The 102126-nt window shown below is 50.3% G+C and overlaps 2 protein-coding genes across 4 annotated transcripts; one reads left to right on the top strand and one right to left on the bottom strand.

Annotated features, from left to right (window-relative positions):
• Positions 1–25719: 25719 nt before the first annotated feature.
• Positions 25720–98785, bottom strand: LOC122363889 (rhotekin-like). 3 transcript variants are annotated; one of them, XM_043333714.1, is made up of 9 exons: positions 98633–98785; positions 79420–79632; positions 54299–54489; positions 48946–49152; positions 46399–46578; positions 43754–43952; positions 40015–40134; positions 27108–27262; positions 25720–26642 (listed from the first exon to the last, which is right to left on the bottom strand). In XM_043333714.1, exons 2-9 carry the CDS (start codon positions 79564–79566, stop codon positions 26405–26407), a joined length of 1437 nt encoding a protein of 478 aa, XP_043189649.1. In that variant the 5' UTR covers positions 79567–79632; positions 98633–98785; the 3' UTR covers positions 25720–26404. The 3 variants fall into 3 exon arrangements, with proteins under 3 accessions (XP_043189649.1, XP_043189640.1, XP_043189633.1); XM_043333705.1 differs by lacking the exon at positions 98633–98785 and adding an exon at positions 94495–94528; XM_043333698.1 differs by lacking the exon at positions 98633–98785 and adding an exon at positions 94457–94521.
• LOC122363883 (synaptotagmin-1-like) lies at positions 32066–40758 on the top strand. Its single transcript, XM_043333685.1, has 2 exons — positions 32066–33865; positions 37751–40758. The coding sequence occupies exons 1-2, from the start codon at positions 33759–33761 to the stop codon at positions 39096–39098; spliced, it is 1455 nt and encodes a 484-aa protein (XP_043189620.1). The 5' UTR covers positions 32066–33758; the 3' UTR covers positions 39099–40758.
• Positions 98786–102126: the final 3341 nt, after the last annotated feature.

Here is a 102126-nt window from a genome sequence, read left to right on the forward strand (position 1 = left end):
CTGGCCCATGTTAAACCCCATTTCCCACACTTTTTTGGAAAAAATGAACTACTGAATATATAAGTTTAACTTTTATTTTGACACTCCAAAATTATTCTCTGATCTCGAAACAATCAAAGTTTTGACATATATTTACCAAAAGATAAGAAAATTCATGTTTCAAAGTTATCGATAAACAGTAGAGATGTCGGTTTTCTTGGACTAAAAAATGGCATCAAACTGAACTTTGGTCTCCGATTTCTCGCAAACGGGTTCGAATTTCGGAAAACCGACTTCAGTCTGGGACATAGGTGGCTCAGCTCTAGTGAAAACCGTTTTGTGGAAAAAAGGTGGCAGTCTACCTTTAAATCGAAAAAGTGTCATAACTTTCAATAACCTCAAGCAAGGGAATTTAACTGACCAATAAAGATGCCAGGGCATTAATGTTGGCATGCATTCGGCACGGTAGAAAACATGCCTCAGCCTCAGAGACTTATATTTATCGAGGTAAACATAAATATTCTCACTGGCCCTGATACCAAGCGCAAGGGCATTGCCAAAATAATCTACCGTCACAAAAAGTAGGTACCCTCTGAATCAGAGCAAGTATGTGCTCCTATCGCAGTAATGACGTTCAGCTGGCCTTCGTGAGAGCAATTCGTTCTCATCAGAGTCCCACTGCCAGCAGCTGTGCAAAATGAACAGGCACTGGTGAGACAGAGCTACCCGGTGCAGGGAGGCCGGCCCAGAATCTCCGCAGCAAGCAACATGCTGATCTAGAAGGAAGACACTATCTCGGAGGTTAACGAGGGTGGAATAAACCATTGGGCCTATGATATCTTGGCAGCTTTGTCATTTAATCGAAAGAAATGGATGTGAGTGCTGACCTTTCTAAGCTAGCTATTTGGTAGCCGAAATAAATATAAAAGCTTGATATTACCCAATAGACAATAGAGCTGTAGTTACGAAGATAAGCAGAAACTATCTCAATGTTATTTTCCTCATATACCACCAACGCAAATGCTTGAAACCGAAGTTTTAAAAGCTGTTAACATAATTCAGTTCTTGATAGCGCATGGGAATGTGTGCTCATTACTTTAGTTTCAAACAAACTTTCGTAATTGCATGCAAGGGTCGAACGAGAAGCTTACTAACAGCACAAGAACCAAGGCTATATTTAGGTCTGCTATTGGAATGCCTATGACATTCTTTTGAGGTCCCCCACCATCTCAACCTAAATTTACACTTGGTTGGGGCAGTGCACGTGAGGGAACTTGACAGGATAGTTGAAGCATTCCATACCGACTGGCGGCTGCATACAGTGATCAGATGAATGCGGTAACTCATAAAAGGAAGACACGGCGAAGGCGGATGGATGCACCGTTCTCCCTCCTTCCCCCCCCCCCTCTCCTCTCTCTCTCTCCCTCTCTCCCGCTCTCCATCTCCTTCTCCATACCTTTCTCTCCTTACTTTCCTTTCCCCTCCCTCCCTCTGCCTCTCCTCTCCCTCTCCTCTCCCTCTCCCTCTCCCTCTCCTTTCCCTCTCCTCCCTCTTCCCCTCCTCTCGTATCTGTACTCACCAAGCACCAGAACGGCCAGGTCGGACACCGCCAGGCTGAACAGGTAGTAATTGGTAGCTGTCTGCAGGCCAGGGTTTCGGATGATGACCAGACACACGGCCACGTTCCCAACCACCCCGGTGACGAAGATGATGATGTAGACAATGGTGATGGGCAGCACCACCTGAAGAGGCAGGTACTTGGGGCCGACCGTGTTCTGCAGGAAGCTAGCAGCGTCCGAGTACTGGTAGAACGGGTCGGTGACGTTGGGGGTGCTGGTCATGTTGGTCGTCATGCCGGTGGCGTTGTCGAAGTCCATGATCCAGCTGTGGATTGTCCTTGGTTGGTGTACGAACTTGATTGGTGTATTGGCGTTCCCAGCAGACACTATACTCGTACGTCAGCGGAGGTTACGGGTCGTAAGAAGTCTTACAAAAGTTATTCCTGTTCATCAGCCACCACTGCCGCTGTCCAGCTCGATATATCTGACGGACACGGGACTTCCTTTCTCCGTCTCTGTCAACCCTTCGTCTCCTCGGCCCCAATATGTCTCCAGTCTACACAATCAGTTATTAGGTCTGACAGGAGCCAATTTCGGTCCCGATATGATCTCCGGTGACCGTCCACCGCTTTAGTTCACGGAGTCTCCCTCAGACTCAGCTCAACACAGACCCTCACCACAGTCAGTCACCTGTTGACCATTTACCATAGCACGTCCCTCCGAACCCCGCACGAGCACGCCCCGCACCGACCCCGACCGGCGACCGTCTGACCCGACCTGCGCCAGGAACGGGGCCACGACGACGGCGACGGTGGCTCGGCCGGCGGCGTCGGCGGCGCGGCGACGAATGCGACGTGCGGAGTGCGACGCGGCGGCGGGCGGCAGCGGCGCAGTGGGAGTGCTTAGCGGCGCGTTCCCAGCGGTGTTGGCGTGCCGCGTCGGACGATATGCGTGCCTCTGAGACCAGAGGAGACACGTCGCGCAGATCCCTGGCACAAGTCCTGACTCAGGACAGCTGAGCCTCAAAGCAGCTCGGTTCGATCATGTTCCCGCCTCCGCCCGCTTACGAACCATCATTCCCAGTCTCTCCTTGCTCATCTTTTGTTAAATCGTCTCCTATCATCGTTATTCAACATTTCCCATTTATACTCTCTTTTCTCGTCATTGATCACTTCCGATGCAGCCTTTCATGCCATCTCTCACCGACGGAATAGCCACCCACGCCTCTGATTGCCTTCAGAGCACCCTCTCCCGCCTCTAGCTATCCTTGACGCAGTTTTCCCGCCTCCGGCTGCCTTTAACACACCCTCTCCCGCCTCTGGCCACCCTCGGAGCTCCCTCTCCCGCCTCTGATCGTCTTCAGATCACCTGCAGACGTCTCCCCGTGTCCTCGGACGCGAGCCAAACGAGCTAACGAGCGACAGAGGAGCTGCTGATTGAAACTGTCGCGGCCACCGGTGGGCTCGGTGTACGACGAGCCCACGCAATCCGAGAACGTCGACGCCGACGGCAGCAGTGTCGACACCGACGGCTCTGGTCCGGGAAGATGAGATTCACGAGGGAAACCGAGCAGAGATGTGGCGGGGAGTGAGCGAGGTTTGAGATCTTGAGCAGCTGAATGTTGTTGTCCCTTTGGAATTGTTTAGCTTGCTACTTGACGCACTGAAACAAAAAAATGCACATTTCTTCAAATATGCCAAAAGTATACACTATGGCACAAGTCATCTGAAAACAGGATAATTAGTTAAAGCAATATAATTGAAACATGGGGACAAATAAAACATCCGACACTCATCTTCAGAGGTTGTTCTATTCTAAGCCAAAATTCCATGAACACACCCACTATTTTAGGATGAACAAGAATTATTTAAGTACTTTTTTAAAAGCAGATGTCTGTAACTGCGCTGCACAACTGCGCCTGAAGCAAATCCTCGTAGTAGTCATATTCTAGCTCTTTACTTGTAGACCCTAATCTAGGAACAAATTTGCTGAGTGTGCGGCATCATTAAGCGGTTGTGATATCAAATTAAAGGCAGCAAGTCGTTGCAGATCATCACTGCTGGCCAACGACAGAATTTCATTAAAAGCTGCCCTCTGCGATATTTGCTAATATCGTCATAATTCAGAATTTGAGATGATCCCCGGTCCCGATCTCAGTGAATGCGTTTTGGCATGGCCCTAGCAATGCCTTAAAACAATTTTACATATACATAGAGAGAGAGTTAGTTAGCCCTGTAGTTGATCATGCCTTATTTTCATCCTATCAAAAATGTCGCCTTGAAATGTCAGTAGGCTAATTGAAGATAAAGTAATACCTACTCCAGAAAAAAATACAGTCCAAAATTCACTTTAAGTTTTACTTGCCTATCCAAATCCCTTTTCGACCCTCCCATGTCTCTGAGTGCAAAACTGGGAGACGCGGCAATAACTCAATGCCGATCGGTGGTTTTTCTGCCTCCGCTGAGGCGCGAAATCTGAGATTTTTCAGCGATCGTTGGCGGCGCTGTCGAGATGGCGTCGGTGATAGATCATCGGCTCTCCGACGGGCAGCCGGCGAGGGCTCTCCGTGGGCGAGCAGGCGAGCCATGGGCGAGGCGGTCGGGCCGGGCCGAGTCAGGGTCGGCGGTCGGGCAGACAGGTCAGCCTAGGGTGTGTTCTAGGTCGGCGACCGGGACCGCCAGGTCAGAGGAGGGGTCAGAGGATTGTGGGTCATGGGTCGGCAGCCGGGCCAGGGCAGAGTGCAGTGGCTGCGGAGTCGGACAGCTGGGGACGGGGATGGACAGCTGGACAGCTGTTGATAGAGAGGCTGGTGACGGTCAGGTCAGCAGGGGTTGGGTGCGTGCGCCAGGAACAGGGCTCGGCCGGTGTGCACGTGACAGTCCTGCTTGACACGTGTCAGTCACGGCAGGCCAGCAGACTGGGTCAATGATTGGTGCCCTCACTGGTTACGCGATGACAAATCACAGTAACAATGACTCAATAGCCACTTGTTTGTTTTCGGTTGCGTGATGCCTGATGATGGTTCGTCACGAAACACAAAGATACACAGTCACAATCTATATGCGTGTTGTCACTCGAACATAACGCTACAGAAATGTAAGAGGTACGCTTAAGTCTCGCCTGATTTATTCGGTGAACATCCCTTGAGCGTGTTCTATTAGCTCAGTATTATGGAGCATATTTTTATGTTTGTATAAATGTCTAGTTTCCACTAGCTTGTATTGTGGTAGAGGTATAGCTAAGGCAAGTCCAGAAGCAAGCGAACTCGTCAGTACTCAATATAATTTTGGTGCGCAGGTGACGTCAACTCAATATAAAGCGCCCTTAGCTGCAAGCGCGTCTCTCAGACATTGTCGAAGTTTGTGCAGATCGCATTCAGTGGCTTGGTTACGTTTTACTGCGGCACCGTTTGGTTCAAATCAAGATCGGTAGCACTGATAAGTGATGAAAGGAGTTGAGTCAAGAGCCAACTTGCCATTCTGCGTTCAATAGTACACACCTCTGTAATTGATTACAAAATGCAGTCAGTAGCTAACCGGTTGTGGCTCGCCGCAAGGCAGATCTCAGTGCACTCTGCAAGGCACTTTGCATTGCAGTTCACGATACAATTTGCAACACAATTCACTCTGCATTGCCTGACTACATTAACTTGCTGTCTGACAGATTGTCAGGGGTTATTGACCAGAGCCCAGTCGAGAGGGCCCTGGATGCCAGTAATGAACATCCTGGACAGCCCAGTTCCCGGCCGTTTGCTGTTTGCCCCTGTCCATTTACCGGTGACCTGTCAACCGTGACGGGGTGCCACCTGAGAGAGGGAGCAGCGGGGCCAGCCCCGCCTGCAGGCAGCGGCCATATTAGTGGTGGAAGATTGTATGTACAATGTACATGCATACTTCGCAGTGCTTTAAGACCTTAGTCACTATTTTCCCGTAAATTATTTTTTTGCAAATTGAAAGCAGCTGGGGAACTGGACCAAGGTCCGGTCTTCACACTAGTCATTCGGCAAATGGCATCACTTAAAAATTCGTTTTACGAGTATGTTGTATGCAAGATTCCTTTACTACTCGTTTTATGAACGCCTTAAAAAAAAAACTTCAGCAGATGGTGAAGGAATGTGTCACTAGATAACAACGTAGCAATTGTTTCCTTAATCCAGAGTTTGCGAAATAACCGAAAATCAAATTCCAAAAGAGGAAACTATTGATTTATCTGGATTCTGGCGGTATGTCCGTTTGTTTTAGTCAAAGGCGTCAAAGCTATCGGTTATCAGGGCCAGGTCAATACCGGTTCCTTATCTTTGCGACTCTATTTCAAGACGTCTTGCACATTATTCATCCAGCCGACCGCACTCTTGCGCAACTGGTACAAAGTAATTCACAAGTCTTGCACATGACAATAGCACACAATGCTCACAATTCATAACTCATGAAACTTAAAGCGCGCTTCTGTAGAAACATCCTCGTCTCCTGCCATTGTCAATTTCCGCCGAAATGGCTGTGTGAACAATTTATGCGAAAACTCATTGTCAAATCGCCCACTGAAGGTTTGTTGGAAACGTGCGTCGGTGTTTAGTGCGAAATCATATCGAGGGTGTGAACACTGAATGGCAGCGCTCGAGCTGACAGCATTGCATCACTGACCTCAGGGATGTGGTCAAAGTCAAGACGCGGCTCCTTCCTTTCCTCGCAGACGATGAAAATACAAAAACAAATAAAAAATAAGCCACTCACAGTCTTAGATCCCAGACGTGTGATACAATGAGTAATACGATTATATGTAAATGTATAATGCATATCACATAAAGTCACGTCGTTTTACCGCACCACACTTGACCATCTTTGCTAAAGACCACAGTATCTTCAATCTCGAACACACGGTTATTCCTGATCACCACGAGTCACTGGCCGTCGCTTCGCATTCATCTCGCGTGCGCCACAAACTAAAAACACGCTGGCACCATGTCAGACGTCCCCTAAACCGGGTGACAGCTGGTCACCCATTCAGCCTGTCAAACTGTCAAACGGTAACCCGACGGCCGACAAGGTAGAGTGCTTTACCATCGCAGCGGCCGGCGGTGCCACAGAGAGAGACGTAGAGTAGATGAATCAGCACCTCAGAGAATCCGGTGCTCATTTTCGTGTTTAGATTTAGTCGGTGATGACTGGAGAAAAGAAAATTGTGGTCGAGATGAGATCTGAGCTTTGAGGAGATTCCAGGAGAACGACTTTGTCGTGCTTGCATCAGAAAAGTGGGTTGCATCATTTGAGAGTCGAGCTAAAGATGTTTGTGTGATTCATATAAACATATCCTAGTTTCGCCGTTTTGTCAACATGTATCTTCAACTAATGTAGACGTTGTCCAATGCGACCGATGAGCGATCTCCAGTTTCCTGCCGCAAAGTGTTGAACATTGAAGCCGATTGTCCGATTTCACAAAGCTGCATGTCACATTTCGGGACCAAGTTTTCAGCTTAACCGGCCAGATCGTCCGTATGGGGACCGACAACTTTAGACACAGTCGATTCATGGGTGCAGGGTATCTCGGCAACAAGATGGAATAGACCCACATGTTTTCCGCCAGTTTGAGGCTGCTGGTTGCCCAACTAGGTCGGGGCTAAAAAGTCGCCACTCAGTCTGGCCATACTGACAGATCGGGATATCCATAGTATCCCAAGCCAAAGTCGTTCGTCTTCGTCACCAGATAGGCTATCGACAGGCCGAAAATAGGATGTTGAGTGGTGATGCGACACATTCCATCGAAATGCGACAGGCAGCATGATGGATGGATCCAATTTACAGTATCTGTATCAATATAAATACCTCAGCAAAAACATTGGGTTTCCCCGGGGCCACATTGCCCCAACGACCGACGAAACCTCCAGTTTCTGAGGAGCAATAGTGTTGATACGTCTGCCTGAAATTAACTTGTCATAAACATCTGTAAAAGTATGTGTACTGACCTCTAGGTAACCATCTATTTCAAGTTCACAGACACATAACTAATCTGGGCATGAGATAGTTGAGTAGATATCTAGTATCATTCGCTTGACAGCGTCTGGCGGTGTGTATCTGTGTCACATCCTTAGCTCGATGGGCTTTACCAACTGGGTTGCTGCCAGGACCCATCGCTAAAGACGTCTACGTGGTCCGACAGGCATTGTCACAGCGCCGAAACTCATCACGCGTCGATTCCTGCCAGTGCACACCGCCGTTTGGACTGGTCTCTTTGATGTTGGAGCGCGACGAGACACTTTGGGAGTTTTTTTTGGGGGGAGGGCACTGGATAGAGCGGATGATTTGATATCAGAAGCCATAGATAATATGAATCATTTGCCGCTGTCGAGCGAACGACATCTGCCACTAGACCTTTGCCAACTTATGTTATCTATGCCGAAGCAACTAGATTGTAAAATTTAGGCTGACGTTTAAGTAGCTAACGATCTGATATGAGGCTATTTCAAATGCGACAAGTGGCGTACCTGTAAGTCCAGCAGAAAATCTTTTGTCTTTTTTTTTGACATTCTACTTTTTGTCTTTCCAAAAGTACAGTGATAAGATCTTGATTTTTTAAATTTCATCTTGCCCTTAAATTTGTTTTATTTCGTTTACTGTCACAAAAATTTGGGACTTGGTCCCGATTCAAACGCCTTGTCCTGTCTTCAGAGCACAACAAAGCGCGTCAGTTTGGGTATATCAATTGTGGCACCGTGGTGGCGCAATGGGCGGCACAATCGGTGGAACAATATGATTGCGGCATAAATATAAGCCACACGTTGGTATACCCTTATTGTAATTACTTGCATAAGCGATTTACGCTGACCGTTCAATTCCCGAATGCAATTGCGCGAAATGATAGGGGACTGAATATGAAGTTCTGTTCACACAACACACTTTAACGCACAGTCAACAGGCCAGCAGCATGCCCAGGTATACGGTAAACCGAGTTCCACTTAAGAAAATGCTCGAACGAAGTGATCCAATCAGTCTGAGCAAACAACAGTCGACTACCTCATATTATCGACATTGATTTATGCACCGCCTGCGTGCTACACTGCTCAAACAACGCCGGACTTAATTTGTTGCACAGACGGACATTATCGACATGTCATCGGCAAAATGTAAACGTCAACTCATGACTACTCTTGGTAAAGATATTTCTCCAAAACAAAAATCAAGGATATCGATCATCTCAACAGGTATTCTGAAAGAAAAACAAGGCCAAGCATGATATATCAAACAAATCCTACTCAGTAATACCTCATATGCGTCTTCCCTGGACAGACTTGTTTTGAAGGATTTGATAGCCTGTCGGCTGACCGACGCCAGCACTCATCAGGACCTCCCCAACCTCGTTTCTATTTCGAGCTGCAGGTAACAATATATAAGCACTTTTATCCGGGTACGGAATGCCCAACGCTCTTAGGCTACCGCCTACTAGCACGCACATCCCAGAACAGTAAACGACAAAGGCCTCCCACGCTTCATCAAAATTTGAAGAAAATACCTCCCACACTTCATCCAGAATGGAAGAAGACTCACGCCTCACTGGTTCCCACAGCATCCACAGCGCGTCCGGAGCTCGAGGAATCGATCATAGGCTTACAAAAACCGCGACCGGTCATCCACGAACTGCTCCCATCCGGTGGGCGCCAATCGAGCCAGGCCTTTTGTACCGCCGATTGGAGCTCGGCGTACCGTCAAAGCGCCGCTGGAAAATTGAAGCCCACGGGATCATTGCAAGCTGTGTAAATCGGTCAAGTCTCGTGGATTGACTGGCTCGCGGAATACTTTTCACCGGTCATATCATATCGTGGCGTGGGATCATTCATACGTCAATCAGAGACTTATTAGGCAGATGATAACATAAGACGTAGGGTAGACCGGGGCAAGTCGCCCCGCCGAGGTAAAACGCCTCACCGATGTTTCTCGGAACTGGCAAGGTTCTGGAGAAACATCATCTCTTCTATAAAACGTGCACTATATGATCATTATATGAGCAGACTGGAAAGAAGTTGTGATGACTCTTTAGGGAGATATAGCCAAAAATGCATTTTTGGAGTGATTTTTATGTTTTGTTGTCAGCTTATGCATCATGGCGTTCTTTTATTGTCCGCATCAGGTTAACGACTTTTATGTATTTTGAACAACGTTATCTAACGCTTATAATGCCGGGTTGGTTCGTGTTAAATTATGCCTTGCTGGAGTGCAAGGCGTTGTTCTCTGACCGAACTACGTGATGGGGTAAAACGCCCCAGTAGGTCGTGGGGCAAAACGCCCCATGGGGCGTTTTACCTCATGTGTTGTTCGGACTACCCACTTCCTAATGTTCGGTAGCTGGCTAACAGTAAGTTTCTATGCATTTATATGTACTTTTCTCAGCAACTGGATGGCAAAGGAAGTATTTTGTTAACATTTCCATTGCAATAATTTATTATTTAGCCTTATGAGGCAGGTGAAAAACCTGCTCATACAATAGTGTCATAGCTGAACACCAGATAGGATGGAAGGAGCTAACTTCAGTGCCGTGCTTCCCAAGGTCTAACAGGCCTCTCATATAAGATTTAAGTCGACTAGCACGTTTAATCTTTAATCTAGAGTATGGGGCTTCTTGCCCCAGGCCGTGGGGCGTTTTGCCCTGGGGTTGGGGCAAAATGCCCCATTTGCAGTTGCTTCACAAATCACTTCCTAGCTAGGAGTCCGATCATAAGTGAATGAATTTGAGGGGTGGAATTTAAAGTAAGATGTCCAAAGAACGCATTGAGCACAAATTTGGATTTCCAGGTGATGTGGGACAAAAGCTATTTGGCAAAATAAATTATCTGGGGCGTCTTGCCCCAGGCTACCCTACTATCCGTCCAAGCACCCATGAACCAGGCAACAACGCTCGGCATTTGTAGACCTCATGACGTGGAAAACATGCTACGCTGTAGACAGGCAGGAAAGGACGACCAAGGCCATGCTCGGTAAGTAAGTACCATCGACTTACGAGGGCTTACCGATGCTATGCGTGCGGTTGGTGACCCATTGGTGGTAATCTACAGCTGACAAGAGCAGCTTACATAAATCGTCCTTTCGGTCGGGAAAGAATAAAGTCGTGTGTGCCTACTTGGTAACAAGACTTTCATCGGACCACATGTTAATTTCATTCGAGTGAATGCTTATAATCACGACTAATGAATCGATGACAATTTGACCAAAAGATGGGAAGAGCTACATTTGCTACAATCGGTTACTGACACAGTGCATTTTCATACCTGTTAATGTGCCTGTGCACTTGAACTGAAGCCCCGGCCCGTCTCTCAAACGTTGCCTTTGCTGGTTCTCTGCTGGTTGCCGTCCGATACCCAGTGCCAACCGAATATCAAATACTGATCAGAACACTGCACGACAACAAACCGAACTACCATGCAGGTAACTTCACCGGCTCCGGCCCCACGTTCTGTTCCAGTCATGACCGCGGCCAGTCTCCCGCCCGGGTCACGGGGTCATGTCGGTGACGTCACTGACGCCCGAGGTCACGGTCGCCGAGTGCCGCGATGCTACCGCAGCCCGCATTGTAGCATTTCTACGCAGTACTGGAAACATAATTCGGAAAGAAAGAAATATTGTTACAAATGCTCGTTAACAAGGCTTTACATTGTTTATCTTTACGCTATGTCATTCGTTATTCAGTATGTCTGTTGCATGACCGAATGATGTTACATGGAATGATGGTCTGTGTAGCCCATAAAAATATGGCTATCTGAATTGTCGTCATTACATCTTGCTCATCTGGCTTCTACTTCCGGATGTTATTGAGAATATGATGCTTTCTGCACGACCAATGGCCCATCATTTTAAAATCAAACATTTTACAGCTCCTAACCACGCACATTGCAGGACCGAGCCAAGCGGTCACGCAGCTTCCCTGTGACCGATGCCCGCGTTTTACGCCGCTATAGACCATGATGCCGGCCGGCCAATGGTCATCCTCTAGGGGTACTCAGCCCGATCGACGTCCAGGCGGCATGGTCATCTCGAGTCATTGCACACGCAACACATCTCCGCCGGGGGCCGTCATGGCTTCATTCTTCATCTGAGACTGGGCCATGGGGTGAGGCTGTCTGGAGATGGGTAGCCTAAGAGGGTGGCGGGGTATATGAATGGAGTGATTGTCTATAGGGTGAGACAGCACTGTGCGTCCATTCTACGTGTTGAAGGGTGATGCTACGTAAAATGCCCCAATCATATGCGAGTAGTTATGCTGGATGCAGTGTAAGCACGCGCAATTAAGTAGTCACAAACGCGTATCTTATTTTGTAAAGAGAGTTTCACTTGTAATTTCCCATCATAAACAACACGCTGCTGTGCGCATTGATAGTGTGTTCGTTATTGCTACTCTTCAGTAAGTCCCAGGCCGTGCAGGTCCGATGGAGGCGACCGGCTGACTCGGTAGTCAATCTGGCGGGGTCCGTGATTGCGTGTCGGGAGAAAGGCGGCGATCCAGAACAGCGCCTCCACGGGCCAACGACAATCGATTGGCCAGTGACGTCACCGTATGACGTCACTGGTCGCATAGTGCCGCGGTACGGAGCAATGCATCATGGCGTCCTAAGTTGCCAATGGCCTCGTATAGTGACGCCTAGTTAGGTACTCTCTTGTCAATCCATTTTGATGTCGCGGGCTGCATGACTGTAGGGGTTCGGGGCTACTACGAACGTGTGAGGCGCTCGTAGATTTGTGCTTACAAGTTAGGCGCTCCTGATTTTAGCGTTGTCGGTCCGGCGACTCGACTCAGACGTGCTGTGAATCGAATCGCATCTTTGAGGACCGGTTGTAAATGACGCCGGCCGTTCGGATCGCCTCAGCGCGCGAGCTAAGACCGACTGGGGAGTGCTCCTGGTAACGAGGTGGTGTCAGCACCTTCGGCAGCTACCAGACGGCGATCGGGACAGGGTCACGATACCGGTCACAGAGGTCACGGTACCCGTCACTATAGCAGGCAGCCAATCGCCGTCGCTCGCCTGGGGTCGGATCGGTGGAAAGTGTGCACAGCACACTACAGCAAAGCAGTGCAAAAATTGTCTGCTGCACATAAGAAAGTAACAAATAATTCTATCAAAACACTGCAATTGTGCAATTAAACTCTTTGCGACAAGTCCAGTCAACGATGAGAAAGTTTGCAAGGGCTTGAAATGCGCTGAATGGTTGATAGATTTAACCCGCGCCCTGCTGGGGGGGGTGTTTGAACACCCCCCCCCCTTGTGGTTTTTCGCGAATATCTCAAAAACGGCGGCGCGGAGCGCCGCCGTTTTTGGTACACCTTATCATACATCAATTCTACACATGTTGTGAAAATTTCAGACCAAGGTCATTCAAGGTCAGGTCACCAGGTCACTTGAAGTGACCTCACCTCATAAAAACTTTCAATGTCTGTCATAGCTACACCGAGTGACCGATCGCTTTGAAACTTTCAGCGATTGCTAAGAGCAATAGCATGTACAAAATGTATATCTCAGAATTTTGATATCGATGACCTAAGGTCAGGTCAATTTTGCGACCTCCCCATTATAAGTCAATGGGAGAAAATTGAAATGCGCCTCTTTTGGATGAAAGACATTATAAACACTCCCAAACACCGAATTACAAGTGGTTTAGACACACTGAACTTGAAAATGGTGTCCGTGACCCTTGTTTATGCCCTGAGGTCATCTTAGGTCACGAATGGTATCTAACAGTTTTTCGCAAATAACTTTTGATAGAGGCATGCTAGAGCGATGAAAACGCCTTAGATGTGTTCAGCTCGACGATACGGATCGACTGATATGCAACATGACCCTTTCCGGTCAGGTCATGACCTTGACCTGAGGTCAAATTTTCAAGTTGACCTTTCAAGGTCAAGTTATAGTTCATTCGATGCGTCTTGACGAGAGGAACACGATGCCGGTAAAAGTAAGCTCGTACAAGGCTTGGGTCAAAAGTTATTGCAGAAAAACTGTTTTCGAAAAAAATCGGCTATTTTTGCAGTTTTTGCCCCCTGCAGGCAAAACCGTTGACGTTAGGTCAAATCTGAGAGAATTACTCAGAAAGGGCGTTAATAGGGCTATCGAATGCGCTTTTTCGCGGCGCTGTAGCTCTATTGGTTCCCAAGTTATGCGTTGGCTTCTTGGAAATTTTCGACATTCGACCTGGAAATCGGCGAAATTTTGCCTTCAATGACCTCTGGTGACCTGACCTTTGACCTGACCAAAAAATTGACCGAAGTGATTTCGTCATTATTTTTGACGCTCTTTCGAACGCCGCCTTCCGCGTATCGCTACGTGGCCCAGGAGCCGAGTTACAAGGGGGGGTGTTCAAACACCCCCCCCCCCAGCAGGGCGTGGAAATCCAGGACCCCCAGCAGGGCGCGGGTTAATACACGTCTCTGGTGTTATGTTTCGATTAAATGACAGCTCGTTTCAAGTGCATGATATCGACAAGATATGACTTATCGCCCGTTTCGATCGATGCGTGGCTTTTGCCGGATGTTGCCACTGCTTGCACTGACGCAGATTGCCTTAGCTAGCTTAAAACCCTAGTACATTAAGTTATGAACGATGTTTTTTGTGCATGTTAGCACCCAAAACGACTTCAGAAACTTTCAAACCAGCCTGGTAAGCGTATTTTCCTAAATTTTCCATATGAAGACTATCGTTTTGGTCTGATGAATGCCCCGGGTAATCACTCTGAGGCTGCCTTGGCCTGGATGCATGCAGTTCACTGTTTCCTTCATCACCTCGCTAACGCTGATGAACGCGCTGCCCTGCTTCATGATAATGTCGGGATATATTTACAAATTATGCTGATGACATTCCGGCCAACGCCCGGCCGCCATAAATGCTGAAAAAGCCGACGGAAACACGCCCCACCGCTGACGATGTGGCTCATCTGTTCTCACGTTGGGGGCACTGTCGATTTGTTGCAAAAGAAAGCGATCAATAATGCCATGCCATTCATGATTGAGAAGTTCGTTATCCACGAGCAAGTAATTATTTTTATTATTTCAATCAACAGAAAATCACAGGTCTCATTACGTTTCACTAAAAACATGAGTCTTCTAGCAAAAAAATAAAAATAGGAAAAAAAACTATCACATCCGCCACACATTCACTTTCCTGCATGCAGCACCGTCCGACGCCAACGAGCCCAGTAATGGCCCCGCCAGCCGACAACTGCCCTCACCACTACAGAGGCACGTCCACTGTCCAGCTGCTCAAATGGCGAAGCTATTCGGGCTGCAGTGGCGCCGGTCTAAATCCGGCAGCCAGTGTGACCTGTAGATGACCTCCCCCCCCCCCCCCCACCCATCCACCTCTGGGTACAGTAAAAACGCCAGCGGCTGTGGCGGTCGACAGCGACATTTGGGACCTGTTTCGTCGCAACAACGACACCTTGTCAGGGGCTCCGGTGTGTCGTGAAGTCTGCGGCACAGGTGTAGACTTAGGGGAGGGTAGGACGTCGGAAAGCGAGACATTTGGTGATGATCATATGTGATGACGACGGAAAACGGAAGGCGACAGCTGCGTGGGGCCTGACTCTGCGACAATGACACTCTGCGACATTGACATTGTGTTAGCTGTGGTACAGTGTGTCGCGTTTTAACTTGTAATGGCAACATATGTGGTAACGAGTAAAATGCCGAGCCTGTCGGGAACATGTAGCAATGTAGCATGTCAAATGCAGTGACTTCAAGAATCGCAAACAGACACAAGTGATGCATTTTATTAGCCAAAGAGTAAGTGGTATATTACGTGCGTGATGCCGTCAAATTGTCCCTGATTGAGGAAAATATAGTCAGTAGCCAAACGATTATATAACATGTCTTTGAATAGTTACTGGGTACTTAGGTCATGCAAGATATTCTTTGGTTTACTTCTTTTTAATCGTCAAACAACAAATGGTCAGTCGTGCCGAAAAACGTCCCTTGGGATTATCCGGCATGATCTCAACAATGGTATGGCCAAAGTCACGTTAGTAGCATGTTTTTTTTTTGTATTTCGACATCGTTAAGACCGGCAACTCCCTTTTTACGTAACTGTTCACAAGACGCAGCAACGAGCGTAATTGGCGCTCACGCTTCTCGATAATGCCTGGCTACCGCGGAGATCATGTTACGTCATTATTGTCGGAGACCCGGAGGTCATTTACTTAAAAAAAGAAATCCGGTGCCGAGATATTCAATACCCCTGATCGTCAGGTGCCGCCGCCGCCGCCGCCGTCACCTGAGGCGGCGGCACAGAAAAAGGACACGATTTGATCAAGGTATTCTATTCTATTCCGGGAGCATCGGCGGCTCCGTTCCTGAGAATGAATTAGGTAAGCCTGAACGGACCGAGCTGATGAGGTCAGGGACCGAAACGGTTCACCGGAGGAAAATAACAGACAATGATTGGTTTCGATAAAAAGTGTGATGTTTTACTGTTTCGGCAACGGCTACCTCCTTATCGCACAGTTCACAAATTCACAACAGTTTCAGTGAAAAACCTTTTTGAGTGGACCTTTTCCCTCGTGACAGTTAAAGCTGCCGGAGCCTTCTTTAAAAATTGTCCAGGTAAGGCGTGACCCCAATGGTCCCACAGAGCCCATTACAGTGCACTAATGCGCCACGGGATCGCGTGCAACAGCGCTAATTAAGTAACTAGCGCTAGTCATTTAACTAGCGCCAAGCAAATGGCTGCCTGGTATGTCGTGGAGGTAACAGCGGGTGTGAATGATGATGGGATGAGGACTTACATGTGAAGGCACAATGAAGACTGCTAAGGAGATAAGACGCACATTGCAGTGTTTAGTCGCTTTTATAATTAGGTGCTACATCGTAGTAATGAATAAGGTAGTCGGAGAACAGTGATGACCAAAGTACACGCATGCTTCTGGTGCAGATAGGTAATTTAGGCAATGCGACATTCCAGTCAGTGAATGAGATCCTCTCACTGACTCGGCTCAGCTGCGTTATCTCGGCATGACGTCGGCATGCTGACCGTATAGCCTCGGTAGTCTGACGCCCGACCAACGCTGACGTCTGGAGCGGCATATCCTCTTACCCGTAATCCGCGACCTCTCCATGGGTCATTACTTCAGCTCCCACCGCAGCGCTGCATAGCAAAGCTGGCCGGTGGCCGCGACTGTCCGTGTCGACTGGATAAGGGGCGTGGGTGGGCGGGTCGAGCCTCTGGCCACCTCAGAACAGTCGGATGGTGGTCAGCCATCTGCGGGTGACGGATGACCGCACCCCTCGCCCAATCTCCACCGAGGCGTGGGGTGTGGCTGTAGATAGATCTCCGCGCTCGGCGGGGCGCCGGTCAGCGGTCGAACCACAGCGCCGGTCAGAACACAACTATCGAGCGCCACCAGAGTGAAGACGCAGCCGTGGCTGTGGTTTTGAGTGATCTGTATTGCAATGTGGCTAACGGAAAATGACCTGAGTATAAATGCAAAATCCAACAGCCAACTGCAATCTGCATGGTTTCTGCGTGGGCGATTCAAAACTGTTTATTCTCAGAGCTAAGAGAAAACAAATTGATTCGGTATCAGCTGCACCTCGCCGTCAGTCGGCCAGCTCCGTTGAAATGCTGTGCTTCGTAAATTCACGCGTAGGTAGGCCACCCGCTATACAGGTGTGTAATGCGGCACAGCCTACCTCCCCCATTCTACGCCGTAAATCCAACACTCCGAGAATGCGCTTTGATGAACGGCTGGATGAAAACATCAGTGGCTCAGCAGAACACTCCGCTGCCTTATTGCGCGGTAGTTTTTTTTTTTCTTGCAATATATAGTTGTTTTAATCATCAAAGTGATTGAAGATTTTAAATGCCTGAAGTATTGTGCATATGAAAGACGTTACATTGCGAGTAAAACGATTTCATATTACGTAACGACAAAACCAAATCAACTTGATAATACTCGTTGGAACGCAGTCTTCTACATCCCCTAAGTTCGTGCTTCACATAAAATTTAAAAAATGAGTTAATAGTGGTTTAATTACTTAACTGCTGTCATTTTTAGGAAATGCAGAAGTTCATTATTTACTTCAAGACAAGCGAATAATAAACGCATACACTTCAGCAACACCATCTAAGCCTATTTGAAGTGCACTTGCTTCCGCCAGAAAATACTCGGACAGTCCTACGACTGTTTAAAACTTGACTATCCCTAAGACGACGCAAGTCCCTAAAAATATAATGAAGAACGCGGACATGGTCAGCATCATGATACAACCGCCCTTGCATTACCCATAAGCACCAGGTGCGAACGTTCGAGCGAGCCGCATGCCAAGTGGCCAAACTGTCATCTCATACAATATGTGACAGTTTCGCTTTCCAGGGTCATCCAGCAGAAAAAAAAACTGTCATGAGTAGTTCATCGCTCACACATCATAAAGATCCAGTTCATCAATTGTGCTGGCGCTACCATTAGACAAACAATAAACAGGCCGGTGGACAGCCGGACTATAGCTCGGCCCCACCAAAAACACACAACCGGCGGCGTCCCCGTTCGGTCAGATAAGGTCAGGAAGCCGGCTCGCGCCGCTCGCGCTCGGCGGACAGCGAGATCGTTACGTCTGGAGTCATGTGTCGGCGAAGGCGACCTCTCACGCTCCGAGACAGTGTAGTCTCGGGGGAGCGGCGCTAAATTGGAACTGGCCGACCACCCTGTGACGTGTCGGTGGCCAGCGGCCGCCCGCGGGGATCAGCGACACCGCCAAAGGCGCCATTGGAAGAGGTGTTCATAGTTGGACGTGACCCGAATTAAAGTTAAAGCGGTGTCATGAGGGTAGTGGGGAAACCTCGTTATGTTTTATGAGCTAGAGTTTTTCAACAAAGAAAGTGCACAAAAAAAAAAAACACAATGAAATGAAGAGAAAGAAATGATGAGTATTAGCATAAAATCGAAGTAGGTGCCTACATATTGCAAATCATGATGCAACTAAAAAATAACTACAATTTACCAAAGTTAATGTGATAAAAAACTATTTAGCACATTTCATACAGTTTTGATAACCACGGCGTCGCTACGCTTTTCATCAATAAATGTCACACAAGCTCGTGCACACATTGTGCTGAAGAATGCCTCTAAAATATTCGCGTTGCCAACTCCTACTAGGTCCCTACTGACGAGATTTTATCACTTTGTAATAATTCATGCCTACATCTCCAAACTTTACGACACAGGACACGCGACGTCCCGCCCCCGAGTGTAAGTTGTCCCGTATGCGTGTCACAGCAACACCGCGCCAAGGCGGCCATTCCTACCATTCCGGAGGTCGTCGAAGGTGTCAGCTCATCACTCGTTTCCAATAGCTGTCGCAGCCAAATCGGATCGGCACAGTTTATGTGGAAAGTTTCCACGCGGCACGCCGATGCCCTGCGCACGACTAATTGAGGTCATAAATAATTCCAATAATGGAAGCGAGGCGATATTTTACCGTCAGAAGAATAATCTTATCCTTTCGGCATTCCTCACCATTTGTAAAGCTGCAGGATATGGAAGAAACGCCTCTTCCTTCAGTGATTGTCAATGACAAGTTGTGTTGTGTCTTGTATCGCCCGTCTTGTGTCTCGTATTAGGTATTTAATTTACCTAGGTATTCCTTTTTTGTTCTTTCTGGCTTCTGTATTATAAAAAATGACCTCACATATGAAATACGACCAATGACCATTGAGTTCTACTTTCGCAATATTGATAGCAATTTGCTGAATTATACATACCTACAAAATATGAAATTGGGGTATGTATAATTCAGTATAATTGCCTTTTGCTCATCAGCATCGCCATCATCATCATTATCATGCATTTTACAACACTCCATGGGGTGGCTGTTCCGGTTACAGTTAAACCAAACACACACAAACACACACAGGCTATGGTAATGACCGCGAACCATATTTTGATGCACGTACTGACTGATCCGTTTCCATATATGTATCTATGATTACGAGCGAGCGAGCGCAGCGAGCGAAGCGAAGTCTTTTCAATATAACGGAAAAATCTCAGTATGAGCGGCCCGGCCCGGCCCGGCCCGGCCTGTAACGCTTTTGAGAGGCTTATATCTCAGCAACCGCTGGACCGAATGGCCTGCGGTCTTTTTTGCTGGGTAGCCCCATCCCTTCTACCCCGTAATTGACTACTTTTGATACATCTCAGTGACCGCCGTGGCACGTGCCACGTGAAAAGTCAAGGGTGTTCAAGCAGTTTTGCAAAAGTAATGATTTTGAGAGGCCCATATCTCAGCAGCGGCTTGAGAGATTGTCTTGCGGTCATTTTTATAGGGTAGCTGCATCCCTTCTACCAAAGGTCGGATACTCTTCATCTATGTGAGTGACCCCCACTGCACGTGCAAAATACAACAATAAGAGGTGCCAAATTTGTTCCCATTTCAGTAACTCGGTAATTACTCGGGCGATTTCGCTGAAACTTGGCATACAGGTAGGCACCCACCAGGCAATGCATTCCCATGTGTTGCGGTTAGGGTGCTACTGCACGTGCGCACGTGCAGGGGCGTTTCCAGATCTCGAGAACGGCTGGGCCGATTGCGCTCAAATTTGGTACACGGTTGGGGACCGGTTAGTAGGGTGCCGTGCAAAAGTCATTTTGGACCCCGTTTGCACGTGCGCACGTGCAGGATGCCGCTTCCAGATCTCAGGAACGGCTGGGCCGATTGCGTTCAAATTTGGTACACCGCTAGCGACCGGTTAGAAGGGTGCTTTGCACAAGCCCGTTGGAAGTACCCTCTCGCCCTTCTGCACGTGCAGGGCTCACTATCTCGCTCGCTCGTTCTTCGCCCAAAAGGCGTTTTACTGGTTAATACTCCGGGGTGACAGGAAAGCACCCGTGGTACCCCCAGTAGTACTGGGGACGTTGATGCCAAATGGATATTGACTTTTCTAGCCATGACATTGACCTACTAACCAATCAACATTCTAGAAAAAATGTCGTAATGTAGAAAATGCCGTTTAACCCAAAGTTGGGCTAATGGCGGACCCTACCACCCGTTGGGGGGGGGACGTTTCCCCCCCCCCCCCATGATCTCGGAAAGCATCGACCGATTTTGAAAATTCAAACGGCGTTCGATAGCACCACCAGGGTATTATCTTGTGACCAAGATTCGTTGACCTAGCTGCAATCGATGACGTCACAGGTCAGGTCAAAGGTCGCATTTTTCACCGATTACGGGCCTTCTAAGGAATGCGTTATAACATCAAATAAAAGGCATGTTATCGAAAATCATCGATGCAGCATTGTTCGCCTAATGCATATGCTGCTTAGTAGAGCACTTCACGGATAGGCTTTTTAGGATCCGGCCCGGCCCATATCCGGCAAGTCATATCCAGATCCGCCCATTATCCGCCTTTCTTTGAATATCAGAATCCGGCCCACCCATGGCCCGTATTGCAGCCAAACTTCCAAAAAATATCCGTAATAATCCGTTTCACCAATAACTGGTTTCACCCAAAACTGGACTAACAAATTCAATATAAGGGACCAGACAGCCATACATCTCACAGACCATCATGGTTCCAAAAACCATGCTTATAAACCTAAAACCACATGAAAATCACCACATTGGTAAACTAGGTATCATCCTGCCGCTTAACACATTAGGTTAATTTTTAACTTCAATGTTGAATGTTAAAATTTTGATCCGTTTTGATCCGGGTTCAACCTTCAATTCCCAAATCCGGCCCGCCCATATCCGTTCTTTTTTAACAAATTTAGAATCCAATCCTATCCGGTCCGCGGATTTATCCGTGGATAACGGATTTATCCGGCCCATGAAGTGCTCTACTGCTTAGGAGGTCACTGATGCAAGGTCAGGTCACAGAGGTCAGGTGACAAAGGGTCACAATATGGACCCAACTTTACTAGGGTCGTGTGATGCATGTTTTATCAGGCCAATTTTACATTTCAAATTCAATGGTTGGGTTAGACGACCATTAGAGCCAGTTTGGGTTCCGTTCTGGTGGAGGTCAGGTCGAGGTCAGGTCAAAAAAGGGCATATTTCAAAGTTGATATGCTTGCATAAAAAGGGTGTCTACTGTCTATTCGATGCAGCTCATCACGGAAATCCTATGGTGGTCTTCGTTTTACTCTGCGGGGTCTATAACGGCTAAAAATTGAGTTTGTAAATTTTGCATCGCAAATTTTGGGTAGTTTTTTTCGCCATAGCCTTGACAAAAAAAAATGGAGCTATTGAGCTCAAAATTGGCAAGCTAATACCACACCAATAGTTCTATAACATATAGGTGTTCCAGTGTTTCGAAGTTTTGAAAATTGTTGGTATTTTGGGGTATTATATACAAAGTTTTTTTTAGTTTTTGGGGTTTAAATCCCAAATTTTTAAAAATCCGAGACAGCAATTTTGTAGCCCTGTCAATTCTACACCTTTTCGTTTTCAAATTTTCTTTCTCCAAAACTGTAGGCGTGATAGCTCTTCTCGCAAGACCTTTTTTGGATAAAAAAATGGCAGAATATGACGTCACTCTGACGTCATTTACGGCCAGCCTATTATGGCCTCTGGGTAAAAGTTTGGTCACAAGGTGCAAAATTGATACATGGAAACGTCCTGAAAGCTTTGTGGTGATATCTGCTGTACTTAGGGAGATATCGACTGAAAAGGAGAGGGGGGGTGTTTCTCCCCCCCCCCCCCCCACGCAACACGGGGCGCGGGTTAATTCGCTCGTTACCGTTTAAGGCTTTTTTCTGTTTTAACGAAACGTCTGTTGGGTCTCAGAAAGCGGCGAGAAGCATATGAAATGCAGACAGTAATGTCATGAAAATTTGAGCTGAGCAAATGAGAGTTCAAGGCTTGTAGCACTTGACATTTCCTACTTTGCGTCAGACTGTCACCATCAAAAAGAGTAAGCTGTCATGATTTTAATTACTGACGCCTGCTGGTGCCGCCTTTAATACCATAAATGGCCCCCTGAGCCATTGATATTCAGCGAAGGGCCACACCGTGTCGAGTAATGTGTCTGGCCTGTCAAACGCCATCAAACACCAGACAAGTCGCCTCTTAAGCAATTGAAACTGTCCCAGTACAGCCGTGGACTCCTGACCCTATCGGCGCGGGCAGACTCGGGCGGGCCACACCCATGGGTTTCTACATAGCGCAATCAGGCTGAACTCCTACCACTCTGTGCCACTAGAGGCCCAACAAAAAAGCCGGCAACAGCGTCTAGTGGCAGGCATGCCTGAATGGCAATAAGATGCGTCAGCCTGCCCGTTATGGGTCACTATAACCAAGTCGAACCGTTCCTCGCATTTTTCTGAAACTGGGAAGAGCATGTTTGGGACTAACCCCGCGTTCGATGTCTCTCGGACGACGAAGATTCTACGTCGTTCGGCCAATCACGTTCAAGGTCAGCGGGGGCTCGGCTGTGGTTATGGAACGTGATTGGCCGGACGGCGTAGCCAATCTTCGTCGTCCGAGAGATATCTAACGAGGGGGTAGGTCGATCAGCTTTCCTTACGCCCTCCCTTAGTGCCTAAACACCTTTACGTCCATGGCCATAACTCTACCATTCACCCGAAATTTTTTGCTCCTTTGTCCTTTTTCCTCACCATTAACATTTTTTTGGTCACACTGCCACTTGCTTTCCCCTTGCTACGACGAATCACCGTCGCGCAATATTTACTCAGGCTTCTTACCACTCTGAAAACACCAGCTTTTTATGCGCCAATACAACTGCGAGCTGGAGATATTGACAATCGCCCCACATAATCACTTTTTTACCCATAGACTCTGAAAAACGGCTCTCTGTGACAGACGTTCTCTGTTATGAGACGAGGTTTCCTGCTCTCTAAGGCGTGGCTATTCTTCTCGCCTGCCGGAATTCCTTCATGAGGACGGGCGTTCTGTACCGACCGAAAGGCCTTCCTGCCATCTCGGCCCAGCGGGTCGTGAGGGGGAGAGGGGACCTACAGACCTCACTGCCATCTCGGCCCAGCGGGTCTTGGGAGGGGAAGGGGGCGCCGACAGGCCTTCCTGCCATCCCGGCCCATGGATCATGTCATGACAGGGCGAGGAGTAGCAAAGGGAGGAGCGCCCGCCCGACAGGCTTTCCTGCCACCCCGTTCCGTCGGGTTGTGAGAGAAAAGGAGGGTAGGCATTAGGCAGCCTACAGGCTTTCCTGACATCCCAGCCCACGGGTGGGGGGGATGACAGCCTTCTTTGCCATCTCAGCCCTCAGCGGGTTATGGGAAGGAAGGATCGTCTGACGGCCTACATTCTACACTACAGCCCCTCCATACCGACCCACGAGTCGTGTGTGTGTGTGGGGGGGGGGGGAGGAGACATTCAGACGTCGGACCCACCCGTCCCACAGCCTTCCTTGCCTTCCCGGCCTCGCATTTTGCGATGGACGCTCACCCGTCAGGCAATCATTCCTGCCATACCGACCCGCGAGTCGTGGGAAGCCCCAGATGTTCTCACTACCTTCTGTCATCGCTTATTATGAACGGGACAGCCCCACCACCGCAGCCGGCGGCCGAGAGGCGACCTTGACCTCGTCCGCGGCACAGATTGACCCTCAGACAAAGGTCAGTGCCGTAGCGCCATCGGTTAGCCGGCTCGACAACAGGCGCTGTCCATTAGAGGCAGCCGGCCAATGGAGTCGGTGTGGCATGGATTCAGGAAAATCCATGGCTATTTCGGTGGTCCAGCGGCCACTATCCTTTTACAATCGCATGAAGCTAATGAGGGCATTTCCTTATTGCGATTCAGATCAGTGATCATGGCATCGCATTTACATTTAGCGTGTAAAACAATATACTGAGACTGAAGAGATCTACAGCTTTAGGTACTCTGCGTAGCTTTTAATAACCAACCCAATCAACCCAATCATCCCTATTTTCATTAAAATAACATTTCTACCACCGGCCGCTCATATACAATACCCATTACCCATGCCCACGTCCACACCTACCGCCTACCAGTCGTAACCGGCCGACCAGTCCACGGCACATCCGATCCGAGCCTTCGGTGTCCCCTCCGGTATCCAATTACGCCCAGCGGCCGCCCACCACGGGCGTATGCAATTCAATCAGCCAACTCGGCCGGCGTAGAGCCTAGAGGTATACGGACGACGGCGGCGGCGGGGCGGAGAAGGGGTGTCTGCGAGGTGTTGGCAGACGGAGGGAGGGATCCGGAACAGTGACCACGAGCGACATGATAAAGGCGAAGTACATACTGTAGTGGAGAGAAGAATACCTGTAGAGTGTAGAATCACTTAGTGACGGGAGCGGGAGCTCGAGCCTTGGAGGCAGGATTAGGGGTGATAGAAACCGATGCGTCGATTCATTTTGCGATCAATTGCTCCCGGTGCAGTGGTTTAATGGATACAATATCAACGTTCTGCCTAGCATGAGGCATATTGGGCGGACGAATATGCTTGGGATGGCACATCATCATCCATCAGTCATGGATTGATAAATTATCCAAACAGGTTGAAGGTAGAAGATACCAGCAGGATATAACATCCCTAATGAAAACATACATAAGGGTGGTTTCAGCACCTACTTCATCAAATATCTACACGTCAGAATATCCATCCCTCGCCATTCAGTTGATTTCAACAGCGGTAGCTCCGTGCGAATATTCACTCCTTTCCATTCAGTTCATTTCAGCAGCGGTAGGTTCAACCGATCCAACATCAGTCCCGACAGCTCCAAACGAAACGCCGAACATGTTTTTTCACCAGCTCGAGTGTGGGTAGCGCCGGAGCTCAGCCGGTTTTGATAGCTCGAGTTATCCGTGTGGGCGCCAGCCGCCGACCGAGAGAGCTCTCCCAGCCGCGGCACGGGGCAGCTCGAGTGTTTTTCTCGCTGTTTGAGGACGAAGTGGCACCGCCGTCCACCGGACCAGTAATTAGAGGGTTTAATCGGGCGCCTCAGCGTGACAGTAGTGGCCTGTGTGTGGCACCAGGGCAGATAAAAACGGGGGTGATGGGGTGATGGGGCGGAGGAGGGTAAACGACTCGCCTGATTGGCGTCAAATGATATCACTGGATTTTTGGGCACTAACCAGATGACGAAGGATGCAGTAGTTCTGAGCATCGCTGCCCGTCAGAGGACAGCCTTCAACATGTTGAGTACGCACAGAGTCACAAGAAACTTGCACGTCGTCTTACCCACCCCATCGACAGTTATATGCCTCCAAACATGTGTCGTATAGAAACAACCTTTATTGCTTACTAGACACGCGCTGTGCGGAGATAGACTGGCCGCCGGCGACCAGGCACTATCCTGACCGCCCCGCTCGCCACACGCGGCACAATTGACGCATACAACACATGTCCCGGACAGAGCGCCGCACAATGCGCCTATATACAGACAGGACCCGCCAAGGGACATTGGACGGGAACTGCGCCACACGAGTCTGTGCCCAGCGCCGCCGTCTCAAATGCCGAACTGAGGTTGTTAGAATTGATCAAGTAACAACGGTGTCGTGGTTCAATAGGACTTTCTAAAACGCGCGATCACTAAAACAGACACTTTCACACATGATCCCTCGGTGTTCATAAAAAGTAACAGCTCGTAAATTGGCTGAAAGTTTCATAATCGAAAAAGGACAGAATTCACAGAAGGGCATCTTTAACGATGCATAGAAATAGAGCTTCGGTAAATATAATTTCAAAATCACTACAAAGAACATCACTTTCATGATTGTCGCCAACACATGACTGCTAAATATCCCAGCAAATCGCACATCTCATCCCAAATAGAGCTCCACCGGCCACGAGGAACCTCAGGAGCCCCGCATATGAACATTGAACAGACCTCGAGTCTGCCTAACGAACACATTCTCTCACCGCAGCGACGAGCGGCGACACTCCTGCCATCTAGCGAGCTCGCTCACGAGTTCAGCTTCCTCCTGCTGCGGAGAGAGCCCCAGCGAATGAACGAGCCGATGCCTGAGGTGCTCTGAGCGCGCTGCCGAGGCGGCGGTGGCGGCGGCAGCTCAGGCGAGGAGCAGTCGTCCTTCAGCGAGATGTGCTCGTAGAGTGATCGCAGACGGGGCCGGGTGTTCATTGACGAGAGTCGCGCGGACGGTGTGAGCATGGTCATGGACTGTTCACCGGCCCGCCGCCATCTGCAGGGGTCGGAGGGAGAGGGGTCAGACGTGTCACAGAGAGCAGCGAGAGCGGGGAAAGAGAGGGAGAGAAGGATGCATTGAGAAGAAAGAAAGAAAAAGTCTGGCAGACTTTCGATACATCGGCTGAAACTCAGCGATAGATGAAAGAAACGAAAGACGCACAAGTGCTGCCTGAGCCTACAAGCTGCGTTCGTGATTTGCCTATCAACGTTTTCTGCATAAACTGGGGAAACTGTCTTATAAAGTACGGAGCAAGTTTCATCTAAAGCGTGAAATATTTATCTATATAGTTATGAAGCTGTTAAGTTTAGCATTAGCTTACAGCTAAGCTCATCAAAGCACGCCTAAGCTCACTACCGCCGGGCTCAAGCAGCTCCTCTACAAATAGCCCCCCCCCCATTGCCGCCCTCTACAGGTGACGCCTCGATCGCCACCCAGCGCCCCGATCACCCATTCACTCACAGTCGGCTGCCGGTGACGGAGGCCTCCATGGCCTTCAGCCAGACATCGGCGTCCCTCTCTGTGGGCAGCCGCAGCAGCAGCTCGGGACGGTCGCCCCGGTCGGGCCGCACGGTGATCTCCAGCGGTCGCTCCGGGCTGGTCACGATCTCAGTGTCCTGTGGCAGAAAGAGAGGGGGTCAGCTGGGATCACCGGCGAGACGGAGGGTTAACCGCGGGTTAGCTGAGAGCCGGGTGGCACAGAGGGGTACACTCATGGGTACTTGACTGGCTATGCGGCATGGAGATGTAGTCAGGGGTCAGCAAGGACCGCTAGTGAAGCAAAGAGGGGTACCAAGGGGTCTGAAGACAGGTGACGAGGCACAAACATCTGGGCCAGAAAGTCGGATAATCAGCGGATCGACTCTCCGCCAACCTCACCCTTTTTATGAAAGAAACTGTAGGTATATTAGCTGGTATGGTACCATCAATGGTGCTCAGGATCACCGAGCAAAAGTAGCAGCAATGCTGCTCTGGATAGCGACATTCGAGAGGCCCTTACTATGTGGACGACCTATCGTTTAACAGAGCCTCTTGAGATGTGTGTAGTGCATGGTAGCAGCAAACTTGCCTCACACCACTGCAAGAACACAAGTGACACACAAAACCGTGCTCGTTTTGGAAGCCGAAATGTGGGTTCCAGGGGCCCGTCAGGGGGCAGATCCGGGCCGTGCCGCCTCTATCACCGAACGGTAGCCTCATCCGATCAATAGCACGAGTAAACATCTGCCGCGGCAGGGCGGGCGCCGGTTTTTACATCGCGCCGGTCGGCCCGCTGTTGGCTGGCGAGGACCTGTGGGGCTGACAGGTCACCCGTCCGACGGGGCCGGGGGGGGCTAAACCGATCTCTGGTTGGAAAGGAGAGCTAAAGGAGGATGAAGAGATCTCGGATTGGAAGGTAGAAGTGGAATGTAAATACATAGAGGGAGGAATAGAGAAGAGTGACAGACATGGTCCGTGAAAATCTGCTATGATATGAGAAACGTACCGATCTGGACCGAGTTGCTGGCATGGCTGACTAATGGCGGCGTCGTACTTTTTGCATTTTTGACGACCAAAGATTGAGGTCGAACGAGCGCACCTCATCGCACTGCATATTTAAGAACTCGAAGAGCATTTACAAATACTGCAGCACGAGCCAGCCCAAAATGCGCGCATCTCCGTCATTAAAATGATAACACTTGATAATACAAAACACCGCGAGACGTTCTCCTCAAATCGGCGACCAAAGTCAGCCCTCTCGCGTGAGTCAGGTCCCTTTCCAACGATCGGTCACCGCCGCAACCGGCAGCACGGTCCCGAGTCACAACTTTCGGTCAACTTCCCCGACCGGCGCCGTTTGAACGAACGCCCGACCGCCAGCTGATACATGCTTTCCTGTCTAGCTTCCGATCAGAAATGTATCATACGGCGCAGTTGAGGACTTTGCGCTAGTTTCACCGAAGTTTTTCTTTCCATCAAATGTCACAGACTGGCAGAGTTAAAATGTCGAAGCGGGGACTGGTAATGTTGTCGCAGTTTGCCAGGCAACGTGAATTAGGATAGAGAGCGCCACGCCTTTTGTGCAGCATGTGTTGCCAAGGCAGCTAACGCCAACAGTGACATAACTAACAGGATTATCGTCATACTTTGTTCAGCGCGCCACCTCGGAGGCAGGCTATTCAAGTCAAGCACCCAGGCGGGAAATGAAAAGCATCATGTCTGGGTATATCATAATTCGCAGGTACTCAATCCACCAAAGCGCCTGGAAATACGCTTCGCTTATACCAAGGGACACCATGGCCATTAACCATGGCATTTAACGGAGAAAATGACGTGACTTTACGGACTAACTTTAGCAAGTGACATTTCCTCCAAGCTCAGGCAGCGCTGCGTTAAATACCGCGCTAAACTGTGCCGTCATCAATCACTGCCGAACATTCAGCCCGCAGCACCCTCCACCTGGGGTTGGAGGGCGGGCCATGTCGTGATCGGCGCCACTAACCGAGCCAGCCGAGCACCGGCACCACTTAGCGCGCCGGTCGTCGGACGTCGGTGGGACCGCTGGCGGGCCCGTCGGTGGGTCGGCGGACGGGACGCTGTCGGCCGGTGGGACGGACGGAAGGGTGAGGTCCCGCAACTGGGACAGATGATGGGCGATGTTCCGCCGCTGGGACAGAGGATGGGTGAGGTCCCGCCGGTGGGTCGGACGGACGGGTGAGGTGCCAGTCGGTGGGTCCATGGGATGGGTTGCCTCGCTGGTGGAGCAGACGGAAGGGTGAGGTGACCTCCGCTGGACGGACCCCGATAGTCACAGCAACCATCACCAGTTCCTTGCGTCCGATACAGTCATAATTAAATGACAATTGTCAGCGATTATGGACAGTCCAAATCACTCAGCACCATAAAATGGCACGGCTACATGATTCAGTCAATCACTCACCGTCCCAGTCGTACCCAGTCACGTTTCGCGGCAGATTCAGTCACGATCGCGCGTGTTTCACCACCATCGTTCACGATCCGTGAGGGGCGGCTGGAACGCCCCCAGTGATGGGTTGACCGTTGCCCACGTCGGCTACAGGATCATTTGTTAGTGCCGTGTGCAGTGCGGAGAGCGTCCATCAAAGTGTTGGACGTGTGAAACAATGGCCGCGATTCACACTCGGGAGTGTGGCAATCCGTGGACATGGCAACAACGGGTGGTGTGAGGTGAATAGTTCGCTGACTACGGGGTCAGTGGGGACACCGGGCACGTGCAGCGGCGGAGAAAATATCGTCTGGCAAAGCCAAGGCAAAGACATTCATAATAATCTCTTCGGCAAGAAACAAGAGCACATTAGTTTCCATGCAATGTAAGCTCAACAGATGCTATGCAAAACTGAGCAACATTTGACAAGAACAAACGACAATGTGTTCCAATCCTTAGCGCCCCCTCAATTGAGGATAATGGGGACGCAGTTTGGAGTAACAACAGATATGGTATTCAAAGAGCAATTCAGTGGCTTTGGACTTAACCCGCGCGGGGCTGGGGGGGGGTAAATTTTACCCCCCCTCGCGAATTTTTGCGATATCTCAAAAACGGCGGCGCGCAGCGCCGCCAAACTTTCTGTACCTTTTCTTACATCAATTTGACACGTTCCCTGAAAATTTGAGCGAAATCCGTCGGAAAATTTTTGAGAAATTGACGTTTTAGTGACGTCATGTTCGCCATTTTCGCCTCAAAAACGGCAAAAGTTCAAACGCCGCTAACATCTTCATTTTTAAAGGAATCAAGACGTAACAAAAAAGGTTATACGTAATTTTCCTTTGTCTATCAAATGGCTATCTCGGTTTTTTGAAAATTTTGGATTTTGGCCTAAATTTTTTCAAAAAACTGACTTTTTTGGGAAAATCATTATAAAATCCAAAATTTTGAGTCTATCGAAAAAACCGGAATATATGTCAGAGAAGTGGTCTATGTGCACCTACATACCAAATTTTAGAAGAATCGGTTCAAAAATGTGGGAGTTCTTCAAAATTTTATGACGTCACGACACACAATTTTTTTGAAAAATGACTTTTTTGGAAGTTCTAGACCTCGTACGAAAACAAAAATAGCACCATTCGATTCGCCGTGAAAAACTGCATCAGATAGACACCTTTTTAGGCCTTAACAACCAACTTCAAAATTTGACCTCACTTGACCTGACCTTGACCTGACCTCGACCTGAACTTCATCCAGAGGTGGTCCATATCACTTATTGAGTGTGCCTATTGAATTCTATGAGTAAAATGACCCATAAAACATGTGTCGCACATGCCCTTTTCTATATTTTGTTTTTTGGTGACCTGACCTGACCTGACCTTGACCTTGACCTCTGAATGATATTGTATGCAACGAATATTGTCTTGGTAGCCTAAGAACACGTTTTGGGCGATCAGTCTCAGTCCATGACTCCATTCTTCGGCAACTACGGTGCAAGGCCGATACTATAGAAACTTGCAATTTGTACCCTTGACCTGACCTTGACCTTGACCTCAAACTTTAAATTAAGTACATGTTTTTAGTAGTTCGTGATGAGAGCTTTCGATTGGCGTTTGAATTTTCCAAATCGGACCATTAGTTCGGGAGATAACAGGGGGGGGTAAAATTTACCCCCCCCCCAGCCCCGCGCGTTCGGCTGGAGACCCCAGCCCCGCGCGGGTTAACTGAACGCTTTCAAACGTGACATACCTTCCTTCGATCGCCACCAATACCACTGATGCTCCTCTACCTCCACTGATCGACGAATGGTCTGACGCGTCATACATTCCGCCGACAGTCTGGAGGCGTCCTAAGGCCACGGTGCAATCCCATAATCACCGAGCAGTCCCCCGAAGTCGTGACATTACGACCAGCCCACCACAAATCTAGATCAGACCGGGGGCTGTCTAGCTGTCTCGATAATGGCTACTGCGGTCGGAGGGTAACCTCAGCGTGATTGAGACGGGGATTAGTCAGATTCACGGGCTAGGGGCACCGGGAACAGTACACACATATGCTGACCTGAAATCCCCGGAGATGATAATTAAACAGTAAAGATTGTTTGTTTGTTTATTAGCGCTTTAGGGCTTGGTAAGGATAAAGACAGTGAAGATAGGTGCGGACCTAGGCATGAATGGATGAAGAGTATCACACAGGTCATACCACTCATCGAAATCGTCACAAAATGAATGGATCATCGCACTGCAGATTGTATATTAGCCAGTTATAGCGACAGTCGTGCTGTGGATGATCAGAATCACTGGTAACTGTACCCGATCTGGCGGATAAGACACTAAGATCATTTTACGCTCAAATCCCTAAATGAGGAAACTCAGCCAGCGGCTCTGACCGTGGAGTAATGAGCATGGCTTCTGTGATCCCACCCATGATGAGATAACTGCGAGCGAGGAACGGCGGACGTCAATGGTTGATTGATGTCGGACGGAGCGGTGTGGTGATCCCACATCAGTGGTATCGTGATATATTTGCCCGCCACTCTCATATCGCTGATGTGACTGCGCAGTGACGAATGAGCTGCAACGCCCGGCTACAGAAAGGTCACCAGAGTACGGAGAGAATAGACACCGTTACCAAGCCACGGTGCAGTGGAATCTTACCACCTAGGATTAAATGAAAGCTTGATGAGTTGCATCTTAATTTCACAGAAACTGCAGCCTTTCATTATGATGATGAGCACGAGTTAAGATTCGGAGGAAACATTTCGTCAACATAACACCGTTCTACGTTATTCTATCTTACAAAGGTTTCCTTTAAATAAAAAAATAAATGTTTTATCCGTAAAATACTTCGGTGATCCAGATCCTATCTGCAATGACGTTCAGAATAGCTCAGCTGTTTCGTCAAAGGGCAGCGCTGCATGGAGGTCACCCAAGCAATGAAGGTATGCGATCAATTTGGTGGCCGGCCGGCGGCGCGCGGCCGGTCAAATTGAGCCTCCGTTGAGAGCGGCACCATCCCGCTCAGCTCATCAGACGAAATCGCCACGCCACCCCCACCCCGCCCACATAGGCAGGCATCACAATACCGGTGGGGAGACACGGTGCGCATTTACGCGAACCCGTGGAACGTGGAACGGTGGCAAGGTGGGTGGAAAAGGTGGATGTGGATTGGGAGAGTGGAGGTGAAGCAGTTTGAAAAAGATCAGCAGCACGATTATTGTGGGTGGATCGGTGGATGCGATGCAAAGAGGGGGTTAGGTAGCAGGTTCACTGGTCGAGACGAGAAAAGCGCAACATAAAAGAGGATCAACAGCTAATCGACACCAATGAGAGCAGATAAAGTGAAGAATGCAATATTACGGATCAATACGACCGAGAAAAAATAAAATTTCATCTACAACCACGGCAGGTGCACGTGTCAATACAAGCCTGAAGCCACGCTACCCTGAACCACCGTCTCACACCTGTGGCGGAATCATCGCATCCGTCACTCGTCCCCTACACCCCCTTTTCAGCAAAGCTCAGCATAAACCGACATTTCACACCTGTGCGAGAGAAAAAAAAGCTTCGGGCACCAGGTCCCGACCTTGTCAGCCGAGATCACCTGGGGCACGGTGATGTCACCCTCAGCACTGCCTCCCACTGCCGTGACCACATGTGCAAACCGATCGATAAGGCACGAGCGCCGATGGGTCGCCCGGCCCCGCGGCGGTGGCGGCGGCGGCGGCGGCGGCGGCGCGCGGCAGAACAGTATATCAGTAGCGGCGGCGGCGGCGGCGGTGGCGGCGGCAGAGAGCGCCAGCAAACCGTGGCTGCGTGCAACACGCGGTGACGCTGAGCTTGGGCCAAACCGTGATTTGAGACACCTTCGGTGATGAGTGCGAATCGTGAAAGTGACCGGTGATCAAGTGTTTGGTGCTTGAGGACGTGCAAGCGATGTAGATAGTACCCGAGATAATTTCTAAAGACGGTGCAAGAACAATTTCAGGTCTCATCTCACAACATCTCTAAACGCCAAAAAAATAGTTGAATCAAGTTCATTCTCAGATATCATGAGATTAGTTTTCATAACAACATGTTATTAGAATGACGGACGATTAATTCGCCGAAAGCTCGTCGAACTGCCGTTCAAAGTTGTCAACAGGCGGCCCTATCCGTTAAGTCGTCGGCGTCATGGCGTTCTGCTCGCAACTGTGTCAGAAACTCAGCGAGTGGTGTCGGCCTGTCGATCCGGACGAGAAAAATGAGACAACGCGCCTCAGGGTCAAATGCCAAAACAGGTGAGAAGAACATGCGATTGCTGTGGCAGGTGTGCGTTGGGGGGGGGGATGGTGAGGGGGTCACCCGTGCAATTACTTTATGGGCGGAAAAGGTCGTGATTTATGGACATTGCGTTACAACTCAAGTTCGCTACTCATACCACCATCCGTCTCGAGAGTGACTGTGATGTGGTAAAAAGTTTGAAAAAGGGTTATAAAATGTCACCTGGCATTCTTCCGCGTTACTTTTTCGGTATCACTGTACAATCAATGATCATTTATTATTAGCAAACAATCACATTATCATCAAGCAGACTTTCGCTGCAACCCATGTAGATACCACAGACTGAAGTCCTCTAATGAATATTACAAGAGTTAGATAGATCGAGCGCGGCATTCTAGAGCACACAACAACTCGAGCCGTATAATTTCTTAGGCGCACACAATAGGCACATTTCAGTCTTTCTAGTGCATTTCTACTTTTCGAAATCAGGGAAAGATTTTAGAGCATTTTAAGCCCTATAATTCAACATAGCACATAACTCATTTACATTATTTTCAAACTTTAGTATCGATGTAATGACTGAAATTATCAATAAAGTCAGTGGTATCGATAGAATTAGCCGTTAAAATCCACGATCAAATATCGTGACTATAAACGGTCAGCAATTTTTCATCTAAAAACAAATTTTTAACAAAATATGAGGAAAACAAGCTGGAGCAAGGTATTGCAAAACAAACTTCCACCCATTGCTGTCCAAGGCCAGGGACCCGTTCCGTTCAGTTTATTTACGGACATGGAGGCGGCCCTGATCCCACACTGCCGTCAGGACGCTATCTGCCGCCCTCCATACGACCGCCACCTTTACCTTTGAGCTGGGCCGATAAGGACAGTGTTGGCACTGATCCTGTCCTATCGAGCTGCATTCCACCAGGGACGCAGCGGGCGAGAGATTCACACAAATGGCCAAATTTCAGAGACTGGGTAACGTTTAAAATTTGCACCTCGAAAACAATAACAGGAGTTTATCTACCTAGCCCTGGTAAAAAACTGACTGAAAAACGTTGCATATCCGGGAACTCAGGCTTGTTTTTCAATAGAAAAACATAATTCTAACGATAAGTGTTTTTAACTATTGAGCACAAACCTTTGGTTATTTTGATAATTTAAACTTAAACCGATGCATATTGCATAGGTGCTTATACAATTCCAAAACAAGTTTTGTGCTATAAATAAATTCGACTTAAACAGCGGCAGTGCTCCGGTAAGCGAAATAAAATCAGGACAAATGCATGGCGTTATACGCAATTGTACATTCTCCAAGCAAAATAAAGAAACAAACGGAAATCCTCCATGCTTTTGCTTTTAATCAGAAAGGTTTTGCACTTCAAAAGTAATACTTTGTATGGCGAATGCCTACCATCGAAACAGTGCTGGTAATATATAGAAAAACTATTTTAGAAGTATTTAATCGGGCAACGTAAATCCGATCAGCTTATCACGCTCCTGAGATCCTAACTTCAAGCCGACACTACAACGCTGGGGCAGCCTGACAGTTCAGCATGGTAAGGATACCACCAGAGACGCTTTGTTTGAGCAATATGCTTGCGCAACAAGGGCGGCCCACAAACATTCAGCAGCGCAATCTGCTTAAAGGTGATCTACCGCCAGCCGCAGTTTCAATTACTGTCTATCACCGGTGCAAGGTTCGTTTGTTTTTGCCCACCAACCACATCATAAAGTCATAAAAGACTCAGACGCCAACACCGGCTTTTCCACACGCTTAGGTAGATGTCACATGACGCAGCAGTGAACGATGTGAACCTTATATCGGGTCGGGTCAATCTCTGAATCAGGATAGGTATCACAGCTTTTTCCGTCCTCGGTGTGACGCGTCCCCCGTCCGCCTGTGTCGCTCTCCAATCCCATCTCCCGTCCTCTCCATCTTAGTCCTTCTCTGGCCGTCAGCGTGTCGGCATAATACCATCCCCCGCTGTCTCATCCATCGCATCTCCATCTTCCTCTCTTCGCACACCTCTTCTCCTCTCCTTTCCTGTTCCAATTAGCGGCTATGTACGCCGCCACCTGCCACCCGGGTCCCAGCCACCCGGGCGCATCGACCAGCCTGGGCCAATCAAGCAGCGGTGCGTTCCCACCCTTCATTTACCCGCTGGAAAGACCAAACACCCACGACTCTTCTGATGAAGGTGACACCGAGGCAACACGGGTGACAGCCGACAGGTGCTCTCTTTGGCGATAATGGACGCGGGAAAGGGGATGGCCGTTTTTTTTTAAGTCAAGAAAGGATATCGTGGGAAAAGGACGTGGTCGAGGAACATGATGTGAAAAAACATGAAAAAAATCTCCATAATTTAAAGTTGCTTCAAGAAAAGGCAATAATAATTCCTACAACGAGCATAATTCCCAAGTCTTCCCACGCATCCCAAAGCTCCTTTCCCTCATAACCGGCATCCAGTCGCACTTCAAAAAGACAATCATCACGCACCACTATAGAGGACGGACTGACTAGCGCAGGGGTTAGGGTTCCGAGGAGACTCCTCGTGCCGCTGCCGCCCACAGCCACCTGTGGGTCGTGACCACCACACTGTGCTGCCAACACCTGGCAGCAATGTGTCAATCTGGTCTCGATCGATACAGCCGAGCCGCGAGCTGTGCACTGCCGACAGCCAGGGGGCGGCACCCCGCGGACGGGGGGAGGGGGGGGGGGGGGCACCAGCGTGTAATGCGGACGGAACACTGCCGACAGCCGGGGGGGGGGGGGGGGGGCGGCACCCCGGACACCGCGGAGCTGCCGACAGCCGGGGGCGGCACCCGCGCGGGACGGACCATGGCCGGCACCGCAGCCGAACACGTAAAAAGAAAAACACTGAGCCATTAATGAAAACGTTTCATTTTCATGAAAAACGATTCATGTTATCGCAAATGATGCCAGTACCTTCATATAAATTTTCCAAACGGAAGACAACTGTTGATTCAGATTTAAACAAGATTACCTACAAAATATGCCCATCAGTCATGGTTTACCTAACGTTCCTCATAAATGCAATGAGTAGAACGCGGCACCGCCCACGCCTGGTCCACTGAATGATCCTATCTCAAGATGCTCTAGCATCGATATCTCACTTCCGTCTCGTTAAGAGCATATAAACCTCAAGAGCGGTACGTACCCCGGCTCTTCAGATCAAATATCTTTTATGCACTATGCATGGTAAGCCCACGCAAACATCGTCCCGGCGGAAATTGACAGCCAGCTGCTGAATGAAATCAGATGCCCGCGTCTGAAAGGGTATTTTCAGTGGCGGCATTTTAAAATGCATTCCCGAGCCATCGGCGCCGACACGAATTAGGTCACCGGAACCTCCAGATTGGCGCTAAATTGCCAGTGAAGACCAATAGCGTGCCATCGGCTGCCAGTATGCTGCACTCGTTCGTGTCGATAGCTAAACCAATAGAACTGATATCCCTGGTCACATCAGCTAGGGAGCTTAGCTTATCCATGTTGGGAGGGACGTGCTTGGGTACTCCAGCGTTGAGATGCGGGTGTTGGGTGCGCAAGAGGGAACGTGGCGTTATCGCCAACCACACAGGCAGCTTGATAGGCAACTGTATTTCGAAACAGGGTGCTTCCTAACTAATCCAACACAGTGGCTAACTGGCTCTAGCATGTGTCTCCATCCACCCGCAACTCAAAATACGTTACATTTTAGGTACTGACAAATTATGACAAATTCTACTGACCAATCAAGACTCTTGACTATCCGCCATACCTTAAATGCGAATCTCCCATTGTCATTCACACATAAGAAGGAACTCGCATTTTCACACTCCAAACGTCTCACGCCAACACACCGAGGCCCGTTCTGACCCCCGCCGCCCGTTTTCAGGTACGTCTCGGACGAGGCGCTGCTGGACAGCTGCAGCGGCGCGGACGGAGTCAGTGGCGACTCCGAGCCGGACCTGACGCGGCTGACTCCGGGACTCGGAGTCGCGCCGGGACTCAGCGTGTCCGAGGCGCACCTGGACCGAGTGCAGCCGCCCCGCGAGCGACTCTACCGACCGGACCTGGACAGTGCGTCTCAGAACGGCGCTCAGGACTTCGGCTCCGTGCCGGACATCACAGTCACTGCCGTGCCAGAGGTGAAGAAAAAGGAGAGCAAGGGTATCAAGGCCAACAACCTTCGGCCCGATGTCATGCGACACGCACAGACCATCGCGGATATCTCGAAGTTCACGCTGCGTGACCTGAAGTCGCAGAACAGCGAAAGGAGAGGATTCGCGCGGGCCAGTCAGCACGGGTTCGATCGATCGCACTACGAGAGCGCGGGCTCGCTGACCCGAGACGCCGCTCCTCCGCCCGGTGCTGGGGTGGAGGACGCCAAACAGGCCAACGAGATCTACGGCAGCGTCACAATCGCCGCCAGCTTCAACCCGCACCTGAAACGGCTGCTGGTGCAACTGGAGTCGGTGCACAGCCTGCCGCCGCGCGGCCACCTCGCCTACGACGTCCTCACTGAGATCACCCTGCTCCCCGACTGCAAACCCGTCAAGAAGGCTCCCGTCGTCAGCGGCGACCTCAACCCGACCTACAACCTCGACTATGCACTGCCGCTGCGTGCCAAAGACCTCCGCTCCAAGACACTGCGGGTGACTGTGCGAGAGGCTTCTCGTCTGGGTCCGTACGAGGCAGTCGGCCACGCGCTTCTATCACTAGACGGAACAGTCGGAGAGACGCCTGAGCGTTTCGCTCTTCCTCTGACGCGCCGTGCCGAGCCGGATGACACCCTGGGTCGTCTGCTGGTCTCGCTCTCCTACCGAGCCGCCGACGATCGCCTCTCCGTGGTGGTGATGCAGGCGCGCGAGCTACGCGTCTCACCATCCGTCCACCGTCTTCCGCAGAAAACCTTCGAGAAGCATGCCAAATATGACACCTTTGTCAAGGCATCGCTCCGCTGCGCCGGAGAAAAGGTGAAGACCAAGCGATCACCAGTGCTGGCTGGCTCCAAGGAGCCATTCTACAACGCCAGTTTCGGGTTCGTGCTGCCGCAAGGGTTCGTCGACGACGCCAGTCTGGTGCTGAGTGTGGTGATGCGCGGCCCGGTGCGTACCGATTTGGTCATTGGCCGGGTGATCCTCGGCCCGTTCTTCAGCAGCGCCGGAGGTCAGCCCACCCAGTGGGGCCGCGCGCTCAGCACCAGTGATGTGGTGACACAGTGGCACAGGCTCTACCTCTGAGGTGTCAGTGGGCGCAGATAGGTGTCATGACGGAGTATAAGTGGCGATATAAGGCTTCCAGGGATGTCACTAGCGGTGACAGAGATAAGGTGTCCGGTGCCGTCTAAATGAACGATGGACAATGTATTGGTGATAGCTGTGAATGAGTGCTGTCCAAACTCACTAACTCCGGGTTTAACTCCTGGAGATACCCAACAGGACAATGTAACAGATGAGTGCAGGAATACTTTCCCAATCTATATCAACAACCCCAATCACGACTGCGCACAGTATGAAGCTAGAGACCCTACTACCGTCATTCTGTCAGATGGAACTCGGGAGATCTGCTGACGGAGCTCACTGCAGGGCTCCGCAATAACCACTCCAACTCCTGGTTCTCCTATCGAGCCGAATCGGCCACGGATACCAGAGCCCCCGCCTCGCTAATCCAGCGCCTGGCCACCTCCATGGCCCAACTATGCGCACCAACTCAGCACGATATCATCCGACAAGATCCAGACGAACAGCACCGACAATCCCCGTCAGGAACATGCCAAAACTGGCTCGAGGAGGCCTGCAGAGCACCCCATATCGAGGTCTGTAGCGGTCTGGTGGATAGATAGAATCGTCGTTTCTCCGAGAAGAGTTAATAACCTCCGCATATTCTGACGGCAGGCCTCCAGAGGCGGGCTATTATATGCCAGGGATGGCTATGTGAATCGCGGTAATGTAATAAGACCGAAACCAGACATCCGCCTTCCTGAGATGCCATGTTTCTACGAAGATGCTGTTACCCTTTCTAACTTCCAGCGTTACCTAGTCAGACTGTTGCAGCATTGGCCGATTGAGTATTACTGTACTAGTGTACTACCACGTCGATAAAGACGAGCGAACCTATCAGTCGTGGCCGAACGTTCCCCTTCTGTTTGTTTCTTACCTTGTCTACGGGCGCGGTGAAGATCGGTTCATCTTCGTTCTCCCTGGACTCCACCGAAGGATAGAGTCGCAGCTGATAGCCCCTGAGGGTGCCATGGGACTCGGACCAGTCGCCATCCCTCTGTGAAATGGGGAGGGGGCGGTCAGTACAGTACTGAACAGTTCGGCGCACTGATGTGAGTTGTGACTATTGGCATTGGTATGGGCTGATAAGAACGTCAGTGGAACTTATGTTCTTGTCCTTGGCTGATGTCTGGACGAGCGAATGCATACAGAACACACGCTTGTAAGGCCTAAATATTGTGAGTAATTCTGAATGTTATGTTGCCGAGTGCGCGTATGAGCGTTTGGGCTATTCTGTGACTGAGCGACGTGGCGTAAGTGTTCCTGTAATCTCGAATGGCCGCGCTCGATCACTGTTTTCTTGTTCTAAGCTGTTGATATGCATGTATAATGTATATAAACTCTATTCGTGGAAGGCAGTGTCGTATACGTATTGTTATGTGATGCTAATGGGTTTCAGCTACTGTTTTCATAGTATACGAATAACGTTTATAAACGTGGACATGTAACACAAACAGTGATCACTGAATTGTTGATTGATGTCTACCTTTTACGATAGATATGACTGATTTGGGTAGTCAAGTAACATGTTATTCCCGTCATACCTTGCATGTGCTTGTTATACTACGTTTAAAATGAAAATACATATAGCAAGACGCGCACTTCTCCTTTACTCAAATAAGCTTTACCCACCAAGACGTCCCCTTAACCAAAAATTAAGCCAGTTTCATATTGACAACTGACAAACGCTTTTATAAATTGCAGGTGCCTAACAGTGTCGTTTATCTCATCAACACACTCTCAACGTTGCCACATCACAAACCTCCCATCGCCATCCCTTCACATCAAGCTACAAGTTTAGTATCTCCTATCCTCTTCTGACCCCACCGCTCCCCCCCCCCCCCCCACACACACACCTTCCTACGCGCCGCTCGAGGAAAGCAGCCTCCTCCACTGCGAAGGAAGGTAGACGTCCTGACCGGCGCCCGACGCTAACAAATTGCTCGGCCGCACGAGCCAGCCGCGTGTGGTAATGGAGCCGCCATTACCAGCGCCACCCCCGCTGAGCGGGCCGATGGAACACAGGTGGGACACACACGCATTGCCACACCGGGTCCAGGGAGGCAGTGCGGACACGGTCTGGCCGCCGGACAGGGTCTGCTCGGTAGGGCAGTGTCTGACCGGTGTGACAGTGTCTGATGGGCCGGACAATGTTTAACTTGCCTAACAGAACTGCGTTTAGAAAACAAACCCCTCGGTGGGCCTTGCAGTGGGGTGTGCCGAAGCGACGCGTGCAAAAGACGGTAAAATTTGCAGGATATCGCGGCACTTGGTGGTTAGAAGCGGAATTTCTGTCTTACATTTGTACATTTTGACGCATTACCAGTGACGAATGATGCGTCACTATGGTATATGACGCAACGACACCGAATCGACAGACAACTAAATACTCAACAATGCCAGTTACAAGAGAAGGCAAATTTGACAGGTAGAAGAACAGTTATTATGTCACGAAGAGTAAAATGTTGACTGTCAATGCACGAGCTATTTCATTATATGGAGTGCATCAAATTACATTGAAACACTTTTCGTCTGTTTCGCATTAGCGACTCTTTTATATACCAGTGAGCATTGCGAAAAGGTACAATAAAATGGCACACCACATGGCCCTGTATTCAAATGACATTCCTTGCACGAACCTAATGCACAGCACGCTCCCTGACTTTCTCCATTAAAACGTAATGAAAGGCCGGCACTTTGCACCTCGTCCAGTCAAGAACATTCAACCGCCAACCACCGTACGGGTCGATGAAGTGCGAATGTAGCTAAGGCCGACGCGGCAACACCGTCCAATTCTACGAGCTGTCGCTCAGCTAGTCATAGCACGAGGCTCGTGAGGCACGGGGCGTCACCCTGGACAACCCGGGCCGTTCGGCCCCGTCCCGAACGGCCCACCGACTGCCCGACGCCGCCAAACTTGCCCGTCAACTTGGAACGCCGTGACGAGAATGAAATCATGCCAACTAGGCCTACATTATTCGTGGAAATGTCGCAGTCACAGACGATTGGTTATTTTCATACTTGGATATTTAATGAGCTGACATCCGAGGAAAAAGTGCTGAACGAAATGGCGTCCAAAGAAAATGGAAGTGTGAAATATTGCAGAAGAGAGCTCTTGGATAACTCATCACTCATCAAAAGCTGAATAACAAAGCTAGAATAATATGACATTCCCCGTGGAAAAAAAATAAATTTAGAAACATCTACACATGACTAAACAATGGTGTACCTAACTAGTATCAATACGCAAAAATGTTACCGGCAAAAGCATTTTCATCTATGAATGAATAAAACCTGGTCTAATTGAATAAAACCTGCACCTCCCAGGCACCACCCATGATAAGATGTGCACTAAAACGGTCGAATTCGTTTCCCGCAAATTCACCGCATAAACCAAAGCTACTCCAACTCATGAAATATTACTCAGGATGCACCAGGCTAATTCACCATTATTACCCAAGTTCTGCGTGCCCAATAGCTAGAACAATACCAATGTGCTATTCATCTGCTGATTCAAAGCCGATCCTATTCATTCTGAAGACAATGCGTCCACAGTTCAGGGACGGGCGAACTGAGAGAATCAAACCATACAAGATGTGGAATAAAGCTTCGAATTTGAACTGGCTCACACTAGGACGGGCCGAGTCGCCAAGAGAGACCGTCCTTTGACATTCGTCATATCAATTTTTTTTCAGAGTTGTCTACCTCTAGCATCAAAGAGCACCTCCTCTGTTTCCCTGACGCACTTACGGCTATTCTAAGAAAACCTGACGTGTGTGCCGTCCATCTAGTCCGCCACAATGCTTTAACAGTCCGCAAAATTACTCAAGGAAAATACTTACAAAATCATTAGACACACATCAGTCAACGATTCGTCAGAAGGCACATACTGAGGACTGGACAGATTGAAGGTTCGACTCTGAAATATAATGCCTGTGAGATGCCTCGGTTTTCCGGTTTTCCATGAAAAGCAAGAGTTTTGGTGCGATACGACTGTGTGTCTGTGTGGAGGTTATTCGATGTTTATAATTCATTCCCGGCGCATACATTTCTCCGATGGGCGTTGCCGTTCCTTTTCTGCAATGCATTGTTCAGCGGTACCTTGCAATCGTAAGGGCACATCACAGAAGGTTTGCATAATTACTCAGTCCGGCGTCTATTTCCAACCGGTGGAATAAAGAATCCAAGGAACTGATTGCTACTCGTCAAAGAATGATTCGCATCACATGCAACCAAGAGGCTGGGTTCCGTTTAAAATACGGTAAAATCAACTCAATCACTACACTCAGCTACCGCAGCTATTGATGTGGAATTATGACCCGCACGCCCGCCTATGCTAAGCCCATCGAGCGCACCCAGACTGTAAGAGACTAAAACCACCCCTCACTGGCTCACGGTGGTACTCGCTGTTCACATGTCGCCCCTGACCTGTTTGAAAACAAACATTGTTACCTCAGTGAAGGCTTCCCTCATCTGTGTGAAACTACATTTAACCTAGGCTCAGCCCATCATCTGTAAGAAATCCCCTCTTCTCTAGTGTGAAATTCCACAGTCACTTGTGTGAAATCCAACCCTCTAAGTGTGAAATACCACCTTCACCTGTGTGAATCCCTCACCTTAGTCATCACTTTCCCGGCGACGGAATCGGTCAGCCGCGTATACGGCTCAGCGGCAAGTCGGCAGCAGATCTGGCCAAACAGCGGCAGGTCCGCCTTGGCCTCATCCCCGGACAGGGTCAGGTCGTGCGAGCGCACTGTCTCATCCACCTCCTGGACTCGCAGGTTGGCGCGAGCTATACACCGGAACTGGGGTCCGCTGTAACAGGAGACAATAACGGTCAGCGAGACTAGCGTGGCGGGATACCGAACGAACAGTCAATCAGACGAGCGTGGTACACCGAACAGTCACCCAGGCGGGTGCCGCTCACCGAACGGGCAGTCAGACGAGTGCGCTACATCGAGTGGCCTGCGTGGGAAGGAAATGGGGTTGGAAATGACGTGCTCTGTAATTTCGGGTTAGTTATTGATGGCGCGATATTGACAAATGCCCACACGCACGTCGCACACTCAGTGATATCCGTGCGTTCCCGGCGAGGTATGCGTGTTTGGCATAGTTTAGATGATTAGGCACGCTGCAATGTGTCCGGCGACTTTGCGAAAAGATCAAACGGAAAATGAATCCTTAAAGTGGCTTGTGACGGCATAATATGTCAGGATCAATACGAAATCAGGTAAGCGGGGGAAGTGTCTGCGTGTGTGCGTATGGGGGTGGGGAGGCAAATGGGGTGGGAGGGTAATGTCAACAGGGAGATCAAAGTACGTTTTAATAAAAGATTGAATGCATTAACTCGAAGCTGCATAACTGTGACAACTATCCCTAGACGCAGTTCTCTCGCAAAGCCTAAATATAACCACTACACATCTAAATGTTTGTGCTCAATCCCCACCATACCTAACTTATCGTTAGTTGTCACGGTCGCTGGACAGCTAGTGAGTGCGATCGCTGGAAGGAGTGGAACACAGCTGGATCCCGACACTGGGGGAAAGGGTACAGGCAGCGCCACCTCTCTACCATAGCTGACCAGCCACAGCTGCGGTCTGCGGCGGTCTGCTGTTTGTTGTGGCACCGAGGAGGGTCGTGTGGGGTCCCGCCGTGCGGCCTGTCTGACCGTGTGTACTGTGTATACTGTAAACGTGTGGTCTGTGGTCCAAAACGTCAGTGGTAGGCCTACATTATACTGTGGCCGGGGCGTGTGCGACGGAGAAAGGGCAGGGACGCCTCGAGTGATGTCATGTTGACAGACCAACAAACTGAAACTATGACATGGTTCATGAGTCAGGTGGGTCGCATCAACTCCGTGGGACAACGAAAATGGAGCATTGTGATAATCTAATCACATTAAATTAAACGATTCTGCGAAGAAATTAAAAGCTTTTATCACCAGTTATCGATGTTAACCCTCGCCGGCACAGGGGGGGGGGGTTGATGCACCCCCCCTAAGGTTTTTCGCGAATAACTCGCGTAAAAAGCGGCCGATCGCGACGAAACTTTCAGTACCTTAGCATTGATCAATTGTACACCTACCCTGAAAATTTCATGACCCTGACCCCAATGACCTTTGACCTGTGACCTCTTTTCTGTGACCATGTTTGGCCGAAATCGCGGTTCGGCGCATGTCGGCTCGCATTAGCCGCGCGTTTGCAAGCTTTTCGTGGTTTCAAACGTTCAAACATGTGATTTGATGTTGCTCCCATGCATTAGGGTGGGTGTCAAGGTCACCTGAAGGTCAGGTCAGGTCATTGACCTTTGGTGACCTCGGGTGACCTCGGCTCACTTTTTCGAGTTTTACATGTTTCTAGGCTAGTTTTTGGAGCTGAATTCGAATTTAGCAACCATTTGAACATTTACGAAGTAGTTTTGGTGCCTTCGTAACATGTTACGAAGCTGTCCGAGGCGGTTGACACGTATTACGAATACCCGTCACAACCCCTACCGGTTGACCTGACCTGACCTGACCCGACCTGGTCTAAATGCTTCAAGACATCATCTCTGATCAAAACTAACACGATATTCGTGATCAGCACCCCGGAAAACCACATGGCAGCCACACTTTACGACTTTCTAGCAGGTCCCGATTTTCCCGGTTTTCGGGTCATTGACCTGACCTGGAAGGTCACCCGATGACCTAGGACCTTAAAATTGGGTATCATCGGCTTCCTCTCGTGACGGGCAACACGCTCGTTTTTTCCGCGAAGCTCTAGCTCGATCAGGGGCCAAACGCGAGGGGGGGCGTACCAACCCCCCCCCCCCCCTTGTGCCGTCGAAGGACTCAAAATGGCCTGTGCCGGCGAGGGTTAAGGAGTTTCCTTGTTGCGTCATGGGTTTCAGAAACCAAGTCTAATGAATATTCTTAAACAAAATATATAAAACAAACCCAATAAATGGAATGATAGAGGAAAGCCAGACCAAATCAAAGGCTAGCAGGAAAACAAGTACTGCAAACTGGCCTGCTTAGTGCTTTTAGGGAATGTGGATTAATTCAGCAGCATTCTAGCTGAAAAGGAGCTAAATAAAGGGAAGACATCATGAAAGAGCATGCCTAACTCATTAAATATGATCCCGAACAATAGCTAATTAAGCATCGCTAAGCACAAATCCTGACACCTGGTCGATGCAGTTCCGTCAGCTACACGGCACCACCCGTCAGGTTTTCCGCCCCTCCCGAAGGTGGCAGCACAGAGCAGTCGCCAGATGTCCCTACCTGTTCTCTTCGCTCAGCTCGTCCTTGAGGCTGGCAGCCAGCCGTTTGCCGACTGTCCGGCTGATAGAGCTGTGAAGCGTCTGTCGGATCTTTCGCGGAGTGCTCGCAATGCTGAGATCCTCGTGCAGAACGTGGCTGTACACTTCTACAGAGCAGGTGAAGTCAGGAGACACCTTTTTGCTGCGAGAGAGAAGAACGGACGACGGTCAGAAGGAGCCTGAGAAATACAGTCCACACACAGTCCACTTTCAACAGTCTCGCCTCCATCACAACAGTCCACTTTCTAGACGTCAAGGCCAACTTACACACAACACTGACTATGCTTTGTACCCTAGACAAAATTAACATTCAGTTTATATGTCACGCTGCTGAAATTCAATGTAACACTTGTGGCATCATGAAAAGTGACCAGGGTCAGAACTCAGACGAGACCGCATAATGATTTACCCCAACCCGTGCTCCATGATTTCCAACCATCATTTACCGAATGGTAAAGACAATCACACATGAAAAACATCCAACACATAAAACGTGCTCCGTAAATCCCAGCCAGCCTTCCAGACACACTCCAAACTCTGTCCTGTCCAGAACTCCGGCCAGTGGCCACATCAATCACTCCGTGGGACCATCACGACCGCCGCTATTACAGCGATCGTAAGCATTCGCTACTGACAGAGACGTAAAACATTTGGAGTGGCCGCACCCGTCTGTTCACCAGCAGGCATATCACATAAATAAACTCCCCGGAGAGTGGGGCGGATGTGAGGGGGGCCGGAAAGGGGTGGGGTGGAGAAGGGAGGGGAGGGGTCCAGATCCAGCTGGGTGTGAGGATAAGGCCTGGAGTGGCGGTGGGAGTGGGGGCAAATGATGACGCAGTACTGAAGATGTGGATGGGTAACCTCAAGCCAGAATGTTGCAGCCAATATTGATCGAGAGAAGCTATTCCACGTCCTGAAAACGAAGGTAAACTTACAGACTGTGCACGGCTAAGCAAGAACAGAATGATACGGCAACATCCCAGGAAAAATGGAACATGACGTCATTAATAAATTGATAAATATTCCAGAACATTTGAAGTGAACCGAAACCAACAACAGGTTCAAAGATTGATCAGACCCGGTGACAGCACTTTGCAAACTGGAGAAGTCCCTACCCGCCGTCCCAGTGGTCTCCTCCCCCGCCTTTTGCAGCACCTACCCATCCTCAGCAGCCAACCGGTCCCTACAGACCTAATAAGCGCCTGTTTAACCATAGTATAAACTACCGAGATATCATATCCGCCCAGCAAGGCAGACATCCCCGCTCGTCGCTTCAGATGGCGTGTCAGCGGGTCGGGGCGTCGGACCGCAGCTTGGCGCGGGGATTCTCGGAGAAATGGCGCGAGCGAGATATTTCAGAGATGGAGTGAACCGAGCGTTTAGACGAGATGGCGGGAGTCGGCGCGGACCATCACGAGCTAAATGGTGACGGGTGGAGGTCGGTCATCGCAGCTGTCACCTAAAAGCGAAGAAAAGCAGACAGTTTGATCCGTAACGGTTTGAAGCGGACCCGTGATAAGGGATTCTAGGGAGGGATTCTGATGAAATGTAACCAGCCCTAGCGCCACTGGCAGAGGTATTTAAATACCCAGATTAGGAGAACTGACACTATCCAGCAGAGGCCCAACAATCATTAGCATATATACGATGACATTTGCACACTGCATCTGTCCAAAATTCCCCTCATGAGAAGCATACCATTCTTGACAACGTCACTACTAAATGATCGAACACAGACCAACTCATTCACATTCCTGATACCTCAGTGAGGAGCCTCAATCCACTGAATAAAAACCTCATTAATGACTCTTATCTAGGAATTCGACGCTTCTCCGTGCAAGCCCCTGGCTGCTGTCTCGTAACACCGCACCCTGTACAAAATCTAACACTTCTTAACATAGCCTGTCGCCGTGGCAACGCTAATTTGGAAGTCATCGGCCATGGGAGAGGTGACGTGATTTTTCAGCGGGCCCCTGGCCGGCCCACGTCCCGCTGACAGGGGTTAACCGATCGCCAAGTGGTGTCACCAGGTCGACTCCCGATCACTGACTTAATCAGTGACTAATGAGTAGAGTGTTCAGTGCCGTCCGCCAGCTGTCACTCATGGTGACGTCAGAGGGGGGACTCACTTAAAGGGCGATGTGTGCTTGGTAACAGCCTGTGACGGTGATTTTTGAAAGATATTGGCGTGCACGATGAAATATAATTAGCCTACTCGTGGAATACCTATACCTAATATTAGCAATGCATAATTCAGTGTTGATATGGGCTCTGGCCCCTGGTTAGTGGTCAGCAAGCCTAAAAACCTAACAGATGTCACCCGAAAGGAGGCACTAACACCAGCAAGGGACCGATACTCGGCACGATTACATTATTCAGACTCGCCCCACCTAAGGTGGGCCTCTGACTGCTCAATCCGAGCTTGTGAGGCCTCCCTCACTTTTCCACTTTACACCACACCCCTACCTTCCATCCCTCCACTCAAGACCTCCCTCTCCCACCAACTCACAAGACAAACACATCGTCGAAGCAGACATCCGTCATCGACCGATCCACCGGGTTGATGAGCGTCGTGTCGAAGATGTCGGTGCCGACGCGCACCAGGCAGAAGACGGCGAACCGCCGGAAGTCGCCCCGGTTCCGGAAGTGGTCTTCTTCCTTCCAGATGAGCGGCATGCGCAGGTCCGAGACGCACAGATTGGCCATGTGTGGCCGCCTGGCGGCGAGAAAGGGAAATAACCGCGATGTCAGCGGGGCATGGAGGGATGCGGTGTTGTCACATGTTGAGCAAGTAAGTTGGGTCAGATTAGCAAAACAGTGGGTTGTTTATAAAAGTGGTGACGTCATTTCTCGGCTAATTAGATGCTGTAGAAGTGGTGTATAAGAAGGTTGTTTATGACCAACTTGTGAAACACGCGCCAAGAATTACATTTTAAAATCAAAAATTCAAATTATTCATTATGGAAAGCGATCAAAAAGACATCCATCGACTGAAAGGCATGCCGAAAACGACACATCAACAAACATGACGAGACCACCGGCTCTGCACTTAGCAGATATCATCATCAACCTCGAGATATAACACGGTTATGAAATGTCAGCGGCATCCACAAAATATCAAGCTGGCTCAGACCAATCCATTTCAATAAACCATCCACCACACACGCGCACACGAAGACGCACAAAAATACACCTACAGTGACTCCATTTAATACGGGACTTTGCCAAATGTCAATCACTCAGCGTCGTAGTTACCACTTACAACCAGGGATGCGGAGCCGGAGCCGGAGTCGGAGCCGGAGCCGCCGGAGCCGGCATATTTTGCCCGGAGCCGGAGCCGGAGCCGGAGCCGTGAAACAATATAGCCCGGAGCCGGAGCCGGAGCCGGAGCCGCCAAAAAAGGGGGCGACTCCGGCTCCTTTTTATTTTTTGAAGAGGAAAAAAATAATTGACCTAGTTCGGTTTGACAGTACAAGGCAGTAAAACATATGGTACTTTACTTACGTCATGGGCCATCAAGTGAATGAAAAAAGCCGAATATCCCCAGTATCCCACAGTACGCAATCAACTTCTTGTCTGCTCCTCCCCCCCCCACGTCTACTGCATCCCCGGAGAGCATGAGGACCGGTCATCAGGTGACGGCCATTGTTTTCAAGCCAGTGCAGTGGACTGCGACTCCCAGCACCGTCTCTTCCCCTCCCCCACCCCCCCCCCCCCCCCCACTCCCACTCCCAATGCAGCCGAGACTGGTGTCAGCTTACGATGGTTCAGTGAGCTCCAATTCGCGGCGACTGCGTTTCCAATGCCATCGCTTCCTAGTTCTTTGTTCTGCCAGTTCTCTCCGAGGTGCGTTTGCGCGGGGACGCGGTGAGCCGGTCATGGCAAAGAGTAACGCGTATAACCAATCCAATTTTTCTTCCACCCGTATTTAATTGATTGCATAGGGGATGTACTGAGTCGGAGCCGGAGCCGCCGGAGCCGGACCATTTTACTCGGAGTCGGAGCCGGAGCCGGAGCCGCCACAACATTTCACCCGGAGCCGGAGCCGGAGCCGGAGCCGATTTTTTTCTCCGGAGCCGGAGCCGGAGCCGGAGCCGTCTGAAATTTCCACGGCTCCGCATCCCTGCTTACAACCCTCCTCTAGCGACCGGAAACACTGCCCTTCCTCTCCCTTCCTCTCCCTCCCACCCTCTCTCCCTTCCGTCCACCGTGTCTCCCCGGTGCCCAAACACTGATCAGCCACGCCAATTTCCGCCGCGGAATGGCACGTGGCTCCGAGAGGGGCGGGCGCGTGCCACATCCGGACCAGTGTGCGGGGGACCTGCGAAACCCCATGGAGCTCCTCTTCTCAGCCGTCCTGTCATCTTTCCTCGCTTTCCTTAGATAAGAGGCGGCGCCGGAGGAGGCAGAGAACGAGAAGGGGTGCAAGAGAAGGGGAGGGACTGAGATGAACTTGGAATAAGATACCGAACAGATGCGTGTGCGGGGAGGGGTGAGAGGCGAAGGGAGAGAGAAGAGAGAAATTCCACGCCAGAGATATGACCCGGGATTGGGTATCACGAGGGCGGTCGCCCCCCCCCCTCTCTATTCATCAGTCGAATTGAGGTTCGCTCCCCGGACTCCGGAGGAGACATTCCATTTCTGCCCCACATTCCAGTAGTATGACATATGTGCCGAGGGACGGGCCATGCGGCGGAGCCATCCCGACTGACTGAACTGAATCACGGTTGGGGAAGGCTCTGCTTCATCCTGAGCAGTGAAGAGATAACATGTTTTAAAACATTGTTTTTTATGGTTATGCTTAACTGAATCAAGTTTGCCATTCCGCAAGATTTCAAGTAACCAGGAAACGTGTTTTGCAATCCTTGCGCTTTGGTGGGCACTGGACTATGTGAAAATACTTCACTAAATATTTCAACATCCCATCAGTTTCCCCCTCCCATTCGCAAACCACAGCATAATTCGCCGCCCATCCACCATATGGTCGTCAGTCCAAAACATCTAAAAACTCACCCTTCGCGTCCCAACCACACTTCCTCTGAAAGTGATGCAACCAGCCCACACACCACGAACTAAATGAGCCGTCACCAGGTCCTGGGTGTGCGATATCACGTGGTTTGGCCACCAACGGTACCTCCACACCAGGCTGTGCAGTGTGCATGCACCGTGCACGCAGTTTGGACAGCCCTCGACGCCCGGAACAGCTATCGGGATTCGGGTGGGACGTCACATCTGTGTTTCTGCCGCTCGGGACTTGGTAGCCACTGTGAACGCGGGTGGTATAACACTCGATGAAAGACAGTTGTGAAAGAGGAAGTCGGTAGGGCGGTCGGTCAAATGTAGGAATAGCGTGGTTTGGTCACGAGTTATGCATTCGAAATAAATGGTAAGCGTGAGCAGGGCTGATTATTGGCGTGACGACGAGAGATTGGTGAAACTGGTACAAGGAGTGGTGCAGATTGCAGTGCAAGGGTAACTGATGTCAGATGCTAGATCGAGTAAATGGCGCTGCTAAAATAGGCGGCGAATTCTGACAAATAGACGACAAGCACCAAATCACGCACCAGTTTTGGAATTAATCCAGCCCCCAGCGGGTCATCGCACCCTCCCCCTCTCCCGCCGCCCCGTCCCGCCACAGCCACACCCATCAGCGGCCCATAAACCATCCTGCAGACTCTGTCCCACCGGCGAGCCTACCGCAGCGGACCAGATCTATCGCGCGTGCGCTCGTTATAGCGAGGTGCCGTGACCGGATGATAGTGCGAGCGTGACCGAGCCGGGGTCACTATGGCTGGACTGCAGCGTGTGCGCGTGACCCGGGCCAGAGAGGGCGGAGATTTCAGTGTCGGACGCGCAGACATACGGTGATGGAGATGGGAGGGAGAAATGAAAGGGCGGGGTCGGGAGAGGTACCTATATGGAAGTTGGGTGAGGGGTGAGTGAATTATGGGTGGGTGGCGGCGGCATGGGTGGTGGAATGCAGCGTTGGACTTTGCGATGGGGTCTTAGAGGCAGAGGGCAGACAGATTGTTCGACAAAAAAGTAATTTTAAGAATCATCACAAAATCAAGCACTGACTGACAAAACTCAACCACCGAAAATAATTTTGTAACAAAAGTCGTAGCATCGGTGTATTTGTAATTCAGAAGTCTTTTCTAAACATTTGGTCCCCCGGAGTCACAGAGGACTCCGCAAATCCATTAGCACAAATACACGCCCATCACGCATGAGTGAATCACCCCCAGCCCCACACCCAATGACGCACACTGCCACACAGTGTTTACACCATCTCTCATTACTGCCGCAAACGACAGATGGTAACGCAGTACGCAGAACGACTCGGCACTTATCAGCACCCGCTCAGCACCCAAACCGCAGCTCCGGCCGAGTGGGGCAGCGCTCTGCCGTTTGCCCTTGCCTGCAAACACCAAACCTCGGCAGGCTTTCGAGTGGTTAAGGGCGGAGGTTGTGGTGTCGCGGCGGTGGAATAACGTTTCGCAAGGGCGGTAAAGTAACGTTACCGGGCGCAGGCGGTACGATTGCGGTGGTTTCTGTCGTCTGGCTAGTGTAAATACGGCCGAGAGACGTTCTTAGAGAGCTCCTCTGACCCGTGACGGCCGAGTCCGGCAGTGGTCAGTGCGTGAGGCGCGTGCACCGGCCGTGACGGTGGGGGAGCGGCGTGACGCGGCAGAGCGCGGAGTGACGCTCCTCTGCAGGCGTCACGCCAATCTGGTACTTCAATCAGCAGCCGACGGGTAGGGCCGTTTGAGGCCACCGCCGTCACAGTCGCCTCTGCAGCGGACCTCTCAAGGCCCCGGACTGGTCTCACACCAGACCCAGACGACAGGAGGTTCCCGCGGGTAAAACAGTACGAGTTCGGCCCAACCACAGCCTCAGGATTAGACGGAGCATTGCTTAAGACAGTGGACAGAACGACCGGCGGTACAATAAACGACGGCCTTGCGTGAGCGACTCGTCACGAATGCGACGAATGGGCTGCTCGGTTACTGCGGCACGGAGGTTTGAGGCAATCGGACAGAAGACCCGGGCTGTAAGCGACGGCCACTGTATGGCAAACGCCGCGTCAGTTCGTTCCCAAAGACGCCCTCCGGCCAGTTTCTGGAGAGCGTGGTCGGCCGTGTTTATTTGAGCTAATATTCATCTGGAGCGGGATTCTCGAGTGTTTATTTGATTGAAAGTGGCGATGACATGGTCCGTGATCAAAGAAAATCGCTGATGAAAGCGGTTCAGCTAATGGGAGTTTAATATTTCAGCGCCCTAGTTTGTGAAGAACCAGTAAAGAAAGAGGCATGACAGTACACAGAGCGGTCGAAACAGTGATTTCTCTGAAAGGTATTGGTTTCGGTGAGTTATAACAAACTGAAGCGTAAACCTCGTTAATAAGAAATGCGGCCTAACTGTTCTTCGGTGCCATACTTGACATCAGCTGGTTTCTATCGCTGATCGGCCAAAAACTGCGAACTGCCAAAAGCACGATACCAGGGTGATTTTAAATCACGCATGCTAGTTGCTTGTCGCGATAACACCGAGGGACGCCGGTGTTTCGGCGAAAATGTCACCCAGCTGCAGAGGATTATGCCGATTGTAGCGACACAAAGCGATCTGAGCATGGGAAACTTCATCGAATGCATGATTGGCATCGACGGGCGGCCAATATCAGCGGTTATCACTATCACAAAAATTCATCAAACACTTCGGAAAGGAACGATGGACAGCGATTATACCCTGCACTAGCACATATTCTTACCCATAACAAACGTTCTTTGACCCATATCTCCTCCGCGACACCGCATTCCCCGTTCCCCTAGTCCACGCCCCCGGGTCCATTCCCGCTGACCCACCATTTGACGGTGTGCCCGACGTCCTTCCTCCGCTGCAGCTCCGTCAGGTAGGTGGCCATGCGCTCGTTGGAGGTCAGCAGCGTCTTGGAGGCCTCCAGAGACTGCTGCGGGTGCTTGCAGGCCGCCAGCAGCCGCGAGGAACCCTCGCGGATCTTGATCTCCACATCGATCTTTCGTTCGAGGTCAAAGTCCTGTGGGGGAGGGAGAACGGAGGTCAGCTATAGGGAAGGGGAGATCAGAGATATGTATGTAGGTCAGTGGTCAACATTATTATTCTTATTCTGGAGATTTCAAGCTAAATCATGCCCATTATCAGGGTGTGTAAAATGATTCATGATTTATCGTCGGTTCGTCAGAAACTGTAAGAAAGCATTTCTTCGTAGTGTGAAAAGAATGTGACCGGACGAAACAATCGTCATTGCCATACGACAAGTAGTCACACGGAACAATAATAAGGTTGATGTGTGGTAAGAATTCCGGATTATTCATGCCAATCATAACGCTATAACGTCTATGTCACAAAGTAAAGCGTGACCTGTCCGTGTGCGAGTGACTCGGGCAGCTGTCAGCACCTCTCACCCCTTCCCAGCCTCCCTGACTGACAGGCTCAGGCCCGGGTGACCTGACAGGTACACGGCGGGACATCCGGCACCCCGTGGGGTCACGCGGAACCGGGCAGGGTCAATGGTAGGTGGGTGGTGGCCTGCGAGGCCAACGATGGGAAGACAGGCGCCCGGTACCGAGCCGTGGGGCACTGATAGGCGCGGGTTCAACGGTCCGGGATCGGGCAGCTAAGTTGGATGAGTTATTTCCCGCTCACATTGCGTTGTACTGTAGATAAATATGCACCGGGATGAAGCGAAAAGCTATGCAAAAAAAGCAGAGCGACACAGGAAGCGGTTTATAGATGAAAAAGGAAGTGCCTATTGTGCAACATACCCAACACCCATCTCGATTGCGTATTGTTTGTAGCGACCATCCCAGCCCAGCACACACTCGTGAGCTTCCGGTTCCCCGGTCAGCCATCGGTAGCGATGGAAAAGGACTCACCCTGTTCACTCTTCAGTACTCATCCTTGACCACCCTGGTCAAGACAGTTGACCCTCTAACAGAGCGGGGTGGATGCCGCACCCACAGCCATTCAACAAAGTCAGACCGGCGAGTTACGATGAACGGAGCAGGCGAGGACAAGGACAGCATGACGGGCAGTCGGCGATGGCCGCTACTGTGGCCCTCACATTCTACTCCGCCTTCACACTCATTTCTCCGCTTCCCTCTGTCTAGTTTCAGCTCCCTACACCTGCATCTCTCTCTCTCTCTCTCTCTCTCTCTCTCTCTCTCTCTCTCTCTCTCTCTCTCTCTCTCTCTCTCTCTCTCTCTCTCTCTCTCTCTCCCTCTCTCTCTCTCCCCCCTCTGACGGCCCTCTTTCCTCCCTTCCAAATCTCATTCCCTCAAAGGACAACGGGAAGACCGAATGAACTCATTGAGGGCATGACAGCCAGCTGCTACAGCCCGACCTTGCCCGCTTATCTGCCCAGTCCCTAGCACTGGCTCTGTGACAGGTGACAGCTCCATAGTACGGACCTCCTGTCAAACTGACACATCGAGTAACAGTCGAGGACAGGTGACGGTAGCGGGACGAAGAGGACTTTCACTTAATAGTCGTGACGGGTATTGTAGGAACGTAAAACGCCTCGGCGGACCACTGCTGTTGGACGCTGATGTCCATTGCGTTAGAGTGAGCCGTATCGCCTCACTCTAACGCACCCCTCCGCCGCAACTCTTCCTCACGGTGATAGTGGGTAGCGGTGAAACGTGATTGCTTCATTCAGTCAGACAGCAGCCTCTTATCTCCCATCACTACACTCGAACGAGTACCGAAGGACCGACGAGTGGATGAGGTTTGAAGTTTGAGGGGCGACTGAGTGCGTCTCTGAGTGTGGGAGCTGAGAGGCAGAATCGACAGGGTGTCTCCAAGGATGAGTTGTTGGTCCCAGGTCCTTCTCGGTGTCGGTGGAAGGCGTGGGTCGGGGACATGACTACCAGACGTGACAGCAAACATGTCAAGTCATATGTTAGAGCGGAATTACAAAGTAGCTCGAGTGAGCCAATCACAGGAAGGTGTGCCGAGCTTTGACGGTCAAACCATGAGGACGTCACGCCCAGGTCAGGGTCTCAAAGGCCAAGCTCCAACAAAGAAGCAGCAGGTCCGTTTTATAGATAAAGATGAACATTTTAAACGAAAGGCTACATTGCTGCCAAGTGCTATAATGTACAAAAGATGCCATATGCAAAGCTATCCAGTGGAAATATGGCTACCTCAAGTTTCATCCATTACACTCTGAGCTGCATTACATGGCGCCCACACCCATACCTAACGATATACAATTCCCGACAATGGCTCGTCATGACATATTAGACATACGGCGACATTCATCAAACAAATCACCCGCCCTGATCACCACTCTACACGTAATATCACTTCCAAACACCCAGTTTTCCCGCCGCACCGTTCACATCCACACGGGAAACTCGCCCCAGGGAACTCTCACCCGACAAGAAACAAGGCTAGCTTGCCAGCGAGTGCCCCAAACCACTGCATGACAACCGTTCGATGTAGTTGGTCGTGCTAGGAGCGCTCCCCACTCGTCTTGGGTTGACGACTGGACAGGGCGAGTCGCTCGTACGATTCTGCACATCATTTGCAGCCAAGGTCATGTGCAGAGCGCGGCTCGCGCGAGTTGCTGACCGGAGACTGGTCTGGTACATGTGTTTGATCGGGTCACTGGTCAGTGCAACCAGCATGGGGTCCCAGGAGAGACGGGGCTTTGGCCGAAGTGGAGGATCAACTCAGACGATGATGATGTTTGTGTTTTAGAGCTACTCGGACCACATTAGCCAGCGATGCCCAATGTCGATCAACACCCATTAAGAGCTAAACACGATCTGTATGCATAACATTAGGGGAAGCCGGGGGAAGCCCGGCATAGTAAGCTCTTTTTCATTTTTATTACATACCATACGTGCTGTATAAAATGTTGATATCCTGCTAGCTAGCTAAGTTCATTGGCCGTGTTTTCCCAAAAATTCGGTTTTGTGGAATAAGTATAAGGTTGAGAAAAATCGAGTTTTAAAAAAGTGTTGATTTTTCTGGGGTAAGCCCGGCATAGGGGTAACGCCGGCCACCTCCCCAGCGCTTTACAACGAGTTGATGAAACCATTACGTGTTTTCCAAATATTAACGGAAAGTGAAATATTAAGGTACTGATTAGCTCTGGACATCTTAGAGTTTATGTCACTACTGGTATTTTAGCTAGCGTCTACTACATATACAGTACAGGTCGATGCAAATCGTGATGCAAAATTGACAAAAAATGTGTATTTCAAAATTCCTTAAAATTTCTTTTTCTTTTTACCTTAATGCATCATATTGCATATCATTCGACTCGGCTGATGAAGAAGAACACGACACCATTTTTGAAGCTCTAGCTTCATTGTCTGTCGCGTTATCTGCAAAAACGTAGTTTGACCCTAGTTGACCTTAAGTGACATGACTGGCTTTGTCTATGATAACATGTTTATTTTCGAAATTTATCTTTGATCTAGGTGTAAACCAAACCTGCTCAGTACCTATTATCTCATGGAAAACGTGGTTTAGTGGCATTGCTCTCGGTTGGGGGTAAGCTTAGCCACTCGCCCGGGGTTACCCCAATGTGCTAATTTTTATTTTAGAACAGCGATATTCGAAAAAATGTCATACTCAAGCCAGCCTGCCTCGTCACCCCTCACTACAAACACTTAAACGGTCCTTACATAACATTCGTATAAATATTAGTACTGTATGGTATAACATTAACAGTGCAACATATGTCACTTTTTAGCTAAAACCCCTTAAAATATCATTTTTGCGCTATAACTTTAACAATATGCAATTTTTGTCAGCCTTAACTTTTTTGCTGGCGTTACCTTAGCTGCCACGCTGAAAGGACAAACAGTTTATTTTTATTTATTTTTATATTATTTATTTCAGAGCATTTTATTGTGAATAATTTAGCCGGAAACGGGGTGGCCGGGCTTCCCCCGTGCCCGGGCTTCCCCCGGCTTCCCCTAATGCCCATGCAAATATCAGAGCCTCAAAGCAACGCCACTAGAGCGTGTTTTATATCTCATCTTTTATTATTTCTATGCTTTGAATCTTTAGTACCAAAATACAAACGTTTGAGCTATATAATCCATTTCAATTTATTCATCATTTATGCTGCATGTCGTGCCATCCAGCATCCATTCATCGAATATCTAAAATTGATACTTAATGGCGCCCATACCTAAATCACCCGGATCTACCACAGGATCTACCAGAAACCAAAACGTCAAAGTCCAGCATACAAAAACGCCCAATCCACAACAATCACATAAACATGACTCAATCACACACAATCACTGCCCCGCAAAACTCCCGGAACGATCCCTCCCTAACCACACTACCTCACTCCCAAGCCCATAGAATCAATTCCACCACGTCTGTCCATCCGCGGGCTGCCCAGGCCACTCTGACGTCACAAATGACGTCATCGGTGCTATCAGCCGGCTCCAGGCTCGACTCTGACGTCACTCAGCAACCACAGCGGACTGGCGGTCACTGATAGCCGGTGACAGCTCCGGCGGACGACCCAGCTCCAGTGGGTCACGTGCGGGCGGTCCAGGCCGAGTTTTTTTCATGGATGACTTCACCGGCTTGTCACCGTTTCCGAGAAATGCCTGGGGCTATGCTCTGGGCCCTGGGGCTAGCGGAACAAGCAGGATGTCTGGTATCCCACATTATAAGAAATGGATGATGTAGATGAAGAGAACATGAGTATGAAATGTTCACTCTCAATACCTACAAGGAGTTAGGAATTATAATGCGCCTCCACATCTGCATAACATGGATGACTTTCAGCCCTTTACAATAAAAAGCCGTGACCTTTGAAAATAACTACTGTCTCAGAAATGGGTATTTTACGACAATGAGCAATCGCCCAATTCATATGAGCCCATCTCCGGCAAATCTACCATGTGTTTAAAACTACATACTATGGACGTCAAACCCCTTGAGACCCCACTTTTTTGCGATAATTTTTTAACACGCGCAGTGGAAGGGGGGGGGGCGGATTTCGCCCACCCCTCCTGTTTTTCGCCAATAACTCGCGCCGCAAACATAATATTAATGCGAAATTTCGGCTACCTGTCCAGAATTGAATTGCGGATCTTCTCGTGCAAGAAATAAGAAAATCGGTTCACAACTTTTCTAGTAATAGCGGTGTAAAGTCAAACATCCTGCCGCCGCGGCGGCGCGGCGGCGCGGCGGCCGGCGCTAGCCGTTACGCGCCGCCTGAATTGTAGACTGTGCCGGGGCGGGACGGTTCCGTCTTTACATCGCGCTCCTTACCGCTGATTATATTAGATTCGCGTCAAATTCGGTGAGAAGACTGAGAAATGTACAGGCTGTCATATGGTCAAAGAATTTTGAAAATCGGCCGGTAACAATTTGAGTTATGAGTGTGTAAACACAAAATTGTGATTGCCGCGTTTCCCGCGTCGGCCGATCCCGCTTCAACCGGCGACATCTTACACTTAGCAAGCTTCTAACTGCCATATTTATTGTTGGATTATCTAGAAATAGACGTGTTGCGCTATGCAAAAATGCCACTTTTTTCGCACGTACTAGGTGCTATTTGATCTGAAAACTCCAATGGTGAAAAAATCAGCTTGATTCATTAAGTTTAAATGCCTTAAAAATCGGTTTAAACGTCAATTATTATCACGTGACTAAATAACGAGCGTTGATTGGTCGTGACGTCACGATTCGTATCCAGCGAGCCCCGTGAAGGTTGGCTGCATTATGTTAGTGTTGGTCGGCGGGCGAAGGTGAATCTTTGTAAAGATGGTAGGTACCTACAAAGCAAAATAAGTGGTGTATTACTCCAGGATGTACTAGTAGGTAGTTCATCCTCAACACCTGATAGTGTTTGTTAACCCGCGCACCGACGGGGGTTCGCGCCAACTTACAACCGACGGGGGGCGGATGACCACCCCCCCTGAGATCTCGAGAATGAAGCAAGATAGCGACAAGCGGTAAAGGGCATGGGGTACGCACGGAAAAGATCTAAAATTTTTACTGAAGTCATTTTCAGGTCAGGTCAAAGATGACGTCACAGGGGTCAAAAAAGTCAAAATGGCGGCGCTACATATGGATAGTTTTTCTCGAATAACTTTCGAATTAGGCAAGCTAGGAACAAACTAATGGCACCATCGTGATCCTCTTGTCAATCGGCATCGAACCATATATAATATATGTTGACCTCGAAAGGTCAAGGTCAAAGGTTGACCTCAGGTCACGTGACCTCGAGGGCATCATGTATATCATTCGATGCGCCTTGACGAGCTAAACACAATGAGACCATCCGCGCGGCTGTATCTCGTTTCTGTAAGGAGTCACTGGCAGAAAACCTTAGGTGACCTTTGATGACGTCACATGACCTTACAGCTGCCCAACAGCAAAACAGGCCTCAAGGTAGTGAAGGTTGATCGTGTATGAAGTCGTGTATGGTATATGGGGCCATTCCGACGCGTTTTAGAGAAAAAAAAACAGGGAGTTGATTTTTCCCCCATTGACTTAAAATAATATAACACTTCAGTCAAGGCGACGACGTGGAACCAGCTGGCAGCTACCGAGGACTTACTGCGTGCGCGCGCGGCGCAGTTCGACGTACACAGCCGCACGCCAAAACGCCTCATCCCTCGCTAATAGCCCTCGACAGTACATCTCGTCGTAATCAACACTTACAATCGTGACCTGCCTATTGGTTTCGCAGGACGGTATGCCATTTTGCACTGCGCCTTCAGCATCAACAACTGGACCTGTGCCACATGTTTCTGCGCGTTGATCTTTCTAGAATCATTGCTGTCGATGTACCTACGCAGTGTTTTGTCAGACGAGGGACACTTCACCCCGACTATACTACCACTGGCAGTTACCTCGTCTGGCGAAGCTCCGAACGCAGGATGTTCAGCGCCGCTAAGAATGCTAGAGCTGGCGATCTTTTCGCCCAGATGCTTTTCTACTTCCCTTATCACTAAAGGCTCTAGCCTTCGGCCACGTGCCATCGCTGCAGTGTCCTTCACCTTTGCAGCACCGAGGATACCTAACGCCAAAGAGCCATTGTTCTTTTGGCAGTGAGCCACCCCGTGCGCTTTGGACGCCGTAATGCGGCCAAATGGCACAGCGTGCCACAGAGGACACTTCCCCTGCCCCTTGGTCGCCTCACGCACTGCAGCACACAGAGCCGGAGTCATCCTACTTCTACAGTAGTCTTGGAATCCATCACAGCTGTCAGCCCCCTCCGCACATCCTGCCAGTTGGGTGGGAAGAGGCTTTAAAAGTAAGGCAGCTCCTACAATGCAAGGTTTAAACATGATAAAAACAGTTCAGCTCACCCAGGAATGGATGAATATGTCGAAGTCACAATAAAGACGATGCAAATTGCGAATTACCACAGAGATTACTACGGCCCAATACGCGTCTTAGTGCCGCCGTCCGGGAACGCTGCGCGCGCATACGAATCGTGACGTCACAGCCAGCATGGCTGTCGTTTTCGGTTGTCTGCTAATTGCGATTTTTATAAATGAAAATTAGATATGAAAACGTGAATGAAACTGAGTTTTTTAATTCTTCGAATATGAAATCGCATATGAAGAATTCGTTTATGGTATTCTTGAAAATATAACAATCTGTCTATTCACCATACATACTCACAAATGTTTCTTCTTTCGTATAGTGAAAGAAAAAAGAAAATCGGCCGGTAACTTTTTAAGTTATCGGCGTGTAAACGCAAAAAAGTCGCTAATATGGCAGATTTGACCACATTTGACCTCATTTGACCTTGAAGATATTGACCTAGGGTCATGAAATTCACACACAACAGAGTTCCCCATGGCCCCCACCTACCCTCCAAATTTCGTCTTTCTAGCTCCAGTGGGAGCTGAGATCTTAGGGGGGGGGGGGGGCGACATCCGCCCCCCCTTCCACTGGGCGTAGTACTCGCAACCCTTCCACTGCGCGTGTTAACACGCGCAGTGGAAGGGTTGCGAGTACTACGCCCAGTGGAAGGGGGGGGGGCGGATGTCGCCCCCCCCTAAGATCTCAGCTCCCACTGGAGCTAGAAAGACGAAATTTGGAGGGTAGGTGAGGGCCATGGGGAACTCTGTTGTGTGTGAATTTCATGACCCTAGGTCAATGTCTTCAAGGTCAAATGAGGTCAAATGTGGTCAAATCTGCCATATGAGCGACTTTTTTGCGTTTACACGCCGATAACTCAAAAAGTTACCGGCCGATTTTCTTTTTTCTTTCACTATACAAAAGAACAAGCATTTGTGAGTATGTGTAGTGAATTTCTAGATAATCCAACAATAAATATGGCAGTTAGAAGCCTGCTAAGGGTAAGATGTCGCCGGTTGAGGCGGGATCGGCCGACGCGGGAAAACCGGCAATCACAATTTTGTGTTTACACACTCATAACTCAAGTGGTTACCGGCCGATTTTCAAAATTCTTTGACCATATGATTGCCTGTACATTTCTCAGTCTTCTCACCGACTTTGACGCGAATCTAATATAATCAGCGGTAAGGAGCGCGATGTAAAGACGGAACCGTCCCGCCCCGGCACAGTCTACAATTCAGGCGGCGCGTAACGGCTAGCGCCGGCCGCCGCGCCGCCGCGCCGCCGCGGCGGCAGGATGTTTGACTTTACACCGCTATTACTAGAAAAGTTGTGAACCGATCTTCTTATTTCTTGCACGAGAAGATCCGCAATTCAATTTTGGACAGGTAGCCGAAATTTCACATTGATATTATGTTTGCGGCGCGAGTTATTGGCGAAAAACAGGAGGGGTGGGCGAAATCCGCCCCCCCCCCTTCCACTGCGCGTGTTAATGCGTCAACTCTCGTTGACAATATTCTGGCAATGTGTGTTTCAGAACCTGCCGAAACTTTTATTTCTAAGGTATTTTGACGCCAAACGATTATGAAAGGTACTTCTCATTCACTCGTAATGCTAAGGTCAATTCAGGCCCGGGCAGAGGCTTGCGCTCAGCCACACTCGAGCCCCTCCACTAGCGCCATCTGCTCTTAATGTCATCTACCAGCGCCCGCTACCGCTACCAGCTACCGCCCACCATCAAGCCTGAATGGATCGAGAGACGCGAGTGACCGGTCGCCGGGCAAGGAGCGCCGGAGGGGTAGGGCGGAGCTTAGCGCTGACGTCATTTACGTGGCTCCGCCCCATGAGCGCGTAGCCTCTACCCAAACAGCTGATTCGTTCCGTGAAATTTAACATTACGAGTGAATGAGAAGTACCTTTCATAATCGTTTGGCGTCAAAATACCTTAGTAATAAAAGTTTCGGCAGGTTCTCAGGACGCCTTTGTGCTCTGCCGACCGTTCGTCTCACGTAAGTTGCTCGCCTGCCTCGCCCACGCTCACCTGACTCACCTACTTAACGTAATTTTTCACTTGCTTTGCTACAACTCACACAGCCAACACTACACACACAACATCCACTTACGCCCACCCATCACAACACTCGCACCACCACTTTCCAACACCACTCTACACCTACCTCACTCCACCATGCCTCCCCCTCCCACCACCTTCTCTCCCCAATCCTACATCCGTTTCCGTCGCCTGGATGGGAGTCCCATGACCGATCTCTCCCCCTGGGCCGTGGAGGATTCCCTCGTCGGGGCGGTCGGGCGCTGTCCCAGCGCCAGGCCGCTCCGTGGGGGGGACCTCATGGTCCGCTGCGACCCGGATGACCGCCAGGCCTTACTGGCGGTCAGCCGGATCGCTGGGGTTGAGGTTCGGGCTTGGGCCCCTCCTCACCTAAATCGATCCCAGGGATCCATTTTCGCTCCTGGCCTCCAACACCTCTCCATCACCGAGCTGGAGGAAGGTTTCAGCCGCGTGGGTGTCCGCGCGGTTTACCGACCCCCTCGCTCTCCTAAAGTCCTGATCCTGACCTTTGAGTCCTCCATGCCTCCGTCCACCGTCCGAGCCGCCTACCTTTCCTTCCATGTTCGTCCTGTCCTTCCCAAGCCCATGCGCTGCCGACGGTGCCAAAAGTACGGGCATCGCCAGCAGCACTGCCGATCCCCAAATCCTGTGTGCTCGAGCTGCTCCAAGCCGGGACACGAATCCCAATCCTGCACCTCCGACTCCCTCTCCTGTGCCGGGTGCCGCGGCCCCCACTCCTCCGACGACCCCAGCTGCCCGCGTTGGGTAGCTGAGTGCCGCGTCTCCCTGCTGGTCCGCCAGGGCTGGGAGGTTCGCGACGCTCGGGAGTACGTTGTCGCCCATCCTGACTCCAACCCTAACCAAGTCCCTCCCCCTCCTCCGACCCGCCCTCCGCCGCCACTTTCCGACCGAGAGTACCCTAACCTCCCTCCTCCAGCCAGCCGGTCCTCCACCCCCACCTACCACCCTATCTCCCCTGCCCCCAACGCCAAGCCTCCTCCTCCTCCTCCCAGACCGGATACCCCGGCGCGTGTGACGCCGAAGGTCCCCCCGAGGCCCAAGGACCTTGCGGCTGCGAGAGACGGCTCCTCCTCGGAGCTCGGTCGAGCGGGTACCCCCCGCCAGCCCGCCGCCGGAGCCCCCGAGCTCCGCAACCCAACCCCATCCTCATCCGGAACGGGTGCTCGCACCCAGTCCTCCGCCGAGGATCCTAACCACCGCAACCCAACTCCTTCATCCTCTGATCAGTCCGACCAGAGCCAGCAGACCGACTCCTCCAGCAGTCCAACCACGCCACCGGCACGGGGCCAGGCCAGGCGCCGCCTCCAGTCCGCCCCGTCGGACTCCCACCCGTACACCCTCCGTAACCAGCGTCAGTAGAACACACACACACAGACACACCCACGATGACCCACCACGCCATCCATAATGTAAAAGTGCTGCAGTGGAATGTTAGGGGAATCCTGGGCAATTGGGCGGAAGCCAAACAGGCCCTTCTGGCATCAGAAACATCTGTTATGTGCATTCAGGAAACTCATCTAAAACCCGGGGACCCATACAATCTAAATTTGACATCCTTCACTTTCATCAGAAAAGATTCAACACTAGTCTCAGGAATTAGAAGAGGTGGCGTAGGAACATACATTAAAAACAACTTGCCTTATCGAGAAATAGACACAAATAGTACTTTAGACATCCAAGCTATCGAGATCAAAACAACACAGAGTTTCATCACAATTGTAAATTTCTACGCTTCACCATCAATAGATTTTCCAAAATTCTTGAACGATTTAGAATCAACAATCAGCAGTATTTCCACCCCCATCTTACTAATCGGTGACGTAAATGCGCACCACCCACTTTGGGACCATAACCAAGAGACACCAAACACTAAAGGCCACATATTTAATGAACTCATGGATAAGCTTAGCTTGGTTGTCCTCAATGATGGATCCCCAACATTCCCTGCAGCACGGCACCAAAACACAGACAGCACTCCGGACATTTCAGCAGCGTCACCATCCTTGGCACTATCCTCTTCTTGGGAAACAAATCCAGACCCCTATTTTTCCGACCACCGACCCATCCTAATATCCTTGGGACAAACATCACCCTCTCTCCCTTCAGCTAAAAGATTTAACCTAAAAAGAGCTAACTGGGAAGCCTACAGAAATACACTGGAACACCAAACCTTCACAGAACACACAGTAGAACAGTTCACACAGCACATCACCAAGACAGCAGAACAACATATCCCCTACACTAATACACAACACCGACGCCCCAAATCAGTACCCTGGTGGAATTATGATTGCACGCGGGCTATTACCTTTAGAAACACTGCGAGACACCGATTTGAAAAAACACGATCAGAAGAAGACTTTATTATTTACAAAAGAGCCAAGGCTAGGTGCAAAAGAATTATCAAAGAAGCAAAGCGCAAAAGCTTCGAAGAATTTGCAAACAATTTTAACAGATTCACCCCTCTATCCAAAATATGGCAAACTATCAAGGCCTTTAAAGGTAATAAAACAACTACCAAAAAAGCGATAGAAATAGTCCACAACAACAACAAGTACACTTCCCCAAACGAAATAGCAAACCAATTCGCGGAACATTATCTACAGGTATCCTCACAAATACCCGCTCCTGTTCCTCGTCCTATCCCAATCACTACACAAGACTCCCAAATTTATAACGTCCCCTTTACCATGTCAGAATTAGAAGACTCTATCAAATCAACAGGAAACAGCTCCCCGGGTCCAGACCAGATCCCTTACCCTTTTTACCAGCAACTAGGCCCAAAAACTAGACTAGCTCTCTTAAAAGCATTAAACCACTCCTTTACTTTTCATGCCTACCCAAAAAGCTGGTTCCACGCCCACATTATCCCTATCCTAAAACCCAACAAAAATCCAAACCTCCTTGAAAGCTATCGACCTATCTCTCTAACAAACACAATCCACAAACTTTTTGAACGAATCATTAAAAACAGACTGATTTATCACATACAAAAGCACAATCTAATCAGTAAATACCAAAGCGGATTTCTCCCAGGACGAAGCACTTTAGACAACCTTATCCAAATCACTTCCGACATTAAATACTCATTTGACTCCCAACAGTATACTGCGGCAGCCTTTTTAGATTTAAAAAACGCCTACGACACACTAAACATAGAAGCTCTTCTAGATTTCCTAAACTCCAACTTCAGCGGTCACCTCCTTCACTACTTAACGACATACCTCACTCAAAGAACCTTCCAAGTTAAATATCTCGAAACCCTCTCCTCCATCAAAACCCCCACATCCGGACTTATGCAAGGATCAATCCTAAGCCCAATCCTCTTTATCCTAGCCCTCAATTCAAAACTAAGCCAGGTCCCAAGCCCTGCTAAATTGTCACTTTTTGCCGACGACATTACCATTTGGTCATCCAATCAATCCCCCAATACCGCACTAAAATACACCCAACAAGCCCTAGACCACATCAGCAATGCCCTTAAACCATTAAACCTACACATATCCAGTGAAAAATCCCAAAGCGTCATTTTCAGCCGAAGAAAACCTCTCAACCCTCTACCCCTAACCGTTAACAGTTCAATAATTAAAATAACAGACACCGCAAAATTACTAGGCATCACACTAGACCGTGGCTTTACCTTTCTCCCACACATTAAAATTATTGCAGCCAAAGCCTCACGACGTATTAACATATTAAAAGCCCTCGCAGGAACCGATTTTGGAGGTGACCGGAAAACTCTTGTAAAATTATATTCATCACTCATTAGGCCCATGCTAGAATACGGCTCAATTATATTCGAAAACACAGCAAAAACACATTTAAAAAGATTAGACATTATTCAAAACACCTGTATTAGAATATCAACAGCAGCATTTAAAACCACCCCAATCGAGGCCCTGGAAATTTACAATAACATTGAACCTTTAGCAGAAAGAAGGTCGATAGCTTTCATTAAATACTTTTCCAAAATTCAATCTATCCCAAACCACCCCTGCACTCCTATCATTAAATTCAGATCCTTCCTCTCCAAGCATAAAGAACAAAAACGCATTTCATACGGATCCCGCCTCAAAACACTTATGCGAAAATACGACTTAACACTGCCCCAACCAAAAATACTCAAGCCGGTGGCGTGGTGGACCTATCCTCAATCAACACTCCACCTTCTACTGGAATCAAAAAAGACCGACTACTCTCCTCACGAAATCCAAGCACTTCATAACTCCTTCCTGGCGCTCTACCCCAACCACAACCTCTTTTATACAGATGGCTCAAAAAACACAACCACAAACAAAACAGGCGCAGCAGCTGTGAGGCAAGCCAGAGGCACGGTTACAACGGCGTTAAAAGAGAGACTGCCAGGATCAACCTCAATATTCTCCGCGGAGCTATACGCTATCCTGGCAGTCTTCACCATTATTAAACATGAAAACTTAAAAAATGTCATAATCATTTCGGATTCCCTATCAGCCCTCCAATCAATACACCCAAAATATGTTACAACTCACCCACTAATATGGAGAATTGTCCAAATCCAAAATTCGCTTTCTCAACTACCAAAATTTCTATGGATCCCCTCCCACTGCGGTATACCCCTTAACGAAAAAGCCGACCAACTTGCAAAAGAGGCCCTAGATCTCCCACACCCTGCAAAAATTCCACCATCAACAACAGAATTTTACTCAAAACTAAAAGAAAAGAGTAAAATTAAAAGACAACAAAAATGGGACAATGTACAAACATTCTTCAGAACTATCCACCCTAAAATTGACCCTTGGTCATCCATCAATCTAAGCTCTAGAAAAGAGGAAAAACTAATCGCAAGACTACGTTTTGGCCACACAAAATTAACACACTCCTTTATCTTTCTAGATGAAAATCCACCGCAATGCCCAACTTGCAATATCCAAATAACAGTAAAACACATGATCTTAAATTGTCAAAAGTACAACCGAGAAAGACAACCATTAATAGATTACTGTAATAGAAATAATATCTCCTTTAACCTGCCAAATGTCCTTGGGGACAATTATCCCCAATTACTAAATTACCTCTTAGACTTTCTATCTAAAACAGGACTAGAAAATCAAGTATAAGAATACAGAAAACAGTCTTCCTCTACGAAGAGGCAAGACAGGTTATAAATAACTTTCTGACACCACGGCACATTCACGCGATGTGCCGCAAGGTGACAGAAAGTTAATCATCCCTCCTCTCAAAAGGCTAGAGAGGAGAGACAGAGGAAAGAGAGAGAGAGAGAGGAAAAAAAAAACGAATGCAAAAAAAAAAAAAAATACCAAAGCCCGAAAAAAAAGAAAAAAAACGAAGGGCAAAAAAAAAAAAAAAATCTCAGACAAAAAAAAAAAAAAGACATTCGCGACATATATGATGATATAAATGTGTATGAAAATGTGTGCTTTGGAAATGTGTGTGTTTTCAAATTTTGAAAAAGAGGCAAAAAAAAAAATACGAGCAAAAAAAAAGATAAGCTCGAGAAAAAAAAATAATAATAATAAATAAAATAAAAAAAGGAACAAAAAGCCCAAAAAAAAAAATAAAAATAAAGGAATAAAAAAAAAGACATTCGCGACATATATGATGATATAAATGTGTATGAAAATGTGTGCTTTGGAAATGTGTGTGTTTTCAAATTTTGAAAAAGAGGCAAAAAAAAAAAAAAAAAAAAAAACGAGCAAAAAAAAAAGATAAGCTCGAGAGAAAAAAATAATAATAATAATAAATAAAATAAAAAAGGAACAAAAAGCCCACAAAAAAAAATAATAAAAAAAAAGTTAACGACAGCGAACGACAGGCTGGCCCGAGAGGTGGGGGCGGCGGCACCACCTCCAACTCCAGAGGTGCTGTCCGCCTCTCGGGCCGGCGACATACCATCATATCGGCGGACTGGCCTGCGGGGCGGGGAGCGACATAGCCCCCGATGACGGGGCCGCTTCCTGTCCTGCGGGCCGTTCAAGACGTCTAGAACAAGATCGGCCCTGGGGGTGGGCGGCGTCCAACTTCAGCACCGAGAGCCGCCGCCCGCCCCCCGGAGCAAAACATCATCATCATTATCATCTTTCAACGACGGGCCGGCCTGGGGGGCGGGGGCGACGCAGTCCTCGACCTCGGCGCTGCTGCCCGCCCCGTGGGCCGGCCACAGCATCGGCAAGGAGCGGGGGGCCGACCGTGGGGGCGGGCGGCTCTAACTTCAACATCGAGAGCAGCTGCCCGCCCCCCGGGCCCCCCAAACACAAACATGACTACACAAGAAGGGCCGGCCTGTGGGGCGGGGGCGGCAGAGACTACAACATCGGAGAGACTGCCCCCCCTACGGGCCGGCCTAACCACCATCATGGGAGAAGCAAAGCACCGGGTGTGGGGGGGGGGGCGGGCGGTAACAACTCCAACTCCGTGATTTGCCGCCTGCTCCCCCTCCGTCATGAAGAGAGAGATAAAAAAAGAGCCAAAAAAAAAAAAATGCCAAAAAAAAAGGCTCACAAAAAAGTGTTTTGTTGTGTTGTGCCCATTAAGTGTACAAATTGACAAAAGAGGCAAAAAAAAAAAAGTGGCAAAAAAAAAATGACAAAAAAGGAAAAAAAATAAAAATAAAATATAAAGAATGAGCCAAAAAAAAAAGAAAAAAAAAGTCCTGTTGTTCGTGGGAAATTTTGTCGCAGAGCATCCAAAGAAAGAGAAGAAGAAAGCCGAACACCACAGCCGAAGACACAAGCCGAAGACGAGCCACCAAAATGAAAAGTAAGTTTCGCCAAGTCTGAGGAGGCGATTCGTAAATGTGGAGCCGCTCAAGCTGCACCAAGCTACCGTTCCGGCCGCTGGTGTGCGGTACTGCCCAGGACCTCACCACTGACCTGCGCATCCGGTGCGAACCCGTTCCGGCTCTGCAGAGGGCCAGCGAGGCCTATCTGGCCGGCCTCCCCGGGGACATCAGCCTGTGCGCTGTCCACGGCCTCCCCGGGGACATCAGCCTGTGCGCTGTAAAATCCAACCGTGTTGCCGCCACGCCAAACGACATCCAACAGGCGTATCACTGATCGCAGGAGGCCTGCCTCCTAGGCCTCCTAGGCAAGTCCAACCAAGAAGGACAACACGGCCGATATCGCCCCTGGCGGCAGGCCGACACACATAAAGCAAAGCAAAGCAAAGCAAAGCGGCAGGTTCTGAAACACACATTGCCAGAATATTGTCAACGAGAGTTGACGCATTTAAAAATTATCGCAAAAAAGTGGGGTCTCAAGGGGTTTGACGTCCATAGTAGTTGGGTAACGTACTGCGCCGAAAAAAGCCTGTCGAAATTAGGCATGCCGGTGGACACTGGACAAGTCACTTTCTCCTGTCCATTGGGGTGACGGGTGCTACTCGAGTTTTCCCAAGAATCCTACGGCCAATCCTCCACCGAACCCCGCAAAGAATCTTATCTTATCACTGGTGACAGCACAATCACTACGTCATCCGTCGGTCGTGCCTCTGCGGCGCGCCCGGTCTCCAAACATTGAATTCTTCAGACTGTCTCACTGTCTCATTGCTGACATTGCTGTCTCACTGTCCAGGCAGTGAGAAGACCAGGCAGACATTGCTGTCTCACTGTCTGCCTGGTCTTCCTGACAGTCAGCACGGCTTCCTGAGGAGACGCTCTTGCGCCAGCAACTTAGCCTGCTTTCTCTCCCACGCATGGGATTCTATTGCTGCTGGCTCGCAGACGGACACAGTTTACACCGATTTTAGCTCTGCTTTTACTTCAGTTAACCATCAGCTGCTTTTGCACAAACTGAGAACATCGTTTAGTGTTTCTGACAAAGCGTATGCCTGGCTCGCATCTTATCTGTCCAATAGGCGCCAGCGCGTAGTGCTGAACGGCGTGACCTCTGACTGGACTTCTGTCAAGTCTGGGGTGCCAGAAGGCAGCATCTGTGGACCTTTATTTTTTATCTGCTACACTGCTGACATTCCATCTATCATCAACACAAACTGTATCATGTACGCGGATGATTTGAAACTTTTCAATCGTGTAACCTCTAACGACGACGCCGCCGTCCTGCAGGCCGACCTTGGTCGGCTGGTGCGATGGTCTGAGGCATGGCAACTAAAATTGAACCCAGTCAAATGTTTTGTTATTTCGTACACGCTCAAAACCCGGCCAGTTACATTTGATTACCAGATCACTCATGTTTCACTGCAGCGCAAGGTAGAGGCACGTGATCTCGGAGTGATACTGGACAGCAAGCTGACATTCGCGCGTCACATAGACACTGTTGTGGCGAATTCCAGACGCATGCTCGGGTTGTTCATTCGGGGTATGCAGCAGCCTCGCAACCTGCGCGGCGGGGCCCTTGACGTCAGAGCATTGCGTACTGCCTACTTTGCGCATGTCCGATCACTCCTAAAGTATTGTAGTGTCGTCTGGGCCGGCGCTGCAGTGACCCACATGAAACGACTAGACCGTGTGCACACAAGTTCCTCATTTGGCTCGCATCTCGTTCGGACCATCCCACAAACTGCCTGGATTACGAACATCTACTGTCTCACTTTCAGGTTCCATCCATCAAATCGAGATTTCATCAACACGACCTCATGTTTTTATTCAAGATTTTCCATGGTCAGATTGACTGCCCGCAACTAGTCACAAGGTTCTCACTCTCAGCACCTAGTAGAAGGGTGCGCAACATCAGGCTGTGGAATATCCCACCAGCACGAGTCAATACTGTCAAAAACTCTATGTTCCGGCGAATTCCAAACAGCTGTAACGCCCTCGTAGCCGCGAACAGTACAGTTGACTTTTTCACGGCAACACTTGGAGCCTTCAGAACTGCTGCATATTCATTCGGTCAGGCCGCCGGTGTGTACTAGCATGTTTCCTTTTAGTGTATACTTTTAGCTTGTTTTCTTTTTAGTGTTGCTTATAGTAGATACCTACCTATGTTATGCCGTGCTTTTAACTACAGTGTTGTGAATCGTTTGTGTTTTCACCTCATCTTGTTTATGATTTTATGTACTGTTTTGACTGCACCTGTTAAAAGGGCGTTTGCCTGTGGGTGCTTGTAGTAAATACAATACAATACAAGACAGAAAGGCGGCAATGCATTCGCTCCGCTGTCAAACGGAATAACGAGGGGGCATCGAAGGTGGTCGAATTCGACTTGTGACCTGTTACCAACATGTCGGCAAAAAATTTCATAGGAAAAGAGCGAGTAAAGGAAAACTGGCAACAAGTTGGCCATTGAGTATTACATCATGCAAGGTCACTATGGAAACAGGGCAGAATAGTTCAACGATTAGTAAATCGTTCCAGAATTAACGGTAGATGGCTTCTACTGTAGGTTCTTGTCTTAATTCCACTTAATACCACTGTTAAGAACAAATTACAGATACACAAGAAAATAATAATTTCCACCGAATCATAAATAAAATAAACATACCTTATTTCAACTTCACAGATGGAGGTACTGATTGCGGCTACAATGAGGGAAGGTTTCCAGTTGTGACCTCCTACAGGGTGGTCCGAGGGCCCGCCCGCCTTCAAAGGCACCGCAGTATCGCTGGAACCCTGGCCGAGGACAGCGGCTGAAACCTGAGCTCACCGACCCTGGAGCCAGTGCAGGCGAGCGGCGTATACCGGGAAGACTCGGAGGACAGCAGAGAAGGGGAATTCGGAGGGCAGGATGCGAGAGAGGGTCTCCGGATATTTCAGGTCAATGCGAGAGAGGAGAGGGTCTCCGGTACATAACAAGATAGAAAGAAACATCGGAGTGCTGACGGGACTTGTCAAAAAGAGACGAGCTCTGAAAATAAAGAGGCCCGTAACGCATGTCCCAAACAATTAGAGTGGAAGTAAAATATTAAGACTGAGTAGGCATTTAGTAATTATACTGTGCTATCAAATTTCATCGGCAGCCGTTCCACCAAATGATATACATGCTTCAAATCCGTTGGAATACAAGCGTTTCTATCCCGGAAAGGCAAAGTGAGGGTGATTATACGGCTCACTAAGCCGTAAGTGGATTGGGGTGCTTCCTGATACTACGTTGGATTTAAGCTGTGGTTTAAGCTCCTAGTGAAAACCCATTCATTTATCCCGATCTAGGACGACCACAATACCAGGAAGACATACTTTTGTTTTGTTACATAACACAATTGCATCGCATATTTGCGGACCTCACATGCACCTATACCTAGTTACCTTTCGTTCCATGAGGAACTAAGAGTTTGCAATGGCCCATAGTTATCAGTAATGTTAGCCCTTCTTGACGCCCCTAACTCCATTTAATTATGCAAATGGTGGTCTGATTCAACACCTGTTCACAACGCCCGTGATTATGAGCAGGCACCATGAAAACACGGCACAAAACAAGAGCCACACCAGGAGACGCCATTGAGGCTGCCGAGTCCGCTCCTTCCCTTCGCTCCAAACTGATCTCAGCTCAGCTCAGCATCCGCCCCGCCCAGCGCTGGCGTGCTAATGAATTCAACCAGTGGGCCGGGCCGGCTGAATTCATGTTATGCTGATGCAGAGGATCCTCGCGGTCAGACATTCAGCCGGGACATCTATCACGCGGTCCCGCGCGCCGGAGAGGCTCGCCAGGCGGGAAGGACGTCGTCCGGTGTGCACAGAGTTCAGTGCGTGCACTGTCGGGCGTGCATCAGTGTGCACAGTGCACTATGAGTGTGCAGAGTGCACCGCGAAGCGCACCCACAATTGTGGCTAAGAAAACTGGGTGTAATCAGGGGTTCTTACACAAAGCTGGACACTATGCGGCACTTACAACGGCTAAGGAAGATAACACTTTGCCCGGAAGGCGGCAAGACCCGCGTAAGGGCAACAGCAGCACTCCAACAGCTTGGCCGTTTTCAACTCGCAAATCAGTCGCTTTGGGAAACTGGCGAGGCGTATGAGCTTCACTCTGGTCACAAGCATCTTTCTTTATCCGTTGCGTCGTGCAACAAATTTAAATAACGCCACATCAACCTGCTTGGTGCTTACTGCTACACAATGATGGAACATACGGCGACAGCCTTCGTCATTTCGTTTCCGCCAATACGTGTCTTCCCACCATTCTACACCGTGCCAATTCTTGACACTGCGTTTGCCTATCTACACGGCAGCGTTTCGCCTTTTGTCCCACGCCACACATCCGCGTACCATCCCTGTCTGGTTCCCAGCCGCGGCAGCCGGCGACACCGCCTCGAGGGCAGCTATAAAACTCTCCCCATCCCCTAGCAGACGGTGGCCCACTCCGACCGTCCGGGCCGATACAGGTCACAGTAGCCATTGGCACAGATCGAGACAGTGCCGACTGCCGAGCCACACAGCGGGACCGTAATAGGCGATCACAGATAAAGACAGAGCAGAGCCGGGTGCAGTAGTCCCGTAACAGCCAGACCGTCACCTGTCGTACAGATCACAGGAGCCATTACTGCCAGCTGTGACCCGACCGAACACTGAGGTCATGGCTCGCATTCGTTCGACACAGCAGGCGGCAGCGGCGGAGCAGCGGGCGGACGGCAGGGCGGCAGTTCGGGGCGGATCCGCCACGGGTGGGGGCGGGGGCGGTGGTGATCGAGCGGCTGTAGCTCACGTCTTCCGCTAAACATTATGGCCGGGTCTCCACCCACCCGTAAGGCGGGTGTGGTAGCACCTCCGTCTGAGAGTGGCCATCCCGGCGCGTTACAGACGTCACATTTGTCGCGGACGACACCAGCAGCCAGGATCCGTGTCCGAACCAGAGATACACTTCGATCGCCGCATACGGGACATTGTCGCAATGTCAGACACCATAACATCACGCGTCGCTAAAAGCCGACGACGGCTAGATGGAGAGAAGACGGGGAGCGATCAAGATAACATCAGTGTACCGTTTTTATGAGGAAGCGGAACAGGACTTCTCCTCACACACACACACACACACACACGACATTCACCGCCCGTTGCGTCTGAGAGAGATAACGAACGTACCACTTCATCTTGTGTGCGAGATTGGAGCTGTCGTCGCGAGGTGAGCACACTTTGTCACACCTGTCAGGGCCGCGTCGGCACAGGAAACATCATCACGGAAAGGGGTCGGACACGACGCATCCTGCATTACAAAGCAACAATACTACCGGGTGCACCCGTACAGAGGGTGATTCTCATCCGGGATGGGTCGCGGCGAGGCTGAATTCGGTAGCAGTCTAGATGAGAAATGGAGACGTTTAACTTCTCCATGAGATTTCTGTTCCTCCGTCCTCTGTTTACGATCATGGGAGGGACATCCGCAGTGACTGCTGCGATGCGTGATGATGATGCTCATGGGTTTAAACGGGTAAATGGTCTCAACTAGCTCGGATGACATCGTAACTGGAATTGTTACGGCTTGTGCCAGTTGTAATCGCTGCACGAGACAGATTTCGTGGACACTTGCAACGATTACATGGATTTGTGCAGATGTATTTGAAAGCAACGCTATTCCTGTGGTAGGTTATGGGTTTAGTCTGTTGCCAAAATGGAAGAACGCTCAGCAGATAATGGTCACAGAAATAGTTCAACTATTGGAACAACAGTGATAAAAAGCATCAGCCATTCTCTATAGAGTTTAACAACGTCACGAACACATTGGTGGTGTGGTTAAGTGCCGATCGAAAATTTATTTTATCGCCTCGTACCGTATCAACAACATTTTTACGGCCATCGCCAGCACTTTGGCGTCACGGCTCATGGACTATCCATGGCCAATCGTAGCGAGGAAGCCTGCAGATCCGTGGGGAGCGGCCTGCGACGAATGATTCACACCACCCGGTCCCGACACAGCGGTACTGGGTGCCGCCCTGCGAACTGAACGGGTGGTCGAGCGTTCGAGGGTGTGGCGATATGTGCAAGGTGAGTCACGAATTCGCCACACTCCTTCCAACCTCTCCCTGGAGATGACGAGATTGAGACAGACCGAGACGCACCTTTCCGCCGCAAACACGACTGCATTTCACATCCTGTCCGGGTTTCTCAACAGGCAGACTTCACGGAGTGTCTGTCTGTCTTCCCGGGTGTCTCAGCCGACCCTTTACGGCATGGTATGACGAATGGCCACCTCCGAAACGAGCCGCGGCTCAGTTTGGAGTCACGAATGTAATGTAGTAACGAGGTAGCGTGACGTAGACGAGGTCCGTGACACCTGACCCTAACCTTCGTGTTGAGATAATGTAAAGGAAAATTTGTGAGGACGCAGAGATGCTGCGTCAAAAATGTTACACGCGAAAGAATAGACGGATAGGAAGGGAAATCGAGAGAAGTGACAAAAAGGAGATAACAGACAGGATGTGGAGGGCTGTCAAATGTGTGAGGAGATACAGGACAGGAAAGGGAGGGGACAACAGAGTGGCGCAAAGAGGATGGAAAGAGGGATGGAGAGAGTATGAGGAGCTGGTGAGAGTGGGAGCGCCAGAATAGGTCTGGACTCTGGCATCACCACAGTCGTGAGCCAAGACCATGAGCTACTGAAATAGAACCTCCTGAAAGCCAGGACGGAAGACACCCGATATATATCCAGGGGCCGCTTCTCAAGGTCGGGCACTGGAGACTCACCTCTGAGTTTAAATTTAGCGGAGATCTATAACTCACACGAGTGTGCCAGCTCTCTCGCCGAGTTTAACAAAGCGCGTCCGCATCTCAGTTCTCACCAAAACAGTTTAACGTAGCTGATCTCAAACGCAGCTTAGGGAAGACCCCTGTCCCAAGAGGTCAAACAAAGGGTTCCATTAGAAGTTTATAATGATGACACGTCAAGGTGTAGTCCAGACAGTTGAAGGGGACTCGCACACGAGGGGTCAAAATTAAAGAGTCATCTCACTCTCTTATCACCCGTCTGACCGCAGCCATTAGCATATTTTACGCTCAGCTGCACGCACAGACCCATCTGGGATCTCTTCGTCAGCGGTTATGGCTTGCAGGCGTGCACTCAAGGACTCGAGGTCGGTCCCTGCAGCACAGTGACGAGCGAAAGATGGACCCTGACGAGCAGCCTACAAACCCCGAACAGAGTCGGATTTTGAGCCGGCTTCCCCGCTGACCGATTTTTTTACCACCTGTTGATTTTCCAACATCTGTTGGCGACTGGCGTGACTGTGAAGTGGGACTGAACAGCAGAACAAGAGGAAAGGCGTGACGATGGAACATATCGCTATTCTGTGGCTAGACGGTGTAAGATCACACACCTGACCGCGACGGTTGCGGCGCGGGAGCGACTAACTGTTCGCGGTGACGGCAGCGATGACTTTGCAGGAAAACAGGCCGACCCAGTCCGTGGAACGACTCGAGACGACGCGACGTCGGGAACAATACAGCCCAGCCGCGAGAAGGGTACTCCGTCGAGGACATGAAAGGCTGAGAACGTGGCGGGCGGAAGACAAGAGCACGGTGTCGAGGAGCGTGACATGAACGCTGGATCCGTCCGTGACGGTGTTTACCCAAAGTCGAGTTAACACGTGAGCAGACAATCAGTGGTGTCACCAGTCACGTCTGACCCCGTTCAGCGGGTCACACATCGCACGCGTCCCACCACACTTCACTCGCTCACACTATCGACTCGCACCCACACACCATCCACCTCACCACAAACGAACGCACTCACTCACGCACACGCGCACGACCTCACCGGTACGCGCGCACAGACAGACAAACACGGTTGTCAGAGACATGCTCGTTGCCTGGTGTTGGTGAGGAGGGCGCGGGGGCGCCCGCAGCGGCGCGTGTCACCCAAACAAACAGCCAGACGGGGTAAACAGTGACACCCGCCCACGCCACGTCTGACTGGGCTGACGGCTCGGCTCTCAGCTGGCCTTGACCGGTCTGCACCAAATCTGCACTCAATCTGCACTTATTTTGTAACCATTCGCCACCCAGTGTGTGATCAATGTGCTCCCTCCAGTCTACGCCCTAACATTATATTTCAATGTGTAGCTCTAAAGAGGAAATTAAAGACAAGCGATATACATCTAATGTTTGTTTAGGGTCTGCAAAGTAAAATAACGTTTTAATATCTATATTCCACCAGCTTGTAACCGAAGCAAAAACGTTCAAAATGCAGTGATTCGAAATGATTGCCAGCAAACTTTTTTCACTGGTTTCAACAAACATTCATCAAACCTGTCATAGTATTTTTGCTCCCCACCTAATTAACAAACCACCAGCCATTCAATTACCCCAGCCGGTCAGTATTTTTAAAACAAGCAAGCACGATGACTGCAAATATTTGCACAGCCAAATGTCAACGTCCACAAGGCAGCGCCACGTCCGAACCCGGACCCACCGACAAACAGGAGGGCCAACAAATCGGTCCGGCGCGTCGTCACCGCACCCAGAGCAGCTAAGTTTCCTGCACAGTTCGCCGCTAACCCAGCCACCCCACAGCCGGCCTAACGGCTCTCCGATTTTTCCCCCAGCGCGCGCCTCGGTCCCGACTGGTGAAAGCGTCGACCGAAGGCCGATCATGGACCGTCAATTGCGCCGCCCGCTCCCGGAGTCCCCGAGACCTCCCGTGGGCAGGCAGTGGGTGGATCGTGCATTACCTTGTTGTTGTGTGCCAGCTGTTTGATGTAGTACAGATCCAGGTCCTGAATGACGTCCAGCTTTGGCGGCGAAATTCGCTCCCCGCGGCGTTCCTTGGCGCTACCACCACCGACCATTGCCGCCGGTGACGGAAAGCACGTGTTCATGACCTCTCACCACAGACCGCACTTGACCGCAGCGTCTGACCTCACTGACCCCGCTTGGCCTCGCTGCTGCACCGCGAGAAACGGACGGTTATTTCACTGTCGCGTGTGATCGGACGGCGGACGGCTCCAGCTCAGAGGGACGGGGGAACACACGGCACCCACCCCACCTCACTCCACCTCTCCCAAAGCACCACGCTGTCTTGTCGCCACCTCGAACGGTGCGCCCCTCACTCGACCACCGCGTAGCGCCGTCTGCGGCTATTTTCAAGCCACGCCGCCGCCGCACAGTAGGCCGGCCGGCCGCCAGGAGCGCTAGAAATGCCGAAAAATGAAACGTGCTCAGGGTGCAAAAAATTAATACCCACAGACTCGAAATTGATCATAGGATACGATGCCGTGCCGTGAATAAGTATGAGACCGATGTCACGGCCAATATTCAGCTCCGAACACAGTCTAACTGACGGTTAGGGAATGAAGCGGCTATCTGAACGATTTCGACTAGATTTTGAATTGCTCTTTTCTCATGAATGAACATCTTATTGGTGAAAATAAACGACTGCACATGATGCACACGGTTATTGTGATCATGTTCATAACCAATTTCATTGGGCTCACTCATCTGATTGCACTCTAAATAGTGAGTTTGCAACATGTTGCAGACATCTACATAAGCTTATATTCAATTAGACTTATATAAAAACGTTATTTTTGGCACCTAATTCTGACGGCATAATAAGATTGGGCAAGTGTTGTACTTTCGAACCGTTGTCGATTTTTTCTGCTTTTCGCTGCTAGTTTAGGAGCTATACTGGCATTTGCTGGGGTATTTTTATACCATCTGGTTGGGAGAGGGGTAGTGAACGTCCTTAGCCTATAACTTGCGAACAAATGGTCGCAGCGAGATGCGCATGGCAGCGATCGAAAGGTCTCAACAAGATGTGTTCGATTAGCATTTAAAACTTGTTTTAACCCGGCATTTGCTGGGGTATTTTCATAACACCACTTGCTGGGGGGGGGGGGGGGGGCCGTCAGACGTCCCCAGCCCATAACTCGAGAACGGTTAGTCGCAGCGGGACAGGCGAGGCGGCAAACGAAAGCTCTAAACAAGACGCATCTGATGAATACTTAAATTTGGTTCTCAGGTCAAACTTGAGGTCAAGGTCAGGTCAAAGGTAAAAAATAGGGGTTTTCATTTTGGGCCCCAGAGACCGAACTACCGACAGCAGCGAGCTCAAAATTTCTTGGCATGTGCCCAAAAGATGTAAGAAAAGTCTCATTGTGTCTAAAGCGAATTGGAGCACAGGTCAAGGTCAAGGTCAGGTCACCAAAGGTCACACAAAGTCGAATTTTCAAAATAACATTTAAATACCGTGTGACACATGTTTTTGGGGTAGTTTTGGACGTAGAACACGATGGTGGCAAGAATTTGGAGATTTGACCCCCGCAAAATGGTGAAAAAGTGAAAAAAGGGGTTAAAAATTCGAAATTTTCAAAATTCAAAATTTTGAATTCAAAACATGCTATCTGATGCAGTTTTATCTCAGGATTCCAAAAATGTCTTTTGTTTTGCTCTACGACCCCTATAAGTACCAAAAATTTGAGTTTGAAAAATGAAATTGGATATTTTGTTACTTTTTGCGCCCTCTATAGCAACCAAATATTGAGTTACGGACTTGAAATTTTGCATGCTGATTCTTCTTTTGATGCCCGAGGACAACTTGTCTCATTTTTTTGAAAAATTCAAATTTTTGAAAAAATCAAATTTTTCTCAAAATTTGGTTTGACATTTTGGACCCCTAAAACTCAATATTTTGAAAATCCGAGATAACCATCTTGTAGAAAATTCAATTTTCTATCGTTTGAGCCCTGAAAATTGCAAATTGCTTCATTTATATATCCTACAATAGGCAGGGGAGGGTCGATGCGAAGCCTTATATTCGCGATGGTGCAAAAACGGGGATGCGCATCGCGCTGAACTTTACAATAGCTTCTACAGGGGCATATTGTGATCGTATTCATAACCGAATTCATTGGGATCACTCACTTGATCCTATATATAGTAAGCTTGCAGCATGTTTCAAAAATATCAGAGGACATATTAAGGATACATTGAATTATATTTTTTTCAAACATGTGATTTCGTGCACCTAATTCTGACGGCATAATAAGATTGCGCTGGTGTTGTAGTTTCCAACCGTAGTCGATTTCTTCTGCTTTTCCCTGCTAGTTTAAGAAATATAGCCTTCAATATGAGGGGTTCTATATCCTACAACAGGCAGGGGAGGGTCGATGCGAAACATTATTTTCGCGACAGTGCAAAAACGGGGTTGCCCAGCGCGCTGAACTTTACAATAGCTTCTACAGGGGCATGTTGTGATCGTATTCATAAACGAATTCATTGGGATCACTCACTTGATCCTATAAAAAGTGAGCTTGCAGCATTTTTCAAAAATATTAGAGAAAATACTAAGGATACATTGAGTTACATTTCTTTCAAACATGTGATTTCGGGCACCTAATTATGACGGCATAGTAAGATTGGGCTAGTGTTGTACTTTCCAACCGTAGTCGATTTTTTCTGCTTTTCCCTGCTAGTTTAAGAAATATAGCCTTCAATATGAGGGTTTCTATATCCTACAACAGGCAGGGGAGGGTCGATGCGAAACCTTATTTTCGCGACAGTGCAAAAACGGGGATGCCCAGCGCTCTGAACTTTACAATACCTTCTACAGGGGCATATTGTGATCGTATTCATAACCGAATTCATTGGGATCACTCACTTGATCCTATATATAGTAAGCTTGCAGCAGGTTTCAAAAATATTAGAGGAAATATTAAAGATGTATTAAATTATACGTTTATAAAAATGTAACTTCGGGCACCTAATTTTGACGGTATAAAAAGATTGGGCTAGTGTTACACTTTCCAACCGTAGTCGATTTTGTATGCTTTTCCCTGCTAGTTTAAGAAATATATCCTTCAATATGAGGGGTTCTATATCCTACAACAGGCAGGGGAGGGTCGATGCGAAGCCTCGACCCTCCGATGCGAAGCCTCGACCCTCAGATAGAGAGAGAGAGAGAGAGAGAGAGAGAGAGAGAGAGAGAGAGAGAGAGAGAGAGAGAGAGAGAGAGAGAGAGAGAGAGAGAGAGAGAGAGAGAGAGAGAGAGAGAGAGAGAGAGAGAGAAAGAGAGAGAGAGAGAGAGAGAAAGAGAGAGAGAGAGAGAGAGAGAGAGAGAGAGAAGAGAGAGAGAGAGAGAGAGAGAGAGAGAGAGAGAGAGAGAGAGAGAGAGAGAGAGAGAGAGAGAGAGAGAGAGAGAGAGAGAGAGAGACAGGGAGACAGGGAGACAGGGAGACAGGGAGACAGAGAGACAGAGAGACAGAGAGACAGAGAGACAGAGAGACAGAGAGACAGAGAGACAGAGAGACAGAGAGACAGAGAGACAGAGAGACAGAGAGACAGAGAGACAGAGAGACAGAGAGACAGAGAGACAGAGAGACAGAGAGACAGAGAGACAGAGAGAGAGAGAGAGAGAGAGAGAGAGAGAGAGAGAGAGAGAGAGAGAGAGAGAGAGAGAGAGAGAGAGAGAGAGAGAGAGAGAGAGAGAGAGAGAGAGAGAGAGAGAGAGAGAGAGAAGATTGTATCCTTGACCAATTCATGTGTCGGTCATTAATGGAGAAACTGTGAGTGCCGGGAAGTGTGTTAAAATCTTACCAGGAATGACGCCTTTTGAACTCCTCAGTAAACTAAGTGCAGTGTATGCAAATTGCAACATGCATGCATGCATGGTATTAGAAGTCTTGAATTTACATCTTATTGGTGTGGTATCTCGCTAAACGTTGTAAATGAAATGTTTTCACAGTCAGTTGAACGATAACTCGAGCGCAAATAATTTCCAGCGCTCCTGGCGGCCGCCCGGCCCACTGTGCGCCGCCGCCGCCGCCCATTCAGCGGGTGGCCAGCGGCGCGGTGACGTCATGTGGAGTAATGACGTCACCAGGGGCGCCGTATTGGACAGTGCTGGTAGCTGGTACTACAGCAGGCAGCAACGGCGGTGGCTGAATGCGACGAATCCGCATGAATATCAAAGTTTATTTTGCCTGCTAGTTGTCAGCAATCGCAAGCACTGGATCTGATGATGCGAGTCTAAATCGTTGGGACCTGAAGACGGAGGCCGCCAAACGAATAAATCATTTTAAAGATGTTAAAATACCAAAATTATCGGCTAGGTGAAAGATATGACAGCTTGTCGTTTTTGGGAGATTGCCAAGAAATTGATAATAAATTAAGGATAAACAGGTCGTAAACAGAACACTTGGTACTCGGCCCCAGCCATGATTTGTGAGTTGATTCTGGAAATAAAGATCCCTTCTTTTCACCGAAATGAGGAAAAATATAGCAATGGCTTAGTGTCCCTTACTTACAGCAAGAGCTCAATATATAAATATTTACCTGAATATTCTACAATGCCAAACAAAAGCTGACCAGCTGCGTCCTGTTAAGCGTATTTCATAAATCGGGCCGGGGGACCAGCAGGCCAAACTAGCCCACCTCACGCACTGCGCGGTTGCCCTGTAAGAAAAACTGCCTTGCATGTCGCTCGGACGGCGCACATAACGCACTCGTCTACCCCCCGCCTCTGTGCGCGTGGCAGGCGGCGGGATCCCGCCGCGCACCGGAGTGGACCCAGCTGGGACTGGAAGAGGCTGACATACGACCCGGCACAGCGGACCAGCGACGGACGACGACTCATCACGACACAGCGTGAGACGGGGAGGTAAACACACGATCCCCGACGCATGGAGTTAGAGGCAAGGTATGAGATGCGTTGACTGAGACGTGAGCCCTGAGACGAGCGCGTGAGTCATGATGAACGTTGGACTCGCAGAATGACACGCAGACGTGGAAACGCAAGGGGGAGACACGCGGAATGTAATTTAGTGCACGGCGTGAAAATCACGGCGTGCTATGGTGTCCGTGAAACACTACAGGATGGGACGGAACGCTGGGAAAGCGTCCAGGATGGCACGGCTGGTGCCGCGCCTCGCCTAGGCGTGCCAAGTCACACCACTGCCGACCATGGAGCGGAAATTACGTCATCAGCTATCAGGGTCCAGGGAGCGGTGTGGTGTCTCGAGATACGTCATAAACCTCTGTGCTACGTCCATCCAGATTCTTCTTCTCTTCCGCTAAAGCAGAAGCCATAGCCTGGAAGGATGCTATTCCGTGATGTCACGCAACACAATGTAACACAGTGTGGCCAAATTGGTGATGTTGCGGGGAAAGTCACCCCCAATGAAAAGTATAATGACGTCCTCAGAAATTTTAAAATTACATCATCACGACGTTTTTGTCGTGAAAGCATACCTAACCTAGTGTAGGAATAAAGACTAAAAATGTTCCAATGTACGATTCGCACCGTCATACTCGTGCTGTCGCGCTTGCAATGTTTTTTTTTTTACATCTTTAATGATAATCTTTGGAGTTTTTTGTACTTTCCACCAGAACTTGACGTCAAGTATAGTTTTTCCACATTATCTGTAAAAACTGCACCTAAATTGAGGCTGAAGACTAGCTTTTTGAAAATAGTGACATCCTCGTACAACTTTTTTATACATCCTCCCCCTAACGCTAAACAAATTTGGCCACACTGATGTAACAACACGCAACATTACGTCATCCAGGCCCTTGCGACCAACTAAGAAGAGTAAAAAAAAAAAAAAAAAAACAGGCGGTGCCAACAGCCGGAAGTCGTGCAGTATACAAAGCTGGCCTGGCTCCGACCCCGTGCAATGCAATCGCCCAGTCGAATCATCTGGTCCGTCCACACCATAGAGCAAACCTCTGATCGGATACACTAAGACGAGCGCTGGCAGGCGAACCGAAACCCGAGAGACCACCTGAGGAGCCGAGCACCACCTGACCTAAATGACCGACCCGGTGAGCTCGCAGTTCCGGCTGCGGGCCACACCTGATCCCCCGCGAGGGGGATTCTCTGAGGCGGCGTACTAGGGCGAGGCGCTCTCCCCGTGCTCACTCGGGAGCCGGGACGGCCTCTCTGCTCGCACTGTCGGCGCCCGCTCGGGAGGTCAGGGATCCACTGGTCTGGCACTGTGCTCATTAGAAGGAATGCCGAGCCACCTGGCCCCCCGCTGCTGGTGTCGGACGGCCGGCTGAGCAAAAACCGACGCCACTTTGCCGCCGCCTCCCTCACCACTTCTGCTGCTCAGCACGGGATGTGGGACTCAGCAACTGCTGCGAGCTTGTGGGCGGTGTGAATTTACGGAGAAGTGAATTGTGTACGCATGTCACAGCATCGAAATGAAAAAGGTGCCACAAATGGCGAACTTAAGTCGAGCTTCCTTGCATTCACCAGGGGTTGTGCCTGATAGGCATTGTTAGGGAAGAGATATTGCAATTGCAAATGTTATCAAAATGTCGCGAATGGTCTGCACTAAGGTTATATGACTCATCATACGAAAATTCGTTTGGATAAGCAAAACTGCTGAGGTTGCAGTGGACATTCAGGATTGTAGCCTGCAAAAAAAAAACTTATCATTCGTCCTCAGTTTACACTTAACACACTTTCACCGAAGCCCTCTTATAAAAGTCCATCACCAGTATGCTGGCCTGAGACCACTCAACTCAGCCTTTCAGTCAAACTCTTCCCACAGAAGACCGTATCCCGACAGTCGGCTAGTTTATATTACGCCTCTCGCTCCTGCTAGCACTGAACCTTGTCCCATCCGCTGCAGAGCAGGCAGCGGTCAGCGGTCAGCGGGCGGCGGACAGCGGCCTGGTGTCGCCCATCTGATTCTGCACGACTCGCTGGCCAGGGATATAGAGCGTGTCCGAGGCCGCGCCGCGTCGGCCACCCCAGAAGGATCGCTGACCGTGAGCTCAAAGTGATGGTCACTGCTCGGAGTTACGAGCATGACCATTGGCCAGTGACGTGACCTGGAAAGACACGCATGTATAATAAACAAAATTAGGGAAGCAAAGCGGAAACAGTGAGAACATAAGGGATATCGTAAAAGGCATACAATGTGTGCCAAGGACTTTCAAAAGCTCATCACCACGGCCCATGGGAACATAACGAATAACGAGCATTTCCGTTAGTGCCAAGCCTCTGACGATTTTTCACCGCCTCCGAGGGCCGGGGCCACCCCACAGTCGGGTTTCCGCGTGCAGTCTCGCCAGCTCAGTGTCGATGCCAAACACATGCCACCGCTGTGAGGAGGAGGCGACGGTGGCAGGCGGTAGACAGGCGGGAGAGGCGACGGCGACGGGAGGGAGGGCATTGGCGGAGGGAGAGTGACCTAGCGCCGACGGGAGCCAGTGCCACCCCAAGGCGACTGGCGTCCTTCTATGGCGTCAGACCCACTCCTTTTCCGGACGTCCGCTAAGGATCACTGAATTTTGCTATTTTCCACTCTACGGGAAAGAGATATGCAGAGGTTCAAACGAATGCCAGTTTACAATTTTGAGGCATGCCAGAGGTTTTTCATTTCCGGCTATTCAATTATATGGCGATTATAATAGCATTACCGTAACTGCGGTTTGTCAGCTCTACCAACTATTCCCCGATTTCGCAGTAAGTTCCCATGTTCAAACGGCACCGCTCGCCTCAGCCGTGGCCTCCAGTCGTTCCCACGGACAGCCCGGTGGCCCAGTATGGAACTGCCGCACAGAGCGGGGACAGGGAGCCGGAGGACCGCCACCTTTCCGGGCCAGCTCGGCTTCCGGGAGGGCTGAGCCGCGCGGACCTGTATTACGGGACCGGGACAGCTGCAGGGACTGGACGGTCGGTACACGGTATCACAGCTCAGGTGAGGGCGAGAGTGGTTTAGAAGTCGCCAGGGTTCCCCATCGTTCACACCGACTTATAAAAACAAAATGGGTAATAAAAAGCATGAGTGCTAAGCTTGTGGAAGCCTTAAAGCATCAAAACTGAAAAAAAATATTACATAAGTTAAGGACAACAATTCAATTAATAAATTATGTTCATATTTAAACGAAGGCTCATTACTATTGACTACACTACATCCATTCATCAGAAAAATCATCGTCCATTTAACGTCTGGCCTCAGCTGTCATGGGTAGACGACAGTGACAAATCGCCTCGCGAGCCCCTCCCTCCCCATCGCAGGCACTCCTGACACTACTTCCGCCATCCAACGGACGCCCGACTCGCCGACTGACTGACCGTGCTATTTCTGTCGTCCCTGGGCGCGCCGGAATCGTCTACTTCCCGTGCCGGACCACACGCACTAGACGCCTACCGCACCGGTAGACGAATCCAATGCACACAAACCGACGCACAATGTCAGCAGACCCGTCAGCGCCAGCCCAAAGAGCAATTCATCATGGCTGGGGCCGTCGACGGGAAGTTACACTAACCCAGTTGTGCTGGTCAAAGATATCATTCATACCAGCTCATCACGCACCTTCAAAGCGAGCGCTGCCGTTGAGGGACCGAAGGGGTGTGGAAAGCCGCGTCGGCGCGACGGGACCCGCTCACAGGTGCGGTGATTGATGGTGCCATCACTCAATACCGGGTTGCATAAGCTCTCCGAGCCTCTCCGGTTGACAGGTGCCTTGTTCGGGGATTAGCAGCCGATGATGGCCGACCATGAGAGGGCCGGTTTCTCTGCAAGCTGGGACGGGAGCTTCTGTGAGCTCAGTGGCAGCAGTGTCAGCAGCAGTAGCAGCGACGCCGGCGGAGTTTGAACCGGATGGCATTATCGCCACAGCCAACCTCCCACCAACGCAGTGAGGTCACCGACATCCGCAGGTCAACCGCCGGAGTCGGGGTGCTCCCGATAAAGGCCGAGACAATGTCGGGAGGAAGGAAGGAAGGAGACTGACAGACGGATGGTGGAGGCCGGACGGGGGCAAGACGACGCCTGAACTGACCGGATATCGACACGATCCCACGCGACCAGCCGACGCGACGGAGAGACGGAGGAAAAAAATACAAAAAAATATTCAAGCCCTTCTAAGGCCAAGCAGATTTTTTTTCAACAGGCCACTCACTGCAACCACCGCAATAGTGGTAAATTTCAGAGAGTGAGCAATATTTCATCTGCCCGACCACAAACTGCACGGGAGCTGTGAGAGCGGCGAGACCTCTACCCCGCGGTGCTGTATCGTGTCTGACCCGCGGGTGCGTCGGTCAGAGTCCCTCGGTCACGTCCGTCCAACAGAGGGACCGGCCAGCGCAAACACGTCCCCACCCACCCGGCGGCCGACAGAACGGGCCGATCGGACCACCCAGCCGGACCCCGCGCGGCGCCGAGCTGGGTCAAACGGGTGGGTGGGGGTGATCAGAGAGCAAACGCAGGGGAGATAACGGTCATCAGACTAGAGGTGGCAAAATGTGGACCCGAGGACCCGGTCCAAAGAACCAGTCTGGACCCATATGGGTCCAGACCGGTTCCGGGAAATTTTCTGACGGGTCCAACCGGGTCCTTCCATAAACTATACATCTTGCACACTACATATTATTGCAAAATATGAAGTGAAGGAAGTGAATGTTTCTTTGCGCACAGTACCCAATGAGTATTTTCAGTGGGAAATAGGCTGTTTTACATGATGCAACTAATGATACTTACAAGTAGTTTGTATTAATTGACTTTTGGGGAACGGGTCCAACTGGTTCCGATTCCAACTAAGACCGGGTCCGACTGGTTCCAGAAATGTCCAGCCGGGTCTGGTTCGAGTCTGGTTCCCAAAATTTTCATCTTTTGCCACCTCTACATCAGACCCACTCCCGCCGCGAGAGAAATGACCTTAGATGCAGCATAATTGCATATTGCACAGCACGGGTTGAGTTGAGAGCTCAAACTCATCGAGTCCCGTGTGGCTTCCACCGAGTGTCATTGCAGCCTCACAGCAAAAATTCGAGGCGGCGTTTCAAACAGCATGACTATAGAGTTATAGACTACCCACCATCGCTCATACCGGCGACTATATACGGCGGCGAAAAAAGGTGCAGAGTCATGAGCTGCGTTCATGACAGTCCAGCGGGACAGAATCCGGTCCATCGTCCACCACAACGTCCGCAGCGCACTGCAGCGTCTCATGAACGCTTGTGGGCGGAGGAAGGGCATGTCAGCTGTGACCGCAGCGGGTCTGGACTCTGGACTGACCCGTGCCGGACCGGACTGTCGTGACATAGTCCGGTTTGTTCAGTTCATTCGACCCGATGGTCATGTCATGGTTGAACCGATGACCGAGATCAGTTAGACACGATATGCACCATAACGTCCCCCACATGCATCACCAAGACGGCTAGACCACGCCGCCCTCCGGCTAGCTGCACTACCGTCGTTCCGGCCAACGGCAGCGGCGGCGGCTGGGAAAACAGTCACGCCACGATTGAGACGCTTTGCGGCGATCGCCGGCGCACCAGTGTGCCATTTCTGTCGCCATCGGGCGCCGCCGTCATCGCAGCTGGCAGTATGTACGGTGCCGCCGGCGACGGGCGGGCCCGAATTCGAGGCACGTCCGCGCCGCGTTGGTAACCGCTGCGCCAGATATGCAGATGGCTTCGTGCGGCGGATGTGGCGAACGCGACGCGGTGTGTGACGTGTGAGAGATGCCCGTCGTGATGCTCGTGTCTTCTCCGTTAGGGCAAGTTCGCGGCATGAACAGCGGGGTGTGAGACTCGTGAGATCACCCCTCCGCGAGGCGCCCTGTGGAGATCGCTCCACCATTCAATCTTCCTCGCAGTGACGGGAACGTTCCCCCTCCCCGACTCGGACACCCCAGGTCGTGGCGCTCGGGTCAGCGCACAGTCAGTGTCCCCCCAAGAGCAGCTATCGGCACCACATCTCCACCGGTGTGTCAGGGTGGGTCGGCACGCGTCCCATGTGTGGCTCTAGGTGCGCCGAACTTTCGGTCACGCCCGTCGCTGAAATACCCAACTGACGCGTCCCTGAGGCTCAGCAGACAGTCCCCGCCGGTCCGCCCCAATCCTGGCGTGTCCCTGGCCTGGGAGCGACAGCTAGGACTAGTCTGATCCAGATGCGATCGGAGATAGCGCCTCACTAATGCCGCTCGCCAGGTCAAGGCTCGAACGCGTACGAGCTGGGATGATCGGCAGGATCGGGCCTACTGCACCGCACCGATAATCCACTCAGGTCCAGCGAGAGCACGCGATGGTGACCGTCGGAACTCGGAAATCCGCCGCCGGAAGGCCAAACGACGAGCTTGCACGAGACAGGAATCAGACGAGCCGGCGGTGCTGCCACGCTGAAAACCGGTATCCAATGCAGAGCTAATGTCTGGAGGCACTCCACCCGACTCGACTCCAGCCAGGCGAGACCGCAAATGCCACTCCCGTGAGCGCCGCCCACACCTGTGCAAAGATCAACATACGATGGCGCGACCATTTGAGGGCGCGAGGGCGGTGTCGTTGCGCTTAAAGGCGTTGCAGCTGATGTGATTTCATGACCGTAATGGATTTCTTGTTGCTGTTGACTCACGTACCACTCCGAGGGCGATATGTGATCGTTTATGATATTTAAGGGGCTACAGCATACCACCACCCCTCAATCATCACCAACAGCACCTAACCACGCCATGTGACCCGCTGAAGTTCTGCGCCTTCCCAGCACCCTGTGTGGGCTCGAACCAGCTCACTAAGCCCCGACAGAGCATTGGCGGAGTAAACACTGCAGCTCCCATGAATTAGGATAAACAGACAGCGGCGCACGGTCGGCGGTCCGACTGGCATGGGTCGGTGGCCAGCCCAGCCGCTGAGCTGAGCGGGTAGGGTTTCACGGACGGGGGGGGGGGGCGAACTTCCGGGTGTGCACTGTGTATGTACAGAGCGATGGGGCGGATGGGCGAAGGACCGCCTGTCTGGTGGGATGTGCCTCTTTGTATCGCTTCCTCTCGAAGAAAAGTAGAAGATGGCTCATCTCGGGAAAACGAGGATGATTCAAAGAAATTGTTTTACGAAGTTGAGCGGCTTGGATATTAGCCAGGGTATTCATTGGCCATTTCGAATCAGAAAACACCATCCGCTCGATCTCTGCATTCGAAGACACATCGCCTTTAGTCATCCAACCAGCCGCAGCAGCAAATGAAAAGTTTGATGAGTGCGTTGTTGGGTAGTCTGCGCTCGAACAGGACGAGGCTGCCGCCCACCAATCAGCCGCTGATTGGGCACCAATCGAGCCACTGATTGGTCGAAATTCGACAGTCGCCACAAAACACGCACCGCGCGGTCAACAGAGGGGAGGTAAAACACGTCCTTTGCGACGCCACGCTATTGTCACTGGTGACAAGACGCGTTATATTCATCTGCCTATAAGCAGAATGAACGACTGCAACTTCAATTCATGACAGAATGAGAAGCTGTAGTCAAATGATGGATGGAATAGCGCCAAGAATGGAGCCTAGTGGACAAATCGCCGTGAATCAGCTTTTGCGTGAGCAGATGGAGGAGACTGTTAACATCTTCCACAAACCGGATCTCGGACTTATCCCAACACTACCTGCAACAGACTGCAGTAGCACCAATTGATTGGCGAGACAAGATGCCTCCGTGAAAGGCAGAGTTTCGATAATAGCGCACAGGCACTATCTCTACCCCACGTTGTCACCACGGATCTAACATCACAAGAAAATCCCCGTGACGTCATTAGGGACAACAGTTCGCCGGTTTATGGTTTTTGTCGCCGGCGGTTTATTGGTTAGGTTTTGCGCGTCCGTGGTTGTGTGCTGACCGCGCCGCTGTGTGGAGAAGAACGGAAGAAAGGAGACCGACTGGTCGGCTGGTGACCCGCGCCCACAAACAGCCGCTGCTGGTTTATAAACATCGCGTGATTAGAACACGCCTGCTGGAAATAAATCACCAGGAGTCCGACAACCCAGTGGGTGGTTCTGGGTTGGATATTACAGTTTACGATTACATGATGGCAATGACTTTAAGGCGTATCGATGGCTGTCAATCAGTGTCTAACTTCTGAGCAAGCATTTGGGCAAAATGCGCTGACTTGTATTGCTTTAACACCACACCATCACCTTTTCAACTAAACCTGAAACAGGTAGGTACCTTATCACGTAGAAAGTCCCGACTAAAACCCCACCAACCCCTTACCCGCTCTTCAAAATAATCCTGAAACGATTACGGTACCCACCTTTCAGTGATTTCACACGTGTAAACAAAATGCGCTGAGCAATGAATAAACGATGAGTCGCTTACCTACATGAATAAAGTTCTCCTATAATGACTGAAAACAATGCATTTATGCAAATACTACCGTCCAGGAATCACTCTGGCACGGGGTAATGGCCATTTTCGAACATAACGACCACTTTGCTCGTGCTCCACCCATCGGAGCGTATTTCACGGAGAAGATATCCCCCGGCCCTGCCCCCTCACCCCATGAAATAAACAACACAACCGGTCGTCACCCAGCAGACGAAGTCCCTCTACCACCGACGGGAGCGGGATGGGGGCAGGATGGGGGCAGGACGGGAGGACGGGGGGCAGGATGGGGCAGGATGGGGACCGGTCGACACCCCGATGACGTCATCTGGCGTCAGCCAATCCCCGCACCCCGGAAGGAGCAGCGACATCCGTTATCAAGTGGGGCGGAACCCAGTAGAGACGTGGAGCGTTGCAAGCCATACCTACACATGGAACCACGTAGCACGTGTCAAATGAGGAGATAACAGATGCAAGCTGTGCGAGGCTGGGTCGAGATGTGCCCGTGATCTCGTGACATTGGTGGGGCATGAGAGATCGGATCAGCATCACGATTACCCTGCATAAATTAACGGAGCCAATGCATTTTGCAATTCTGTCCAAACCAGTGACAGTAACGCATTGATCAAATCACTCCTCTATTTTCCTTAAGAAAAGGCGCTAGTGCTGCAGGCGTTGTTGGACACCCAGCACACCTTTTCACGCCGATCTCGGCAGCAGGTGGTGGAAGCGGTTCGTGTTCACCGCTCTCTACTAACCCCGTCGGCAGATTGGCCGTCTACCTATACCTGGCCCGTGGGAGAGGGACAGGGGAGGGGAGGGGAGGGGAGGGGCGGACAGCTGGTCCGGCGCCGACCGGTGGACCGTTGGACCGCGCGTGGCAGCTGCCGCCCCACGGACAAGAGGTGCCCCAGGGCCCGTTCGAACTCGGAACCTGGGCTTCACAGCCCATACCGAGCGTCAAGAATCACAGAAATTCTCTAATCAGTGATACAAACATTCACTAGCGCCACAAGTGACACCCTGAGAAGGCAACGAGACCGAGTCCCGATGAATTTGGGCTTAGATTGCCTTAGATTGAGAATGACAGTGGCAGTGCAGGGATGGTGAGAATGATTAAGATCCTGAAAAATCTTCACGAAACTACGCCTGAAAGAGCAATGCAATAAAAATAGCACCATTAGAAATGCTTTTTATAAGGTATCGGCTTTATTACCCGTAAATGTCAATACGACGGAGACGGATCAGGGCATCCCAGTTCAAGTATAACTTCAGGGACGCATAGATAAATGGAAACGTAGCAAGCCGTCGAAGGACACAAGCGCACCAAAGTAGATCCCCCACTGACCATTACCGCGAGATGCTGTGGTAATGCCTTGCGGTAAGACATGTACTACTTCGTGAAGCCACCAAAAACCTACATACTATGACTGAGCGTATGATACCCCTGTTCTAGTCGCGTAAGATGCACCTCTGCTCTCGTCACACCTTTCGCTCTGTCCTCGACTCTCAACTCTTCGAGCTGACAGCGGCTGTGGCGGCCGATTCAAACGAAGACGGAGGATGGCACCACGCGGGTCGACCTTACCAGATGTGGGGTGGGGCCGGGTGGGGCGAGATGGGATGGGGATCACAGGCCGTCCGATCACACGCACAAAGTGCCTCACTCGCTCAGTTTTCTCCACAGAACAGCAACTACACCCACCACGTGAACCGAGGCCGACAGCCAACTGGCGGCTGGGGCTGGGACTGGGGAGGGCGGACGGACGCGGCAGGCCCGGTTCCTACCGCCACCTGGCTGGGGAGCTCGCCCAGCCGGCACAGGTAGAGACATCTATCGGACGCCATGGAAACTAGTCATTGACAACAGCCCAGGGATGCGGGGCATAACATGGCATAACCTTGGGGTCTTGAGGACAACCGGGACAACCCTGTCCCTCAACAGCTGAATAAGTTGAATTAGTCCGAGCCTCCCCCCCCCCCCCCAGTTCGTCATTCCGGTCGTTCCGAGCTGTTTCGTGCCTTACTGAACTGGAGCTTCGAGATTATGGCGTATTCAGTTCAGGAATCTCATGAGTGTGACCCTACATGTCAGATTCATTTAAACTACGTACCTAAATTCCCGGTCTTTGGGTCTCAACTTCGATGGTGCCCCAATATATTTTCTACGACTTCCCACGCCCTCAATAACTTTCGCTGACAGTCGTTCGATTACCGATCAATTAACCTTCGCCCCAGGGGGGGGGGGGGGGCACATGTTACCACCCTGTCGCGTGTTTTGCGTGTGAATAAAAAACCGCGGCGCGTAGCTTTCTGCACATCAATTTTGGACAATGTGTGAAATTTTTGACACCAGGTCATGTCAGATCAGGTCACCAGGTCAAGTTAACTGACCAAGCCTAAAAAAGTTTGCAATCATGTCCAGCCTGTAGTGTTTGTCAGAGAGGTTTTAAACTTGGTGGATTGCGTGATGTTATGGGGGCCTATAACTTGTATATCTCGGATTTTTTTATATCCGTGACCTAAGGTCAGGCCAGTGGCGGGACCTTTCCATTTTAAGTCAATGGAGAAAAACGAAAATGCATCTAGATCCATATGTACGCATAGGAACAGTCCAAATATTTCAGAATCACAATGATTTAGACCACCCGTGACGACCAAGATGTCTTTTTTGCTGATGGCCTCTAGAAAGGTCACCCGAGGACCGAGGTCATTTGAGGCTACACACAGATTTTTACCAATAACTCTCAATTGGAAAGAGATAGAACGCTGGGGATGGCCTCATTGTGTTTGTCTTGCCGAGACGCATCGACTGATATGCAGCATGACCTTTTCCGGTCAGGTCAGGATCTTGACCTGAGGTCAAATTTTCAAGTTGACCTTTTAACCCGGCACCGCCTGGGCTATTTCCGTACCCACGACAGCCTGGGGGGGGGGTCGGATCCGACCCCCCCCCCCTGTTATCTCGAGAACCAATGGTCGTATCGAGCCCCGCGAGGCGGCGTTCGAAAGGTCTCTACGAGACCTTCCCAAAGCACTCTTAAAGGGACTATCCCACCTTCTAAAATGTTGGTAAAACCAGTTAAATTATGCCCGACTTTATAGATTGGATGACCAGGAACACGGTTCTGGCATTTATTTTTCATTAAACATCTTAGGCTTCCCATATTCCAAACACAAACTTTCAAATATGTGACGTCACAGCCCAAAATTACCTCCTTCCCCAGGCCACATTACTGTCATAAAGCTGATTCTTTTTACTCTGTAGGCACCACAACAAAGTTCAGACCAAGTTTTAAGCGATTTTTCAACGAACAAACCCATTTAAATCAGAATGACTAAACGAGGTGACGTCACACTAACGGTCGCTCTATGTTGAAGATAGGGCCTTGCACAAGGCCCATTTTCAAATGAAGGGAACGAATTTCTTCAACACCAAGAGGCCGCGGGGGTTGCAACCTAGATAGATAGTGGTTTCTGAACCTCGCCGCAAACTTGGCTATCTCAACTCAAACCCCATGTTAAAGGTGGGATAGTCCCTTTAAGATTTTAAGATTGAGGTCAACTTTCGGGTCAAGGTCAGGTCAAAGGTCAAATTCTGGGGTTTGCATGATTAGGCTTACGGACAGCGGAATCGATAGCTGCTGCTCGAAACTCACCAAAAATGACCTCAAAGGCCTAGTGAAGGTACCATGTGCGTATAGGGGTCATACTAAGTACGGGTCAAGGTCAGGTCAGGTCACGAAAGGTCACGGTTTTTACTTTCTGCTACATGGGCGTGCGACACATGTTTTATGGCTTATTTTTCACGCCGAATCCGATGGTAATGGTTATATGTAACCCCAAGTCACTGTGTTGGTGATAAGTGTGCATTGAAAGCATAAAAAATCGTTTAAACCATACATAACTAAACGAGGGCTAAGAAAAAAAGACAATTTTTCAACTTTTTATTTTTGACATAAATATGCACTTTTCTAGACCGGCTTTGTCCCAGGAATCTAGTGGTGCCATTTATTTTCACATGCGATGTTCAGAAGTGCATCTAATTCACGAAAATGCTTATGACGTCACCATGCCCTATGCATGTTGGAGCTATTTTTTACAATTTGGGGGTCAAAAATCAAGATAGAAAGTTGAAATTTGGGACATCTAATGTTCTAATAGAGCTCTACAACATATATTCCGGTTTTTTGGAAATTCCGAAAATTTTGGATTTTATAAGCTGTTTTCCAAAAAATATAGTTTTTTAAATTTTTAGGGGTGAAAAATGCATTTTATGGTAAATCCGAGATAGCCATTTTGAAGAACTCGTCGAGCTGCGTCTTTTCATGTCCTTAATTTGCAACTTGTTTTTAACCCTGATTATTGGCGATTTTTTAAACATTTACCACTTTTTGACTAAAAACGCCATGTAGTTACATCACTAAAATCGATATATCTAAAAAAAATTGGAAATTTTTTCTTAAAAATTGCACAGGAGACGTCAAATTGATGGAGGAGAAGGTATGCCAAGTTTCAAGTAGATAGCGAAAGTGGTTCATGAGTTATTCAAGAAAAACGGAGGGGGGGGTCGGATCCGACCCCCCCCCCCAGGCGGTCGCGGGTTAAGGTCAAATTATAGTTCATTCGACGCGTCACGGCGAGAGGAACACGATTCTGGCATAAGAAATGTCGTGATTTTTTTTTTTAGTTAAAAGTTATTGTCGAAATACACTTCGTAAAACAGCTATTTTTGGAGTCTGCCCTCTGGAGGCTAAACCGTTGACCTGAGGTCATTTTTGATGATGACCTTATCATAAGAAGAGTTCAAAAACTATCGATTGCTTTTCCATGCGTTTTTCTAGCTATCGTAGTTCCTGAGAAAATGACATGTTTTCTGACAAATATAATGACAATTCGCAAATTTTGACCTTTGATGACCTCTGGTGACCCCAATATTGCTGTAAGATGAAAAATGACTGAAATACTTTCAAACGTACGCATTGAGAGCTATCGACTGCTTTTTATCGCGTATTTCTAGCTCTCTTAGTTTTTGAGTTAGAGGTGGGTGGTACCATATATGCCCCCTCCCCCCCCTCCCCCCCACTAGGGCGAAGTTGGCTGAGACCGCCACTGGGGCGCGGGTTAATTATCCGTTCCACCAAAATATCCCCCTCCCCCAAAGAGCAGCTGGGTCCAACTGAAAAAACGAACCATAGTCTGTATTCTGTAGTAGGTATAGGGCTAGGGCAATTCTTGTGAAATGGATTCATAGAAGTAAGTGTCCCACAAGTTATTTTTCAAGGCGTGTGTTTAAACGGTTTAGAGGTCAAAACATTGACCTACGGTCAAAGCTGTTGACATCCCACAGACAGGATTTTAGCTTAGGCTAAAATTCGGAATCGGGATCACCAATGCGGACCAGAGGCCAGTTTTACCAACAAAAAAATAGCCGCCTGCCGTAATTTTTATTTCACGCACGGAGCGTAAAGGATAAAGCCCTATCCGCTTACAAGCCCATCGCGTTTACGCTCCGCTTCGTATGTGAAACGGCCTTAGGCAAAAAAAAAAACCGGCAGGCGGCTTTTTTTCTGTTGGCGGCTTTTTTCAGTTCTCTGCGCGCCGCGCCCCTGGTTGGCTGCGGCGCCGGGAGCTCCGCTCCCTCCCTCCCTTGCCGCTCTGGGCCTCGTCCTGCCTCCACGAGCGAGTGTTTTGAGTGAGTGATTGATTGATTGAGTGGTGATTAATTGCATGAGTGGTTTCCTGACTGCGACTACGAGTGGCTCCCGTCACGTTTGTGCCGAGTCGTCGTCGTTATGCACCGTGACCTCGCCCGTCACTTGGTGTTCCTGGCGTTGACTTGCCTGCTGGTGTCGGCTGCCGGGTCTGCTTCGCTCGGTCGCCGCTGGGCGGCTCCGCCGCCACCACTGCTCCACCGTCACGACGTCGCTGATCGATGGGCCTGTCGCTGTGCTGCGCAACGTCCGCCCCCGCCACCGCCCCCGCCGCCGCAGACTGGCTATGGCGGCCGCGGCCTTGACCGGCACCCGGGCGGTCACGTGACCCGGCGCGGCAGGCGCGGCGCCAGCGCCAGGCGCCGGGGGTGCAGAGGGGGCGGCACGTGGCGGCGCTCAGGCTCCGGTGGTCGCCAGCGGAGCCTACTTATGGGACTCATCAACATACAGTCCCTACTTCCCAAGACCGTATCGCTGCAGCACGACCACCTCAACAGGCTCGATTACGACGTTTGCGCCATTACGGAGACATGGCTTCGGCCCGCCACTGCGTCCCGGCTGGTCACCTTCCCCGGGTACGCGCTGTACCGTGCCGACCGGACCGGCGGCGCGGGTCATGGCGGGGTGGCCTTACTGATACGCGACCATATCACGGCGTCTGTCATCTCTCAGCCGGCCTCAGATTGTGACGACTGTCGACTGGAATCGCTGTGGGTGCGCGTGAAGCCCGACTCCGGCCGGCACTTCTGTGTTGGCGTTGTGTACCGGCCTCCGAGGCGTTCGGTGTCTGCAGTGAACGCGGATATCCAGGAGCTCGAGATGCAGTTCCAGCGGGTTTTGCTGCGACACTCCGGACCTGTATTTATAATGGGGGACTTAAACTGTAATTTACTTGACACAACGAGCAATGCCGGAAAAGACCGTCTTTTAGAAATGTTTCAGTCGTTCTCTTTATCGCAGTTTGTGACGCAACCTACTTTTTCCTCAGGCTCGCTTTTAGATGTGGTGATTTGTAACTCTAGTGACGTCGTAAAACGTGTTCACGCTTTTAAGTGTACTTTTAGCCCTCATTACTTTGTCCGGATACTTTTACATTTACCGAAACCCCGTAAACGGCCAATACGCATTCAAACGCGTGTTCTGAAACGCATCAATGGTCGAAGTTTTCATCATGCTTTGCGCCTTGTTGACTGGTCGGGTGTTTTTAGCTGTGCATCTGTTTCTGACAAGTGGTTTTACGTAACTCAGCGTCTTTTACCGGTACTCGATAGGTTTGCCCCGTTGAAAACGGTATCGATCATGAACCCGCGCGCGCCACCTGTCACCCCGGCGACCCTTGACCTGATGGCCCAGCGGAGGGGCGTGCTGCGCCGTGAGGGGAGGTCATCGGCTTTCCGAGAGCTTGACCGGCGCGTCAGGTCGGCGATCAGGCGTGACAGCCGAACGGACATCGAGGAGAGACTGCGAGAGCAGGGGAGCAGCGCTCTGTACCGTACCGTCCGCCCGCTGATCGCCAGTAAACGGAGCAGCACTGCCGCTCTGCCGACTGCTACACCAGATGAACTGAACTCGCATTTTGTGAATGTGGGGCCCCGTGTTGCTGCCGATCTTTCTAGCCGCGGGGCAGTGGCGCAGCCAGGGGGGGGTCAGAGGGTCAGCTGACCCCCCCGAAATTTCTGTCGGGGGCCCGCTCGAGAGAGAGAGAGAGAGAGAGAGAGAGAGAGAGAGAGAGAGAGAGAGAGAGAGAGAGAGAGAGAGAGAGAGAGAGAGAGAGAGAGAGAGGAGAGAGAGGTCCTAATCTAATCGGACGAGCCCGCTTCGAGAAATGCCTACTGGGACACCACGGGTGAGGGGTCGGCCTGGGGCCCCAGGTGGACGGGGCCCGGGCCCCGGGTGGATGGGGCCCAGGCCCCGGGTGGATGGGGTCCAGGCCCCCGGGAGAACGGGCCCGGGCCCCCTGGGTGGATGGAACCCGGGCCCCCTTGGATGGGTCCGGGCCCCCGGGTGGATAGGGCCCGGGCCCCGGTGGATGGGGTCCGGGCCCCCCGTTGGATGGGTCCGGGCCCCCTGGGTGGATGGGGCCCGGGGCCCCCGGGTGCATGGGGCCCAAGTCCCCGGGAGTACGGACCCCCGGCCCCGAGTGGACAGGGCCCGGACCCCCGGGTGGATAGGGCCCGGGCCCCCGGGAGAACGGGGCCCGGACTCGGAGCCCAGGTGGACGTGGCCCGGGCCCCCGTGGGGATAGGGCCCGGGCCCCGGTTGGATGGGGCCGGGTCCCCGGGAGAACGGGGCCCGGGCCCCGGGTGGATGGGGTCGGGCCCCGGGTGGACAGGGCCCGGGCCCCGGGTGGATGGGGCCCGGGCCCCCGGGTGGATGGGGCCCGGGCCCCCGGGAGAACGGTGCCCGGACTCGGAGCCCAGGTGGACGTGGCCCGGGCCCTCGGGTGAATGGGGCCCGGGCCCCCGGGTGGATGGGCCACGGAGCCCCGGTTGGACGGAGCCCGGGTCCTCGGGTGGACGGGGCCCGGGCCCTCTGATGGGCGGGCCCCGGAGCCCCGGGTGGACGGGGCCCGGAGACCCGGGTGGACGGAGCCCGGGCCCTCGTGTGGACGGGGACCAGCCCCCTGTGGATGGGGCCCGCTAGGGTGACCCGCTTGCTCCGCAACGCGAATAAGGGGTATTTTCGATCGATGGGCGTTTGGTTGGTCTTGTGTCCGTGGGTCATGTATCCATTTCGGTCGGTTGTCTTTTGACGGCTAAGCATTTTGATTTGGGAAAAAACATCCATTGCATCGAGGTGCTCGTGTCTGATAGCCATACGTCTACTATAGAACTTGCCAAGTGTATTTTATAGCATAGGTTGACGTAGGTCATTGAAAAATGAGAGCCATAGATGAATTGCCATGTAGAGGTTTAAAAATTTATATTTTTAAGAATACTGTTGCTTGTCTTGCAAAAGCCATGATTGGATCTTGGACCAAATTGAATGCTCTTTCCAACGATGCCATTTTTAATGGTCAAACGTATCAGGTTATGCAGCAAAACCCGTGTAATTAAGTAAGTCATGAACAAATACCATTTTCTCCAGCGATTTGTTCCACATTGTTTTTGATCAATTATCTTTTCACAAATTTTCCTTGAGAGGCGGTACATTTCTCTTGCCAACAGGCGTTGTTTGAACCCGCTCCGTCTGACAGTCACCCAAAAATAGCATTAAGTCCAAAATCCGTCCGAAACGTCAATTTTTCAAGCATAAGTGCCCTCACGGGTGCACGTGACGCGTGACATCCCTGCACCGCTAACCATTCGATAGCCCGTTCGATCCTCATTTACGATACTGTGTTCCCCATGCCGATCGGACCTACGGTTACCGAGATACCTACTGCACGGGGACCGGACCCGTGTCGGGCAAATTTAGCCATTTTCGCCCAATTTTGCAAGCCGATTTATACATGTAAAGTCTATGACGCGAATTTGCACTTTTTGAGCATGCGCCATGTGCTCACCACCGGCCCGATCGAGCTGAGACCCCTCACAGGCACGTTCCCCATCCTTGTTCTATAAGTTGCGCAAAATTCAGCGCACTATGTAGGTGCAACGGTCTGCAGCCTGTACTACCCCGGG

The sequence above is a fragment of the Amphibalanus amphitrite genome, unplaced genomic scaffold (genome assembly GCF_019059575.1).
Source record: "Amphibalanus amphitrite isolate SeventyFive unplaced genomic scaffold, NRLGWU_Aamphi_draft 000026F_arrow, whole genome shotgun sequence".
Classification (NCBI taxonomy): Eukaryota; Metazoa; Arthropoda; class Thecostraca; order Balanomorpha; family Balanidae; genus Amphibalanus; species Amphibalanus amphitrite.

Bases quoted from the DNA above. Each gene is read 5' to 3' on its own strand.
- LOC122363883 (XM_043333685.1), top strand. From the start codon at position 33,759: ATGGCGTTCTGCTCGCAACTGTGTCAGAAACTCAGCGAGTGGTGTCGG. The intron at 33,866-37,750 runs GTGAGAAGAACA...GCCCGTTTTCAG, and splicing joins AGGGTCAAATGCCAAAACAG to GTACGTCTCGGACGAGGCGC.
- LOC122363889 (XM_043333714.1), bottom strand. From the start codon at position 79,566: ATGAACACGTGCTTTCCGTCACCGGCGGCAATGGTCGGTGGTGGTAGC. The intron at 49,153-54,298 runs GTGGGTCAGCGG...TCTCGCCGCCAG, and splicing joins GTCGGGCACACCGTCAAATG to GCGGCCACACATGGCCAATC. The intron at 43,953-46,398 runs GTAGGGACATCT...CTCCTGTTACAG, and splicing joins GAGCTGAGCGAAGAGAACAG to CGGACCCCAGTTCCGGTGTA.